The sequence below is a fragment of the Mytilus trossulus genome, chromosome 4 (assembly GCF_036588685.1).
Source record: "Mytilus trossulus isolate FHL-02 chromosome 4, PNRI_Mtr1.1.1.hap1, whole genome shotgun sequence".
Taxonomy (NCBI): Eukaryota; Metazoa; Mollusca; class Bivalvia; order Mytilida; family Mytilidae; genus Mytilus; species Mytilus trossulus.
This window is the reverse complement of record NC_086376.1, coordinates 50,830,050-50,943,922: the sequence shown is the minus strand read 5'-3', so window position 1 is coordinate 50,943,922 and position 113,873 is coordinate 50,830,050. Positions and strand designations below refer to the sequence as shown.

The 113,873-nt window shown below is 32.1% G+C and overlaps 2 protein-coding genes across 7 annotated transcripts; both read left to right on the top strand.

Annotated features, from left to right (window-relative positions):
* Nucleotides 1-478: 478 nt before the first annotated feature.
* Nucleotides 479-33,585, top strand: LOC134715473 (palmitoyltransferase ZDHHC16B-like). Of its 4 annotated transcripts, none has more exons than XM_063577659.1 (9): nucleotides 479-497; nucleotides 13,417-13,625; nucleotides 16,107-16,298; nucleotides 17,339-17,450; nucleotides 18,653-18,786; nucleotides 19,618-19,692; nucleotides 28,098-28,316; nucleotides 30,840-30,910; nucleotides 31,477-33,585. In XM_063577659.1, the coding sequence occupies exons 2-9, from the start codon at nucleotides 13,431-13,433 to the stop codon at nucleotides 31,592-31,594; spliced, it is 1,116 nt and encodes a 371-aa protein (XP_063433729.1). In that variant the 5' UTR covers nucleotides 479-497; nucleotides 13,417-13,430; the 3' UTR covers nucleotides 31,595-33,585. The 4 variants fall into 4 exon arrangements, with proteins under 4 accessions (XP_063433729.1, XP_063433728.1, XP_063433730.1 ...); XM_063577658.1 differs by lacking the exon at nucleotides 479-497 and adding an exon at nucleotides 1,803-1,964; XM_063577660.1 differs by lacking the exons at nucleotides 479-497; nucleotides 30,840-30,910 and adding an exon at nucleotides 1,803-1,964.
* Nucleotides 33,586-39,036: 5,451 nt separating this feature from the next.
* Nucleotides 39,037-68,999, top strand: LOC134715471 (acetylcholine receptor subunit beta-like 1). Of its 3 annotated transcripts, XR_010106727.1 has the most exons (7): nucleotides 39,037-39,183; nucleotides 45,603-45,748; nucleotides 55,867-55,911; nucleotides 56,724-56,833; nucleotides 57,726-58,752; nucleotides 63,960-64,039; nucleotides 65,632-65,753. XR_010106727.1 is itself a non-coding variant. In XM_063577656.1 (6 exons), the coding sequence occupies exons 1-6, from the start codon at nucleotides 39,093-39,095 to the stop codon at nucleotides 65,812-65,814; spliced, it is 1,602 nt and encodes a 533-aa protein (XP_063433726.1). In that variant the 5' UTR covers nucleotides 39,037-39,092; the 3' UTR covers nucleotides 65,815-68,999. The 3 variants fall into 3 exon arrangements, 2 of the variants coding, with proteins under 2 accessions (XP_063433726.1, XP_063433727.1); XM_063577656.1 differs by lacking the exon at nucleotides 63,960-64,039 and having other exon boundaries at nucleotides 65,632-68,999; XM_063577657.1 differs by lacking the exons at nucleotides 45,603-45,748; nucleotides 63,960-64,039 and having other exon boundaries at nucleotides 65,632-68,999.
* Nucleotides 69,000-113,873: the final 44,874 nt, after the last annotated feature.

Here is a 113,873-nt window from a genome sequence, read left to right as displayed (position 1 = left end):
AACAAATAGGCTGCTGGCTTCCTTGTTACGGGGTCATAATTTTATACGTAAAATCATTAGAAAAACGTTGAGGTCAGCTAGAGATGCCGAAGACGTAAACTTAGCTCTGGCACTGAACTAATACCAAACTCACAGTAAGATTTTCTAATTTAATTCCAAACCAAAATCACATAAAATGGTAAATGTCTATATAATATGACTCCTACTGTAATAATACAATTCTATTGATGTTACTATCCTACCCTCTTTTTTACTTATTGAATTAATAACATATATACTATTTTATCATGACAAGTTTTGAGTAAACAAATTCACTCTAATTAGTACAAATTCATAATTACAATTATGTCAACTAATAATACTGATGTTAATGAGAATGTCCAATTAATTACATAACACATAATTAACTCAACTTGAACTTGTCACGTGATGATTTCTCTAAATTTATGACACCACAAATAATAAGAACTAGTCCAAATCTATACAAAATGCTGAAGGTAAAAATAACTCAAAATGCCTCTATGACACAAGTACAAATTATTTGATAAATCACATTACAGGAAAATAGAATTGAATTGTGATATTTAAACAACAATTGGAACATATCAGCTTTATTTTTGTATCTTTGAATGTTGAATTGGCAGATATGCATTCATGAGAAATGTTTTGGAGCTACTATTAATTATATGTATTCTTCATAACTGTAGTTCAACAAAATTGCTTCATATTTCATCTATTTTACTTTGTCATAAAGGAGCAACCATTTAACTTCTTGTCTGAGTTAGATATTTTTATGCCACACCTAGGGGCATTATGTTTTTTTCCAGTTTAATATATGTGCCGGTACATTTGTTCGTTCGATCATCCATCAGTCTGTCCCAGGTAGATTTTGATGAAGTTGAAATTCAAACAACCTGATATTTAGTACACATGTTCCTTATAATGTGATGTTTCTAATTTTATTGACTAATTAGAGTTTAGACTAAAATTTCAGTCCACCTTCACATAGAAAATTATTATGGCCTCATCAGGTTAAAGTTTTTGGTCAAGGTAGCTTTTGATGAAGTTAAAGTCCAATCAACTTAAAAATTACTTTATACAAATGTTCCCTATGATATTATACACATGTTCCCTATGATATGACTTATATTAACTAACATACATCTAGATATGATCTCGCTAATTTTAATGCCAAACTAGAGTTTTTGATCCCAATTTCATGGTCCACTGAACATAGAAAATGATAGTGCTAGTGGGACATTGATGCACTATGGACACATCCTTGGTTTTTAATAAATGAGTTTTTAGTTTATCAAATTATTTTTTTCAAATTTAAAAAAAAAAGGTATGTGGAAAATCTAAATTCAGAATATTTCATTTTGTCATCTGCTTGAACACAAAATTTATTTGATATTCAAATTGGGAATCAGAATATTTTTAATGAAAAAAACATCTTTAATAAAGTGAAATGGTAATTCCCTCAACTACAAATTGTATTTGAAAAAAATAACAATGCACACTGATTGTCTTTTGAAGTAAAGATCAATAAGGATAAAGGAGATTTCAAAATAAAAATAAAATTCAACTGGTTTCAATGAAGCAGAATTTTGATTCCTGACCGAAAATAGTTAAGAATAGTTATAAGATTTTATAAATATGGAACGTTATGGTTTATGTCGGTATTCATTTTTTTTTTAATTTTTGGTCAAATCTTTTTTGCCCTCTGGTCTGAGTTTCTCAAATGTTTATGACTACGAAAAAAATATGGTATTGTAAAAAGAAAATAATGACTGTGATGTAAACAAAATAAACTTCCGGTGGATGGACGAGAGAAATAAAAACTCAAAATGTTGAGTTTTAACGCCCTGACAACAGATTTTCATTAATTTCTGAAAGACCGAGAAGGTTTCCCACCAACAAAAGTTTGAGCTTGATAAATCTCTTCAAATTCTCTTTAACAGGAGGTAAATGAATGATTTAATTCTTATAATTTCACATTATGTGAAGCAAAGACAACTTGAACTCCTGTGGCTGTAGCAATGTTGGACGGGCCTCCTCTTGTCTTTAATATTCGTTGCACTAAACAGGGATCTCCATGGCCTGTTTAACAAAGGCGCCCCGCCATGGTTCAAATGACTGGCGCCATCGTCAAATGACTGGCGCCATCGTTCAAAACTGTGATAGTTTTTATAGCCTAACTCCATTATATTAGCAATTTTAATCAAATGCATATAATTGCATAACTCTCAGGCTTTTTTATAGTATAATCCAATACAGTTCTAATGCCTGAGGGATAACTGAATTAAGATCGCTAATCACTTGTACCTGAGCTTGTACAGGTAGATCAACAAACAAGACAGGAGAATATTATCTGAAGATAAACGATTTATTTGTCGAGTTATTTAACTAAGTTTCCACAAATGCTTATGATAATTCAGATTAAATAAATAAGTTAATAATCCAGTAACAAGGTTTAACCAGTCGAACATGTGCTTTTATTTTGACTTACGCAATCACCATACCCCTTTTTAAGAAGTACAAAATAAGACGTAGAACAGTAATTATTATTTCATCACAAATAACTCGAGTACTGCTGTATTGTAAATATACAAATGTAACATAGGATTACTTTAAAAGTTAAAAAGTAAAAACTGTAAAGAAATATTGTATCCTAATTCTGCATTCATTTCGTATTTTACAATCAAATTGATACATTTGCCCTTCCGGTTTCTATTCAGGCTCGAAAGATGCATGTTACATAGAATGGATTTGCTAGATAAAGTCATTAAAAACCTTTTCATTTGACAACGTTTGCTTTACAAATCTTTTTAACCTTTTAAATAACACGTACAACTTGTTTTGTCGTTACTGGCTACTGCAAACCAGCCATACCGGTAATGGGTTTATGACTTCTGAATTTGACAGTGTCCGTAAAAAATAAGCTCCACATGATTTTTAACCCCCATAACAATTACCAAAAAATGGCAAGAAAACTACATGGGGACCTTCTTGATAGATATGGGTTATTTTTGACTAAGGGAAAGGGAGGGGGCTTGAGGGCTTGGCCTTTGAAGGGTTACAAACGGCAATTGAATTATTAAAAGTATATATACTTTTATATATATTTATAATGAAAATTCAAATAGATATAATTCTAATAAGCAATGAATAAGAATGTTCACCTATATATCCTTATGTGGAGGGATGAAATACATTACATCGCACTACACTGTACGGCGTATATACGGTTTATGATGGTGAAAGTTCCTCCATGGTTCAATTTTCATCCATGGAGATCCCTGCTAAATCTGAAATTCAATCGTTATAATGAAAGTAATAAATTTGAGTGAGTGTGCCATGCATGCTACAATAACAATGCATGTAGCTCTAAAAATCTTACTGGTATGACGGGGAGCCAGTTCTTTTAAAGGGAAAATTCTCAAAGAAATAAAAATTTGATATTATGGGGACGAAGTCCCCAACAACAGTAGAAAATTCAATAAAAAAAAAAATCGGGAAAATTTCCGGAATTTTTCATTGTACTACTATAAATAGGAAGGAACGCAATACCAATTTCATTTTTAATAACTCCTTGATATGGAAAAACGTTACCAATGATAGCGTTTCTTTGTTTACATTGCACATGACGTCATAACTTAAATAACGTCACAACTAAAATCCCTAACAACAGAACCAAAAGCCGAAATGTCACGGTATTTCCGTTTCTTTTTTTAACAAATATTTAAGTTACAAAAAAATAATTCATACAGACTTCGTCCCCATTTACAGGTAATGCCTGCCTCATATTATGTTTATCCTTAATAAACATGGCCGACTATTTTCCTCAGTGTGAGCCAGTACGAGTTATCGCGCATGATTTTGATTTCTTATCCTCTGATCAGTCTTTTCTGTATGTGATATCTTATCAAGACAACATGCTGAGTTTGTAAAGACAATGTTGACACTCGTAAATAATTTGACAACCCTAAGTAAACAATATTATAAATGACATTGTAGCATGCTAGGTTCCGCATGAATACGAGTTGTATAAACTGACTTTATTTTCAAAAGATATAAGTCGATTTTACCGAATATCAAACCGCACATACAAAATAAAAAGTCGAAAAAGGACAAATATGAGATCATGATTACCAAACATATACGAATATGAGACAACGTAGAGTTTGAATACACATACACAAACTCATTGAAACATTTTGATTTTTTATTAAAAAAATAAATTCAATCTCTGCTTTTACTCTTGTTTTACCTCCCAGAATTATATGTTTATTAATATTTTCTCTAACTTTTCAGCCATGATTTCTGAGAGATATTTCAAAATTGACCTTCAACACTAAATGCTTTTATAGTACTTTTGTCCGCGATAATGCAGTTTGTTTATAAATCAAAATGGAAAACACGCTACAGAACATAAACATATTGCTTTAATTTTGCTATGTGAAAAAAGAGAAATGTCGTATTAATAGTGAAAAGTATAAATGTAGAGCTAAATTTCCAAATTTCTTAAAAAATGCTTTCAGTTAAGACAAAAAGTTAACGATGTGAAAAGCGTCTTCTATGTAAAATAAATTTGTAGATTTTGACTCTTCTATCACATTCACTGGATACCTATAGAACAGTAGACAATTTCTCAAATTAGATTGTTTGTTTTTTAAGTTTGGATGTTCCGAATTGACAAAGTTTTTAAAAAAAAAAAAAGATCAGTTTGCAGGTCATCTTATAATGGACACTCTATCAATACATGTTTCTCATTTTCAATAATATTTATACACGCTTCACATGTTCGTTGATGGAAAGATAGGTCTCTCACTAACAATAATGATATAGTCTTAGATTGCTTGTTTTTTTTTATAGATATAAGCCAATCAAAGCACATACTTCTGATACTAATGAATTTATGTACTGATATTCTCAAACTAATCAGCAAATTTTCCCAAAATTTCATTGCATGCCGCCTAAAACCGTAAAGAAAGTCCCACAAAAAAAGTATACAATAATGTTCCGAGTGTAATATAAAAAGGGGGGGAAATATTACTGATATGTAAAGGAAAGTTTTAACCACGGATACAGTGTTATCTGAAATTCACAACAGGTGATCAAATACTTAATGAAATTTGTGAACTTCACGCAGATATCTTTAGAACATGCTAATTGAAACAACAGGGGTCGCAGGCATCTGTTTTCATGTTTTAACGATTCAAATTATCTCATTCATTCGATAAATGAAAAATTCTGCAAATACATGTACAATATAAATGCAAGAAGGTTTGGTATGAGTGCCAATGAGACAGCTCTCCGTAAACTTTACATTAACAGAACAATAATCAAAATAAATTTCCTTTTTAATACAAATTTTACATGAATGTACAAGTATAAAAAAAATTAACATATTTCACGATAGAAACTTCTGAAAGGACGGAGACAAATAAAAAATAATATTTATTTTGTTCGTATGCGATTTATTTTTTCTAAAAGATAAGTGGATAAAAGGAGAATGTGCATCAAACAAGCAATAGACTAGTATATATCACATGTACATGTAAGATAGTACAGCCATTTAATATTGCCAATCAAAAGCAGTGAAAAGGTATCAAATTGATGAAAGAAAATGTATCGTATGAGATTTCATTCCAAATCCATCTACTACAAAAGATCTTCTGAAAGTGTTACTGCATCTGGAAAATTTAAGATAATGACACTTTTCCTGTTTCATCAAAACTAATTGGTCTTTTTAAAACATGAGAATAATATTTATAAAATATGTATCTATTACTTCTATGTTAATCAGATGAACATTTTCAAGTTTCAAAATTGTTTAGTTACGGCCGCCTTATTATTAAAAAAAACTTTTTAAAAGATCTGTAAGAAAATTGCAAAAAAAACCAAATCCATTTTAGATGGGATTTCAAATTTTTTGAATACGCTTCACATCCAAAAGTCTGAGTTAATGTAATAATGAAATATTTTATATTATCAAAAATAAAGAAAACTGACAGCTGGACAAAAATATTATTTTAAATAAAAGTTACACTTCTTTTACTTTACTGAATTTTTAAATTCATGATGTAAGACATTTTATTAAATGTATAAATATTTTATGTACAAATAGATTTAACTTTGTTTTGTGACCTGTGAGCGATTCACTTGGTAGGACCATGGAAGTACTAAATATATATCAATATAATACTTCCATGGACTTAGAATTTTTCTCGCAATATTCAAACAATGACAACAACTCCAGTTTTGGATAAAAAAGGCCCTGATTCATTAAATTTTCTAAAATACCAAATATATACCATTGGAAAGATTATAAAGCAAAGAACATATATTTATGCCAATGAATTTATTTCTAAGAATAGTGAAAGATGTATTCCTATATGAAAACTCCTTTGCATACGTTTTTGGTTTTGAATTGTATGAAGTAATAGGGAATGAACCACTTTTTAGCTCACCTGTCCCGAAGGGAGAAGTGAGCTTATGCCATCACTTGGCGTCCGTCGTCGTCCGTCGTCTGTCGTCCGTCGTCTGTTGTCGTAAACTATTTCAAGAATCTTCTCCTCTGAAACTACTGGGCCAAATACTTTCAAACTTTAACTGAATGTTCCTTAGGGTATCTTATTTATAAATTTTATCCGAAGTTTTGATCTATCAACAAACATGGTCGCCATTGCTAAAAATAGAACATAGGGGTCAAATGCAGTTTTTGGCTTATAACTCAAAAACAAAAGCAATTAGAGCAAATCTGACAATGGGTAAAATTGTTTATCAGGTCAAGATCTATCTGCCCTGAAATTTTCAGATGAATCAGACAACCCATTGTTGGGTTGCTGCCCCTGAATTGGAATTTTAAGGAAATTTTGCTGTTTTTGGTTATTATCTTGAATATTATTATAGATAGAGATAAACTGTAAGCAGGAATAATGTTCAGCAAAGTAAGATTTACTAATAAGTCAACATGACGGAAATGGTCAGTTGACCTCATTAGGAGTTATTGCCCTTTATAGTCAATTTTTAACCATTTTTCGTAAATCTTAGTAATCTTTTACAAAAATCTTCTCCTCTGAAACTACTGGGCCAAATACTTCCAAACTTTAATTGAATGTTCCTTAGGGTATCTTGTTTGTAAATTGTATCCGAAGTTACAATCTATCAACAAACATGGTCGCCATTGCTAAAAATAGAACATAGGGGTCAAATGCAGTTTTTGGCTTATAACTCAAAAACCAAAGCATTTAGAGCAAATCTGATGTGGGTAATGTTGTTTATCAGGTCAAGATCTATCTGCCCTGAAATTTTCAGATGAATCAGACAACCTGTTGTTGGGTTGCTGCCCCTGAATTGATAATTTTAATGAAATTTTGCTGTTTTTGTTTATTATCTTGAATATAATTATAGATAGAAATAAACTGTAAACAGCAATAATGTTCAGCAAAGTAAGATCTTCAATTAAGTCAATTTGACCAAAATTATCAATTGACCCCTTAAGGAGTTATTGCCCTTTAAAGACTTTTTTCACAATTTGTTCATCATGTTGACTTACTTTAAAAAATCTTCTCCTTTGAAACTGCTGTATCAATTTCAGCCAAACTTAGGCTAAATGAGTAGAGTATCTAGTATAAATTTTATATTTTATTTCCTTGTATGTCAAGAAACATAGCTCCTATGGCTAAAATAGAACATAGGAGAAAATGATTATTTTTTTTTGGCTTTTGAAGAAAATAGAAAGATCCAAAAAACATTTAAATAAATTGAAAAGCCAAAATAATCATTGATGAGAGATTTAACCAAAAGAATTAAGGTGAGCGATTCAGGCTCTTGAGAGCCTCTTGTTTTTAAATGAAAATGGCCGTAACTTCTGCAATCCCGATTCAATTATAAATTATGTCATTAGAAAGCTAAGAAAATATATTTTCTAATGTGATGCCAATGAATGAGCTATTTATTTTTGTTTACTGTCATCTGACCAAAATTCAATATTTCCTTTAACAATCTATAGTAAATTTATCGATATCGACTGCAATCAAATTTAGCGCATGCGCACTGCGGGTGCTGATAATAGTTGCGTATGATAGGCATAATCCAAAAATATTAAAGGTTTATTCATCTAGATAAGTGAGTTAATCGATTTTTAAAACGGACTATCAATTATCAGCAAGTTGCCATCTTGAAAACTAATGACCACGGATATCTAATTACCACAAAGTCCTAGTACATGGCATGACATGTCAGTTAATCAGTGTTAAATTGACTTGTCAAGCTGATGCATGTTCCTAAATCCTCAATCTTAAAGCCAGTTGGCATGAATTGTCCCAATGTAAAGGTTTTCTCTTTGGTGCATTTTAATTTTTATCTCAGCATATTTTCTTCTCTGTGCTCTACCCAACAGATTAATGGAAGAAGCCTACTGAGTTTCCAAGATCATCAAATCAAGTAATGCATTTCTTAAATTGATAAGAATATTTAAAAAAAATACTTTACAAAACATCTTATTTTTTTTTAGTGGGTTTAATATTCAGCATACAATGTACAAAAAAATGATGTACAATGCTTAAGTCAGGTTTAAGAGCTGTAAATGACAGAAAATCGTACATCGGTTTTAGCTCGTCGTTAAATTTACATTTATCAAGTATTATATAGGAATAATACTACAATAATTTTATAGTAGTCGCAATAAAATGATAAAAGTCCGGAGATACTTATTGTGGAGGAATTAAAAACTGAGATTTATCTCTTTTGAAAAAGTTTTTTTAAATGTTGTTTTCAAACGTATATTTTTAGTTTATTTTGGGGTTTTACCTAACTTGACCAACGTTCAAAAATTTGTCTTGGCTTAATAACTACCGAAGTAGTGTAAAAGAGGCACATTTGGTATTCTAACAGTCCACTTCCTGACAGGTCACAGGCTTGTTTAATTTGATACAAAATGAACGCAAAGGTGAAATTTATAAAATATACCATACCAATAAACTGTCTGTGTATACAGCCTGTGTACAACTGTGTGTCACAATTCTGATAGTAGTACATTGTATATAACATACATGTTTATAGGAATAAAATATTTTTGCAAGTTATTTCCCGCGGTTGCAGACTTAACTTTTAGCTTATTTATTTTTTCAAAATGTAAATAAAAATATCCACCAAACTTAATTTCAGAATGCCTTCCAGATTATTGTTCGGATTGTACAAAATAGAAGCTAGGACAATTTGAAAATAGAAAAACATATAAATTTAGGGTCTAACCCAAAATCTCCAAGACTTTTAACACTTGTGGTAACAAAATTTAAGAGTGGTTATAAGAATAGGTATAGGCCTTATTCCCATGGTATCTAATTTTTAATTCCACTATTATTTATATTTCAGCACCTATTCTTAAGTTTTCTTTATTTTTTGGTCCCATTATTTCTAATCAGTACATCCCGTTTACACCCTCACATATGGTAACGGTAACAATTTTTATTAATCAAGGCTTTAACTTTTTGTCTTGTTATTTTCTGTAAAACATTCGGAATGCATTTGTGTCATTCAAAACATATGAAAAGGTTCAATACCCTTCCTGGAAAATGTTGAATTGCCCCCTCCCCTTTTTCCAATTTAAGTTGTGACTACATTTTCACTCTAGAAAACAGTGGTATATTTCATAAATAATGCCTTTTTTTTAATAATTGTTCATTCATTTAACATTTGAAATATGAATATCAATTAGTAAACTTCAGACTATACAAATGCAGAATATACCATGCAGGTTTGCTTTCGTCAAACCAGATAAGAGAACTGAAAAAAAGTGTCATATAAAAACAAGCACGCTCAAATCAAAAGAGAAAAAAATATGTGAGTAAAAGTAAATTGGATCAGCAAAATAAAGAACCTTTGATGTCGAGTGTATTGATAATAAATTGATGTGTTTTTATAGTATAGCTCCTTCCATTTTCCAAATGATATGAGATAATCTATAGTATTTAATCAAATTAACCCTTCCGACCTCACGTAGATCTAATGCCAAATGCTATGGTCATGGCTTTCAAATTTCCAAATTTAAGTGTTTCCATACATTTTTTACCTATTAAGGACAATTTAAATGCTTTTGTAAAACTGTTTACATTTTCCCATTTTTATGAGACATAAATACATGAAATAAATGATAACAGTGTATAAAATTTTATTCTGACAACTGAAATTAGTTTCCTGACTTTAACCAAAATTTGTTCATTTCTTAGTTTATTAACTAATTTGAATTCAAATAAATAATAGCACCAAATATAATTAAATAATTCCATGGCGATTCATTTGTATTTGTCAACACCTTGAAAATGTATTTAAAATTTGTGTATTATACGCTGATCCAAATAGACAGTCACACGAAAAAGCATATATTAAAAATAAAAATTAATAATCATAATATTTTGTGTTGTCTACAAAAATAAATCGAAAAATATCATTGTATATATATGGTAAATATAGAAAATTTAGCTCATAAATGTAAACAGTTGCATTTTTACTTGTTTTAATTTTCTTATCATTGGATGGAAATAAGGTATAACATTAGTCATTGGCGCGCTTATGATTACGTTAAAGTATGATTAAAGACCAAGACTTTAAGTGATTGTATTCTAAATCCCATCATGCAATACCAGGAGAAAACATCACAACCTACAGGAAGTAGTCAATATTTATTTTATTAATTATTGATTTTCATCTTTATTACATTTGTACTGCACATATAGCAATCGAACTTTGTGAATATGTATTTTATATCATAATGAACATATTTAAACTATAAGTAAAGAATCAAGAATTTTCCCTTTAAGGTTCATCATAACAAATGGACAAATATGGCTGTATTTTCACCTCAAAAACTACTCTGTGTATAGATTTACCTGTGCAGTTTGGAAAAATTTAAGGCCACTAGATATATAAAAGTTAAATTTATTTTGCATATCAGAAAGATAAAATCTTTTTTGGATTATGATGAGCATTTTTTTCGTCCCTTTTTTTTGCATAGCACTTACAACTAGATGTGTGTCGCTGAAGATATTATTCTCCTTTAAAACAAATCCAGACAGCCTTATTCTGTTTACTTTTTGATACATGCATATTCTATATTGCATACTTACATTTTGTACCTAATGATGTACATGTGCAAGTTATATTTTTCATAGATATCCCTTAATTTAGAATATTTCAGTCTTGCATTTGTCTTTTGAATTTTGTCCTGTTTTCTACAATGCAAAATCAAGTAGTAGCAATCAAAACCAGCATAATAGCAAATGAATCAAATAGAACATTAGGTTATATACATGCATATCCTAAAACTTCTTGACTTCATGGACTTGAATAAGATTTGACAAAAAGTGAAGCTTCATGATTTTTTCACTCAATTATGAAGGTACGTCATGTATTTCATTATTCAAGCACCTGCTATGAACACAGAGTAAAGTATTTTATACTGCAACTAGTTGTAAAATTGTGAATGGAAATGGGGAATGTGTCAAAGAGACAACAACCCGACCAAATAAAAAAACAACAGCAGAAGGTCACCAACAGGTCTTCCATGTAGCGAGAAATTCCAGCACCCGGAGGCGTCCTTCAGCTGGCCCTTAAATAAATATATACTAGTTCAGTGATAATGAACGCCAAACTAATTTCCAAATTGTACACAAGGAACTAAAATTAAAATAATACAAGACTAACAAAGGCCAGAGGCTCCTGACTTGGGACAGGCGCAAAAATGCGGCAGGGTTAAACATGTTTGTGAGATCTCAACCCTCCCCCTATACCTCTAACCAATGTAGAAAAGTAAACGCATAACAATACGCACATTAAAATTCAGTTCAAGAGAAGTCTGAGTTTGATGTCAGAAGATGTAACCAAAGAAAATAAACAAAATGACAATAATACATAAATAACAACAGACTACTAGCAGTTAACTGACATGCCAGCTCCCGACTTCAATTAAACTGACTGAAAGATTATGATTTCATCATATGAACATCAGGCACAATCCTTCCCGTTAGGGGTTTAGTATCATACCATCATAACATATATGAGAAGAACATAACCCCTGTCATGCCAACAACTGTTTTTAGAATAAATGTGTTTAGTTCCGACGCAAAGACCTTATCAGTGACTCAATATTAACGGCAAAATATGCAATCTTTAATGACTTGACAACAGTATTGTAATTATATCCCTTCTTAATAAGTCTATTCAAAGGTTTTGTAAGTTTAAGAGGTGAATACTGACACCTTTGTGCTTTATAAAGAATATTTCCATAAAAAATTGGATGTGAAATACCTGAACGTATAAGAAGTCTGCATGTTGAGCTATATATACGAATGATGTCTTTATACCGATGATAAAATTTAGTAAATGTTTTGACTAGTTTGTGATATCGAAAACCCTGGTGTAATAATTTTTCAGTAATACATAAATTTCTCTCGTTAAAATCTTAAACATTGTTACATACACGAGCGAATCATACAAGTTGAGATATATAAACACCGTAAGATGGTGACAAGGGATTGTCACCATCTAAAAACGGATAATTAACGATAGGAAATGAAAAATCATCCCTTTTATCATAAATTTTAGTATTCAGCTTTCCGTTAGTGATATAGATATCAAGATCGAGGAAAGGGCAGTGGTCATTGTTAGTATTAGCTTTATTCAAAGTAAGTTCAGCAGGATAAATTTCATTAATATACATACTGAAGTCGTCATTATTGAGAGCCAAAATATCATCCAAATATCTAAAAGTATTATTAAATTTGTTTATCAGATGTTGTTTTGATGGGTCTTTGCTAATTTTTGTCATAAAGTGGTATACAGGGTAGAAAAATCAAAACTTTGAACAGATTCAAAATCACCAATATAAGCATGCAATTTATCAAGTACTTCCAACGAGTTCTTGACACTCCAAAAGTGTTTATTTCCTAAATATGGTAACACAGCTATATTTTGTGCAATGTCAATTTCATCATGGAACACTTTTTACACAGTCAGGGGTTCATTAAGGGATGAAAACAAGTTCGAAATTTGTGTTATAATTTAAATAGCAATGAATTTATTTATTTAAGTTGCAGTATAAAACAATAAATAGGTCAATGTCAGAAAAATAACATTTTTTTGTACTAGGCGCAAAACTGGGGAAGGGCTCAGTACAACCTCGCCCTTTCCAAGTTTCTCAGCCTCATACAAAAAGGTTGTTAATTTTCTGACATTGAGCTTATATTGTATATGAATTCTCATTATTGTATATGAATTCTCATTTGTATTGTTAATGAATAACTTGGAGTCGAATAAAAGGTTGGCATTTCAGGATAGATATTGTGGGTACAATGTACATGTATAAAAAAAATTATAATAGCTTTCTTTTTTCATTTCATTATTTTTGAACAGGCTAAATTGTCACAATGGTAAAGATACAGTGGAAACTTTTAGAGTTGCCATGGAGACTAAAGGCCTCAGCCATACAGTCATTCCAATGGCTACGATTGTTAAGGCAGACATTATTTTACAACCATTTTACCTCAACAACAGTCATCATGGAAACTGCAGCAGAGCCTATGTTTTGGACTGTTGATAGATTTGCAAAATACTTAGGACCAGTAAGTTAATAACTGATTAATGAAATTAGGCCACAACATACCTATAATCATCAGCATGTTCATTAGACTGCTAAATCTGTTATAGTTATATTTATGTATGTTCTCTATAGCTATGTACATTTTTGTAATTGAAGTTTTTTTTATGAGAAATAAAGTATTGGTATTCGTTAATGCAAATCCTAGTATTTAGATGGTTTTTTGGCTATCATACATTTGTTTATGTCATCTGAGACTACTATAACATGTGTTATAGTAGTCTCAGATGTTATATGAAGTTGATTATTATAGAAGTTGTCATTTTAGTGAATCCACCATTAAAACAGGAATTATTTGACCGGATAATTTTTTGGGTAAAGATTGCATCAAATGCAATTAAAACCCTATGTTACTGACTTGATAATCATATCTAAAAATTCCAAGGCTTATCACTTCCTTTTTTTGATACACAATATATAGTGCATTGATCATAACATTCTATACATCCTATCCATGAACATTTCCAGAAATTTATCAATGTAATATATATATATATATATATTAGAACAAATATTTGCGAAAGCAAATTTACAGAATACATTGTTGGGTTGATGTTTAGACGAGTTGTATATATATATAAGTCTGTCTGAGTCAGTGACAACTCTGCAACAGATTTATCCATCGGATCACTCGCTGGTGATCCCATGGATAAATCTGTTGTAGAGTTGTCACTGACTCAGACGTACTTATAAATATAATTATTTTCTGTGACTGTATCTTGCATTAATTTGTAGGATCCTTTACTATAGATAATTGAGCTGATCTGTAACAATAACATCTCCATGCCTTATATATCATGTACTGTAGTACGACGCTAGATTAAAACTGACGAGGAAAGGTAAAACAAGACCACAGAAAGCTTATTATTGTGAAGCCCAGGTGGTCGTGTGGTCTAGCGGGACGGCTACAGTGCAGGTGATTTGGCTTCACGATAACTCAGTAGCATGGGTTCGAATCCCATTGAGGGAAGAACAAAAAATTTGCGAAAGCAAATTTACAGATCTTACATTGTTGGGTTGATGTTTAGACGAGTTGTATATAGCCGTCCCGCTAGACCACAGGAACACCTGGGCTTCATAAATGAAGCTTTCGATGGCCTGATGTTACCCTTCCACGTCAGTTTTAATCTTGCGTCGTACTACAGTACATGATATATAAACTTATAAAGCATGAAGATGTTATTCTTACAGATCAGCTAAATTATCTATAGTAAAGGATCCTACTAATTAATGTAACATACAGTCACAGAAAATAATTATATTTATAAGTACGTCTGAGCCAGTGACAACAGATTTATCCATCGGATCACCAGCAGTGATGGTGATACATGGCTGTGTACATTATAAATATACAACTCGTCTTAACATCAACCCAACAATGTTAGATCTATAAATTTGCTTTTGCAAATTTTTTGTTCTTCCCTCGCCGGGATTCGAACCCATGCTACTGTGATATCGTGACACCAAATCGCCTGCACTGTAGCTGTCCCGCTTGACCACACGACCACCTGGGCTTCATGGTATATTGACCCCCCCTCCCTCATTTACACCTTCAATTTCGAAAATTCTAGCTATTCTTACTTCTTTTCATAGTAATAATACTCCAATAATTAGTTTGTATGTGTTTAACATGCTGGAACAGATGTTTTAAAAATTTCCTTTTTAAATTTTTTGAGCCATGGTAATTTGACCCCTCCCCCTTTTTTACCATGGAAAATCCAAACTATCCTTATATATATATATACACACACATATGTTATAATTACAAATAATTAAAGCATTCAAGCTACATGGTCTAGTAAGTATTTTGAATGACATTTTGTTGGTAAAGACTTCAGAGAACTTATACCAAGCAAAGATATTTCTTTAAATCAATCATGAAAAATGTACCTCCCTTTCTTGTATGAATGATTTTTTAATCTATGATAAGCTTTAGAATAATGTATAATGTTCTAATAATCATCTAGGATGAACAAAAACAGGGGAGTTCAATTTACCATAGCGGTATTTTGACCCCGGGGTCAATTTACCATGGCACCGTGCCCCCTTTTTCTGGGAAAATCTGGCTAATTATATAGGGAAGCACTGAAGCATGACCAGAGCGGGCCCCTCTTAGAGAGTCAGTGGGCCCCCACTTATGAAAATTTCTGGATCCGCCACAGTTATTGAATAAGGTATACGAAATATTTTAGCGGTTATTATTTTGATACAAAAACTATTATCAATACCTTTACATGTGCACTTTTAAATTGTTGGGATTCTATTTTGGTGATTTTGTTCTATCCTCGAAAATAAGTGAAAATTTACACTCCGCGAAAATAACCTGCTATACAGTACTTAGAAGGATTGTTTGCCATCTTGTGTATATAAATGTTGTCACAGATTCACATCTATAAATGCAGGCATAGTATTTTGAAATTACAATATATAATTCCTATTTTTTCAGATATTTATGACAGCAGTAGTATGTTTAGTATCATCTGTTATAGTAGTAGCCTATACATGTTTATTACCACAAGAATACACCAAAGGTGTGGCAAGATGTATTTTTCATCTAACTTTTGGTCATTGGTTATTAGTTAATGTTGTGTTTAACTATGTAATGGCAGCATTTACAAACCCAGGAAATCCACCATATGTGAGTATATTATTTGTCTGAAATATATCCCTTAATTAGAACTAAGCAGTTTTATAATTAAGATTTGTCATGACCTTTCATACCACAAAATAAGAAACTGAAATAAATTTATGCAAAAGATTTTGAAGGGTGTCTGTACTCCAAATTACTTCACCGGCATATGAATAAAAGGAGATATTGGATATGAAGCAATGAGACAGCAACCCAATAACACAATTGGATCATGTGAAGTTTGTAAATATATTAACGAAAAAAGGACATTTAAAAATTATAGACCTCATCTTCATCTGCAAAGAGCAAAAGCACAAACCTTATAACATGAACAGAAAGGAATACAGTATAACATTAACAAGACACCAACCACTTAACATAAACAAGAGATTACTTTGTAAAATGTAAACCACAAGAAAGAAAACACACCTTAGAACATCAGGCAGCGTGAACATGTACTCACCATATTGCATAAGCATGAACACAATTCAACAGAATGATAAAAGATAAGAAAATTGTAATTACATGTACTGGATGTTACAAAACTTTTAGTAAAAATGAAACAAAGGCAGATGCAGACCATTTTAAGCCAAAATTCACTTGCTCATGATTATGCATTAAAGATTGAGGATTTATGCGCTCCATAGTATATTTGCAGGAAAATTTTAATAGTTGACTTCCAAACAGTGATGTTTCATTGCAAGACTTTAAGCACTGGTTGAAATTCGCATAAAGCAAGGTTATTCATTTGTACATGTGCAATTTCATACATATAACTTGTTTTTATGAAGTTAAACTGAAGGTAGTATATCTAGAAAGCTGTAAAACTTGGTTAATTGTTTAATAGTTTAATTTGGATTTAGTGGTCTGAAACCTAATGAATCTGTCCAAAACCACCCAAAAACTCAATACTGTATACATAAATTGATAATTTTATCATTTTCTCCCAAAGTTCCAGAAACAATATCTATATACATTTTGTATATGTAAGTAATGTATAGTTCCAAAACCATCTTGGACACTTGACATAAAATTTTTATACATTTTAGGAGGTTCCAGAAACAGTATCTATATGCAAGAAATGTATCAGTCCTAAACCCCCTAGAACTCATCATTGTAGTATATGTAACAAATGTGTGTTAAAAATGGATCATCATTGTCGTATCCTTATCACAATGCAGTTCTTATAGAAGAAGAAGAAGATATTCATTTCCAATTATGGGCCCCAAAGGGCATAAACATTACAACATCAATAATTTTCATAATACAATACAAACAATGATATAAAAAAAAGATTAATGAGAACTATTTAAGTTCTTAAAGAATATGAAGATAACAAATCTATAATATGTGGTTTTTTTAAATACTAATGCATTTTGATGCAATTGTGGTTGATATAGATAACAAACAAGCAGCACAAAAAGAAAAAAAAGAAACATAGATATCCATATATACTGCAGCTGTGCTATTTGAGCAGTCAAATTGCATTGACCGTATATTCATATGTCATATACAGTCACTGACCGTATATCACCTTCTTTATGACGTTGACAATGTGTTTCCGTAGAGTTTCATTTATGACGTCAATAAAACATACAGGTTCGCGGAAATTTAACATCGTCCGCTTCAGATTAAGAAATGATGTTTTTTTACCCAAAATACTATATTTAGAACAGTTTTCAGAGATGCAGTATATTAAGAATAACCATACATTGTCTCGAAATATCAATCTGTTATTTGTACTCGGCTCGAAACAGGTAGAAATGCTCGGCACAGCCTCGCTTTCTACCTGTTTCCAAGCCTTGTACAAATAACATTGATATTTCGAGACAATGTATGGTTATTCTATATATATGTTCCACTTATCCACAATAAGTTGGATCAATTAAACATGATAACTAGCCAAAAAGAAAGTAGAATTTATGCATGTCTATGACTCATCCTGTGTCATATATAAATGGGGTAGTGAATTAAATAAAATTTCAGTCAAAAGTTCAAATATACGGGTAGTCAAGATAAAGTTTTATTACTTTAATTTCACTGGTGATATTACGGTACATGTTATTCTAGTACATAATTATTACTCATGGCTACCAATTTTTATGGATTTTATGGGTTTTTGGCTTTATGCATGTCAACACAAATTTGAATGTTCAACAAGTGCAAAATATCACTAAGCAAACTTTGCAAAAACCCACCAAAAATATTCACATTATATAAAACTATTCACCAATCTACCAAAATTGGACCACTTGAAAAATAAATGAATCCACAGTATATGTTTTATTTTCATCATTATGACATATATATTTAAATATAATTCCAAGAGCAAGTTCGTAACAATCTTCCTTAACAAAAATCAGCTTGGATAAACAATTGTGTTGGATTTTATAACCATCGATATTTCTTTTTGTTTATTGTTTATTTATTTATTGGGGCTATTTATGTCTGTGCAGTAGGTTATGATTCCTTCAAAGAACATTTCTATGGAAAAAAGGTTGGTTTAGCATCTTTTAATTAATCTTTGAAAAATAATGACATAATTTTTTAGTCAGAGCTCTTGTAAAGCACAAAAATATCATTTGAGTTCCTATAACCTACAGTTTATGCTTGAACTACTTTTATGGATATTCTCTGTATATGGACACTTGGGTTTGTTGACAATTCTTTTATCCTTAAATGAAGTTTATATTCTTAAGCTAGAATATGTTGTGTTCATATACAGTGAATTCAGAAATGATTGCAATTTTTTTTAAAGTTGACTAAAATGCAAGATTGATTATTGCGATTTCATAAAAATCTCGAATGTGAGTTCTTATTATTGCAATACCCACCCAATTGCATTAAAATTAAAAAACATTCTGAATTTACAACAAAACAAATTCCACCACATAATTTTTTTCCTCTTTAACAGTCAATATGTATGTCTTTTTTTTAATACTACATTTAAAAATTGATTAAATATATTAACAATAAAAGTATTGAAGTTTGGGGGGATTATAACAAATTTTTATGCTATGATTCTGAGACAATGTGTATTTTGAATACATTTATAACCAGAATATTTACATAAATGAAAGGAGGAAAGCAATAGAACAATACTCAAAAATCATTTGGAGGTTTACACACTGTCTTCAACGATATACAAGTGTTCATACCATATATTAATCTGTAAATGACCTACAGACAAAACAACAATAAAAAAAAGAGTTAAAAATCTTTACCGCCCTGATAACTGTATTATGACTAATGAAAACACAGCTACTAGAAAGTCGATGTAAACATACATGTATGTGTGTAGTTATATTTTTTTTTTAACATTTTGCAGGAATATCCATTTCCAGGTTTTATGTATCCTCTCAATATAGCACATGAAGTTTGGCAGCACACAGCCACAGCAACTGTAAGTCTTTAAAAATTGTCAAGAGCATATGAAGGGGTAACATTCCATTGTTAAATTATTTTTTTTTGTGAGAAATTTTATAAATAAAAATGTACTTGTGTTTACTAAGTCCACAAAGAGAGAACATAATATGATATACCTTTGTATGTCTGTCCTCAAAGAGAGGACATAATATGATATACCTTTTTTAGCTCACCTGGCCCAAAGGGCCATGTGAGTTTTTTTTCATCACTTGTTGTCGTCGTCTGTCGTCGTTAACTTTTACAAAAATCTTCTCCTCTGAAACTACTGGGCCAAATAAAATCAAACTTGGCCACAATCATCATTAGGGTATCTTATTATCGCAAAGTGGTTTTACTAAAACTGCTTTTGTAATAATAAAGGCGTCTAAACTGTATGAATTTGTATTGATGACTGAAGTACAAGATAACGTCATAAGTAAACGACGTTTAATATACAATAATGCCACGTTACGTTAACGTTCTCTTCTGTGCGTGATTTCCAACATTCTCTGGCCCACGAATTTAAAACTTGTAAAATAATTAAAGTCTCTCTGTTAAAATAATAAAATGAAATCAACTTTAAAGTCCATCATTAAAATTAAAACTTTTACCACAGTTCATAATATAATGTCACTTTGAATAAACGTTTGATTATCTGTTCATGTTCTCCCTGTAGTCCAAGACTTTAGGTAATTAAACTTTTGAACGTCGGTTAGAGTGTTGTTGTTGTGAATAGCTGAATCAAAAGAATCCCAAAAGGATTGCCATTCAAGTACGTTTCCATCAAACGTAGGTAAATTCAATTTCGGTAGTTTGTGGAAGTTGCTTCTATTAACGCTTGAATTTGAACGTAAAGACGTGAAATTGAGGCCAGTATCTTGTGAGTTATCTCTTATGTTATATATGGGGCCAACAATTTGAATGGGTTGCAGTGTCTCATTGTGCGGCAAAAAACTTCTAGCGGCTGCATTTAAATTTGATGTTTGAGCTTGAATAAATTTATGAATTTTTCGTATTTTCGTCTCTAAATTAAATTAACTCATCTGTGTCAAGTATCTCTTGCTCTATATCCTCCTCTTGAACACTATCTAAAATGTTCTTATCCAAATCCTTCAGAATATCTTGCTTTTACTTTAATGTTTCCAAAATTGTTTCCAACTCGTCCTCTTCCGGTTTTTCTTCTGTTTCACTTCTCTCCTCAAATCTTCTTAAAATCCTAGAAACTGCGCTTCTGTGTCCCGCTCGTATAGATTTCAGCTTTGAAGTCATCTTCTGCTGGTCACGGCACCAATATCGTAAAGTGGTTTTACTAAAACTGCATATGTAATAATAAAGATGTCTAAACTGTATGAATTTGTATTGATGACTGAAGTACAAGATAACGTCATAAGTAAACGACGTTGAATATACAATAATGCCGCGTTACGTTAACGTTCTCTTCTGTGCCTGATTTCCAACACTAGTTTAAAAATTGTGTCCGGTGCCGGTGACCCGGCCAACCAACCAAGATGGCCGCCATGGCTAAAAAATAGAACATAGGGGTAAAATGCAGTTTTTGGCTCATAACTCAAAAACCAAAGCATTTAGAGCAAACCTGACATGGAATAAAAATTGTTAATCAGGTCAAGAATCTGCCCTGAAATTTTCAGAAGAATTGGACACTTGGTTGTTGGGTTGCTGCCCCTGAATTGGTAATTATAAAGAAATTTTGCTGTTTTTGGTTATTATCTTGAATATTATTATAGATAGAGATAAACTGTAAACAGCAAAAATGTTCAGCAAAGTAAGATTTACAAATAAGTCAACAGGACCAAAACGGTCAGTTTACCCCTTTAGGAGTTATTGCCCTTTATAGTCCATTTTTAACCATTTTTCGTAAATCTTAGTTATCTTTTACAAAAATCTTCTCCTCTGAAACTAATCGGCCAAATAAAATCAAACTTGGCCACAATTATCATTGGGGTATCTAATTTAAAATTGTGTCCGGTGACCCAGCCAACCTCAAAAACCAAAGCATTTAGAGCAATCTGATTGGGTGGTGAATATTGTACATCAGGTCAAGATCTATCTGCCCTAAAATTTTCAGATGATTTGGACAACTGGTTGTTAGAGTGCTGCCCCTGAATTGGTAACTTTAAGGAAATTTTGCCATTTTTTGTTATTATCTTCAATATTATTATAGATAGAGATAAACTGTAAACAGCAATAATTTACAGCAAAGTAAGACCTAAAAATAAGTCAATATGACCAAAATGGTCAATTGACCGACCCCCGAAGGAGTTATTGCCCTTTATAGTCTATTTTTAACAATTTTCATAAAATTTGTAAATTTTTACTAATATTTTTCACTGAAACTACTGGGCCAATCATTATAAATAGGGATAATTGTACGCAGCAAGAATGTTCAGTAAAGTAAGATCTACAAACACATCACCATCACCAATTGAAAACACAATTTTGTCATGAATCCATCTGTGTCCTTTATTGAATATTCACATAGACCAAGGTGAGCGACACAGGCTCTTTAGAGCCTCTAGTTATGTCTGTCCACAAAGAGAGGACATAATATGACATACCTTTGTATGTCTAAAATTGAAAATGGAAATGGGGAATGTGTCAAAGAGACAACAACCCGACCACAGAAAAAAACAACAGCAGAAGGTCACCAACAGGTCTTCAATGTAGCGAGAAATTCATGCACCCGGAGGCCCCTAAACAAATATATACTAGTTCAGTGATAATGAACGCCATACTAAACTCCAAATTGTACACAAGAAACTTAAATTAAAATAATACAAGACTAGCAAAGGCCAGAGGCTCCTGACTTGGGACAGCCGCAAAAATGTGGCGGGATTAAACATGTTTGTGAGATCTCAACCCTCCCCCTATACCTCTAGCCAATGTAGAAAAGAAAATGCATAACAATACGCACATTTAAAATATAATTCAAGAGAAGTCCAGTCTGATGTCAGAAGATGTAACCAAAGAAAATAAACAAAATGACAATAATACATAAATAACAACAATCTACTAGCAGTTAACTGACATGCCAGCTCCAGACTTCAATTAAACTGATTGGAAGATTATGATTTCATCATATGAATATCAGGCACAATCCTTCCCGTTAGGGGTTTAGTATCATACCATCATAACATATATATGTAAAGAACATAACCCGTGTCATGCCAACAACTGGTTTTTTAATAAATGTGTTTAGTTCCAATACAAAGACCCTATAAGTGAATCAATATTAACGCCAAAATATGCAATCTTTAATGACCTGACAACAGTATCGTAACTATATCCCTTCTTGATAAGTCAATTTAAAGGTTTTGTTAGTTTCTGAGGTGAAAACTGACATTTTTGTGCTTTATAAAGAATATTTCCATAAAATTTGATGTGAAATACCTGAATGTATAAGATGTCTGCATGTTGAGCTATATTTACGAATGATGTCCTTATACCTTTTTTACATTTTGATATTTTATGATGTATTTAAATGAGTGATTATTGTTGTAAACTCCATTAGAAATTTGAATTGAGATCGGTTTTGGAATAAAAGATAGGGGGGTGTGAAAAAAAAATTGGGGAGGGGGAAGGGGGGGGAGGGTTCAATTTTTCTCATTTGAAATTTCATAAATATTAAGAAAATTTTTCAAACATTTTTTTGAGAGGATTAATATTTAACAGCAAAGTGAATTGTTCAAAGGCAAAACAAAAATTTTAAGTTCATTAGACCACATTCATTCTGTGTCAGAAACCTATTCTGTGTCAACTATTTTTCATCCAAATTTAGAGCTGAATCCAGCTTGAATGTTGTGTCCGTACTTGCCCCATCTGATCAGGGTTCAACCTCTGCGGTTGTTTAAAGCTGCGCCCTGCGGAGCATCTGGTTTTGTTTATTGCTACTAAAAAGAGTTTGAACATTCATATTCACATTCTGACTGTTTAAATGCCCATTTTATTAGGTGGGTGAATTTTTTCTTAACGAGAATGTGAGGCAATGTGGTATTCAGGGTAGAAAAATCTAAACTTTGAACAGAATCAAAATTACCAATATAAGCATGCAATTTATCAAGTACTTCCAACGAGTTCTTGACACTCCAAAAGTAATTAATTCCACTATTTTAGATGGCCTTATTTGAACAATTTATTATCAGGTTCTTGATTGTACCCAGTGTACTGGTAAGAAGAATAGACAATTAAGTAGTGGAACAATGGCTTGAAGATGAAATAAATCTATATTTGTACGGTGTTTTGTGTAGCTTCGGAAGCCAATACATAGTACTTAGGGACATTCATTGTATTTGGTTCTGTTTGTAAAGCGGTAGCTAAAAGTTTATCTTTGTTACAGATGTCGTTTTCTGAAAATGGAGTTAGTGGGAATGTTGGTGAATTGGTAATTTCTTTTTTCAGAACCTCAATGTAAAATTTACGTCAAACAATAATAATATTATTAGCAGCTTTATCTGCCAGGACAAAAACAAATTCCTTGGCTAGTTCTTTTAGTTTATGTATGATACGAGAAATAGGTTTATTGTGGTTATTGTTAATAATAAAATGTTCTTTAAAATGTTGAATACTTATATATCAACTATGTTCAACACTGAATTAAAAAAAGAGAGGACATAATATGACACACCTTTGTATGTCTGTCCACAAAGAGCGGACATTATATGACATATCTTTGTATGTCTGTCCACAAAGAGAGGACATAATATGACATACCTTTGTATGTCTGTCCACAAAGAGAGGACATAATATGACATACCTTTGTATGTCTGTCCACAAAGAGAGGACATAATATGATATACCTTTGTATGTCTGTCCACAAAGAGAGGACATAATATGACATGCCTTTTTTATGTCTGTCCACAAAGAGAGGACATAATATGATATACCTTTGTATGTCTGTCCACAAAGAGAGGACATAATATGACATACCTTTGTATGTCTGTCCACAAAGAGAGGACATAATATGACATACCTTTGTATGTCTGTCCACAAAGAGAGGACATAATATGATATACCTTTGTATGTCTGTCCACAAAGAGAGGACATAATATGACATACCTTTGTATGTCTGTCCACAAAGAGAGGACATAATATGATATACCTTTGTATGTCTGTCCACAAAGAGAGGACATAATATGACATGCCTTTTTTATGTCTGTCCACAAAGAGAGGACATAATATGATATACCTTTGTATGTCTGTCCACAAAGAGAGGACATAATATGACATACCTTTGTATGTCTGTCCACAAAGAGAGGACATAATATGATATACCTTTGTATGTCTGTCCACAAAGAGAGGACATAATATGACATGCCTTTTTTATGTCTGTCCACAAAGAGAGGACATAATATGATATACCTTTGTATGTCTGTCCACAAAGAGAGGACATAATATTGTCCACAAAGAGAGGACAAAATATGACACACCTTTGTATGTCTGTCCACAAAGAGAGGACATAATATGACATAACTTTGTATGTCTGTCCACAAAGAGAGGACATAATATGACATAACTTTGTATGTCTGTCCACAAAGAAAGGACATAATATGACATACCTTTTTTATGTCTGTCCACAAAGAGAGGACAGAATATGATATACCTTTGTATGTCTGTCCACAAAGAGAGGACATAATATGACATACCTTTGTATGTCTGTCCACAAAGAGAGGACATAATATGACATACCATTGTATGTCTGTCCACAAAGAGAGGACATAATATGACATACCTTTGTATGTCTGTCCACAAAGAGAGGACATAATATGACATACCTTTGTATGTCTGTCCACAAAGAGAGGACATATTATGACATACCTTTGTATATCAGTCCACAAAGAGAGGACATAATATGACAATCTTTGTATGTCTGTCCACAAAGAGAGGATAATAGTATGAAATACCTTTGTATGTCTGTCCACAAGGAGAGGACATAATATGATATACCTTTGTAAATCTGTCCACAAAGAGAGGACCTAATATGACATTCCTTTGTATGTCTGTCCACAAAGAGAGGACATAATATGACATACCTTTGTATGTCTGTCCACAAAGAGAAGACATAATATGACATACATTTGTATATCGGTCCACAAAGAGAGGACATTATATGACATATCTTTGTATGTCTGTCCACAAAGAGAGGATAATAGTATGAAATACCTTTGTATAACTGTCCACAAGGAGAGGACATAATATGATATACCTTTGTAAATCTGTCCACAAAGAGAGGACATAATATGACATACCTTTGTATGTCTGTCCACAAAGAGAGGACATAATATGACATACCTTTGTATGTCTGTCCACAAAGAGAGGACATAATATGACATACCTTTGTATATCTGTCCACAAAGAGAGGACATAATATGACATACCTTTGTATGTCTGTCCACAAAGAGAAGACATAATATGACATACCTTTGTATGTCTGTCCACAAAAAGAGGACATAATATGACATACATTTGTATATCAGTCCTCAAAGAGAGGACATTATATGACATATCTTTGTATGTCTGTCCACAAAGAGAGGATAATAGTATGAAATACCTTTGTATGTCTGTCCACAAGGAGAGGACATAATATGATATACCTTTGTTAATCTGTCCACAAAGAGAGGACCTAATATGACATTCCTTTGTATGTCTGTCCACAAAGAAAGGACATAATATGATATACCTTTGTATGTCTGTCCACAAAGAGAGGACATAATATGACATACCTTTGTATGTCTGTCCACAAAGAGAGGACATAATATGACATACCTTTGTATGTCTGTCCACAAAGAGAGGACATAATATGACATACCTTTGTATGTCCGTCCACAAAGAGAGGACATAATATGACACACCTTTGTATGTCTGTCCACAATAAGAGGACATAATATGATATACCTTTGTATGTCTGTCCACAAAGAGAGGACATAATATGACATACCTTTGTATGTCTGTCCACAAAGAGAGGACATAATATGACATACCTTTGTATGTCTGTCCACAAAGAGAGGACATAATATGATATACCTTTGTATGTCTGTCCACAAAGAGAGGACATAATATGACATACCTTTGTATGTCTGTCCACAAAGAGAGGACATAATATGATATACCTTTTTTATGTCTGTCCACAAAGAGAGGACATAATATGACAAAACTTTGTATGTCTGTCCACAAAGAGAGGACATAATATGATATACCTTTGTATGTCTGTCCACAAAGAGAGGACATAATATGACATAACTTTGTATGTCTGTCCACAAAGAGAGGACATAATATGACATATCTTTGTATGTCTGTCCACAAAGAGAGGACATAATATGATATACCTTTGTATGTCTGTCCACAAAGAGAGGACTTAATATGACATAACTTTGTATGTCTGTCCACAAAGAGAGGACATAATATGACATAACTTTGTATGTCTGTCCACAAAGAGAGGACATAATATGATATACCTTTGTATGTCTGTTCACAAAGAGAGGACATAATATGACTTAACTTTGTATGTCTGTCCACAAAGAGAGGACATAATATGACATATCTTTGTATGTCTGTCCACAAAGAGAGGACATAATATGACATATCTTTGTATGTCTGTCCACAAAAAGAGGACATAATATGACATACCTTTGTATGTCTGTCCACAAAGAGAGGACATAATATGATATACCTTTGTATGTCTGTCCACAAAGAGAGGACATAATATGACATACCTTTGTATGTCTGTCCACAATCTTTGCAGAAGTAAATTTCTATAGGATTTTATACAGACTTCGGCCACAAAATCAAATATTCACAAAATTACAATTTTTTCTCAATCAACGAAAATTGATTCCCAAGAGAATTACTAAATCCACAGTACACTGATATACATATCATATCTTGTATCCAGATTATCCATTTGCTATCCTTATACTGCTTTTATAATGTAATAGACCACATACAAGTTTGTCCTTCACTGGAAAACTCTTTTTGCATGCCTTTATGACCAGATATAGAAGATCGCCTGTATATTTGCTCTATTTAAGTTCATCAAGCGTCTTAGTGATCATCATTGTGCAGGATAAGCTAGAAAAAAGTTTTTTTCTGTAGGTACTTAATCGCAATTCCCTAATGACAGCAGTGCTGATTGTCAATTATGAGAATTTAATTTGGTGAATAATTCATGCAATATAGTATATATCATAGTTTTCTAATCAATCGCTCAACTTGGGAATGGAAGTGACGATGCTCCTAGACACACTAATGATGTTCACTGAAACCTAAGTTTTTGACGGAAATGCATCAAACTCGAAAGTTGTCTATTCCATTTCATTTGTGATATTATATCCTTTAAAAAAAATGTGCTTTTAAATATGTTTACTGGTATATGTACTTATCTTTTTTCAGGCAGCGCCATACAAACATGACGAGAATGATTTAGAAATGGATTATGTGGATGCATTTTTCCACAATGCAGTATTGTACGAGTTTATTTTAGCCAGTGGTGTTTGTGTGGCTATATCACTGTTATTAGTGTGGCACATCAAAATGGTCAGTTATAATGAAACAAATATAGAAATCCATATCAACAAAAAAGAGAAGGCCAGACTGAAAGCTCTGGGGATTGTAAGTTTACATTTGTTGTGTTGCTAATAAATATACCATAACATAAATACCCATAAGCGGATCCAAGGGGGGCCCAGGCCCCCCTTTCTTGTGAAAAAAAATTTAGTTGATTATATAGGCAATCACTGAAGCATGACTGGAGTGCCCCCCCCCCCCCCCCCCTAGGTTAGTCAGCGGGCCCCCCTTATGAAAAGTTCTGGATCCCCCACTGAATACCTGTTGACAAATGAGAATGTCAGAAAACCTATCAACACAATTATGAAACGACAGATACTTAAAAAACAACAGTTATTATTACATCTTAATATTTTGTTTTTGTGTATTGATCAGGGTTGGCAAAAACCCGGGTTTAATGAGTATTGCCCAGCCCACTGGGAAATACTGGGAAAACCTGGGTTTTACTGGGTTTTAGTGGGTAATACTGGGCAATACTGGGTAATATAAAATACTTGTCTGAATTTTAAAGAGGATTCAGTGATAAACACAAATGTAATACATTTAATAAGATATTTATACCCTACATGTATTTTGTTTGTCTAGCATTTGTCTAGATTGGCAAACTAAATATAAAGCAAAACATTTTTTTCTCCAATAATAATATAATTCCTAATTTAAGAATTAGCAATTACTTGTAAGAAAAATTACATTTAAATAATGTCACTAATTAATTAGTTATTATTTAGATTAGAACACAGATTTGTTTATGTAACAATAATCAGCCCTTATAATTCTATAAGTTTTATTGGCATGACCCCTTAGGGTGTTTATTTAGCAATATGAATGTATAACAAATAAAATTAACAAGTCACTTAAATGCTGCATTAAAATGCATGTTTTTAAGTTTGGATTATTAAAACAATGTTTGGTTATTAAAAAGGTATCTTTAAATGTACAAATCTTCTGTTCTGCCTACATATAGAATTAATAGAGAAGAGAATGAAATTGATATTTCAATCTTCTAGAAATGACTGTCAATGGTTATCTGTATAAAAAGTATATATTAAGCTGTTATACTATGACACTGTTCCAAGTCTTTACTATTCAGTGTTAAAATAAGCATAGAAAATCATATTGCCCAGTATTGCCCACTATTACACATTTCTGGGACTATTGCCCAGCCCGGGAAAACCCAGACCCGGGAATTCCCGGGCGGGTAATACTTTGCCAACCCTGGTATTGATAGTTACAGATGTAAACTGTGTGTTTCATTATAAGTAATAATGGATAGTTTTCATTATAAAACTTATGTACATATACTTTTTTCTGAAGAAATTTCTTTAATTTGTCCACATTTAAAAGAAGTTTACTTTTTTTCAATTGCTTGCTTCCAGGAAGCAATTTGCCGACATATTTTCCATATGCAAAGTGACATTAGCGTGACTCTCGTAAAAATCTGGTGATCTCAAAATAAATGGAACTGTCATTAAATAAACAATTATCTGATTGTACATGTTAAACACGTGCTCAATATCCATGCCTCTTTGTTGATTGTTTACTATAAGGTGACAATCAGTAAACTATGGTTTCAAAACACAACAATTAAGTAGCTGCCATTTTTTCACCTCATAACAGATAGAGAGAAAAAAAAAATACGATTATACAATATATTGCGTAAAAAATGATATAATCGTGCACATAAGACTAAGTTTATGATATATACATGCATTGGTTCAAGAATTGGATAAACATTATTTTTCGCCAGTCACTCGTTTCATATGACTTTAATTGCAAACACATCTTGTAAAAAGATATTACTCATATGAAGATGCAGCAGGTACAACAAGGAAGTTACTATGGATTAATTTATTTTCATTGGTACTTATTTTTGTGGATTGATGAAAACTTGTATTTTCCTGGATGTATAATTTTGTTGTTTTGCCAAAGTCTGCATTCAACCTTATGGGAAATCAGTAATTTCGTTGAACATTTAAATTCGTGGTCCATATGTACCTACCAAATCCGCGAAAGAAGTGCCCAACGAAAAATATGGAATCCATACCTGCCAACTTTTCAAAATGTCCATGGGGGTTTGACGTGCAAGATGGCTCTTAAAGTGCTACAAAACATTCAAGGGGGCTTCAAATACATTTTAATGTTGTTTTTTTTGGCTTCTTCATACTTTTGCAAGCCTGTAGCATTGTAAAATTAATAGTTTTGTTTAAAATTGTGGACAAAATTGCTCTTTTAAAATTTCCATTTCGGAGCCTTCATGGGGGAAATCCCCTGTAAATAGTGACAGTTGGCAGTTAACTATTTAGAGCCTGTTATCTGTCCTCTTTGGTTAATCTTTATTAAAAAAAACAAGAATAGGCTTACAATTATATCAGATATATTGACAAAATTACTATTCAAGAATAAAATGAACAAAATATTCATCCATATTGATTTATTTGAAGGTCAGATTTATAAGCTTGATGCCCTAAAAAAAAAAAATTTAAGTTAGAAATTATCATTTAAAGACTGAATAAATGAACATATCAATTTAAATTAAATTTATGCATATTTCTTTTTCAATTTTTACAGAAATTCAAGAATCCATACCATCATGGAGTATTAAGGAATTGGAAAATATTTTTAGGATTATATGATGGAAGGTAAAATTATAGAAAAATGTGGAAGGAGAATTTAATGATGTAATTTGATAATAGATATTCAATACAAGTTTTGTTTTGGCAACATTGTAATAATGGAGTCTTATCTGATGGAAACTTTGATATAACATTGGACAACATTTCTCACTGAATGAGTTACTAAAGAAATATGTTATTCTTTTTTAAAGAAAACTTGCATTTTATCAATGTTTTTACATCATTGCAGCTTACCAAACAATTGAAATGAATTTTCTATAGAACATATGATACAATAATTTAGAAAAACAAATTTCTTGAACATTTTCAGTATTTATTTGTGAAGTCTTTTTAAATTTTTAAATTCATTTTAAGTTATGTAAATGTTTTGATTTGTTTATTACTAAGTCATCTATAAAACAGATTGAATGGAATTCATAATTCTTTGGGGGATGCTAATTTTCACAGATTTCATGTGTAAAGATGAGTCCTGAATTTAAATGTTCAACAAAGTAAAAAGGTTCTATAGGCATGTATGCAGAATATGGCAAAACCTATTGGTTCTAACCTGCTGTATTTGTTTTATTTGACAGAACAATATGGAGGCATATATTATTACCATCTACTCATCCACCAGAAGGAGATGGATTACGATGGCCAAAAGCTCAATATAAATATGACAGAAAGAAAGGAATATTGCAGCTCTTATGACAAAAACTGTATCAAGGCAAATATGAATGACAATATTTATAAACCAATTTTATCAAAGACCATAGATATATTATATATGTCATTTATGAACTGTTTGTGATCAAATTTATTCCATTATTGTTTATTTTATTGCGAACCAAATGAAAGTTTTCCACAGAGTCGTCTGCTCTTGACCAGGGTATTTAAACTTTTGTCTATTCTCTTGTCCTATTGAATAACTACAAAAGCAATTGTTCTCTGTGTAGATTTTATGGCCCCACAACAAAGTTGTCAGTGCTTTATAGTTAACCCTAGTCCATCATTCTGTCATTCCTCAACAAACCATTATACAGACTTTTTTTCTATGCGCCTTCAGATATTGGGCTAATTTTTGGAATGTCAGTTAACCATGATAAGTAACAGATCAAGTTGAAGTTTAGTTCCGTTCCGCTGATTTTTGTCCAAATTAAAGGTTCATCTAAAGACAGATTTTGGACTCTTTTTAAACACTTAAATGTCTATTTCACTTGATTCAATTAGTTTATGTGAAAGATTTTAACTGAGTCAGTCATTAAAAACGCTCGGATTCAACCTTAAATATGAAAAATCTATCAAATATGCCAAAAAAACATCACTTTTCAGATGTTTTTTGGCAAAAATGAAAGTGGCTGCATTCTCAACCTTTATATATGTTTTGTATTATCATCAAATACAACTTACAATTCAATATTATGAATGAACACAAATGCGGCCACTTTCATTTAAGACAGAAACCGTCTAAAATTTAACTACAATGCTAAAATTGTGAAGATTTTAGTAATTTAGCATGACTTAATGAGATTAGTACCCGATATATGTGCATTGTATTGTCAAAAATAGCCCATATTTATGTAGCAGAAGCATTTTACTTTCCAATAAATAGCTAAAAGATAACATTTTCACACTTTTGTAAAACTGCTATATTTTGGGGCCAAAAAGGGGTCTTACTGAACCTACTCCTTTATTTTTAAGCTATTATTTGTCAAACACAAAAAAAGCAAACTTTAAAATAGGTAAAGTATTGAAAATTTGATCAGAGATCAACTTTTAGTTTTTGAAACAGTGTTTATATTGAAACTATTAAAAAAGTTATATTGATATTGAATAAATACAACACTACATGCAGTTTTATGAGACCTTATTTGTACATGTATTTTCATCATTGACAGTTCAATTTTTCGTTCAGGTAAATTAATCTGTGAGTGATAGATTTCTCCTAGAAGAAATTTAAAGGTCCCAGTGAATTAACTACACAGTGAACTATTTGTTAGATGGGACAGTTACTTAAAAAAGTTTAAATCAACAGGTAACTTGCAGGTGAATCTGTGGAAAAGTATCATTGGGTTCACAATAATTGTTCAGATTGATCCATGTTTTATGTTCATGCCTTTACATTATAACATTCCTCCAGGACTTTTGTGCTTGTGTGTTCTTGTGCATTGTGTCAGATACCTCAGGTGATGAACTAGAATTTATTGTTTTATGTAAAAAAAATCTTTTGTTTGGGTCTTCCTATGTAAAGTATATCAATTTAATAAAATGTCACATGACATAGTTTGTGTAACATATAGCTATAGAGTGCAAAAATAAAACATATATGATTGCTTATTTCATGCTGAACTCACACACTTCTGTGCAATATTTTATGTTCCTTGACACTTATTTTGTTTTAACTTGAAAGTGTGGAAAAGTTTAGATACATGTATTTGTATAACATTTATTTACGATTCTAGGCTTTACCATACTCATATGTATATTAATAGTATGAAAATAATTTGTATACGTTCAAATGTATTTCTTATCAGTTTGCATATTCTTTAAAAATTACAAAATTTAACACCAACCTTAACTTTGATATACATGTATTGCGTTTTAATGACGTTTAGTAATAGACTGTAAGAGGCTTTGCAAGCTTTTCTAATATTTTGAAATATAGCTGTATAGAAGGGAGAAATAAATGCAGCTGTAATATCTGTTTCTTCATGTTTTTTATACATCGCCAAAAATTTTTTGCGTCGTATAATGTTATCATGTCGTCGTCGTCCATTTAGTTTCCGGACAATAACTTTAGTGAAATTTTAGTAAATGAATCTCTATAAAAAAATTTCCAGAAGGTTTAATACCTCTAAAGAAAGGTTGGGATCAATTTTGGGCCCAATAGTTTAGTAATTAGAGGCCAAAAAGGGGCCCAAAATGAGCATTTTTGCAGTTTTCAAACGATAACTTGTGTTTAAGTGTAAGAGTCTTTCTGAAATTATTCCACAAGTTTCCATACCATGAAGGGATGGTTATTATTGACTTTGGGGGGTTATGGCTCAAAATGTTTTGGATTTAGGGGGAGAAACAAGGTTTTTCTGGTCAATGGACAAATTAAGACAATTTAAAGCAGTGTAAGGGAGGTAATTCAAAAGCATTTAACATACAATGTATCAGGTATGTTCAGATATACCTCCCTTACTCTTCTTGTAAATTATGTATAAAAGAATGTCAGGTTTTTGTCCAATTGCAAAAAAGGGTAGTAGTGAAGAAGAAATCTTTAACTGCACAATATTGTGCAATAGATTTGTAAGATTTTGACATTTGTTTTGTGTCAGAAACTCATATTATGTCAAAATTTTTATCACAATTCAAATTCAGAGCTGTATCAAGCTTGAATGTTGTGTTCATACTTGCCCCAATTGTTCAGGGTTCCACATCTGCAGTCATATAAAGCTGCGCCCTGCAGAGCACCTGGTTAGGATATGTAAGCAAACTTGCTTTCTTTTTTGATGATCTTGGTTTTGATCTCTTGATTTTTGGTTAGTGCTTTTTAAATTATAGAATTGCATTTTTTACTCAAGAAGAGTTAAATTTGTCATGAATATAGTATGCATTTTTGTTAACAGAAAAAAATCCAGTTTAAATTTTTAGCCAGTCATGAATGTCAACTCATATATTGGACAAACAAAGACAGGTTACATTTAAATATGATCAATTAATGCTATTATTCAGACTATTTTTTCCATAATCATGTAAAATTGAACTTCTTATATATTTTCTTCTTATCCTTGTGTAATGGTTGTGAAAGCATGTTTTACCCATTGTGTATGCTTGTTGACATTGCTTCATGGATGCATCACGTCATAGTGAACAAATCATCGATTGTATGTTTCTGTTTTTAGATGGGCATTTTAGTTAGAAAATTATGAAGAATTACAATTCTATACACATGTATATAATTGTGTCATGTGATATAAATCTCCTCTTTTATAAAGATTTATAAAAAGAAAAATGGGGGTTCATGGGCAATTTTTTGAAGGCATTCAAATGGATAAAACCAGAGGATTTCTAAAATCTGACAAAAATTACAAAACATGACAAGCAAACATCCTTAAATATTCAATTTTATCTAAATAAATTGTTATTTTATTGTGAGTTTTATTTTTGTATTCCCTGGATCAGGTGAAAACAGAGGTTGCAGAGATGCTTAACTGGTATTGGCAACTGCAGCGACATTTGATTTTTATATTACCCCTGCCCCCCTTGTCTTTATATCCATCCCTACATCTGTATATAAATACAGGTAGTATGCATGTCCCAAAATTGGTTTCCATTCTCTAAAAACTTTACAAATGGAAAAATTACCACAAAAAGGCATCACTTTTACTTTTCTGAGTTATGTCCCTTTATAATCAGGGGCGGATCCAGGATTTAATGTAATGGTGGGTGAAAATTTAAATGCTCCCTGAGCGGAAGGAGTCTAAAAAATTTTGAGGTTAAATTATTGTAATTATTGAAATATTCTACTAGAGTGGGTGGAATGTAGATATCTTGCCAAGATAAGCGTGTTGAGAAATATTTTGTGGTAAAATTAGAGAAAAATTATATTTTCAAGATAAAACCGTCTCAATCCACCCCTATAACAATCTACAATTTCCATAATTAACAAGAAATCTGTGAGCTTTTATTCATTTAGACTTCCTCTATATATTCACGAGAAAAATGGGACTGAACACAAATAGAATAGAGATAATCCGGAGTACACAAGTTGGCCCTCAATATAAAATAAAATCAAGTGAATGCTATGTAAATGGTTGCTGGATAGCTGGTGTTGTATTTCTATTAGTCAATCGAATATATATTCAGGGTGTAAGGACCTTTACCGTTTAGTTTAAACATAATTATTAATAGTGGATTTGGAAATAAGTTACCTGAGATCACCTCAAGTTTTTGGTGGGTTGGTGTTGCTTAGTCTTTAGTTTTCTATGTTGTGTCTTCTGTACTATTATTTGTCTGTTTGTCTTTTTATTTTTAGCCATGGCGTTGTCAGTTTATTTTCTATCAATGAGTTTGACTCTCCCTCTGGTATCTTTCGTCCATCTTTTATTACAACTTGTATCAATCCCTTTCCACTTTGTGAGTGCGAGTTCTGCCTTTTAGCGGCATGCTCTTTTTTATGTGCAAGAGATATTGCTCTCTTTTAATATGGGTCAACCATTTATCGTCCCCTTCTGGAGGACTTTCATCGGTTCTGAAGACCGTACTCGCAAATTGTGGCGAAAATTCAGTCGGGGGATGTAACCAAGAACCTTTGTGATAGTAGTCCGATGCACTATAACCACTACACTCCTTGACCATTTATGCATGCTTTGGCAACATTTATAGGTTGCAAGTGAAAAAGTATACTGACACAGAGATATTAGATTATGATACAAACTAATAAACTAACCTTTCGCTTGAACCAGTATGTCTATCTTTCATTAAGAACAAAATCTAACCTAGAAAGTATTTGGCCCTGCTATGATGAAATAACCAACCCAACCGCGGGTAGGGCACTTTTACCTTCTTTGTTGCAAAGTGGGTTAGAAACGTTTTGGAACTTCGATTATCAAAGAAATTGTTAATAAAAATCACAACTACAATGTAACAATTGTTTTACTTTAACTGCTAAAAGCCTTTCACATTTGTTATCAAATGCAGTACCATTTGTTATCAAACGCAGTACCTGAAAAATTCCTTTGAAGTATATAATGAGGGAGGGGCAAGGGGTTTAACTGTTATGCAGTTATGGGGCATTTTAATTCTTTGTTATCTGTTATTCTGAAAATATATCTACTGTTAGCTGTTATTGTCTTATTCTTTGTTAGCTGTTATAGGACTATTATCTATTTTGTTATCTGTTATTGTGAGAATCTATTTGCTGTTAACTGTTATTGAAAATTGGAATGTTAGCATTAAAAGCCATTTTGACAACCAATCTTCCGTAGAAATTGAAGACAATTGAAAATTGTGATTTGAACGGATAATAGTCTCATTGGCACGCTTACCACATCTTCTTACAATGTATATCTATTGGGGTCTTTCTACTGGTAATATCGGGTGGCCCTGTATTTGCAGAAGAATTTCAGTAACATAAATCCCATAAACATATTAAAATCAATTGGACCCAGGACCATTCCAGTATATATTATTATTATCCTTTGTAATAAATTCCGTTGTCTGTGAACATGTAGCATTTTGTACAAATTATAATTCACTTATTACTTGTAGATCCTTGTACAATAACTTATAGTATGGATTTTGTTATAAAAAATCATTGGTACACCCTATAGATTTTTTTTATTCAATGACCACATAATAATTTTTATGCTGTACTATTACACCACTGTCCCTGATGAGGGGAGGGTTGGACACCAACTAGCATGCTTAAGTTGACGCAGTCACATTCTGTATGTGCCTATTTCCAAATCAGGACCCTGGATTCAGTGGTTGTAGTTTGTTGCTGTGTTACTAAGTTTCCCGTTCACTATTTTGTGGATAAATCAGGCAGTTAGTTTTCTCCTTTGAATTGTTTTACATTACTAAGTGGTATGGGTTTTCTTTTAGCATTTATATTATAAGTGCTACTCCCTCTCTTTTCATTTACATGAAAGAGAACATTGACCACCATATTTTTAAAAGCTTTTTAACTGCTTCACATGGCGAAAATTGAAGCTCAGAAACCATTGGATCAAATGCAAATAAAGATGTGTCTTCAGTTTAATTTTTCGACAAATACCCTTTTAAATATCCTACAGCTTCTACAATGCTGTACCCAAATTTTCCATTTTCTATAATTCCACATAAGATGCATGATTGGTGTTTCGATCACTTGGTGTCATCCAAATTTTCACTATGTCCAATTTCTATTTTACTATCAGATTTACCATAACTGGCATGTGTGTGTCAGTTACATGTCCTGTATCCACTGATCTGCGTATTTTTGTATTTTATAAGTAAGTTTTATCATGAGGTCATTGAATTAAAAAAATATATTGTGCATCAATGTTTTTTTTTTATTACTTGTTAAGTACAAATGTATATATATTGCTTTTCAGAAATAAAAAATCTAAAAATCAAATTGATAATAAAGTGTCACTGGCTGCACTACTTTCAAACATTAAATAAAAAAACCTAAATCATTAAAAATTGATCCCTCAAATGCCCTAGCCGATTCAAAGTATCCGTATATCATAAACAGAAACTAGTAATTTCGTTCAGAAAAATTCATCATCCATACTATAACTTATTGTACAAGTTAAGGGAAAAAATCAACCAAGGCAGAACTGCCTCAACGGCCGAAACGTCTTGTTTATACAAATTACATTTTTCTAGGTCCATACCACAAGTTATAAACTAAGATCTACGAGTCATCTACTGGCCGGATTGTTCCTGGACAGATTTATTTTCATATTTCATTTACTGTTATCTGTTATTGTCCCTTTTCAATTCCTAGTTATCTGTTTTTCACCAAATCAATTCACTGTTTTGCTGTTATGGGGACCCCCCTTGCCCCCCCTCCTTGAGGGACTTGGACATATATATTTATAGCTAGTTTGATAAACATCCTAGACCCCTTGCTATTATAAAAAATAAGCCTGATTTTTATCACGCGCAAAAGTGACTAAAGCCCTCAAAATCCTAGCTGAAACCCTGATTATTTTAAGTTTATATTGACAATTTGTTTTGCCTTTAACGACTTTATAATTAATCAATTATGATATACTGACATAATATTGCCCCGACGAGTGATGATGATCACGCAAAGATAACTCTTACAAGAATAAATAAAGGTGCACAGTAGACCTCTTTTGCAGAACAAAATTACTAAAAGATTATAACATATTTATCATTGTTTATGTCATTTAATGAATAAATATTTATTTTATTATTATATTATATGTTATAACCTCAATAAAAAAAAATTGAAGTGTGGACGATAATAAAATGTCTCTGGTCTCACAATGCGTGGCCGGTATGTCACATGGACGATGTGGCGGTATGGAAAAAAATCTCCTATGGTCGACGCCTAACGTGCTATGAGACGGCTAGCTTTTTCAAAAAGCTTTTACTTGTTACAGATAAGATCTATACAGTATCCCTTAACAAACAATCAGAACTGCGCATGTCCTACACTCCATTTATGTTCTGACTTTGTGTGTTAAGAGAAATATTATGCAGTATGATTTTAAAGTATCATTGTTCGCTCTATGCGATTTTTTCCTGTCTAACAGTTATGACAGCAATATGTCATGGAAATCGCATAAAGAGAGGTAATGATTTCAAATTCACCTATTCTTTTTTTCCCCAGCAATTTGATGAAAAACTGTGTCCATGTGATGTAGTCATGTACATATAATTTATATATATATATTATACTAGTATTACTACATCTATGTTGCTATATAGATACTTCGTAATGCAGGAACACTTATTGGTTATCTACATTGAAATGAGAAAGTGGAACTGATTTTAAATATTACTCGGCAGTGCTTGATTAATACGTACTCCTGTTACTATTATATACGATGTTACAATATTACGTCCTTGCTGCTTGCATGTATGCTTTTCAAGGTTAACAACCCAAGGCCGTAAGTAGGCATCTTATTTTAGTGAGGCAAACTAATTGAGCCGGTCGAAGCGAGGCGAAATCCTGCATTCTAGGCATTTTTAGAGAGTTTGATAATATTTTGAATTTGCACACTTTTTGTAAAAAAAATCATATTTTAAGACTTTTTATAAAATAACTAACACCAAATTTTTAACAACTTTTAAAAAATTTATATGTAAGATAATCATCCAAATATCACTGATTTGAGTCTGCTGCTAGAGCATAGAACAAAATTTGATACAGTAGAGTTTGCCAAATTTTTCTATGGGCGGTTCAGTCAAATCGTTTCAGAATCATAATTTGGTCTGCTGATATCCTTATTGCGATGAATATGGAGCATGACAAGATCGAAAATCTGTCGCCACTCATGCATGCTCTTTTTCAAGTTTTCAGTCATTTCAGGGCAGTCTATGTTTCTAAAGGTAGCACATTATCATCAACACAAAGATCAATGTCTTCTTCCAATTCCTTCTCCATCAGCAATTTGGGAGCAGCATCGGTAGTAACAGTTTTGTTTGCAAAAGGGAATTAAGCTTTCCTGTAAGCACCATCATACAGTCACAGTTACAAATTATTAAACTCACTTTTATGCTGACAAAGAGTACACAAACTGGGGATATAATGAGATAAGATACATGTATATGATTCTATCTATAGAGTAAGTATATATTTAATATGGGTATAGGGCAATTGGAATGGAGTTTTTGAGGTTTACATGTAGTTCCGTAACCCTGAATATAAAGAAACGAAATTCCGTAGTCCCGAATAAGTAAGGACAAAATCCTGTGTTAAAGGTTCTACCATTCCTCATTAATGGAATATGGAAAATTCTTTCAATTGTTAAGGTTAAAGAACCATCATCATGAATAAAAGCTAATCCATGCATTCATGTTTCATATTATTTATATTTTATTTATCTGTAAAGAGATAGATTAAAGTTCGTGAAATGAATACGCAGACAGGACTTCTCCCTTCCGAAGACAAGTACTTGATTTGTCAGTCTACTTATCCTAATAAATTTATATGCAATACTCAGACTCTGCTCACAAAAAAATAGTTTACTAGAATTATTCCTTCTTTACCTTCAGGGTCGCTTTTCCTTTTTCTGCAAAAGCCTGGTTTTAACTAAAGATCAATCAATGATGATTATAGTTATACTAGGTTATATGTAATAGAGAAACATCACCCGTTGAGATGCTAAGTTAACGTTATATCTAGGAAGGATAGTTTAAAAGGAATGATAACAAGTTATAGAAATTAAGGTTGAGACAGAACAACAAATGTTTATTATATTTATATATATATGTATAACAAAATAATCAGTGTCAACATTTTAGTGAGGCAATTGCCTCACTTGCCTCAAGGGTAGTTACGGCCTTGCAACCTGTCAACCTCTGAAACCTTTAAAGAGGGAGATCTCCCCCTCAGCTATGACAGCCAGAGACATGTCTCTGTGACAGCTAAGGAGAGATTTTACATATGACCTGTTTTACTTAAAATCATATAAGACATGTCCCAATTCAAATGCATTGATCGGCCAAAAAAAGGGGGGGGGGGTTTATCTTCAATTATCAAGGATATCAACAGTCACAGAATGTATTGGAACCAAGCAGTGAAGATAACAATAAAACTAAGTCGGGTAAAGTGAAAGCAAAAAGTGTTATGTTCCAAATTGGTTCAAATGATTTAGACACAAAAGAAGCAGAAGAAGTACTATTAGAAATAGAAAAATTAATAGTTTAATTTAGTTTAAACAAATTTTAGTTGCAAAAGTAGCAAAAAAGGATTGGACACAGTTATAACAACATTTAGACATCATCTCCCAAAAATAGACAAGACTAAGAAAATATTACCGAAATCAACATTTGTGATAGGCAAACTGCTTCCAAGATACTATGTACAGATCACATATTATTACTTGAATATGAAAAAAAGAGAGCTGATTATAACAGAATTTTGTAATGAGAAATCTATTAAATTTGTTACATATGCTAATTTAAAGTTTATTGCTATCTATGATGGGGTACATGCTAGTGAGACTGGTGTTAAAATTATTGTATCAAACATGCAAAAGTTTCTTAATACCTTATTCACAGTGTGGGAACGAAACTGTATGGTTTTCTAATAATTTGGTCATTCGGGGCTCCGACATTTGCAAAATAGAAATTAAATTGATCGCTGTTGTGTGACAATTTTGATTGTTTTACCCGGAGCTCCACCATTCTAAGGAAAATGTTTGGATGCATATATCTTTCTTATTATTTTATTGGTTCATATTAACATAAAGAATGTTTTAGCTATCAAAACTTGAAACAGAAACATTTTATAGTAGCATAAGAGTTCATCAAAGTTTCCATCAAGCAACTTGTCATTTTGCATATATGTTGGAGCGCCGCTTGACAGTCTCCCGAATGACCAAATTATTAGAAAACCATACAGTTTGGTTCCCACACTGTTATTAGACCTGTATAAAACTTCAAGATGAAGTTTCAGAGACAATCACAGTGGTAAATTTTATAGTAACCATGCATGGCAATGGAAATAGAAATTTTAACCACAGGTATATAGATAGGAGACAATATAAAGATAAAACTCAAGATGTAAGATATCAAAGATATCCATACAATGATGACACACAGCTGTCATGGCAGGGTAATCATTATAGCTACAACAATGAGACATCACAAAACATGAATAACAATTATAGATACAACAATCACACAACACAAATTAACAGCAGGGATAATATGTTATCACTTATAGGATGTATGTTAAAAGAAATGAAAAACACATAAGTTCTTTTCTTTTGTTTTGAACTAATTGAAAAAAAGCTAAATGATGTTTTAAACAATTGATATATATAATATAGCAAAAAACAGGTATTATTGTTGTTTTATTTTCATTTATTTATTGTGTTTGTTTTTTTTTTTTTTTTTTTTTTGTTATTAAGATATTAAAGTATAGATTTTTAGCTCACCGGGCCTGAAGGGCCAAGTGAGCTTTTCCTATCACTTGCCGTCCGTCATCCTTAACTTTTACAAAAATCTAAATTATCTTCTCCTCTGAAACTATTGAACCAATTCAAACCAAACTTCATCTGCTTGATTCCTAGGGTATCTAGAATAAAATATCTTCTCCTCTGAAACTACTGGGCCAAATTTTACCAAACATAGCCAGAATCATTATTAGGCTATCTAGTTTAAAAATTGTGTTTTGTGACAGGGCAAACCAACCAAGATGGCCGCAAGGGCTAAAAATAGAACATAGGGGTAAAATGAAGTTTTTGGCTTATAACACAAAAACCAAAGCATCTAGAGAAAATCTGACAAAGGGGTCAAATTGTTTATCTGGTCAAGATCTATCTGCTCTGAAATCTTTAGATGAATCTGACAACTCGTTGTTAGGTTGCTGCCCCTAAATTGGTAATTTTAAGGAAATTTTGCTGTGTTGGGTTATTATCTTGAATATTATTATAGATAGAGATAAACTGTAAACAGCAATAATGTACAGCAATTTAAGACTCAAAAATAAGTCAAAATGACCAAAATGGTCAATTGACCACCTAGAAGTTATTGGCCTATATAATCAATTTTTTAACAATTTTCATAAAATTTGTAAATTTTTACTTACATTTTCCACTGAAACTACACGGACAAGTTCATTATAGATAGCTATAGAGATAATTGTAAGCAGCAAGAATGTTCAGTAAAGTAAGATGTACAAACACATCACAATCACCTAAACACAATTTTGTCATGAACTGTCTGCTTCCTTTGTTTAATTCACATATACCAAGGTGAGCGACACAGGCTCATTAGAGCCTCTAGTTAACTGGAAGGATGTAAAATTTTGCATCAATGTTGAAAAGAAATGTTTAATCTAATTGTTTAAGAGAAAAAATACAGTTCAGTCATTTTCAGTATAGCTAATTATTTTTGAATAATATTAGTTTAATGAAAAATATCTTGTATGATATCTGTGAAATAAGAATTGGTCATTTTCTGATTCATTATAAAAACATTGATTGATTGATTGTTGGTTGCTAAACAGCCAGTGGCAAATATTTCATGCATATTCAGGATGAGAACAAGTTCACAATAAATACAACAGGTAGGTCTTGTCTTAAAAGAGGCCATTTGGGATGATGGTCAGGGAAATGGGAACTGCCACTAAAAAATGAGGGTATATTGGTTAGAGACATAAATTTTGTCGTGCAACAGGCCACCTACAGGCTCTCAAAGAGTTGTTGCAAGGGTTCTTAACGTGCAAAGAGCGTGGCACTCTCTTTTCAACAGTCATCAGATTTAACATCCCCATTCTGACAGGACGTGACTGGGCACAGCCAAACAGACGCCAAACTTCGGCAAGCATTTTACTGCCGAGGTCAGGAGAAGACCAAGTGACCATATTTCTATTCCTCAGTCACCGTTGGGATTGTTTTACAAAAACAAAATAGCTTTAAATGTTATTAGAAACCAGGGCCAAATGCCTCATGTTGGAAATTAAAAAAAAAAACTGAAACAAAAGATTGTCTATATTCTTCAAATCAAATTGTTTTAACAGAAAGTGTCTTGCAAGAAGCAAGTTCTCCTCACTCTCTGATGTCGCCCCTGCATGTTTTTTTTGTGATTCATGTTTCTATTTTATTTTTAGTTTTCAGAGGTGATGGTCTTTTGTTTGTACTTCTGTATCCCGGGTTAGTCTTTTGTTCATTTATTGTCCTACTTTATGACTAGAGTCTGAGTGTTTATTTTCATTGGTAAACCTGTGGTTTTGCAATGTTGCATATCCATCGATGTCGCGGTAAAATGGAGTTAACGTGCATGGTATCTAATCTCACACAAAGTCAATGCATAGAAGAATGATGATCAACATGATCAATGGTTAAAGTGTTTATTCCTATTCTTCATCTTGATAATTGCTGGAGGGTCTTCAACAATAAAAAAATAATTAATATTGTAAAACAAGGTCAAGATGGTCCATAGTGTTTACTTCAGCAGTACTGGTACTTAAAGTGTTATACTGCACTGTCACTATATTTAGAACTTTTTTCTCAAATCTTCTGGGGGCCTTCAGTGGACCCTAGACCCCTTGCAAAAAAAAATCATTTTGCCTCACTATTAAAATATTCTAGTTACGACCCTGGAAACAACCATAAGATACACATTTGTGTATCAATTATTTTTATACAATCATGTTGTCATGGTACATGTAGTTGTCCAAAGGGGCATTTAGTTTCCAGACAATAACTTTAGTTTTAGTGAATGGATCTTTATAAATTTTACCAGAATGTTCAATACAACTAAAGGAAGGTTGGGATTTATTTTGGGGGTTATGGTCCCAACTGTTGTGGAATAAACATGATAAAGGGCCAAAAAGGGGGCCTAAAATAAGCATTTTTGTAGTTTTCAAACAATAACTTGTGTTTAAGAGTCAGTGTGAATCTCTCTGAAACTATACCACAAGTTTCCATACCATAGACAATTTAAAAGCAGTTTAAGGGAGATAATTCAAAAACATTTAACATACAATGTTGGGTATATATTTATATATATTCTGATTAACCTCCCTTACATTACTGGTAAATTATGTATAAAAGTAATGTCGGGTTTTGGACTTATTTTAAAACAAGGGGGGCCGGTAGAAGTAGTTTTCAATTTTTTTTCCTCCAAACTTTTCAAAAATTTGAGAAATTTGAAGAAGAAATCTTTAATTGCACAATATTGTGCAATAGAGTTGTAAGATCTTAACATTTGTTTTGTGTGAGAAACCCATATGTCAAAAATTTGATCACAATCCAAATTCAGAGGAATGTTGTGTCCATTCTTGCCCCAACTGTTCAGGGTTCAACCTCTGCTGTTGTATAAAGTTGTGCACTGCAGAGCATCTGGTTTCTAGTGATTATTCATGACCCCTAAAAATTTTAGTGATTATATATTATCCCTAAACTAGCCAGTGATTTTACATAATCCCTGAATATTTCAGGGATTCTACATAATCACTGATTTTACAAATTCACTGTAACAATTCAATTCAATTCTTTATTACTTTGAGCAAGTGTATATTAAATATTTATTTTAGGACTAGGGAGTGATGATGAAGTTAGACTTGTTAATGACTTGTTTGGAGAAAAAAGTGGATATAATCCCTTAATTAGACCAGTTGAAAATGTCAATGACACCCTAACAGTTGCATTCAATGTTGCATTGAGCCAGTTGATCAATATTGTAAGTAATTTATTGATATATGCAAAAGTTAGCCACACTATTTACATTTTTTATTTATAAAATTTAGGGCTTTGATAAACATTCCACAATAATATCTGATAAATCTTGGAGTGAATCTGACCTATCTTATGATGGAGGAATATCACTTGTAAATTACATATTTTAAAAAATATTTATAATTAGTGCTTTCCTAAATGCATGAAATGAGAGGCTTATAAATATCTTAATATAAACAAATATTCAAACACTCATTTTGAATTCAGAAAGATCACACAACCTCAGACAGAACAGTAATAGTAGAAATGATTCCTTTAAATCAAAATGTTACTGAATACAAGTTTTTAGATTCACAACTTACATCACTTAAAAGTAATGGTTGGTTACCTGAATCGCGCTTTAGAGGATATCGCAAAGGGCAAAAAGTTGTAGAAAAAATCTTCTACCTTAGGCAATCTTCTTGTGTTTTTGCATAATTATTTTGTCCCCAGTGCAACCTAAAAATCCATGGTGTCCATTTGTCCATCTGTGCATGGTTGCTGTCATTCTTGTAAGCAATCTTACACATGTAACAATTCTTGACAGATTTTTCTGAAACTTATATGATAGGTTTTTATACAACCGCAAAAATGTTTGCGGTTGTATAATGGTATCACGTCATAGTACCATTAAGTAGAAGGTTGGGATTTATTTTAAGGGTAATGGGACAAACAGTCTAGGAATCAAGGGCCAATAAGGGGCCAAAAACAAGCATTTTTATACGACCGCAAAATTTGAAAAATTTTCATCGTATATTGCTATCACGTTGGCGTCGTCCGAATACTTTTAGTTTTCGCACTCTAACTTAAGTAAAAGTAAATAGAAATCTATGAAATTTTAACACAAGGTTTATGACCACAAAAGGAAGGTTGGGATTGATTTTGGGAGTTTTGATCCCAACATTTTAGGAATTAGGGGCCAAAAAGGGCCCAAATAAGCATTTTCTTGTTTTTCGCACAGTAACTTTAGTAAAAGTAAATAGAAATCTATGAAATTTTGACACAAGGTTTATGACCACAAAAGAAAGGTTGGGATTGATTTTGGGATTTTTGGTTCTAACAGTTTAGGAATTTGGGGCCAAAAAGGGGTCCAAATAAGCATTTTTCTTGGTTTTCGCACCATAACTTTAATATAAGTGAATAGAAATCTATGAAATTTAAACACAAGGTTTATGACCACAAAAGGAAGGTTGGTATTGATTTTGGGAGTTTTGGTCCTAACAGTTTAGGAATAAGGTGCCCAAAGGGGTTCTTTGATATGCTGAATCTAACTGTGTATGTAGATTCTTAATTTTCGGTCCCGTTTTCAAATTGGGTTAAGGTCCAAAGGGTCCAAAATTAAACTTAGTTTGATTTTGACAAAAATTGGAATCCTTGGGGTTCTTTGATAAGCTGAATCTAAAAATGTACTAAGATTATTGACTATTGGCCCAGTTTCCAAGTTGGTCCAAATGGGGGTCCAAAATCAAACTTTGTTTGATTTCATCAAAAATTGAATAAATGGGGTTCTTTGATATGCCAAATCTAACTGTGTATGTAGATTCTTAATTTTTGGTCCTGTTTTCAAATTGGTCTACATTCAAGTCCAAAGGTGCAAAATTAAACTTAGTTTGATTTCAACAAAAATTGAATTCTTGGGGGTCTTTGATATGCTGAATCCAAACATGTACTTAGATTTTTGATTATGGGCCCAGTTTTCAAGTTGGTCCAAATCAGGATCTAAAATTATTATATTAAGTATTGTGCAATAGCAAGAAATTTTCAATTGCACAGTATTCAGCAATAGCAAGACATCTTCAATTGTACTGTATTGTGCAATAGCAAGAAATTTTCAATTGCACAGTTTTGTTCAATAGCAAGAAATCTTCAATTGACAGTATTGCGCAATAGCAAGAAATATCTAATTTCACAATATTGTGCAATAGCAATCAATTTTCAATTGGAGTTATCTTTCTTTCTCCAGAATAGATATTTGTGCAATAGCAAGATATTTTCAATTGACAGTATTTAGCAATAGCAAGAAATATCTAATTTCACAATATTGTGCAATAGCAATCAATTTTCAATTGGAGTTATTTTTCTTTGTCCAGAATAGATATTTGTGCAATAGCAAGATATTTTCAATATTCTTTGTAAATTTGAGTTATCTTTCTTTGTCCAGAATAGTAACGTAGTTGAATCAACTAAAATCATTGCTTTATACAATAATCAATGTATTTTCACCATTACTACCAACTGATAAATTAAAACAAACTTTAACATTCAGTGATAACAAGCACTTTTTTTTACATTTTAATATTTTATGATGTATTTAAATTAGCAGTTATTGTTGCAAACTCCATTAGAAATTTGAATTGAGATCAGTTTTGGAATAAGGGAAAGTTTTTCTCATTTCAGATTTCATAAATAAAAATAAAATTTCTTCAAATATTTTTTTGAGAGGAATATTATTCAACAGCATAGTGAATTGCTCAAAGGCAAAATTTTTAAAAAGTTCATTAGACCACATTCATTCTGTGTCAGAAACCTATGCTATGTCAACTATTAAATCACAATCCAAATTTAGAGCTAAATCCAGCTTGAATGTTGTGTCCATACTTTCCTCAACTGTTCAGGGTTCAACCTCTGCGGTCCTATAAAGCTGCGCCCTGCATCTGGTTACATTTTAATATTTTACGATGTATTTAAATGATAAATTATTGTTGCAAACTCCATTAGAAATTTAAATTGAGGTCAGTTTTGGAATAAAGGATAGGGGGATGTAAAAAAATTGGGGGGGGGCGCGGGTTCAATTTGTCTCATTTGAAATTTCATAAATAAAAAGAAAATTTCTTCAAACATTTTTTTGAGAGGATTAATATTCAACAGCATAGTGAATTGCTCAAAGGCAAAACAAAAAATTTAAATTCCTTAGACCACATTCATTCTGTGTCAGAAACCTATGCTGTGCCAACTATTTAATCACAATCCAAATTTAGAGCTGAATCCAGCTTGAATGTTGTGTCCATACTTGCCCCAACCATTCAGGGTTCAACCTCTGCAGTCGTATAAAGCTGTGCCGCCCTGCGGAGCATCTGGTTGAAGTTTTGTGACAATAACTTATGTTTAACTGTATGGATCTCTCTGACATTGTACAACAAGGTTCCATATAATGAAGGGAAGGCTCGGTGTCAATTTGGGGTTAATATCCCTGAAGAATTAGGAATAAGGGGTTTGAATAAGTGAGGGGCCAAAAAAGGGTCCCAAATAAGTATTTTTGTAGTTTTCAGTCAATAACTTGTGTTTAAGTGTATAAATTTCTCTGAAATTATACCACTTGTAAGCTTCCATACTACAAAGGAAGGACAAAAGGGGTAATGAATCAAATCATTAAGCAACAAGGGGCAAAAAAGGAGGGGGGACAAGGTTTTTTTCTGGTTAAAGGACAATTAATTTAGACAATTTAAAAGCAGTGTAAGGGAGGTAATCCAATTCCAATTAAAATTTAAGGAATACTGTTATATATTTGTTTTATTACTTGATTACCGGCACCTCCCTTACACTGATATTAATTTCTTCAAATATTTTTTTTGAGGAGATTTATATTCAACAGCATAGTGTATTGCTCAAAAGATTATATTTTTTTTAAGTTCAATAGACCACATTCATTCTGTGTCAGAAACCTATGCTATGTCAACTATTTAATCACAATCCAAATTTAGAGCTAAATCCAGCTTGAATGTTGTGTCCATACTTTCCTCAACTGTTCAGAGTTTGACCCCTGTATTCGTATAAAGCTGTGCCCTGCGGAGCATCTGGTTATTACATGTAGCAATGTCTACAATGTCTTGCTTGGACAAGTTCAAAAATCAGTTTTAAATTAATTTTTCAAATAGTTATGCGGCTAGTGTCTCTAGGAAAGATTCATAATATGGAAAATTGCATTGTTAGCTCTCTCATTTGTACAATTCTTTATATCAGCAATGTCTGTACACTTTAGAAATTTTGTGCTGATCAAACATTTGTTATGAGAAATGCCCCTTGTAATAATATATTATAATGGTAATTACATTGCATTTGCTTTGATTGGTTGATTGTTGTTGTCTTAACGCCACTTTATTTTTTTTTAACTTTTTATTTTTTTATTTCCAACAATTACAACATATACATGATATACATTCAATATAATACATATAAGATAGATACAATGTCATTTGTATAAATAAATCTTAATTGGAAATATTTTACATTTTCTATTGAAAAGATAAAGAAATAAAAAAGAATAAAAAAAAAAAAATGAAATAAAGATAAATAAATAAATAAATAAAGAAGGAAAACAAAAAACAAAACACAAAAACAAAACTCAAAAGGAATATCCAGTTACATCCCTATCTTTATTTTTAATATCACATTATTATGCTGAAAAAAAATATTACGAGACATATTTCTTTTGTAACAGCCATCAACACCGATCAAGTACATATTAAACATGGCAATAATATTTTCTTTAAAAAAAATATAATTAAGTAGTCATAAGTAATTGTAACAACAACAAAAAAGACATTAGCCAGTATACAATAATAGTTTTTCAAAAACATTCCATACATTGTCAAATTCAGTTATCTTTTTATTTTTTACAGCTATCATACTCTCTAATTTATACATATCTTTCAGTTTTATTATAATTGCTTGCAATGAGAGATTCTTTTAAAGCATCTAGAATTATACATATAAAGAAAAATCATGTTATATGGGTTGTTGGGAAATATCTTGGATAAGTCTCCAAAAAGAAAGTTTAATTTATTCATTGGGAGACTTATTCCACTGGGAAGGAACCAGTTATCAACATCCTGTAGAAAATCTTGTACAGTATTGCAATTTCAAAATAGGTGTTCTATAGATCTGATTTACAAAATGTACACAAAGGATCATCAGTCAATTTTATTTTAACTAAATACTGATTTGTGACAATAATGCAATGGTTAATCCTATATTGCAGCCACTGTAACTTACTATTTTTAGTAACAGCAAAAGGCAGTCTGAAAATCTTTTTCCAGTTCAGGTTCTGTTCACCTAAAATTTTAACCCACTTAAGCTGTCCAGAAGAGTAACATTGTTTCTTGTCAGTACAGAATACATATCTTGATCCTTTACAATGTTTTAAAAATATTTGTAGACATGATGGTATAAAAGGATAAACTTATTTGTAAGATCCTTTAGGGAAAGATTTGGATGCCTCTTTCACTGCCGAAATAACACTGCTAAATTTAAGAAAATCTGTGTTAATGTTATATATTTGCTTAAATTGATCAAATGAAATATACAATCCATTTTGGTCAACTATATCATTTACAAATCTAATACCACTTTTGAACCAATCTTGATAAAATACTGATTTATGACCAATCTTAATATTATTATTTAGCCAGAGTGGATTTGATAAAAATGATTCATAAGTAAAATTTCTTTCTTTTTGAATAATCATTTCCCAGGATCTTAGTACATCTTTCCAAAAATGGTTGTTAACTGTCATATACAGTTGTCTAATACATGAAATATAATCAACACCACAACTAAACAACTTTCTTTTATCTACATTTGACATGAAAATATTTTGCCATTTACTATCTCTCTGCAAAATCCTCCTAATCCATGTTGATTTAAGTGCTGTAATGAACATATTCAAATCTAGCATTTTCAAACCACCCTCCAAATAATCTTTGATTAGAATATCCTTCTTAACTCTATGTATAGGTGAGTTCCGTATGTATGAATAAATAAGTTCATTTATTCTCTTAATAATATCATCTGAAGGATTTGGCAGAGAGATAATGAGATGGTTTCCAATAGGCAAGACTAGAGTCTTAATCACAGTTATTCTCCCTATAACAGTTAAATTCCTTTTAGACCATTGTTTTAAAGTATTTTTAATCTGTACAATTCTTTTTTTTTATAAAGATTGTCATAAAAATATTTAACTTCATTCAAAATATCTTTTTGTTTTGTTATAATTTCCCCATTTTCTTTCTCTACTTTGGGAATAATTTTGCTCATAAAATTTCGTGATTCTAAGCCACAGAAATAATTAGTAGATTTTTCCCCTTCCTGTATCCATTGGACATGGGATCTTACTAATTTCCCTTTTAATTTTTGTGTTCGGAAAACTTTCAAGCTCATGTTTTTTTGCTTCTAATGCGTTCATCAACTCTTTCCTCTAATTGAGTTATTTCATTTCGAAGATTTTGTTCCCTTTTTTCGTCTTGCTTTTTTTTATAGCTTGAGTATGAAATTGTCTTCCCCCTAATTTCCATAAGAAGAGTCTCAAGCAAAAGCTGACAATTAATTCTAAAATGAATGTCTGTATTATCTATTTTGTCAATATTTTCCATATTTCAAACTAAAGCACAATATTATTTTTTCACTTCCTGAAATTTTTGCTTAATAAATTAATGCCACTTTTTGGCTATTTCATGGCGGCCAGTATTGGAGGATCGGAGGAATTTGAAATGCTGGGGAAGATCAATCATAGTCAATTAAGATTGGAGATAAGTGCGACCAAACAGGCGGGGTTCAAACCCACAACCTCAGTGTTAACTGGCTATTGATTACAGTAGTAGGACTACTTAGACCACTTGGCCACCCAGGCCCCTGCATTTGCTATGACTCCTTCATATAAGCTAGTAATTTTGGAACAAGTATGGGTTGTACCTGACACGATTATCTGTGCTTTCAGCATGTCTGGGACATATATAATTATGGGGTGTGTCACTGAACTAGTACACATTTTGATAAAGGGACCAGCTGATGCTCTCCTCCAGGTGTAGCATTTTATTGCTGCATTGAAGACTCATAGGTGGCCTTCCACTGTTATCTACTCTTTGGTCCCATTTTCTCTTTGACATATTCCCCATTTCCATTCTCCATTTTATTGATTGTAATACTTCTGGATACCCATGATCTTGTAAATTCATGGACATATGACACTATTTTAATGTCAAAGCAAGTTTTGATGAATGTCAGAAAACATTTTTGATATGCCACAGGTGTGCTGAAACTATGCCATGCATATGTTACAGACACGCTAGAGCCAGATAAAAATGTTTATGCTGCATAAAAAGTTAAAATGTTCACCAAGCATATACCTTCTCATTACTTTGAACTTATGCAATATTTGCCTGTTAATAATAGATATATTGTTATTCCTTTTTTATGTGTATGGCTCTGGTCTGGCGGGAGAGATCTGTTTGCGCCAAAAATGCGTCCTTTTGCGCCACAACTTTTTTTCTCTAATGCTACATTTGCGCCACCTGTTTTAAAATTACATGGTACCATTTGCGCAAAAAATAAAATACTTGATTGCGCCAATTTAAAGAAAAATATTCCTTAAGCGAAGAAAACATTGTTCTATTACAGTCTCCTGATTTGGAAGGCAGAAGGCAATATAAAAGTGTAATATAAATAAAATGTCCATTCCTGAATCCATGTATTGTATACAATTGCTGGAAATACTTCGGACAGCACTTAAATGTTCCATCAGCAAAAATATCTTCTGCCCCGCATACAAAGAAATTTCAAGTAAGCTTCACAACCGAGAATAACAATGCCACTTTCAATATCATTTACTAAAACAAACTCTTCTTCTTTATTTGTGATCACTCCTCACTTAAAATGTCTTGAAATTCTACTGAACTTTTTGGTTGGGCAGGGTACAGTTATCCTTTCTCTCTGTACATAGACTGTATTATGCACTTCAATCATTTTCTGTAGATGTTCCTCTTCATGATGAAATAGCTCCGTACATATGATCTTAGCTGGTCTTTCGGGTATATTTTCTGTAGCTTTTTATTGCATGCTGTTCTTAGTATTTGATGCTCTAACTTTTGTGGGTCTGTCTAAAGTATATGTGCAAGATTTCCACTCAGACAAAAATGATACTAAATATATTTTAATCTTTAATATGTACGTCGATCAATATGTGTTCAGGAAAATTGGCGCAAATGAGTTCCGAAAACTGGTGCCATTGATACATTTGGAAAAAAAAATTGGTGCAAATGATACCCCTGAAAAACAGTAATTGGCGCAAAAGAAGTGCTGCCGGTCTGGCTGTGGTTTAACATCTAAGAATTGAAATAGTTAAATTCATATTTATGATCTGTGGTTTAACATCTCAGAATTGAAATAGTTAAATTCATATTTATGATTTATGTCAACATTATTGTAACAATTATAAAAATCATTGTAATAAATTACTTTGCTCTTCATGGGCCCTTTAATTGAAATAAAAATATCTTATCTTATCTTATGAAATACACTCTAACGATTGCTTATCTGTACATCTGGTGCAAGTCGGTCTATATGTCAATGTGTGACACAAGCATCAGATATTAATCAAAAGTTTAAAAGATGATGGGGGGGGGGGGGGAGGAGTTTTTTCAATAGTACCCTTTTACCTATATTTAAGCTTTGATAGATAAAGTATGTGCAACATAGTGGACAATGGAACTTAACAAATTAGTAAGCCCAGTGTGGATTTACAACTCAGAAATTTCAGAAATGGATATATATATATTTATAGTTATTTGACATTTCATAGGGCTAAAAAATGGGAAAAGTTTAGATTCATTTATAGATAGACAAAACTCACTCTGAAAATATTAATGTTCATTTTAATCTTTTGTAAATTTATATATATAATTCATATACAAATCACAGGCACTTGTCTCAGAATTTTTCCCCCTATATATCTTAAAGTCATAAGAAACAAGTGACCGGTGAAAAATAATGTTTATCCAATTCTTGCACCAATGCATGCATTTATCATAAACTTAGTCTTCTGTGCATGATTTTATCATTTTTTACGCAACCATATCGTATAATTGTCATTTTTTTTTCTCTCTGTCTGTTATGAAGTGAAAATATTGCAGCTGCTTAAATGTCATGTTTTGAAGCCAAAGTTTACAGATAGTCACCTTATAGTAAACAAATAACATAAAGCATGGATATTGAGCACGTGTTTAACATGTACAATCAGATAATTGATTATTTTAATGACAGATACATGCATTTTGCGATCGCTGGATTTTTATGATGAGGGTTACGCTCAGGTCACTATGCAAAGGGAAGATATGTTGGCATTTGTTGCTTGGAAGCAATTAAAAATAAGTAAACTTCTTCTAAATGTGGACAAATTAAAGAATTTTCCTCAGAAAAAAGTATATGTACATAAATGGTATAATGAAAACTATCAATTTTGTTATAAAAATATATGCACATTTTTTTTTTTAATTTGAGGTTTCTTATGACTTTAATATAAAATGTGTTATAAGTGCTTGTGATACAAATGTATATTGTGAATAAAAAAAGTTAAACAGTAAAAAAAAATCATTTCAATGAAGTCTTTAATTCAGACTTCACCACGAAAACATAAACACCCTTTCAATGGAGCCGTTTGTGTTGTCAAAATCTCTTGACATTCATGCTTTACACATGTCAATAATATTGTATATGTACCTTGTTGTGATATCACGTATAAAATAGAATAATGTAAAAATTTGAAAGAAATTAAAACTCTAAACTTTTTTATGAAGAAGAAATAGACAACAAATATGATATGAATACAAAAATATCTTACATTAAAGACATATTAAATAAATATAATCAGAATTTTTTTTTATTTATATACAGACACATAAAACTTTGTCAAGATAAAAGCTTTTAATTTGATATGGTACAATGATTTTATTGTAATGAAATATGTTACCAAATTCTGTATAAGCATAGAAGTTATATTTACTTCCATGGTATAAGTGACCAAAATCTAGAAATTGAAAAGAGTAAATATTTAAAATTCCCTTTAGACTTTGCAAACTTTACAATGTTCTTGAAAACCAGGAACATTTCACTTTGGAGTGCAATAAATAATAAATCATGAAATTGGATTTAAAAAAAAAATTAAAATGGGAAACAAATTCATGTCACTTTCAGCAGATAAAAAAATAATAAAATTATTAAAACTTTTATCAACAGAAGTTTAAGTCTAATCTGAACAGATAAAATATATGCAAAATTATGGATTAAATTCAGTATTTTATATATGTATTGCAGGATGAAAAGAATCAGATAATGAAGACAAATGTCTGGCTTCAGATGGTAAGTTTATAATCATTTCAGATGACTTTAATTTTCTATGGTATTGATTTTGACATTTTCAAAATCCACACTAGATGTGCTTTAAAATATATCAGTGTCAGCATGGTACAAAATAAACTGATAAGCAGTTTAAAAAAAACTGACTGTGCCATGATGATAAGAAATAAAAATTAAAGCCTATGTTCAAATAATTCATCATAGAAATTCAAGTCAAAATATTACTTATTTATCATGAATATAGCAGTATAGATATAAAACAATTCATTATAGCATTTTGGCCTATTATATATACTACATCAGTTTGTCTTCACAACTCATCTGAAACCAAACTAGAGAATTTCTAAACTGTAGGTAATAAGGACAAAGTATGATATTAATTTTTTTTTTCTATGCTTCTTTGAACTTATAATTTTAACATAAATATACAGCTGCAACAGTCTGTCATGGCTACTCCTCCTAAAACACAAAACACAGAACTTCATGAAGCTTTCTAGTTAATGAATCCATTATATGTAGATGTGGATATCCATAATAATTTGTTGTCCTTTGACTCTATAAAGACTTGTACAAGTTCTTATTTATAACGAAGTCAAAGGGGACTAATAGGTTTGCACTACATCCGTCTGTCTGTGTTTTCAGAGTTGTATACCTATATTTCTTAATATTTGTCATGAATAATTTCTGATGTACAGAATCAAACTAAAGCTCTATTGGAGTAGTTGTGTTCAGAGACCTCAGTTTTTGTATTTCTCTCTATTACTAAGTTATACAAGGTTTCAGGTAGTGCTAAGATTTTTATTTTTATTTTTCAGTATTGGCATGACTACCAAATTAGGTGGGACCCTTCACTTTATGGTGGCATTAAAAATATACGCATTGATCATGAGAAGATATGGAGACCCGATATTGTCTTATTCAACAAGCAAGTATATGTTTCTTAGTTCTCTTACCTCATATACATTTCCAGAAATATCCTTGGTTAAAAGTGACCTCGTGGAGACAGTGTTTATGTCATATGGGGTTAGTGGGTGTGGTTTATTGTAATACATGATTAGTAGTGGTGTTACAACCTATTATAAAAAACAAAACAGAAGAAATGACTGAAAAGTTTTGCCGTGACAACAGATGAAGAAGTTGATAATAAAAAAAGGCAGATAACACATTCAAAACTTACAAGTTATTGGTTATTGTAAGCATCTGATTTGGTATAGACCATTGGAAGTAATGATAGCTAGGTCATTTATATTGAAGACTTGATCACTAGTCTAAATGCCACATGTTATAATAGTCAGTAAGATAAATTTGTTACACAGTGTGCTAGTGACTACAATATGTAAAGTGTCAGTAAATAATATGGGGTTCGAGCTCAGCTTCACTCTCACTCCTAAAAGATATATGTATTTTGGGGGTTTATGGCCCTTAGCACTCTCAATTCTGCATGTTCTGTGTACCACATTCACATTTAATTTTCTGACCAGCTGAGAATACTTTCAAGGAAACACATGTTATTATTTTTCAAAGATTTAATAAGTTTAAATAGCATTCTTGATCACCTTTGTCTCAAAATGTACGGTTAATTCTGATCTACGGTCATGCACATTTTATAAAATACAAATAAATTTTAACAAATTTCAAATAACACAGAGACATTTTAGACTTCTTTTGTTTCATTTTATAACCTTACAATCATAATGAAAAGACATTCCTGTCCACAGTCCTGGATTTAGTGGTCCAAGAGGGTTGTTAAGCTTATTGATACCCTTAAATGCTCATTTAAAAAATCCTTCATACGTTATTTACTTTTTCTGTTGTAGTGCTGATGGAAATTATGAAGTATCTTACAAATCCAATGTAGTGCTGAATTTTAGTGGTGATCATTACTGGGTTCCACCAGCAATATATAAAAGTTCTTGTACAATTGATGTGCAATATTTTCCTTTTGACCAACAAATATGTGAAATGAAATTTGGATCATGGACATTCAAGGGAGACCAATTACAATTTAAGTTTTATATGAATATGGATTTTGTTGATCCAACTGACTACCTAAAGAGTGGTACCTGGGATATTATTGAATTTCCTGGCAAAATTCAAAGAATCAATGATACAGAATCTCATGATTACAAATATCTTATTGTTTTCAAATTCATTCTAAGAAGGAAAACCTTGTTTTATACAGTGAATTTGATCATACCATGTGTTCTTATATCCTTTGTTAGCATTTGTGTGTTTGCTTTACCAGCTGATGCAGGAGAAAAGATAACTCTTTGTATTTCTATTTTACTTGCATTGGTTGTGTTTTTATTGCTGATTTCAAAAATTCTACCTCCTTCATTAAAGATACCATTGATAGCAAAATATCTACTATTTACGTTTATAATGAACATATTTGCTATTTGTTTGACTGTAGTTGTGATTAATAGGAACTATAGAACTCCTAGAACGCACAAAATGCCTTACTGGGTGCGATTTGTATTTTTATACATGCTTCCAAAACTACTTTTTCTTGAACGTCCAAATCATGATATCAGATGGCGTCACGTTAATGAACAGACTACATCTAATCAAGCAAATCAAGTGAAACAACAACAGCAAGTTCATCAAACAAGCTATTTTTCTCCAGAGCATCATCAAGTCTCAAGTAGTAGACAATCCAGTTTGTTGGAGTTAACTGAGATCCATCATCCGAGTTGCAGACTAAGTCCAAACCAAATCAATTGTGAAATGAGTGATGAAAATGGTGAACAGTTCCCAAAGAGAGTTACAGCTGAATTACATAAAGCTACAGAAGCTCTTAGTTTTATAACATGTCATCTGGAAACTGAGAATGAGTTTGAAACAGTAAGTATAAAAATCAAAGAACTGGAACATGAGTAGCTTTTACTTTTGGTTGACGCATTTTTCACAGATTTTAAATATTTCACATATTATACCATAAAAAGTAAAATCACAAAAATACTGAACTTAGAGGAAAATCAATTCGGAAAGTCCATAATCACATGGCAAAAATCAAATAACAAAACGCATCAAAAACGAATAGACAAGAACTGTCATATTCCTGACTTGGTACAGGCAGCCGCATTTTCAAATGTAGAAAATGGTGGATTAAACCTGGTTCTATAGCGCTAACCCTCTCACTTAAATGACAGTCTCATCAATTTCCGATATATTTACATTGATGTGTTAGACAAACAGACACAATAAATAAAATAGTCAAAAATAAATAAATGAAGTTTTCCTACTTTGATTTAGTCGAAACTTTACATAACTGTTGGAATTGTTGAACATAACACTTTGATTTAAAAACAGGTATCCTAGGGCATGATTTTCTATAGAGCCATTGTATTTGCTAACAATTAAATGCCTCCGAAATATTCCATATTATTTTGCAGCAATTTCAATATATGTTTAAAAAAGTTATATCATGCTCTCATGGCATCAGGGATGGGGTCGATTACATTGAAATGTAATCTATTAAGTTACAATTACTTTGCTAAAAAAATATTCATTACATTACAATTACACCTAATTTCAAATTTAATTGATTACATTAGATTACTTTTCTTAAAACTTATAAAGCAATCATGATTACTTTGGATAACTTATGAAGTTATGATTACATTGTATATTGCATTATCAAAGAATTTTTTATAACTTTTTTCTCATCGTCGTTAACTTTAACAAAAAAAAATTCTGAAACTACTGGGCCAAATTTAATCAAACTTGGGCACAATCTTCATTGGGGTATCTAGTTAAAAAAAATGTGTCCAATGACCAAGCCAACCAACTAAGATGGCTGCCATGACTAAAAATAGTAGGAGTTATTGCCCTTTGTAGTCAATTTTTAACAATTTTTCTAAAATTTTATTTATCTTTTAAAAAAATCTCCTCTGTAACTACATAGACAAAGGACAAGGTACAATATAGCCTGTTTTTTGGCCCCCCTATGTTTTCATTTTCAAATTCTGTTTTGGAAAGCTACTTATTATGTTAAAATATTCCCTGATGTTTGAATATAAAAAAGAAGATGTGGTATGATTGATTGCCAATGCGACAACTATCCACAAAAGACCAAAATGACACAAGCATTAACAACTATAGGTCACCGTACGGCCTTCAACGATGAGCAAAGACCATACCGCATAGTCAGCTATAAAAGACCCCGATAAGACAATGTAAAACAATTCAAACGAGAAAACTAACGGCCTTATTTTTGTAAAAAAAAATGAACGAAAAACAAATATGTAACACATAAACAAACGACAACCACTGAATTATAGGCTCCTGACTTGGGACAGGCACATACATAAATAATGTGGCGGGTTAAACATGTTAGGGGGATCCCAACCCTCCCCCTATCCTGGGACAGTGGTATAACAGTACAACATAAGAACAAACTATAAAAATCAGTTGAAAAAAGCTTAACTCATCAGATAGACAAAAATAATAGTGGACATAGCCTAGTACTTATAAGTTTGTTTGGACATGTTGGATAAACATAATTGTAATTATTATTCATTTTGCAGGTGATTTTACAACAAATTCTTATTTTTTTAGTGCCTGCACCAAATTGACTCATGAATGTTTTTATTCCAATGTCATAAGAACTGTTTTTGCTGTCTAAATCGCCATATTTTTTTCTGGGTCATGTAGGCGCACGCTATTAAATTTTAAGAAAAAATGGCCAAAAATTGCTATTTTTCCTGCTTTTGGTGTATTTGGTGCTCTTTAACCCCCCTTAGCACACCCATTTTCTAAAATTAATGGTTTTGAAGTTCATCTACCATCTACACAAACGTCTAACCTACGGGAATATTTTAACATGATAAGTAGCTTTCAAAAACAAAATTTAGAAAATGAGGAGATAATAGGGGGGCCTAAAGCGGGCCTTATTGTACCTTGTCCTTTAAACAAACTTGGCAACCATCATCTTAAGGGTATGTAGTTTTAAAAATGTGTCCAATGACCCCGTCCATGAACCAAGACGGCTGACATGGCTAAAAATAGTACATAGCAGTAAAATGCAATTTTTGGCTAATATCTCTGAATTCAAAGCATTTAGAACAAATCTCATTCATTAAAATATGTTCATTAAGTCAAGATCTAACTGCCCTGAAATTTTCAGACAAATAAGGTAACCGGTTGTTGGGGTCCTGCCCCTGAATTTGTAATTTTGAGAAATTTTTTCCAGTTTTTGGTTTTTATCTTCAATATTATCTTAGATGAACTGTAAACAGCAATTAGATAAGCTGAGTAAGATCTACAAATAAGTCAACTTGACCTGAACGGTCAATTAACCCTTTAAGGAGTTATTGCTCTTCATCGTAAATTTTAAACAATTTTTCGTAATTTTTGTGAACTTTTACAAAATATTTTCCTTTGAAACTACTGAGCCAAGTTCATTATAGATAGAAAAATTTGTAAACAGCAGGAATGTTAAGTAAAGTAAGATTAACAAACACATCATCATCACCAAAACATAATTTTCTCATGAATTCTATTCTCATCTATTATGTATGTCCTTTGTTTAGTATGAACAAAGACCAAGGTGAGTGACACATGCTCTTTAAAGCCTCTAGTTATCCTCACAAAAGCTATTTTTTGTGATTTTTTTATAGCCTTAATTTACTCATCTTATTTAAAAGAAGGAACACAAGTACAGTGTAACATGTGTAATTTGATTACATAGCTATAGATAATTCTCCTTTCTCTATGTAAAAGACATAACTTTGTTTTTTTCTACAAATTTTAAGCAACTGTCCAATTAACAAAAAAACTAAACAAATAATGAAAAATTAATTAAGTATACTTTTATTGTCTGTGAGAACATAATTGACGAAAATGAATTCTTTATTTCTCATAAAACTACAATTACATAGTTATAGAGAAAATACATCAGTGTAACTATAAAGGTACAATTATTACAAGCATTATTGTCTTAATTGCAATATCAATAAAGTTGTAAGTGGTTCATTGTCATAATTTGTTTGAAATTTTTTTAATACTTGATGTTATTAGAAAGCACGTATAATAATACTTATAAAAAACAAAATTTATTTAATTTGTCAAAAAATGAAATCTTGTTTTAAATTTCATTTGGAATAAAGTGATCTCATGCATTTATGTTGACCATCAACATCAAATTGAAACTTAATGTTTCTGCATTTGAATTTTAATGTAGGTTAATTTGGCAAACTTATATATATGAAAATGGAGTTAATATTAGAAGTGTTCAATCAAGGAACAAAAAATTATTTCAAAGCATATTCTTGTATCATAAAAGCTCAATCTCAAAATGAAACATTGGAAAGGCAAATTCCTTAAATAACTGTTAACAAAATTAAACTCTTGGTTAAACAAAACTTGTTATATAGATGATACAATTTATCCCTTTAAACAAAGTCCCATCGTAGTGAATACAAGTTTCATGATTTATAAACGACCGCAAAAATTGAAAATTTTTTGGTCGTATATTGGTATCACGTAGGCGTCGTCATTGTCCGAATACTTTTAGTTTTCGCACTCTAACTTAAGTAAAAGTGAATAGAAATCTATGAAATTATGACACAAGGTTTATGACCACAAAAGAAAGGTTGGGATTGATTTTGGGAGTTTCAGTTTCAACAGTTTAGGAATTAGGGGCCAAATAGCAAGAAATTTTCAATTGCACAGTATTCAGCAATAGCAAGAAATCTTCAATTGCACAGTATTGTGCAATAGCAAGAAATTTTCAATTGCACAGTATTGGGCAATAGCAAGAAATCTTCAATTGCACAGTATTGTGCAATAGCAAATATTTTCAATTGCACAGTATTGCGCAATAGAAAAATATCTAATTGCACAATATTGTGCAATAGCAAGAAATTTTCAATTGGAGTTATCTTTCTTTGTCCAGAATAATAGTTGAATCAACTTAAATCATTGTTTTATACAATATACAATGTATATTCACTTTTACTACAAACTGATAAATAAAAGCAATCTTTACCATTCAGTGATAACAAGCACTTTTTTAGCTCACCTGGCCCAAAGGGCCAAGTGAGCTTTTCTCACCACTTGGTGTCCGTCGTCGTCCATTGTCGTCGTTGTTAACATTTTACATTATGATATTCCTCTCGAAAACTACTGAATGGAATGAAACCAAACATGGCATGAATGTTCCTTATGAGGTGCTAACCAAGTGTTGTTACTTTATAGCGGATCCATCATCCCAGATGGCCTCCAGCGGGGGACTTAGTTTAACATATGACCCTATCATTCCTATGGGAAATGCATACAAATGACTTCTTATAGAGAACCATTGAAAGGAATGAAACCAAACATGGCATGAATGTTCCTTATGAGGTGCTGACCAAGTGTTGTTACTTTGTAGCCGATCCATTATCCAAGATGTCCCCCAGTGATGGACTTAGTTTAACATAGGATTCGAAGGGAAATGCATACAAATAACTTCTTTTAGAGAACCACTGAATGGAATGAAACCAAACATGGCATGAATGTTCCTTATGAGGTGTTACTTTGTAGTTGATCCATCATCCAAGATGACCGCCAGCGGGGGACTTAGTTTAACATAGGACCCTATGGGAAATGCATACAAATGACTTCTTTTAGAGAACCACTGAATGGAATGAAACCAAACATGGCATGAATGTTCCTTATGAGGTGCTGACCAAGTGTTGTTACTTTGTAGCCAATCCATCATCCATGATGGCCGCCAGCGGGGGACTTAGTTTAACATAGAACCCTATGGGAAATATATATAAATGTCTTCTTTAAGAGAACCTAGGAATGGAATGAAACCAAACATTGCATGAATGTTCCTTATGAGGTGCTGACCAAGTGTTGTTACTTTGTAGCCGATCCATCATACAAGATGTCCGCCAGTGGGGGCCTTTTGAATGAAATCCAACATAGCCTGAATTTTCCTTTTCGTATGAGGTTGTATTATTACTTTTAGCCAAATTTTATATGTTATTATATGATTTCAAAAACCCAAGTAGAATCAGGTGAGTGATACAGGCTCTTGAGAGCCTCTAGTTTCATTTCAGATTTCATAAATAAAAAGAAAACTTCTTCAAACATTTTTTTTAGAGGATTAATATTCAACAGAATGGTGAATTGCTCAAAGGTAAAAAAAATATTTTAAGTTCATAAGACCACATTCATTCTGTGTCAGAAACATATGCTGTGTCAACTATTTAATCACAATCCAAATTTAGAGCTGAATCCAGCTTGAATGTTGTGTCCATACTTGCCCTTACCATTCAGGGTTCAACCTCTGCGGTCGTATAAAGCTGCGCCCTGCAGAGCATCTGGTTCATTTATGCTTTAATACATTTTCTCATTTTCATATTGTCTATCAAAAACCATTTTCATTGGGTTGATGTTTAGACGAGTTGTTAATTATTTTCATATACATATATATACAAGATTTTTAATCCGCAAGTAATCATATGAATGTAATCTTAAATTCTAATATGACGTGCTTCTTTCGCTAAACAACACTGTGGTAAAATTCTTGATATATCTATACTTAGCGCAGACTCAGAGATATACTTGAAAAATGGATGTTGAAAAAAATGAACCTCCCATTTAAATCCACAAGTATTAGAACCTATTTGCAAATGCTTTGCCGATTTGTTTTTTTTTAATAAAATTGCAATTAAAAAAAGACAAAAGAACTTTTATTCTTATTCCAATGCAAAAATAATAAAAAAAATAAGGCACAAGATCTTGGAGAAAACATCAAAATCAAAATTAATTAAAATTCTGCGAAAGTTTATTAATGTTTTTGGCACATTTAAGTCATTTCAAAACATGATGTCATACATATGAAAAAAGCTAAAGTTGAAGGTTCACCATCGAAATTCATATGATTTTGTATTAAAATGGATTTTTGAGGTAGGTTTTAAATCATTCTCTATTCTATTGTAATTTTTTTATTCACATATTTACTGATTTCAGCAAGTCAACAGGGCCACTCCTAACTTAATTATGAAATGTCAATTTTGGATTTGACAATAGCTTACAGAAAAACATGTAAATTGAAAATGGCAAATGTTGTGTTTGAGAATTAAAAGAATTGAACAGATTTTTTTCTATCAGTTATACACAAAATGATCCATGTAAACTACAGATTTATTAGAATTTTTTAGCTTTATCTAATAGGGGGTAAAAGAAAACAGCCACACACACGGCATACCCACCCTCGCTTCAGTTTTTTAATGACCGTATTTGTGCTATTAGAATTGAAATAATTCATGGAAGCCATAGATTTGTTGGAAATTTACACATGGCCTAGGCCGTGATATTCGTTAATTTTATCCCACTCTAACACTCAGGATAAAATTCAAATATCATGGCCAAGGCCATATGTAAATTTCCAACAAATCTATGGCTTCCATGAATTATTTCTTAAGTAATCTAAAAGTAATCATGATTGCACCTGTTTTATGCAATGTAATTGATAGTATTATAATTACTTCTAATCAGAAATGGCATGATTACTGATTACATAGAAATACACTGCAAAATGTCATCTATGAAAGTAATGCCTAAATTTTTTATACACATATTATTAACATAAGTCATTTGAAAGAAAAGGCAGTATGTTTTTCAATTGCAAACCAAAATTTAATCTTTGTATTATCTCTCCTACTCTGATGTTTGTTGATATGTATATACTACAAGCTATCTTTTCTTAATTTGATATCATTTTAGGTTTTAGATGATTGGCGGTATGTAGCCTTGGTTATAGACCGACTTTTGTTTTATGTCTTCCTGATTGTAACCATTGGTGGAACTCTGGGAATTTTAATGCAAGCCCCTCATATTTTAGAGTTTGTTGACCAAGATGAAATTATTGAGAATGTGATACGAAAAATCAACACAATAAAGAATTAAAAGTTGAATAGAACATGAAAGTGTCTATGATTATGATGAGTGTTACTGGAATGAACTTTTTAAAACATATAACTATTGAAGTTACTGTGCATTAGTGGTATGGAGATAAACATATATACTATTAGTTGTAATTTGCATTAGTGGTATGGAATTAAACATGTATACTATTTTAAAAAGTTACTTTGCATAAGTGGTATGGAGATAAACATATATATACTATTAAAGTTACTGTGCATTAGTGGAAGTTGTAGATGGAAGTGCACTTATCTCATCAGTGATGATTTGAACTTAACTCAATATCATTGTATAATTTTATTTTTGTTATTTAATATTTATGCCCCTCTATAGCAGGGGAGGCATTATTATGTTTTACTTGTTTTTTATTGCAATACTTTATATATACATATTATGGACATTGTGGTATATTACCGTTGATCTGCATCAATACAAAGGGTGAAAAAAAAAATTAAATTGATGAATCTCAATTTTAGGTTATCATGGTTATGTTCAAATCAAAACTTCATTTTCAATTAAAGTTAACTAGAACACACCCGCGAAATCGCGGGCATATACAGCTTGTGAACTGTTGTAGGATGATTTTTTGTAAAAGATATTATGTATGGAGAATAACATAAAAGGTATCTCCCTTTTTCCAAAGTCCGATTTGTTTCCTTTCTGTTAAATTCAATTATATTCGTGTTTCTGGCCTACGACCACAATTCTTCTCACTTAATAATAATAAATAAGCTTTATTTAGAGTCGGCATGGTATATAAAACATAGACAAACATAAGCTCTAATGAGCTTTTAACCGACAGAAACAATGCTTCTTTTGGTAAAAGTCAAATCAAATTAAACATTTGCACATTTTTAAGCATGAAATAAATGTAACTGTTTATATATATATACCCTTATAGTCTTAAAAATAATGCTTCTATGACAATCCATCAATACTTTTTTTTGAGAGCCTTATTAACATACCAATGGTAGGATTGAATCATGTATAAATGACTAATACCGACTAAGGCTAATTTGAGGGGTTGTCGATCGGAGGGGTCCTGATCCCGAAATCCCGGGCTTAAAACCATGAAATCCCGAGATGCAGAATTTAAAGAAATTAATATCCCGAAATCGAAAAATATATTACCGAATCTCGTAAGGATTAATCCCCAAATTCCTAGCTTTAAAACACTTGATCCCGACGTCCCGAAAAAGGTCCTGCCTCCCTCTAATCTCTACCTTACTTTCATTTTTGCCAAATCACTATTTTCCCTTTTAACAATGTTTTTATGCCCCCATTATGGTCATTATGTTTTCTAGTCTGTGCATCCGTGCGTTCGTTTTCGTTTGTTCGGTCGTCCGTCCGTCCGTCTCGTCCGTCTGTCCCACTTCAGGTAAAAGTTTTTAGTCGAGGTAGTTTTAGATGAAGTTTAGCATGTTTTATTTATTTAATATATATACAAGTGGTATGACCCCTTCAATAGTAAACATTTAAAAAAAAACAGTAAACAGAATCAGGGACTTTCTATACTAACATAGAAATTCCCCGACAGAATACAGAGACTCTCTATATATATTAAAGTAGTATACTCGTAGTTTACATGTTACTTTTTTGCAGATAAACGCGAAAAATATTTGTCCGCTCTAAGGAAGTATAATAGTTGTGATTTTTGCGATCTAAACACCATGATATGGAGAACGCTCTACGATTGGTTGTACTTTTGTCACATGTTTTACTTTTTTTTTAATATAAATGCAACTGGTATGACCCCTCAAATAGTAAACATATAAAAAAAAACAGTAGACAGAATACAGAGAGTCTCTATATAGTAAAGTAGTATAATCGTAGTTTACATGTAGGTAAACGCGAAAAATGATTGTCCTCTCTAAGGAGGTATAATAGTTGTGGTTCTTGCGATCTAAAAACCATGATATTGAGAACGCTCTGATTGGCTTATCTATTTTTCATTTTTGTTATCTATCATGCGATTGGTTCATGTTTCAAACAGGAAGTCTTATCTATGACTAAAAGTCAGTCTGATGACGGAATCATATCCGGACTCCTTTTTGTCGTTTTTCTCCCAAAATAACTCAATCTGAATAATCATAAGAATAGATGACAAATGCGACTATGCATGTTACCTATAGGACACAGAGGCATGATGATTGATTTATTGTGGAAGGAAGAGAAGCGACACCCAAAATGAGGTCTTCTCGTTTAATAGTATAGATTAGCAGGGAAAGTTTTTACTGAATAAAATATTTTTGTTGATTTATGTTATGCATAAATGAAAAAAAAATTGCGCAAAGAGGACTTAATTTAGTATATATGCTTTCACAATGTTGGATGAAATACAGTCTTAGAATTTTATTGATTTGATTTGGCTTCTTCCTAGATTAAGGATAATGTAATCATAAGGTGGCACCTGACCCTCAACCAACCTATAGAAAAATAACAATCTTTTTTGCTTTTGTCGGTCTTTAAGTGGTGATAGCTTTATATCTTGCATCATATTTGTGATGCATCCATCATCTCTTGATTTGTAGTCTTTATTTATAAAATGCACCACCCTTCTGTGTATCCTTTCTAGTTGGTCTTTCCTTTTGTTGTATACATATGGTTCCCATTTAATGGCTCCATATTTGTGCATTTTTCTTACATTCTTCAGGGCAATGTTGTAAAATCTGAGGGATTCCAAGGTAAAACTTGCGTTTTTTGCTGGTGTTTGCTAAATGTATCCCTCATTTTGGGTCCAAAGAAATTTTAATTCTTGGGTAAAGGGGGTAAGAGAAATACCACAAAGGACCTACTTAGTACACTTAGACCTGAGTTAGTATAAGGGACCTGATGGAATGATACAATTGGCACAAAGGACATACCATATAGAAGTAGACTTTGTAATAATACATAATTTCAAACTGTATAAACATATCTTAAGTAATTAGAAAGTGATTGAATGTTTTATTAACGTTCACCAAACTCAGTTGATTGTCACTTACAAATGTACGTAATTGTTTGTTCAATCTTGACTTGTCTTGAATCTACTTGTATACTGTAAACACGTACTTGGTATATATGGTATTTCAAATGGTTCAATTTTTTGGTTTGTTTGTTACTGCCATATTTATATATTTTGTATTTCTGTCTGTTATATTTTAAACTTCTATGTGATTGTGTATTTTCTACTTTGTTTTTGTTCTTTTTTGTTTTGTTTGCTTGTTTGTTGAGATCATTTTTTAATTTTCTCTAGTTATTTTTATACTGGGACTATTATACTATTAGTTTTTTATATAAAGATATGAAAATAGTAAAAATAATTTTTTTTACCAACACATTAGGATTCATACACGTTTTTAGGTAAAGATTGTATGAAATGTAATCAAAACCTTATGGGACTGACTTGATATCTAAATGTTCCAAGGCTGATCACTACTTTTTTGATACATAAAATATAGTGCATTGATCATACTATACATGATTGAACATTTCCAGAAATTTTTCCATGTAATATATGCTCAGATATTCAAGGCACAAAATGATGTTTCACTTCAGTACATAACTTTTGCAAGGTGCAAGAATCTAATATCTGTTCCAAAATGATAAATGTGTCATTGTTAACCTCACCTTTAACATTGGAGTTATCTTCCTTTGTCTAGAATAGCTGTTAAATCAACAACAACCAATGCAATATTTAAATTTACTTTCACTGATAAATTGAAGCAATCTTTACCATTGAGTACTTTCAAGCACTTTGATTAAAATATAACAGTTTATTACATAATTTAAGTTCATTTACATTTATATACATATTTAGATGCACCACGTAACAGAAAGTGCAATCGTCATTTGGGAAAAAGGCATTATTCTTGCAGCAGCAATTTATGGTCTATGTCCTTGACCATCTTGTAGCTGCACTTTTTATACGACTAAAACGATTTTGCAGTTGTACATTGGTTTCAAGCCATTATCGTTGTTGTTATCTGAAGACATTTGGTTTTCACACAATAGCTATAGTAAAAGTAAATAGAAATCTATGGTAATTTTATTTTAGCAATGATCATGCATGTCATTTTCTATTTAAAGACTTTTGTGATGTATTTAATTTGGTTATTATGGTTGGAAACTTCATTGGAAATTTGAATTAAGATTTTGACCATATCTTTGATGGAAAGAATTTTGTGTCAGAAACCAATTATGTGTCAAATATCTATTTACATCCAAATTCAGACCTGAATCAAGTTCGAAGATTGTGTCCATTTTTGTCCCAACTGTTGAGGGTTGACCCTCTGTGCTCTGCAAAGCAATTTATTTGAAAATTCACACAGTTTTTAACACTTATTTGTCATGCTTTGGCTTGAAGATATGGATTTGATTTTCTTTATAGTTTATAGACCAAGGACTATGTATTGCCATGCAGTACTCTGAAAATCCTTTTTCAGATCACTGTTCTGAGGAACTGTGGAACTATAAGAATTTGCCATCACTTGGCATCCATCATCCTTGTCGTTAATCTGGTGTTGACTTTTAAACATCTTCTCCTCTGAAACTACTACACCAATTCCATCTAACCTTGAGCTGAATGATCCTTAAGATATCTAGAATAAAGTTTTACTGAAAAGGATAAGGAAAATTTGAAAACTGTCAAAAGACAAGAAAAATTTATCAAAGAAAACTGAATAGACCAATTTTAGTAAAATTACTAAGTGCGAAACAAAAGGTTACCATATTTAAAACATACACTAAATAAAAGCTAATCCAAAGTATGCAAAAGCTGGAAAGAGTAACAACCTTACTTAAGCAGGAGGAGAACAAGAGAAAAAGTACAAGGAGACAAACCAAAGAAGAGGTTTTGGGGGACTATCACTACAAAGTGATGATCCCTCCTTGGGCAAGAAATATTTAAATTTTATACATTTTAACCCTATGTTCTATTTTTAGCCATGGCGGCCATCATGGTTGGTTGACCGGGCCATCGGCCACATTTGTTAAACAAGATACCCTAATAATGATTGTGGCTAAGTTTGGTTTAATTTGTTTAGTTTTACCCAGTAGTTTCAGAGGAGAAGATTTTTGTAAAAGATTAAAAAAAAATTACGAAAAATTGATAAAAAATGATTACAAAGGGCAATAACTCCTTAAGGGATCAACTGACCATTTTGGTCATTTTGATTTAAACTTAATACCCCAATGATGATTGTGGCTAAGTTTGGTTGAATTTGGCCCAGTAGTTTCAGAGAAGAAGATTTAACGACGACGGACGACGCCAAGTGATGAGAAAAGCTCACTTGGCCCTGTGGGCCAGGTGAGCTAAAAAAAGAAGATGTGGTATGATTTCCAATGAGACAACTGTCCAGAAGAGACCAAAATGACACATACATTAACAACATGACATTGTGCATGTATTATTATGGAGTGTGTGTCCGAGCGAGAACTTCTCTATAGTCATTTCTTCAGAAATATTTATCAAAAAGTAGTATTTTAATATTCAGCCCCATTCATCTATTTAGTCAGATGTCAGTCGCTATCTTGATATACCCTATCTTTTGTAAAATTTGTGGGGTAATTTATGACAAAAAGCGTTTGACGTCTTTAGCCGAACAGTTTTCTCATTTTTACATAGTCAATTTACTGTGTGCTGGTTCATATTATGGACGCCAGTCTTTGCTTCTTTCTAATAAAATCCACACACCAAAAACAAATATGAAGCTTAGAAATGGAAAAATAAATAAATACTAAACTCTTTCAAAGGGTATCAATCTTCAAAATCGTTTATCTAAAAGTACTACCATCGTTAACATTTTTGTCGAGCCTTCGACTTTTGTCGAAAAAGCGAGACTAAGCAATCTCACATTCCGTCGTCGGCGGCGTCCACAAATATTCACTCTGTGGTTAAAGTTTTTGAAATTTTAATAACTTTCTTAAACTATACTGGATTACTTCCAAACATGGACAGAAGCTTGTTTATGATCACAATATAGTATCCAGAAGTTAATCTTGAAAAAATAAAATTCCATTTTTTCTGTATTTTACTTATAAATGGACTTAGTTTTTCTGCGGGGAAACATTACATTCACTCTGTGGTTAAAGTTTTTAAAATTTTAATAACTTTCTTATACTATCCTGGGTTTGTACCAAACATGGACAGAAGCTTGTTTATGATCAAAAGATAATATACAGAAGTAAATTTAAAAATAAAAAATATGTTTTTTCCGTATTTTACTTAAATTAAATGGACTTAGATTTTCTGCCAAGAAACAACACATTCAATCTGTGGTTAAATTTTAAAAAATAATAACCTTCTTATACTACTTTTAATTTGTACAAAACTTAGATAAAAGCTTGTTTATGATCAAAAGCTAGTATTTAGAAGGAAATTTTGTTAAATATTTTGTACCTGTGTATCTGTATTTTACTTTTAAATGGACTTAGTTTTGCTTCCAGTTAACATTACATACAGTCTGCAGTTAAAGTTTTTAAACATTTATTAGATTCATAAACTATCCTGGATTTTTACCAAACTTGGATAGAAGCTTCTTACAATCAAAAGATAGTATCAAGAAGAATATTTTTTTTTTCCCCTCAATTTTGTTGAGCCTGTGATTTTCAGCAAAAGTAGGCGAGACACTGGGTTCCGTGGAACCCTTACAAATTTTTAACAATAAAAATCGTGGTTACCCTTATATCGATAAGTGTCATGCCAAAAAATGACTTGCATGTTCCCGTCTTTCTACCAACAATACGGTAAGGTCCACGTTTAATGGTTTCACATTTTCTTTAAATTTTGAAACTGATATTACTTGAAAAACAAACAGTATTATTTATTTACTCACATGAAACAAACCGGGATGCGGTATTCAGTACGTAGGTGAAGCTGGAAGATATTTATCTAAACGCACGCAAGAACACGTGTATCGTTTTAAAAGACCCAATAAATTCAAAAGTATCATTTATCAACATCTTAAGAAGCACAATCATCCTATTAAATATTTAACAGTTCAACCTTTAGAAGTAGTAAATAAACAGCCTGGTGAATCTCATTCAAAATTTGTACGATCACGGAAAATAATTGAACTAAATTGGATTAAAAAATTACAGACAGTCTACCCTCTCGGTCTTAATGATAATATCATGGAAATTGGTAATATATATCAAGAACCGATTCTTTTAAAATTTTGGATTTAGTTTCTAAAACTGTTCGTAAAAATCGTTCTCATGGACGTACAAAAAATCGCAATCAAAGAAAATTTCGGACCAATCATACAATAGTTTCGGACCTAAGTTCTATTTCAAAAAACAATGGCAGACAATATTTGTTAACCAAGCTCTGTTCTTTACCTATAAATAAATTAAATAAAAATTTAGAGGATTGCTACACAATTTCATATTACACTCCTTAGTATGAAATCGTTCAAATTATAATGGCATATTGTTATTCTAAACTGTTTCCCAAAGTTGATCGCCATAAAGATCAGAAAAAACATTCTAGTAAAATAAAGTATGTCAATAAAGGTTTTGATTTTGTAAATATTGCCGGTATTTTTAACGACTGTTCTGTTAAAGACCAAATTCCTGAATATTTTTATAATACTGAACTTCCTCTTATTTGTTATATTCACAAGAAATCTACCCGGAAATATGTGTTTAGTTATAGCCAATTATGTAAAAATTTAAATATCATTGAAAATACACCTATGTCATGCAATTGCAGTAATTACGAATACACTTATGACCCCATTTTCAATGTCATAAGAGGAGACCTTAACATCGTTCGCGACCGAGAGTTAAAATCATTCCTCACAGGCGGAAACCCGGTTGAAATAAAACAAAAGAATCGAAGCTCCTTGTTAGAGAAGGCGATAAACGCTTACTGTAATGTTTACTATAAAAAAAAAGTTAAGGTTTATGTACCCTTCTGTAGCAATTTTTTTACGAATTTTTCAAACCTTAATTGTATCAAAACTACAGATATAATGAATAATAGAAATAGGCCATATAGTACATATTCCAAGGGGAAACTTGATGCAAAGCATTATTTTTACTGTTTCATTGCATTTGATAGAAAAAGAGGACTTTGTGGCAAATAAATCAAGATTTTTATAGAAAATCCACAGCCTTTAATACAGCGATTTTTGTTATAAAATTTGAAACATACGTAGATACAAGTATCTTGTCTTAGGGAGGGATAAATCCTACTTTGTAAAGAATCACTCTGATTCAAACAAAAAATGCTCTGAAACCGATATTATCAAGATGCTTGATTTCTTGATTGACAACATATTTGTTACGTTCGGAGGACGTGTTTTTCAACAGACTGTCGGCATCCCAATGGGAACAAACTGTGCCCCTCTACTTGCTGACTTGTTTCTTTATTATTATGAGGCTGACTTCATGCAGGAACTTCTTAGGAAGAAAGATAAGAAGTTGGCAATATCCTTTAACTCTACTTTCCGCTATATAGATGACGTTCTTTCACTAAACAATTCAAAATTTGGTGACTATGTGGAACGCATCTATCCCATCGAATTGGAGATAAAGGATACTACAGATACAGTTAAGTCAGCTTCATATCTTGACTTACATCTAGAAATTGACAATGAGGGTCGGTTGAAGACAAAACTGTACGACAAAAGAGATGATTTCAGCTTTCCAATTGTGAACTTTCCATTTCTAAGTAGCAACATTCCAGCAGCACCTGCATACGGGGTATATATCTCTCAATTGATACGATATTCCCGTGCTTGCATTTCCTATCATGATTTTCTTGATAGAGGGTTACTGCTCACAAGGAAGCTATTAAATCAAGAGTTCCAAATGGTGAAGTTGAAATCATCCCTTCGTAAATTTTACGGACGCCATCACGAGTTGGTTGACCGTTATGGAATAACCGTTTCACAAATGATATCGGATATGTTCCTTACGTCGTAACTACAATCCCCTTCCCTTTCATGAATTTGACCTACCGAATTAGACTATTTACCGGATTTGTAATCACATAAGCAACACGACGGGTGCCGCATGTGGAGCAGGATCTGCTTACCCTTCCGGAGCACCTGAGATCACCCCTAGTTTTTGGTGGGGTTCGCGTTGTATATTCTTTAGTTTTCTATGTTGTGTCATGTGTACTATTGTTTTTCTGTTTGTCTTTTTCATTTTTAGCCATGGCGTTGTCAGTTTGTTTTAGATTTAAGAGTTTGACTGTCCCTTTGGTATCTTTCGTCCCTCTTTTACTCACTTGATTTTCTATGATGTGCTAGTGTTTATTGTTTACAAAAAGTTCTAAGCAACCTTTAAACTCCAAAACACCTCGTGCTGAGTCACTAAAGTCGAGCGCAAATAAACCAAGATTTTTATAGAAAATCCACAGCCTTTAAAACAGAGATTATGGTTATAAAATTTAAAACATAAATTACTCACTTACTTTTCTATGATGTGCTAGTGTTCATTTTCTAAAAAATGTTCTAACTAAACTGTAAATTCCAAAATACCTCGTGCTGAGTCACTAAAGTCGAGCGCACCCTAAAAGGTGTACTTGATTTGGTTCATATTTTTATTTGTTTTAACCAATATTAAACCTACATTAATAAATTTGTTTTTAGAAATCAATGCTAGCACTGCATGCTATAATTCTATATCTATTAGTCATCAAATTGCCAAACATAAGAGTACAAGGATAAAGGCTGTGGATTTTCTTTAAAATTTCCATATGTTTAGCATTGAATCAACAGAAGGGTACATAATCCTAAATAGAAACAAATAAAATTACAATTTTCTTCTCAATTACTCTGAGCTCAATTACGAAGTGTTCTATTTTAAAAACGCCATTTGCATAAGGTTTCAATTTATTTATTACATGGTTAAGCAGATCAATTAGATATCAAGTCGACCACATCGGTATCTATCAAGCTGGATGTAGAAAATGCTAAACCTCCAATTTATTTGAAAAAAAAAATACCAAGGACGGAGAACATATCAATCTATAGGTTCAGTAATTTTCGTGTCTTCCCTTCCATTATGTGACTCAAGAATTTTTTTTAAAAAGTGGGTAACAATTGTATTGAAAAAAGAAAATCGAGTGCACCTTTTTATGTTAGGGCGTGTTTGGGTTGAATATTTTGTCTTGAAAACGTACAAAGCAAGAATATTTGATACATCATCTCGCTTTAGATTCTATCTTTTTTATATATCAAAGCTAAAGGTTGACTTGATAGACCTAAAAAATCACGGTACTAAAAGAGGAAATATATGGGTCAAGTGAAATACCTATCTCATGAATCATAAAAAACAGAGCAGGTGTGTTCGAATAGCTATTTTTTTTTACTAAAAATACTTGACGACAGTCTTTCAAGTTGGATGATGAAAATGCATATCTTCGAAAATTAATATTTTTGTGTGTGTGATAACTAATGTTTATAATCTTCAACCACTAAAAAAATCTAGTCTGCCCTTCCACGAAATATTCAATTAGAATTTTTTTAAATATTTATGAATTTTCAAAAATTCCGCCTAACAACCGATTAGACCATTATTCTAAGTTGAATCAATGCAGACAAGATCATTAACTGATTCTCATTAGCTAGTAGATACATTTGTCTTTTAAAAATACAACTGACGTATAAGGATCGTAATGGCGCTATGCGGATAAATTTATCGGCTTTCAAGAGAAAAATTGGCAGCGCGTCATCCCTACAATGGCTTCCCTTTCTACGATTGTGAAAATTAACTGGCGTAATGGGGAGATAATTTTTACAATGTAGAATCCTGACTGCTCAGTAAAGGACATAAATATCGTCCCCCGTCAATTTTTAATTGGAATGAGTGTCGTAATATCATCCACGACTCACTCCGTACCTACTGTTAAATGGGTAAAACAGGAAAAAGCTGATACAAAAAAAATCTTTGGACTCAATTTTTAATTCAGTAATGAAGATAGTTGATATTCGAATAAAACATTTTAAAGGGTAGGTTTTTTATTATTTGTTTTCAAAATGTTCGAAATGTTTTAATATTTTATATTAATTAATGATTATGAGGAAATTAATTTCACAAAAATCTGTCTGAGAGTTTGTATGAATTATGAGCCCGGAGTCCCGATAAAGGTCCTATCCCTCCTCGCCCATGGCGTACATTAATTAAACGGGATTTCGAAATGTTCATGATTTAATTCATTGACAAGAGACGATATAATTAATTTTTTTTAGCTCATTTAGAGCTGGGGACAGTATAACATATATATATATATATCTAGGCGTAAAAAATAAATTTCACATGTGCAGATATATATATTCATTAAATAAAATAATAAAATAAGTAAAAAGTTAACAGTTCCATTCTATCGATTTCATCCTTGACGACGTCGCCTATAGCGACACTACATCAGTTATCCTGAAGAGTCCCAATGGAAGGATGAAATCGATAGAATGGAACTGTTAACTTTTTACTTATTTTATTATTTTATTTAATGAATATATATATATATACTGACGTGGAAAGGTAACACATGCCCACCGAAAGCTCTTTTTTTGAGAGCCCAGGTGGTCGTGTGGTCTAGCGGGACGGCTGCAGTGCAGGCGATTTGGTGTCACGATATCACAGTAGCATGGGTTCGAATCCCGGCGAGGGAAGAACCAAAAATTTGCGAAAGCAAATTTACAGATCTAACATTGTTGGGTTGATGTTTAGACGAGTTGTATTTATATATATATATATATATGGCATGGCACTGGCTACGGTTACATGAAAATGTAACAATAATAACAATATTATTGTTACATTGGAGATTAATTGCCGGAATGCAAAGTTGGGTAAGGAACCGATTCATTATGAATGTAACAATAATTATTGAGGCTACGGTTACATTGCGTTATTGTTACATGAAAAACAGCAAATTGAATATACGCTGGATTTATTAAATTTAAATCTTTTATAGCTTTGTTGCTTTAAATAATTCTTTCATATGTACCAAGTAATACTTGTAATAATGACAAAAAATAAATATTATTATTCAACAAATTGCGTTTGAATAGTTTTACATATTAATGGTTTTGATGTTCTTTAAGATACTTTCCCAAGTCAGGAGCTTCTGCCCTTTGTTAGTCTTGTATGATTTTTAATTTTAATTTCTTGTGTATAATTCGGAGCGTAGCGTCTATTATCACTGAACTAGTATACATATTTGTTAAGGGGCTTGCTGAAGGACGCCTCCTCGTGCGGGAGTTTCTCGCTACATTGAAGACCCATTGTGGCCTTCGGCTGTTGTCTGCTCTATAGTCGGTTTGTTGTCGCTTTTAAATTGACACATTCCCCATTTCCATTCTCAATTTTACTTCAGATAAGTAGTGTCAAAGGCGAAAATTATAGTTCAATGGTTTGTTATTTTCTCAGTATTTAACTGCACACCTACTCTCATAACTGTCATTATACTTTGAGCAAAGGATGAAGAGATTACTATTACCCACTTACTTTTGGGTGAAAAATTTAAAACTTTGGATTGGTTTGAAACGAAACTGATTTAATAACATGTCATACAATGACGTAAATTTTATATTGGAGGTTCTGCAAAAGAAAATAAAAAATTCACCAACATTCCAACTGACTTCCTTTTCAGAAAACGACATCTGTAACAAACACAAACCTTTAGCTACTTCTTTACAAGCAGAACCAAATACAATGAAAGTCCCAACTATGTACTGGCTTCCGAAGCTACACAAAAAAACCTTACAAATATAGATTTATTTCATCTTCAAGCCATTGTTCCACTACTAAATTGTCTGTACTACTTACTAGTACACTTGGTACAATAAAAAACCTGATAATAAATTATTCAAATAAGGCCTTTGAAAATAGTGGAATTAATCACTTTTGGAGTGTCAATAACTCATTGGAAGTACTTGATAAATTGCATGCATATATTGGTGATTTTGAATCTGTTCAACGTTTTGATTTTTCTACCCTATATACCACTTTGCCTCATATTCTTATTAAGAAAACTATCACATTCTTAATTAACTGGGCATTTAAAAAGTCAGAATGCGAGTACATATGTTCGAACTCTTTTAGGTCATTTTTAGTAGTAATAAACAAAAGAACTATGTCAATTTGACATGCTTTGATACTATATATGAGCTTGAATTTTTACTTAATAACATCTCCGCTCGCTTTGGAGATTCCGTATATCATGAAGTTATTGGAATTCCAATGGGGACTAACTGTGCACCACTTATTGCGGACCTGTTTTTGTATTGTTATGAGTTACAATTTATGACTAAAATTAGCAAAGACCCATCGAAACAACATTTGATACAAAAAATTAACAATACTTTTAGATATTTGGATGATATATTGACTCTCAATAATGACGACTTTAGTATGTATACTAAAGAAATTTATCCTGTTGAACTTACTTTAAATAAAGCTAATACTAACAATGACCACTGCCCTTTCCTCGATCTTGATAATTAGTGATTTTAACCAGAATGTCCTAAAAGACGAAATATCTATTGAAAAATTTATGAAATCTCAAGTGTATGTCCAGGTTATTACGGAACCAACGACAGAAAAAGGAACATTGATTGATCATGTATATTTGAAAGGAATATTAATATCCATGCTGTGTAAGGGTTATACCAATATTTAATAGTTATCATGAAACAATTGAAATTATTACTGGAAATGTGTAACTAATGATGTCCATCGTAAATTTCAAATTGACTCAGAAAAAGTAGTTATAATAGTGTGTTTTCATGATTGCTAAAATTATCTTGTGTAAAATAGCAGTTATGTCAAACAGGTAAAGTAATGTTCAATTTTAATGTTTTTGACCATATAAGTACAATAAGGTTACTGATAATATAACTGCAGCCAAATCTAATTGTTGATGCACTTGGTGTACATTTTATTTACATATATACAATTGTTTTAATAAAATGTGTGGATTTTTTTACTTGTCAAAACCCAATTGTTCTATGTTAAAAAAAAAAAAAGGCCAACCAATTTGGTTGTATCCACATGGTATTTTTCTTAATAAACTGTATTATAGATAATAAATCTAAATAAGAAAATTCTGATGTATCCAATAGTGACACATACATATTTGTCTTTAAAATATATTTTTTAATTTAAATAACCTGCTTTAATTTTCTTAACGGTAAACAGGAGTATAGTTGATTATTTTTTTTTTTCAAATGAATGATTTCTCATTTTTTATGTGGTGCCTGTCATAATCGACGACAATATGTGTTTTGTCATTGTTGACGGATGTAATGTTGCCACTTACTTGCATTCCCTTCATTTGACCTTTAGTGTATAGTTTTCATTGCAACCCTTATTGCAGTTTTATATCATTTAATAATAAAGTATTATGAAATCAAGTGAGAAAAGGGGCATTTCTGAAGTAGCAACTCTTCAATAGTTATCAAAGGTACCCGGATTATATTTTAGTACGCCAGACGCGCGTTTCGTCTACATAAGACTCATCAGTGACGCTCATATCTAAATATTCATAAAACCAAACAAGTACAAAATTGGAGAGTATTGAGGATCCAAAATTTGAAATCGGCAACAGGTACAAGAACAAAAGGCAATGTTAATAAACATATACAATCATTTTGTTGTAAATCCTTACAAGGAGTTATTTCCCTTTAAAAAATAGACACAATTTTTGAAAAATTGAATTTCGAGAACCGGAAGTCGTAGAGACCTAAGACCTACACCAATAATCTTAAGTTCATGTGGCCTTCAATTTGCACCCAGGTCAAAGGTCACCGAGTGCAAAAAAAAAATTACGCTGCAATTTCAAGCTTGCATATTAAGAAAACGACCAGAGTTTGCTGCAAAACGTACTGTGTATAAAATGTTCCTCTCGACGGGCTCTACATTTTATACATAAGCTAAAAAAATGTCCGTACGTCCGTTCAAAAGTTACGACGGGATGATTCTTAAAAGTATAAAATTGTGTGTCTATCTTTTTAATGGTAACAGATATCAACCTACTATAAACTGCAAAACTGATCAGTAGTTATTAAAGACCTTCAATTTGAGGTCAATATCAGACCATAGTGAAATTTGAACTTGACCTTTTAAGTGAACTATGACCTTGACCTTCTAATATTTGAAAGGTCAAGTAGTGCTGAGTTAAATGGTGGTAGTCCCATGTCTCTACGACTTCCGGTTCTCAAGTTTTGTATTGCATCATATATTTGATGATTCATTGTGATCTTGATGAACTTGCATCCCAATTTTTTTTCTACAATGATTTCCTTCAACTGCATATCATTTATCATTTAACAATTTTGAGATATCTATTGGCGTTTAAGATCAAATGCAATTTGAAATTTGGCATGCGGAGGCATGTATTTCTGAATCAACCACAGCTTACCACCTACAATTTTCTGAAATTGTATAGTTTGACATGTTTATATGTTTGACTAAATACCAAAAATATTCAATGAAAAATATACCCAAAAAATTAATTGGAAATTTTCATGTTTTGCATTGACTTTGTAAGTTTCATAAGCTCTATTTATATAATTGATATTACATAATTTTTGGCGATTTGCCGAAGGGGGTCATTTGATATATCAAATTTAAGGTCTTAATAAGTTCTGCTTAAAAATGAAATTTTAAACCCCTTTTTCTTCCCACTGGGTAGAGTAAGGTGTTGTCGCATATCAAATGAAAGATCAACAAGTCTACATGACACATATCATATTTCCAATCTCAAAAATGAAAGCGGATGGGGTCATTAAGTGTAAAAAGTGAAAAGTTTCAGAAGGTATGCTTGTCGTATATTTCTTTTTCTTTTTTTTCTTCCAACATTTTTTTCAACATGAACCCCTCTTGTTGTTTTAGAAGATTTCATTACCTTATTTGGACGAAAGGGAGATTTCAGCATGATATATTACCGTATGATTTTATCATCCATTTTGAGAGTGTTATCCCCTTGAAGCAATTTCTTTTATTTGCATTTTTCTTAAAAAGTTTTTGATAGAATCGATTTCAAAATGGCAGCATGTACAAGAACAGATGGCAATGTTTATAAACATAAACAATGATTGTGTTATCAACCCTTATAAGGAGTTATTTCCCTTGAAAAATTATACACAATTTTTGAAAATTTGTATTTTGAGAACCAGAAGTCGTAGAGACTTGGGACCTTCACCAATAATCTTTAGTTCATGTGACCATGCACTCAAGGTCAAAGGTCACCGAGTGCAAAAAAATTTACGCTGCAATTTCAAGCTTACATATTAAGAAAACGGTAAGAGTTTGATGCATACATACTGTGTATAAAATGTTCCTCTCGACGAGCTCTACATTTTGTACATTTGGCTAAAAAATGTCCGACCGTCTGTTCAAAAGTTGCATCAAGATAGTTCTTAAAAGTAAAGTTTTGTGTGTATCTCTTTGAATAGGTAACATATATCAACCTACTATAAATTGCAAAAATGATCAGTACTTTAAGACCTTCAATTTGAGGTAAATGTCAGGTCGTGATGAAATTTTACCTTGACCTTTAAAGTGAACTATGACCTTGACCTTGTGATACTTGAAAGGGCAAGTGGTTCTGAGTTGTATGGTGGTAGTCCCATGTCTCTATGACTTTCGGTCAGCAAATTTGGCATTGCATCATATTTATATAATTGATATTGCATAATTTTTTGCACTTTGCAAAATGGGGTCATTTGATTTATCAAATTGAAGGTCTTAATGAGCTCTACTCAAAAATGAAAACTTTAAAACCTCCTTCCCAGTGGGTGGGTGGGGGGGGGGTCATTTGGTGCAAACAATTCAAACTTCTCAGATGGACAGGTTGATGCATATCAAATAAAAGTCCACAAAGCGTACATTTCAAATATCAAGTTGACGTCCCCAAAAAATCGGCTTGGTTGGGTCATTGAATGCAGAAAAAAATAAATCTTCCAAAGTAAGGTTGTTGTACATCAAATGAAAGGTCATGATGTGTACATTTGAAATATCAAATTCCTGACCTCCAAAAATGAGGTGGATGGGGTTATTAAGTGCAAGAAATCAAACTTTCTAAAACAAGGTGTTGTCGCATATCAAATTAAAGCTCATCAAGTCTACATTGCATATACATGTACCATACTTCCAATGTCGAAAATTTAGGCGGATGGGGTCATTAAGTGTGTAAAGAGTACATTGCAAAAACACCACTTTTACAAGAAAGACCTTTCAATTGTTTTAAAAACAATTGAGATGCTAGCAATCATTTTTTTTTATTCTGCAAATATGTTTAATGTAAAATATATAACATAGTCTTCAATTGGCATGCTCAGATTAAAAAAATATTGCCTACTGGCTTCACTGTTTGACTTTTTTTTCGCCATGCAAAAGTAGTTGAACAGGTTTTGTTAATTGTTATATTTTGAACCTGTGCATTAAGGATGTATTTTTCTGACTTTTCAGTCTCATGCAGTCTCATTGAAATCTCGTTCTGAAATTATTTCCAAAATATGTGATACAAGTGGAAAATAGCAATGAATTTGATAATTATCTTAATCAAACTTAACTCTGTGAAAGAATTGTGTATTTCCAATAAGTAACCAAGTCAGTCTTTTTAGCTGAAAGTTTGAAAGAAATGGGTAAGGAGAACAACAAATGATTTTACCAGAATCATAAACATCCCATATAACTTTTTCTTTTCAAATTTCCTAGATATGTAATTTGTCAATCATTTATAACAAGGAAGTTGAAATAATATGCATTTTATTCTTTAAACAGAGGAAAATCAAAAATTTCCAAAATTGACAACATGGTAAATTTGACACGAAAAAGCATCAAAATATGATAAAACTTTCTTATATTAACACCTTCCTATAGTTGTTTTAGTTGAATTTATTCAGATTGGTCCACTTCATCTTTATTGAGAGTATGAAAAAAAGTTTAAATGTGGAACTGTGATTTTTTTTCACGATAATCGTCCAAAAATGGGGAAAAATTGATGAAAAATGGAGAAAATCATCAAAATTAGGTACTTTCAAGGGGCGGTAGCAAAAAAAGAAGGACACCACCATATGATTTTTTTCTTCAGCAATTATTTTTTTTCATATAAACCCAAAAATTAGGAAAAAATTAGTCTAATTCTAAAACTTTTTGGCTATTAGAAGTGTACATCCTTCATTTCAAGACACGAAACAGTGAGATTTCTAATGAAGTGACCACTGTCCAGTAAGAAAATCATTTGAGCTCTTTAAACCGGTTTAATGCCATTCCAAAACATTGCTGCTTCGAAAATCACAATGAACTAGCACTGACATACTGCTTAATTTGAGGAAATTGGCAGTTGTGGCATTACAGCCTGCCGTGAAATATGGATGTTGCGACAGACGCAAACGTATCTTTACTGGATGTGTAAACTTTTTTCATGACCTGATCTAAAAGTAAGAATATGTTATAAAAGCGGAGACGAAAAATGGCTTTACCTATTTTAAAAAGTACCCGAACAGATATTTGATCCACTCTAAGTCTTCCCCTTTTTAACGAACACAAAATTCAAGGATCTCTTATTCTTATTAACTCATTATATGAAAGTTGCTGAATATAACCATCGGCTGGAACCGACGGCTAGCTTTATACTAGTAAGTTTGTCTTATTGGCAATTGTGGTTTTCACTGTTGTTTCGTTGCTGTCTTGTGGGCGAATACCTGAAATCTCCGTGTCATTCTTAATCATATAAATGGCTGTATTTCGAATAATTAAAACACTCGTTTCTTCGTATAAAAACAACTATTGGTTAATCTGAGCATGGAACGAATACTTTATTTCACGAACTATAAATGTAGATACAAAAAAATAAAAAAAATATAAGCGAAATTTTTAATACCCACAATACACGAATAGAAAAAATGCGCTTGTTTTTCAGTGATTAACACGTGTACCCGATTGATTGTAATCACATAGTAGTCAATCATGCATTGTTACTCATTTAGTGGATGGGTCAAAAACCAAGGTAAAAAATATTGCGTCTCACGAAAATAAACAATTACATGTGTGAGGACATAAGTATGCTAAATCATGCATAGCTGTATAAGGTAGAGTTCCCGACCTGTTAAAAGTTGTTCTACATGCTATAGTTTCTGCGCATTGTTCCTTTCCAACTGTTATTTTCATGGTTTTTATTTTCTTCTTTTTTTTATAGCTTATTGGCAATCTTTCTTACACTATCTATATTTTATTTAAAAATAAAAGTCAAAGATTCACTATATTTTGTTATGATTTATATTTATTATGATAGGTAAATAAACGTCCGTTCAGTTGACGTAATAGTATATACATAATTTATTATTTTAGTTGACACTTTCTGTTTATTTCGAATTATCTTTACTGAAACATCGGAATTCTATTTTACATTGAAGATAGTTAACTCATTAATGTGGCAAATTTCGATGGTCCTATATGATTTACAAAGGATTGTTTCCTTTTATTACCGATAATTAAACTCTATTTATGAAGTGGAATCCGCATATGCTTTTCTAATGTTCATTTAACGGAAAACAATATATCAAGTAACTCTCCTAATGAGTAATTCTAGTATCGGTAGATTACAGGAACGACAGCTGTAATTTATTTTCAGCAGCGGTCATTATGAAAAAACCCTATAAAAATCAATTCTATTTCATTATATACACTTTACCTGTGTAACTTGAAGCATTGAACATGTTCCACATTCGTCTCTTTTTAGTTTGTACAATTGTTGTGGCTATGTGTTTGTCAGAAGCTGTTCCGATGTATGATGTTGACGGTTATGAAGGTATGCTTGTTTTAATTTTAAGTTCATGTTTGATAACTTTTTTTTCGTATATATTTTTTTCCTTCGAGATTTTTTCTTAATGATAAACACTTTCCTTTCTTAGTTTAACTTTCTAAATGATGCACTACGATACAATTTTCGTCAAGTCGTATCTATACCCCCGCTTCATATGAAGATATACTCTATTAGACTGTCTGTCCGTAAGTTCGTCCGTCATTCCGTCTATTTGTCAGTCCCATGAAATTTCCGCCGCATTATTTTTAACAGAAACTATACATTATTTACAAGGCATGTTTAGTAGAATAAGGAAAGCAAAGGCATTTATAGTATTAATTACACACTATCTGAAACCGTTTTTGAAATAAAGTTTAGAATACAAAATAGAGTTAATACTAGGGGAAATTATAAGGTTATCATATATCATAACTAACCGTGCATTTGCTTCATTAAATTAATATCCCCAAAATGAAACAATCAAAGTAAATAATGAACTGTTACCTTCGATGAATCTAAAATATGTGTCCATACGCATAAAATACGTAAATAGAGAAAACTTAGGAAAGTCTTTGTTCATTTTATTCACGCCAATTAAAAAAAAATGGTATGTATAAAACCAGGTTAAATAAGATAATGCCTTTGGTTATCCTGAAATCATTTTTGATATCGTTTTTTTATATAAAAGTTTTATATAAAAAAATTATTAAAAATATGCTGACGACTACTGTTACAATTCCGGGGAAAATTGTTTTTTTTAAAATTATTTTTATGATTTTCGAATAGACAGAATAGGAAAAAATCAAAATGTTGAAATGGTAGAAGACACCGAACAAAACGTTAATTATAAATTTATAAATACAATTATACTATATTATTTCTATACACTCCTTCTTCAATTATGTTTTGTTCTACACAAAAATTTATAAATATAATATTATTTACAAATATAGATGTAACAGTCATAACATGACTCATGTTTTATTCTACATAATTACTAACTAATATAATATTACATACATATATATTAATCATGACAGGCTTGTAACTAAAAGAAGCCTATCATTAAGTAAAAAAAACAACGTTCACTTTATTAAGCCTGAAGATTGAAAGTTCAACAATTATAAAATTTCTGTTTTCTATTTTGTAAATGTCAGCTGGTATTATGGCTGTGTTTACACTTATAGACATGTTCACCATAAGCCGATACCGAAACCGAAACCGAAACCGATACCGATAAATCATGTTTTGTCTACATGCAGTCGATAGTCAATGTAGGCCTTGTGTAGGTTAACTTAAGTGTACACAAAACTAGACATTTAGAACATTCATTTTATCATATATATTTAAAGGAGAAACAGTTTGTGAATAAAATTGATATCTATAACAATTATTAATAAAGTTCTTTACAAAAAGTTTTGTATAATCTTGATATTTTTATTTGTTATAACGTGTCTTAATTAACTCCTTATCAAGACTCATAGTATCATCATTTCCGAACAAAAATCCGTACACAGAAATATTTGCCACTGGTCTTTACTCAAACAACGATTCATTCATATATAAATGCATAACTGAAAAAAGTGTGCGGTAAATTATTTTATTTGTTCAGTATCTCAGATCCGTTAAATTACACTTAGAAATATAAAATAAAACATTACCCCCTACTTTTGCAAAATACTCCTTGGAGAATAAATACCAACAAAAGAAAAAAAAAACTACCAGAAAAGATAGAAATGTAGTGCTCCTTAACAACCCAATCCCTTTTCTTCGTCTGTAACCATGCTAATGCAGCCTACGTTTTTTTATGCGTAATCGAGAAATCCTTAGTATCTCTTTAAATTACTACAAATCATCAAAATGGCTTTCATAAAGGAGCAACTACTTGACTTAAACTAGAGGCTTTAAAGAGCCTGTGTCGCTCACCTTGGTCTATGTGAATATTAAACATATTAAAGGACGCAGATAAATTCATGAAAAAAATGTGTTTTGGTGATGGTGATGTATTTGTAGATCTTATTTTACTGAACATTCTTGCTGCTTACAATTATCTCTATCTATGATGAACTTGGTCCAGTAGTTTCAGTGGAAAATGCTAGTAAAACTTTACAAATTTTATGAAAATTGTTCAAAATTTACTATAAAGGACAATAACTCCATAGGGGGTCAATTGACCATTTTGGTCATGTTGACTTATTTTTAGGTCTTACTGTGCTGTACATTATTGCTGTTTACAGTTTATCTCTATCTATAATAATATTCAAGATAATAACCAAAAACGGCAAATTTTCCTTAAAATTACCAATTCAGGGGCAGCAACCTACCAACGGGTTGTCCGATCCATCTGAAAATTTCAGGGCAGATAGATCTTGACCTGATAAAAAAAATTCCACATTAGTCAGATTTGATCTAAATGCTTTGGTTTTTGAGTTATAAGCCAAAAACTGCATTTTACCCCTATGTTCTATTTTTAGCCGTGGTGGCCATCTTGGTTGGATGGCCTGGTCACAGCACACATTTTTAAAACAAGATACCATAAAGAAAATAGTGGCCAAGTTTGAGTTAATTTGGCCCCGTAGTTTCAGAGGAAAAGATTTCTGTAAAAGATTACTAGGATTTACAACTAGAGGCTCTCAAGAGCCTGTATCACTCATCTGATTATACTTGGGTTTTTGAAATCATATAAAAAAATATAAAATTTGTCTAAAAGTATCAACACAACCTCACAAGGAAAGGAACATTCAGGCTATGTTTGATTTCATTCAATTCAGTGGTTCTCTAGCAGAAGACTGTTGTATGCATTTCCCAAAGGGTTCTATGTTAAACTAAGTACCCCACTGGCAGCCATCTTGGATGATGGATCGGCTACAAAGTAACAAGTAAGCACTTGGTTAGTACCTCATAAGGAACCTTCATGCCATGTTTGGTTTCATTTCATTCACTGGTTCACTAAAAGAAGACATTTGTATGTATTTCCCCTAGGGTCCTATGTTAAACTAAGTCCCCCCTGACGGCCATCTTGGATGATGGATCTGCTACAAAGTAACAACACTTGGTCAGCACCTCATAAGGAACATTCATGCTATGTTTTGTTTTATTCCATTCAGTGGTTCTCTAAAAGAAGTCATTTGTATGCATTCCCCAAAGGGTCCTATGTTAAACTAAATCCCCCGCTGGCGGCCATCTTTGATGTTGGATCGGCTACAAAGTAATAACACTTGGTCAGCGAAACAACACTTAGTCAGCACCTCATAAGGAACATTCATGCCATGTTTGGTTTCATTCCATTCAGTGGTTCTCTAAAAGAAGTCATTTGTATGCATTTCCCATAAGGTCCTATGTAAAACTAAGTCCCCCGCTGGCGGCCATCTTGGATGATGGATCGGCTACAAAGTAACAACACTTAGTCAGCACATCATAAGGAACATTCATGCCATGTTTGGTTTCATTCCATTCAGTGGTTCTCTAGAAGTTCAAAATGTATAAAATTAACGACGACGACGACGACGACGACGACGGACGACGGACGCCAAGTGGTGCCAGGTGAGCTAAAAATGGTTAAAAATTGACCATAAAGGGCAATAACTCCTAAAGGGGTCAACTGACCATTTTGGTCATTTAACTTATTTGTAAATCTTACTTTGCTGAACAATTTTGCTGTTTACAGTTTATCTCCATCTATAATAATATTGATGATAATAACCAAAAACAGCAAAATTTCCTTAAGGCAGCAACCTAACAACGGGTTGTACGATTCATTTGAAAAATTCAGGGCAAAGAGATTTGATAAACAATTTAACCCCATGCCAGATTTGCCTTAAATGTTTTGTTTTTTTGAGTTATAAGCCAAAAACTGCATTTTACCCCGATGTTCAATTTTTAGCCATGGCGGCCGTCTTGGTTGGTAGGGCTGGTCACCGGACACCATTATTAAACTAAATACCCTAATAATGATTTTGGCCATGTTTGGTTAAATTTGGCCCAGTAGTTTCAGAGAAGGAGATTTTTGTAAAAGTTAGCGACGACGGACGACGCCGAACGCCAAGTGATGAGAAAAGCTCACTTGGCCCTCCAGACCAGGTGAGCTAAAAAAAAGGGGGGGGGGTGACTCAGATTTTTATTTTGCGCAAACGTTTTTATTCAGTTTTTTCGATACAAGCAATCAAATTTTATTTATTTTACAATATTTAACACTATAATGTATTGTGAAGCTCTGGATTCTGATTTTTTAATCATATGTATGACCAGAATATTTTTTTTTTTATCAAATTGGGGATCAAAATATTTAGCAAGGAACCCCCCCCTCTCTTTAAAGTCAAAAGGTTGTTCTCAAACTGCAAGAAAAACTGTCAGAAAATTTTGCCTTCGGTTCCACGTAATGAACATTTAAATGACACATAGTTTACAAGTGTGAACAAATCTTATGTACATGTAGCTAAACAATGTGTATGGATGTGAACAAATGTAATGTGAAACCAGTGTACATTACGGTAAACTAAATGTAAACATGTTTATTGTACATGGCTTTTAGTGTAAACACGGCCTAATACTCGTTGAATTTAAAGTCATAAGAAACCTCAAATAAAAAAAAAATAATGCATATGTTTTTTATAACTCAATGGATAGTTTTCATCGTAAAACTTATGTACATATAGTTTTTTTCTGAAGAAAATTCTTTAATTTATTCATATTAAGAAGAAGTTTACTTTATTTGAATTGCTTCCTTCCAGCAAGCAATTCCCCCGATATATTTTCCGTATGCAAGGTGACCTCAGTGTGACCTATCTCGTAAAAATCCGGTGACCACAATACGCATGGATGTCCTTAAAATAAACTATTATCTGAATTTACATGTTAAACACGTGCTCAATTTCCATGCTTTTTTGTTTATTTTTCGTCAATTGTTGACAAACAGGTGACAATCGTTAAACTTCGGCTTCAAAACACGAACTTTAATTACCTGCCATATTTTCACAACAACACTGACCGATTGAAAAAAAATTGACGATTATACGAAATTTACACGAAAAAAATGATAAATTCGAGCACAGAAGACTAAGTTTATGATGTTTGTATGCATTGGTTTAAGAATTGGAAGAACATTGTTTTTCACTGGTCACTCGTTTCTTATGACTTTAACTATGTTTTTGCTAGATTAATGTAAATTGTTGAATTAAAGTTATACTCCATCTAGTGTATTCAAATTTCAATCAAGATAATGGAGTCAAAAGGGTTGAGTTAATTAAACATTATATTTTCTTACCATTAACCTCACTACTATATTTGGTTTCGGTATCGATTTCGGTTTCGATTTCGGTATCGGCTTATGGTGAACATGTCTAAAAGTATCATTTCATTTCATTAGTTCTGATAAATAATTGGTTGAACTTTCTTTGATCGATACATGTGAATAGTGCTGGCAAAACATAGATTGACCCTACCCTAAGGCATTTAACAAAGTGAAAAACTCAAACCGCATTGCAAACTAAAAAAGGGTCCGACATGGGAAATGTAAACAATTCAAATGACAAATACAACGGCAATTCACTGATTTAACAACAAGTCAATTATCAACGTTAACAAATATATTACTCAACAACAACCGGCAACCAATGATTTTGATAAAGACACAAATAATAGGGTAAAATATGTTCGCATGCGAAAAATACATCAATAAAAGTGCTTTCTGTGTTTTTTTATTGTGTATCAGCTGATTTTGCGTCATGCATGGACATACCACATCATTTCTTTTCTATTTATTCTAAATGTAAGAACTAAACACAACTAGATAAAGGCAGCAGTAGTATACCACATTTGAGTTGATGAGTCAAATATCGGTTGAGAGAATACAAATCTAGGTTATGTTCTAATTCGTAACCTCAACTGAACATAAATCATTTATCAATATAATACAAAACTCTCACATGGGAGTAGCCACTAGCAAAAGTCAAGTGCATTTTATTCAGGTAATAAGTACACGTAATTAATTTTATATCAATGAAAATTATGAAAATTGTCCGTCTCTAACTAGCACTGCAACATCAATATTTGCGACTCTTCTTGGACTATCAACCTGTAAATAAATAATTTTCATAATTATTTATTTGGAAAAAAGCATCCAGAGCACTTGACTGCAATGACTCGAATGACTTTAACTACTATCAAACCACCCGTGCATAAAAATTTTCCCGCATACTTTATGTATCCAATCAAACAGACCTTTCTATAAATAACATAAACGCATGTTCCTTACCAAACAAAACAAACTGTATCGATATATGTACAACTTTGATAAATATAATTACAAACTAAGAAGTAAAATCACAAAAATAACTCCGAGGAAAATTCAAAACCGAAAGTCCCTAATCAAATGGTAAATCAAACGCTCAAACACATAAAATGAATGGATAACATTTGTCATATTCCTAACTTGATGCAGGCATTTTCTTATGTAGAACTGAGGGGAAACACATCAACTATTTGAGGAAAACAACAAAACTACAGAAACACTAAAGTGCAACAAAACAAACGACTATGCAAAAAGGAGAAACACAGAAATACTGAACTCCGAGGAAAATTCAACATACATTGAAAGGAACAATTAGACAACAACTGCCATATTCTTGACTTGGTCACAAACAGGTCTTCAATGCAGCGAGAAATTCCAGCACCGGGAGGTGTCCTTCAGCTGGCACCAAATAAATATATATACTTGTTCAGTGATAATTAACGCCATACTAAACTCAAAGTTATACACAAGTTAAACATAATACAAGACTAACAAATGCAAGAGTCTCCTGACTTGGGACAGGCGCAAAAATGCGGCGGGGTGAAATATGTTTATGAGCGCTCAACCCTCCCCTATACCTCTAGCCAATGTAGAAAAGTAAACGCATAACAACACGCACATTAATTTAGTTCAAGAGAAGTACGAGTCTGGTGTCAGAAGATGTACCAAAAGAAACTAAACAAAATGACAATAATGCATAAATAACAACAGATTACTAGCAGTTAACTGACATGTCAGCTCCAGACTTTAATTACACTGATTGAAAGATGATGTCTACATCATATGAATATCAGGCACAATACCTCCTTTTAAGGGTTTAGGATGGTAATATGCTAGACAATAATACTTCTTAGATATACTAACTTAAGTTGTGATGATAGTTATCAAAAGTACCAGGATTATAGAATATTAAAGCTGTAATTTATCTCCTTGCCAACATTTGTGCTCGTTTCTGCAATACATTTTATCAAAAGGATGTAGGCATTCCTATGAGCACCAATGCGGCTCCTTCAATGGCCTGTTTCTGTACTGTTCTGAGTCACAGAATGGCCAAACTCATAAAAACCCACTTTGATTTCATTTGATTGATAAATTTAACAACACTTATATGAGTCTTATGTAGACGGAACGCGCGTCTGGCGTACTAAATTATAATCCTGGTACCTTTGATAACTATTTAAACCACTGGGTCGATGCCACTGCTGGTGGACGTTTCGTCCCCGATGGTATCACCAGCCCAGTAGTCAACATTTCGGTGTTGACATGAATATCAACAATGTGGTCATTTTTATAAATTTCCTGTTTACAAAACTTTGAATTTTTCGAAAAACTAAGGATTTTCTTATTCCAGGCATAGATTACCTCAGCCGTATTTGGCACAACTTTTTGGAATTTTTGATCCATAATGCTCTTCAACTTTGTATTTGTTTGGCTTTTTATTATTTGGATATGAGAGTCACTGATGAGTCTTATGTAGACGAAACGCGCGTCTGGCGTACTAAATTATAATCCTGGTACCTTTGATAACTATATAATTGCCTTGATAATAAATTTGTCTGTTTGATAATAAAGAATTCCCTAAATATACTGACGCAATTTACCTAAAAGAACTGACTTTAGATAAATCAAACATTAACAGCAGTAATTATCTTTTACTGCATTTAGATAGTTCAGTTTTTTTGCCCGTGTCTGTAGTGACGATTTCTATGTAAGCAAAATTTGCAATACTATCAAATTATTAAGTCAGGGATTTCTTTCACATAAACTGCTTAAAACTTTTACTAAATATGTCCACAGATAAGGAGAGTGAGTTTACCCGTTTCAGTGACGTACCTTTACCTGTATAAAACTGGTCAAAGGGAAAAGCACATCCTAATTTTACGATGACGATTCGGAAAAACGTATCAATCCTTAAAATAAACTTATAGTAAATGGAAATCAATTCAACACTGTATGATAAACTGATACAAAATGAATCCTAATCTATTCTGCTTTACCTGAAACCGTCTTAAATTTACAGTTTTACAATTAAAATCCGACCAACGCTTATTCAATTATAATATCTATAATACTAAAATATCGAGGTCCAATTTGTCAATCGTCATGGGGTAAAAACAACCAATCAAATTCAACTTTATATATATAGATAATATAGGACAATGGTGTATATTAAAATTACACCACTCCAGACCCTTTTGTTTTCCACATAATTAATAGTGCCAATACTTAACAAGTTCCGGGTCGAATCCGATACCGATACCAATAGTATATTCACCTGTTACCTATTACCTTATCTGTACGTTCCGCATATTAAAGGCGCACCACAAAACGGTGTATTTAGGATTTTGCTATGATACACGGGTCATTATCACAGGGTTGACATTACTAAATTCAATCATTGTCAAATTGTTCCCTGTTGTAGTATTTTAATCACTAAGACTTTCTAAGATAACAATAAGAATACTAACAATCTGGACTTAAAATAAGGTGTAAGGTACAGTTTTCAATTTGTTAGCGGGCATGACGTAAAACAACGAATCAAAGAATTCAACTTTATTTATAACTAATATAGGACAATGCTGTTGATTAAAAAATACTCCATTCGAGGACCTTATCTTTTCCAAATAATTTATATTACCAATAATTGGTAATTTCCAGGTCGACGGGTTGAACTTGAACAGAAAGATTTAAAAGGAGAGAAAAGTATCTTATAATCACATGACTTTATCTGATGACAATACCAATACTAAATAAACTCATCAAAGATACCAGGACTAAATTTTATATATACGCCAGACGCGCGTTTCGTCTACAAAAGACTCATCAGTGTCGCTCTAATCCCAAAAAGTTCAAAAACAAAAAAAAAACAAAGTTGAAGAGCATTGAGATCCAAAATTCCTAAAAGTGTTGCCAAATACAGCTAAGGTAATAATAAATGCCTGAGGTAGAAAAGCCTTATTATTTCTAAAATTTCTAAATTTTGTAAACAGTTAATTTATAAATATAACAATATCAATGATAATTCAAGTGCTGACTACTGGGCTTGTGATACCCTCGGAGAATTAAATCTCCACCAGCAGTGGCATCGACCCAGAAGTAAATAATCTCATCAAAGATACCAGGACTAAATTTTGTATATACGCCAAATGCGCGTTTCGTCTACAAAAGACTCATCAGTGACGCTCGAATCCAAAAACGTTAATAAAGCCAAATAAAGTACAAAGTTGAAGAGCACTGAGATTAAACATTCCTAAATAAAGGCAACAGTAGTATACCGCTGTTCAAAACTCATAAATCCATGGACAAAAAACAAAATCGGGGTAACAAACTAAAACCGAGGGAAACGCATTAAATATAAGAGGAGAACAACGACACAACACCGAAATGGACCAAGCATCAGACAAAACACCACGAGAATAACAAATATAACATCGAAACCAAATACATGAATTTGGGATAGACAAGTACCATGCCACGTCTAATCTCAATATCTCAAAAATAAGAGAAAACACAAACGACTCAACGTTAAAATGCAACACACACAGAAACGAACAATAATATAACAATGGCCATCTTCCTGACTTGGTACAAGACACTTTAACAGGGAATAAAAGTGGTGGGTTGAACCTGGTTTTGTGGCATGCCAAACCTCGCACTTTAATGGCAAAGTTAAATGTAACATTGAAATGACAACATAATATTACAGGACTACAATACAAATAAATAGGAGAACATATTAGACAAAGAAAAACATGATTAATAGATAACAAAAAGCATCAGGTTTAAAATTCAATACGCCAAAAACGCGCCTTGTCCACACAAGACTCACCAGTGAAGCCCAGATATAAAAGATCGAAAGTGAAAAAAGTACAAAGTTGTACAGCACTGAAGATCAAAAGTTGAAAAGGTTTAGCCAAATACGGCATTATTTTTATGCCCGGGATAAGAACATGCTTATTATATAGAACAATTTATGCTATTGCAAACAGTAAATTTTATCAAATGAATATGAAAGAGATATACATAATGAAACTGAAGTATTAACTAATTACAGAAAACTAAACCCGAATACATAACGCCCAGATATAAAAGATCATAAGTGAAAAAAGTACACAGTTGTACAGCACTGAAGATCAAAAGTTGAAAAAGGTTTTGCCAAATACGGCATTGTTATTATGCCCGGGATAAGAACATCCTTATTATATAGAACAATTCATGCTATTGCAAACAGTAAATTTTAACAAATGAATATGAAAGAGATATACATAATGAAACTGAAGTATTAACTAATTACAGAAAACTAAACCCGAATCAGTCCAGGCGTCAACGCAATTAGAAAAATGATGACGTCACATACGATGGCGAAAAGGCACAAACGTTATGCCACATTTGAATTTATGAAATTTAGAAACAACATGACGTCACATATGAAAAGCTATAATTCAAAAGTGAGATAGAATTATGATTGATTTAAGATTATATTAGAACTAAATACTGATAATTCATTTAAACAAAATGCATATTGCAATACTTATTAATAGCAATTAACTGTAATATATATATATAAATAGTATATAGATCTAACATTGTTGGGTTGATGTTTAGACGAGTTGTATATACATTATGTACACAGCCATGTATCACCATCATTGATGGCGATCCGATGGATACATCTGTTGTAGGGTTGTCACTGACTCAGACGTACTTATGAATATTATTATTTTCTGTGACTGTATCTTACATTAATTTGTAGGATCCTTTACTATAGATAATTTAGCTGATCTGTAACAATAACATCTTCATGCCTTATATATCATGTTATGTAGTACGCCGCTAGATTAAAACTGACGTGGAAAGGTAACACATGCCCACCGGAAGCTCTTTTTTTGAGAGCCCAGGTGGTCGTGTGGTCTAGCGGGACGGCTGCAGTGCAGGCGATTTGGTGTCACGATATCACAGTAGCATGGGTTCGAATCCCGGCGAGGGAAGAACCAAAAATTTGAAAAAGCAAATTTACAGATCTAACATTGTTGGGTTGATGTTTAGACGAGTTGTATATATATTTGGCAATCGCCAATGGCAGTCAGCAGGGTTAAAGAACATCAGTTGTTCGACCTGTTAGTCAAATGCGTTTTGTTTAAATATACTTTTTCACTCTTTTGGTCTTTTGGAAAATGTTGTTTGTGCTGTTTTTAGACCCTTCTACAACGAAATTTGTTTGACATGCACACGTATAAAAACTGCGGTTTTTATCCAACGCAGTCATAGGTTTGAACGTAGTTTTCAATTTAGACTCGTTTATATTTTTTGTTTGGGCATGTATCATATTTTCCCTCCGGTTTATATGATCCGTTCATCCTATATATTGACTCTTAAAATTCAAGAGTTAATCTAAAAATGAGGGTACTTTCTCTAAAAATGAGGGTACTTTTTATATGGCCTTCCAAATACCGTTTCGATCCCTAACATCACTGAAGAGACATTTATTGTCGAAATCCGGATATGGTGTACTAAAGAAATATTGACACCGAATGTTTGTGGCACAACATCCTGTCCACAAGTTAACAATTTTTTTTTCTGTGACGTATTAAATTTATATTAGGATCCATTTTGTTACATCTTGTGATCAATTTTATTTGGCAATCGCCAATGGCAGTCAGCAGGGTTAAAGAACATCAGTTGTTCGACCTGTTAGTCAAATGCGTTTTGTTTAAATATACTTTTTCACTCTTTTGGTCTTTTGGAAAATGTTGTTTGTGCTGTTTTTAGACCCTTCTACAACGAAATTTGTTTGACATGCACACGTATAAAAACTGCGGTTTTTATCCAACGCAGTCATAGGTTTGAACGTAGTTTTCAATTTAGACTCGTTTATATTTTTTGTTTGGGCATGTATCATATTTTCCCTCCGGTTTATATGATCCGTTCATCCTATATATTGACTCTTAAAATTCAAGAGTTAATCTAAAAATGAGGGTACTTTCTCTAAAAATGAGGGTACTTTTTATATGGCCTTCCAAATACCGTTTCGATCCCTAACATCACTGAAGAGACATTTATTGTCGAAATCCGGATATGGTGTACTAAAGAAATATTGACACCGAATGTTTGTGGCACAACATCCTGTCCACAAGTTAACAATTTTTTTTTCTGTGACGTATTAAATTTATATTAGGATCCATTTTGTTACATCTTGTGATCAATTTTATTTGGCAATCGCCAATGGCAGTCAGCAGGGTTAAAGAACATCAGTTGTTCGACCTGTTAGTCAAATGCGTTTTGTTTAAATATACTTTTTCACTCTTTTGGTCTTTTGGAAAATGTTGTTTGTGCTGTTTTTAGACCCTTCTACAACGAAATTTGTTTGACATGCACACGTATAAAAACTGCGGTTTTTATCCAACGCAGTCATAGGTTTGAACGTAGTTTTCAATTTAGACTCGTTTATATTTTTTGTTTGGGCATGTATCATATTTTCCCTCCGGTTTATATGATCCGTTCATCCTATATATTGACTCTTAAAATTCAAGAGTTAATCTAAAAATGAGGGTACTTTCTCTAAAAATGAGGGTACTTTTTATATGGCCTTCCAAATACCGTTTCGATCCCTAACATCACTGAAGAGACATTTATTGTCGAAATCCGGATATGGTGTACTAAAGAAATATTGACACCGAATGTTTGTGGCACAACATCCTGTCCACAAGTTAACAATTTTTTTTTCTGTGACGTATTAAATTTATATTAGGATCCATTTTGTTACATCTTGTGATCAATTTTATTTGGCAATCGCCAATGGCAGTCAGCAGGGTTAAAGAACATCAGTTGTTCGACCTGTTAGTCAAATGCGTTTTGTTTAAATATACTTTTTCACTCTTTTGGTCTTTTGGAAAATGTTGTTTGTGCTGTTTTTAGACCCTTCTACAACGAAATTTGTTTGACATGCACACGTATAAAAACTGCGGTTTTTATCCAACGCAGTCATAGGTTTGAACGTAGTTTTCAATTTAGACTCGTTTATATATATATATATATATATATATAACAAAAAATTTTTTCTGTGACATATTAAATTTATATTCAGATCCATTTTGTTCATCTTGTGATCAATTTTATTTGGCAATCGTCAATGGCAGTCAACAGGGTTTAAGAACATCAGTCAGTCAGTCAAATGCGTTTTGTTTAAATATACTTTTTCACTTTTTTGGTCTTTTGGAAAATGTTGTTTGTGCTGTTTTTAGACCCTTCTATATGATACATGCCCAAACAAAAAATATAAACGAGTTTAAATTGAAAACTACGTTCAAACCTATGATTACGTTGAATAAAAACCGCAATTTTTATACGTGTGCATGTCAAACAAATTTCGTTGTAGAAGGGTCTAAAAACAGCACAAACAACATTTTCCAAAAGACCAAAAGAGTGAAAAAGTATATTTAAACAAAGCGCATTTGACTGACAGGTCGAACAACTGATGTTCTTTAACCCTGCTGACTGCCATTGGCGATTGCCAAATAAAATTGATCACAAGATGTAACAAAATGGATCTTAATACAAATTTAATACGTCACAGAAAAAAATTTGTTAACTTGTGGACAGGATGTTGTGCCACAAACATTCGGTGTCAATATTTCTTTACATATATATATATATATATATGTCCAGTTTGTTATGAATCCAACTTCAAACGTAAATAATCGTACAAAATAAAATATAATTAATTAAGGCAGTGATTAATTTTTTTATACTTAACACCTAAATATAATAAAAAGACGTCAACACATTTGACAAAATCCGATGAGAATTACAAATATAACATTAAACATGTAAACTAAATACATGAATTTGGGATAAACAAGTACAGAAACACGTCTTATAGTAATGCGAATTCACATTCAGCAAAACAGTCACAATCGGGAATAAGTCACGTTTGGTAATTAAAAGATCAGACGTCATAATGACAAACCACAATCTACCATGTGGTAAAAATGTCCTTAGCTAGTTTGGTTAAAGAGACATCATATGGATCCACCAATTCGTGATGGTGTCCATAAAATTTACGGAGTGTCAAATTTAATCTGTCCTCCTCATAACTTTGTCGGAGCAGTTTCTGCGTAAGGAGCACACTCCTGTATATGAAGTCCGTATAGTGTGAACAAGCACGTGAATAACGTATCAATTGTGATATGTAAACACCATACGAAGGGGCAGAGGGAATGTTACTGCTGAGAAATGGGAAATTGATAATTGGGAAGTTGAAATCGTCCCGTTTATCATAGATTTTCGTGTGAAGTCGTCCAGCTACGTTAATATTGAGGAAAAGATCAAGGTATGAAGCAGTCCTTCTAGTATCAGTAGTGTCCTTAATTTCAAGTTCACTAGGATATATGAGATGTAAGTATTGGCTGAAGTGTGGGTTGTTCAATGATAAAACATCATCAATATATCGAAAAGTAAAATTAAAGAATTTCGCAAGGTGCTTTTTCTTTTTGTCTTTTAGAAGGTTCTGAATAAATTCTGCTTCATACGAATACAAAAACAAATCAACCAGCAGGGGTGCACAATTAGTACCCATTGGAATACCGCCTGTCTGTTGAAATATAAATCTTCCAAACTCAACAAATATATTGTCGATCAAAAAGTCCAGCATTTTAATAATATCATCTTCACTATATTTTCTGGATGATTCAGTGTGATTCTTTACAAAATATGAATTATTATATCCCAAAACAAGAAATTTGTATCTACGATTCCCATTTTTATAAAAAAAAAAAAAAAAGCTCTGTTTTATGAGATGGTGAAGTCGATCTTTCAACTGAGCATGGGGAATAGTAGTATATAGCGTAGAAAAATCAAAAGTTTTTATGTTGCTGCAAAATTGCAAAGATTGTAATCGAAGGTTAAGCAGTAGATCTTTCGAATTTTTGAGAATCCACATCTGGTTAACACCACTGGTAGAATATATCTCCTCACAATATATATATAAAAGTGTTGCCAAATACAGCTAAGATAATCTATGCCTGAGGTCGTGTTCACATTGACCTAAACTCGGTGTTGTGTTAGTGTAACTCACACATAAACTAAACATAATTACGTTCCCATTGATCAAACTCAATCGACGTTTTGCATTTGCGCCGATCTGCACTTCATTTGCGCCGATTTTTTCTTTCATTTGCGCCGATTTTTTTACAGGTAAATTACAGGTGAATAGATATAAGAAGATGTGATATGAGTGCCAATGAGAGAACTCTCCATCCAAGTCATGTTATTTTTCATTTAACATTATAGACCTCTTCCATTAGCCACTTGTACAAATTTATGAATTGTCAATCATAACATGTATATAACTGTTGTCCCCTGCTCACAGTGGGGATGTGGAAGAAGGCCTACAAGATACATCTCCAGACATTTTCCCTAAACGTAACCGTAGTTCTTTAGCCTCTGTCTTTCGGACATCTGCCACATATTTATGCTCGATCTGTGTTTTGACAATAAAATCCGTGGTGACTCTGGCTTTACACAGTTTTATAGTACATTTAGTAAGATATGTTGTTATATTTCAGGACACGTATCTTCCGATATGTATGGCCCTTGATGATTAAAGAATTGTCTCCTCGGCTAGTTTCAGTGTGCAATATGTCTATCATGTTACAATGAAGTTGCAGAAAAATATGAATCAAAATTATCTTAAACATAAATGAAAAACATTCAGAACCAAATTTTACCACTGGTATAGTACATGTACCATTATTAATTTACCTGTAAATCTAATAAGGAGCAAATAAAAAATCGGCGCAAATAAAAAAATGAAATCGTAGTCCATCAGCTGGTAGGGCAAAATTTCAATTCTGTGTTACACCCCAGGGTACCGCAATTTTTTGGTATAAATTTAAAGAGTAATATATGATGAATATTTTAAGAGGTGTAAGACTTTTGAAAAAGTGTCCAAAAGGGGTTAAAAGGGGACTTTTTTAAGGGTAAATCAAAAATTTTGTTTTGCACATATTTGCAGAAAAATGTAAAAATAACCAATAATTAAGTACTATTCTTTTTATTAAATGGAATAAATCATATCTTATTAAAACCCCGGTTAATTTACAATTAATTTTTAAATCGTAGAGGACCAAGAAAAAAGGGGAAGGGTAATTTCCAAAATTCATGATCTTGAATGAAAAGAAGCAAAAGTACTAATTTTCTTGATAAGATGGTATATTTTTTATATTGAAATATAGAGCATAATGTAACTACAATGTAAAGGCTGTTGAAAAAAACATTTAAAAGTAAGAAACAAAAACATAGAATCAACGACAGACACAAACAAAGGCAACTAGAAATGCACGATTATGGCACAAATTTATACATCATATTCATGAAATAACTTACATATTAAAACACACAAAACTGTTAGGGTTTCTAGATCTCTATCTTTTTAAATTTTTTTTCAACCGAATCACTACATTTTAAGGTCACGCAGAAGGTCAATCCATAGAATCCTCATCAGTTTGGTCACCTGCATCTACCGAATTATCATTATCATCATTTCCATCATATTCGTCGTCATCGTTAGCAATAACAATGTTTTGATAATCCTTATATCTACAAGCTTTCGAGCATTAACATACAGGTATCTATTCAGGATAAAACTTGTTGAACACACACCAGCTTTAAATGAACAGCACTTCAGAATTATTAAAGCATCTAACGCTGGTGGTTGGTCTAGCCAATTGATACTGATCAAATCGTTCTAAACAATCCAACTGTAGTTGTTTAGCAACAGACCAGTGTTGTGTTTAAGAGCAGATTTCCAAATCTTCGGCTGAAAGTTTGCTTGTTTAATGTGCTTTAACATTGCATCTTTTATTGGGGGCAGTAGATGACAATACATTTGTTTTGGTTGCATTCCAAAACGTTCTGATCTTTATTTTAATTTCATCGATGTTTTTAATTTCGTAGCCATATATAGAACACGAAAACCTCTCGAGTGTTTTGCCAACTCTTCGTCAACCTCTTCAGAGGTTTCACCACGATGGAATAGACCTTCCGAAAACACATAACGTGTCAAAAAGCCGAATACTTTACCAGACAAAACACTTACTGAATCATAACCTGTACTGCTGTGAAATCCTGGCAGTTTTCTACAAATATTCTCACCAATCTAACAATTTTAGAATTGATATGCAACTGGGAAAATAGTAAGCCAATACTTCCACATCAATGTCAGAAGGTTTTGTTAGATTGGAGTCGTAACTTTCGTCAGCTGCATATTTTTGCATTAAGAAACATTTTGTAATCGGCTTCTTCCTGTTTGATTATAAGATAAAACCATTCTACGCTTTTTCATTTCCAACATTTATTTTGTGACACATACTTCCATGTAATACAAATAAATCAATACATTTAAGTGTAAATCTATAGGATTATTTACTCTTTTCCGAAACAAAGACTTCAACAAGAGCAACTTTGTTTTCCCCAACTAACAAACATTTCTTCTATTCCCAAGAACACGATTGTGATGGTCTAGAACTTATCGTAATGATTTGCCCTGCCAAGGACCTGCTTTTTTATTTTTTTAAGGATATTTTGGGATACTAATTAGTGACAAAATCAATGCGGGACCTCTTTTCGAAACTTAAAGGATGGTTTTTCAAATAACAATTGCCAAATAAAAAAAGTGCTTGGTATCCTAGTATAGGGTTGAATAACTGCCATGTCATCAAATATCCACATGCTTTCATTGGGAATGACCATTTTTATAAAAGACCATCCAGGACAGATTTTAATTTTCATTACATGTGTACCATTAAAGTTTGCAAGATACATTGGAAGAGGACTTAATTCAAACTGGAGAGCCTTTTGCGCAACCAACTATCTTGTCTGGGCTATGACAAGCAGGCGACGATTTTGTTATCTGCTCTCAATGTTTTGTTGATCTTAACAGCCATTCACTGCTTGTCTTTTATTTCCTTTTTTTAAAATGTAAGCAATAATAATTTTTGTAATTGTTTTGAAGATATCGGTTGACTTTTGTATAAGCCGTTCATTAATGAAAATTTTTGAAGCAAACTTTCCCTTTTCATACGCGTTTAGAAGGTTGCACGTTAATTCCGAAGAAGCAACAGAACCCGAGAACAAGCCATATAACTGCTCAGATGTTTAAAATGGATTTAGTCAGCTTTGCAGTGTCTGAAACAATTTCATAACATCAGTTTTGTCTAGCTTCATTCGAGTTTTTTAAAGTTCTTTTTGTGCGGATGTTTCAGGGTTACCCATTCCTACCAAATCTCGAATTTTACGGATATTGAAGCTCTTTCCACTGCTGGTGGACGTTTCGTCCCCGAGGGTATCACCAGCCCAGTAGTCAACAATTTGTGTTGACATGGATATGTATCAATAATGTGATCATTTATATAAATTTCCTGTTTATAAAACTTTGATTTGTTCGAAAAACTAAGGATGTTCTTATCTCAGACAGAGACTACCTTAGCCGTATTTGGCACAACTTTTTGGAATTTTGGATTCTCAATGCTCTTCAACTTTGGACTTGTTTGGCTTTACAAATATTTTCATATGAGCGTCACTAATGAGTCTTATGTAGACAAAACCCGCGTCTGGCATACCAAATTATAATGTTGGTACCTTTGATAACAATTTCATGTACATTTAACAACCAACGCTTAACAGAATCTTTATTTAAACTGAAAACATCAAAGCCAATTTATTTTGTATCTCTTTGAAACCTAAGAACGTAAAAAGTATGGCCAATTCTCATAACTGACTATTTGACGTTCATTCAAAGCGATATTTGTCGATTGAATGACTTAATAATCTTAAGTCAATCACTACATAGCTAAAACACAAAATGTAATCAAGCACACTTTTATTGAGTTCGATAGAGTGCACCTTTTCTGAACGCAAAAAAAAACCACCTTAATTTGTACTTTTCAGTAATATTTTGTTACACATTCACTTTATAAAATAATTTGTCTCACCAAAACATATGGTGGCCGGTTAAGGCCATTTCGCGTTTTCGCGTTTTCGCGTTTTCGCCCATCATATTATATAGGGCGAAAACGCGAAAACGCGAAATCGCGAAGTCGAAAACGCGAAAACGCGAAGTCGAAAACGCGAAAACGCGAAAACGCGAAGTCGAAAACGCGAAAACGCGAAGTCGAAAACGCGAAATATTTTTTCTTTCCGATTTCGCGTTTTCGACTTCGCGTTTTCGCGTTTTCGACTTCGCGTTTTCGCGTTTTCGACTTCGCGATTTCGCGTTTTCGCCTTTTCGCGTTTTCGCCTTTTCGCGTTTTCGCGTTTTCGCGTTTTCGCCTTTTCGCGATTTCGCCTTTTCGCGTTTTCGCGATTTCGCGATTTCGCCTTTTCGCGTTTTCGCGATTTCGCGTTTTCGCCTTTTCGCCTTTGTTTTTTATGTTCTTTTTTTTGGGTTTGTGTAACAAAGCAAAAGTTTCCTTAATTGTTATTTGACAGATTTTTATTTACATGGACCTGTTCTATAGGAAGAAAGTAATTAGTATATAGGAATTGTTACAATATTGTCATATACACAAGGAATGATTATTTTATTAGAGGTATTTGTTTTAAGGTTGCACCAAAAAGGACATTTTAGCAGTATTCGTTAATTATTTTTTATACTATTTCTTTATTTGAAAAAAAAAATGCTTGCAAGGAAATAGGTATGTGCATTATATTTTATTTTAATACACAGGCAAACTTGCCACAGATGATTCTCACATGATGCCCTTTTTATATAATTATCATATGATAGCAAACATGAATATCATAGGAGAGCATTTTCATATGATTCTCATTCGAGAATCATATAATTTTCCTATGAACACTTACATATGATTCTCATGATGCCCTTTTTATATGATTCCCATATGATCGCTATCATATGAGAATCAAATGTTTCAACTTTCCTTGTGTTGTATAGTCTATGTTTGGTGTTGAATCTTAATATTATTTAGGAAAATAATATTATTTTTTTGTTGTCAGTAAGATATTTCTGTGTAGAATCCCTCATGTGCAAATGATTGTGATGCACATAAAAATCATCCAAAAATACTAAATTTTTTGCTTCAAATTTGTTATTTTGCATACATCAATATGCAAATTATCTAAAAAAAATGTATGTTTTATCAATTGATTGAGAAAGGGTACGGGATAAACGTAAAAAAGACAATAGCCCATTCCCCAAAGCAAATAAATTCTGTAAATTCAAGGGTTTCATATCTATATTAATGTTCTGATGATATAATAAAGTGGTTGGGCAACATGGTAATCAGCACTACCACTTTATTAACTGATTTTATTAGGCTTAACGGTCTTTTTCTAAATTTAAGCATTTTTGTCCCCCGTGCCACACCTTGCGGGGACATAGAAATACTGTGCGCCCGTTCGTCCATCCGTCCAGTCTTGTTAGCGTTTTCATGAAACTTACACTACAGTTTAATATCAGCAATTTCTCGGACAAGTTCTAAAATGGGTGCTGATTGCCTTTCTCAAAAGAGTTATGCCCTTGGACTATATAACCTTTGATAGATGAAATATGTGCCAGGGACATTGGAACTCTGTTTTTTTATATAGTTTTTGATACTGGAATATGTGTTGATGAGATAGCTTTCTATAGCACATCAATTGTAAATGGTTTTAAAAAATTGTATACTGGACAGTTCTTTATCAATTTTGATCTGAAGTGTAATTTGGATAATTTTTTTTTTCCTTAATACGTATACATTACCATCATGCCATCTAGTGTCTTACTACTTCTTTGTTTACCTACGTTTGGCCATTAAAGTAGCTAATAATTTGCATATTGATGTATGCAAAATAACAAATTTGAAGCAAAAAATTTAGTATTTTTGGATGATTTTTATGTGCATCACAATCATTTGCACATGAGGGATTCTACACAGAAATATCTTACTGACAACAAAAAAATAATATTATTTTCCTAAATAATATTAAGATTCAACACCAAACATAGACTATACAACACAAGGAAAGTTGAAACATTTGATTCTCATATGATAGCGATCATATGGGAATCATATAAAAAGGGCATCATGAGAATCATATGTAAGTGTTCATAGGAAAATTATATGATTCTCGAATGAGAATCATATGAAAATGCTCTCCTATGATATTCATGTTTGCTATCATATGATAATTATATAAAAAGGGCATCATGTGAGAATCATCTGTGGCAAGTTTGCCTGTGTATTAAAATAAAATATAATGCACATACCTATTTCCTTAAAAATTCTTCCATAAAATGCAAGCATTTTTTTTTTCAAATAAAGAAATAGTATAAAAAATAATTAACGAATACTGCTAAAATGTCCTTTTTGGTGCAACCTTAAAACAAATACCTCTAATAAAATAATCATTCCTTGTGTATATGACAATATTGTAACAATTCCTATATACTAATTACTTTCTTCCTATAGAACAGGTCCATGTAAATAAAAATCTGTCAAATAACAATTAAGGAAACTTTTGCTTTGTTACACAAACCAAAAAAAAAGAACATAAAAAACAAAGGCGAAAAGGCGAAAACGCGAAATCGCGAAAACGCGAAAAGGCGAAATCGCGAAATCGCGAAAACGCGAAAAGGCGAAATCGCGAAAAGGCGAAAACGCGAAAACGCGAAAACGCGAAAACGCGAAAACGCGAAATCGCGAAAACGCGAAAAGGCGAAAACGCGAAAAGGCGAAAACGCGAAATCGCGAAGTCGAAAACGCGAAAACGCGAAAACGCGAAGTCGAAAACGCGAAGTCGAAAACGCGAAATCGGAAAGAAAAAATATTTCGCGTCTTCGCGTTTTCGACTTCGCGTTTTCGCGTTTTCGACTTCGCGATTTCGCGTTTTCGCGTTTTCGCCCTATATAATATGATGGGCGAAAACGCGAAAACGCGAAAACGCGAAATGGCCTTAACCGGCCACCATAAAAACATCATAAATCGTCATTTAAATGTGTATTTTCAGTTGCAAATTGATAATGCTTATGTGTGAATGCATTGTACATGTTGTATACTGAATCAAAGACGGTAATTTGATGATTTCCGTAATTTAACGAGTATTTGCACCTACATATATTTTATCAAATATTTCATATTTTAGACGATAAATAAATACTGCAAATGATTGAAACATTGTATAATGATTAATTCTAAAGTTTAGTTAACTAAAACGGGTAAATTTATAACGAATTTCTTTATGAAAGGAAAAAATATGCCTTAATTTTAACCCAAAAAATCGGATTGTTTGTAATGTAAAAAAAACTTTTTTTTAAAACAAAAAATCTTCAGAGTAACATTAAATATGATAGTTTTGTATCTGTTTTAGTTGTTTACACCTATACTTTATTTTTTTTTAAGTCTCTTTATATCAAAAAATTTAATTAAAAATAACTAAGTCGTGATTGCTAACTGAGGGGACCATTGAAAGGGACGTTTTTAAACCTCTTTTGGACACTTTTTTTTTAGTCTAACACCTTGTATTTTATCAATAAGATAATGAAGTTGAATTCTATCAAAAAAAATCGCGGTACCCTGGGGTGTAACACAAACTCCTTAACTAGAGCGCTTTTGAGAACTAGCTGATGGACTATCGGCGCAAATGAAAGAATGAAAATTTTCAAAATCGGCGCAAATGTCATACGCCCAACTCAATGTTTATATTTAGTTTAAATCATGTTTTGTCTACATGCAGTCGATAGTCGATGTAGGCCTTGTGTAGGTTAAGTGTACACAAAACTAGGCATTTAGAACTGTAATTTTCGAATGTATTTAAAAAAGAAACGAATTTTAAATAAAATTGATACTTATAACACTTATTAATAAAGTTATATACAGAAATATTTGTCCAAACTTGATATATTTATTTGTTATAAAAACACTTTTCGTAGCATTATCAACCACTTATCAAGACTCATCCATCGATTCATCAATCGAAACACATGATTCGTATAAAAAGGGACCCGAATCGACTGGACGTACACACTGACAGAAATATGTGCCACTGGTCTTTACTCAAACACCTTCATTCATAAATGCAAAACTGAAAAAAGGTGAGGTTAAATTTTTGTTTGTGTAGTATCTCAGATCCGTTAAAATACTATAAGAATTATAAAAAAAAAATTATAAAAATTACCCCCTCTCTTTGCGATATCACGGGTGTGTTCTTGTGTTTAAAAAAAAACAACGTTTAAGTATAAAAATCATGCTCGAAACATAAAATTAAACATTTTGATTGGTTGAGTTTGGATTATGAGTACAAAATCTGACTCCAAAGTTTTATGACTTCAAGGCCTGATATACATTGGTACAATTCTAATAGTTCACAGGTGACCAAAGTTTAGTTATATAAGATGAACTGCAAAGAAACACATTTCCAATGAACAGCACTGACCGATTTAAAATGGTATACAGTTTAAATTTGACTAAGGCCGTGTTCACACCAAACGCCGTGTACATGTTTACAATTAGTTAAGTGCAGTGTATGTACACTGGTTTCACATTACATTTGTTCACATCTATACACCTTGTTTAGCTACCTGTACATAAGATTTGTTCCCACTTGTAAACTATATGTCATTTAAATGTTCATTACGTAGAACTGAATTCAAAGTTTTTGGAAATTTTTTCTAGCGGTAAGGGAACAACCATTTGACTTCAAAAGGGGGGTGGGGGATGGGAATGGAAATATTCCGATCCCCAATTTGATTTTAAAAAAAAAATGGTCATACAGATGATAAAATTTTTTTATTCTGAATCAAGAGTTTCTCCATACATTATAGTGTTAAATATTGAAAACAAGTATTTGATCACCAGCATCGAAAAAAAAGGAATAAAAACGTACGCGCAAAAAAAAATCTGACTCAGATATAAAAAAAATAACCCTCCCCCTTTTTTTTTTAAGTTAAGTGGTTGCTACTTTATGAAAGTCATTTTTATAATTTCGATAGTTTGAATATACTAGAGATGTTTTGATAACGCATTAGAAAACGTTAGCTGCAACAGCGTGCTTACAGCCGAAAAAAAAGAGGATTGAGATATTAGGGATCACTACATTTTTATCTTTTCTGTTCGTTTCAATGGTATTTTTTCTCCAAGGAGTATTTGGTAAAGGAATAGGGGTACGTTTTTTTTAAATTTATTTTACGTGTTATTTAACGGAACTGAGATACTAGACAAACATATCATTTACCTCACACTTTTTTTAGTCATGCATTTATGCGTGAATCGTTTTTTTAGTAAAGACCAGTGGCGAATATTTCTGTGTACGGAAAGTCGATTCGGGAAGACCTTTTCAAATGAATTAGGCAGCAACTATTTACTTCATTTTTTGTGAAGGGGGAAGGGGGGGGGGGGCGTGAGCTGTTGATTTTTTTCAGGACAAATTTTGGTGACAAGTCGGAATCAATTTTAGCATTATATATAGTGGCAGCTGGGGGTGAAACAAACAAAATTTTTTTCAGGGCCAAAAACTGGAAACATTTTTTGTTTCCAAAACAAAATCCAGAGCTCACCACCCCACCCCCTTGCCTTTATGTTTTATACTCGACTATAACAGCCCCCCCCCCCCTGAAAACCAATTGGTTGCTGCCTTATGGGTTCGGCAATGATGCTGCTTTGAGTCTTGATTAGGGGTTTATAAAGTACGTAATTTTTTTTTTAACAAACAAAAAATCTGTAAAATTTAGACAACTAATAATTATCATAAATATCAATTTTACTCAAAAATAGTTTCCTCCTTAAATATATACACGATAAAACTAATGTCCTAAATGCCTAGTTTTGTGTACACTTAACCTACACAAGGCCTACATTGACTATCGACTGTGTGTAGGTAAAACATGATTTAAACTACATGTAAACATTGAGTTTTATCAATGGGAACGCAATTGTGTTTAGTTTACGTGTGAGTTACACTAACACTGTGTATCATCGCCACCGGAAATTGGGTACTAACGAAGCGGAGAGAAATAGAAAAAAAAGTAAACACGTTAAGAACTCGTTCAATTTAAAGCATTTCCACTCATTTGATGAGGGGGCCGCTTAAGAAATGATTTTCTGATATATAATTCTTTGAATTATTAGGCCGATAAGTACAAAATTAATACAAGATTTGGTGAAATACTCCAAAACTTGCCCCTTAGTAGAAGTGGGACATTTAAAGACGTATCGTATCCGTATCTGATACGTTGACGTATCTAAACGTAAATATGGGTTATAATACTATAGGGTTATTGCATGAATATTGGGGAATATTGTCCCGAGTAGAATCTTATATTGCACGAGCTTGCGAGTGCAATATAATTTCTACGAGGGACAATATTCCCCAATATTCATGCAATAACCCTTTTATTGTATAGCAATATAATATTTGAAAGTAAAAATTGGTTTAAACTAAGATTTAACCGTTGATGACGTCATGATTTTTGAAGATTTATTGCACTAGTGCAATATTAGAATTTATTGCACGCTAACTTTTGGTTACGTTCTGTGGGAAATATTATATTGCTATACAATAAAAGTAATTATTTACGTGCTTTAAAAAATAGTACTAGTAATCGAGAAAAGGGAAAAGAGATTGGGGGAAAAGGAAACGGCAATGTATATTTTTTATCTCTTTCATTTCTGATATATAAATAATATTGAATAATTGTTTAATTAATGTATTAGTTATGTTACAATGCTCTTCAACTTCGTACTTTATTTGGCCTTTTTAACTTTTGTGGATTCGAGCGTCACTGATGAGTCTTTTGTAGACGAAACGCGCGTCTGGCGTATACTAAATTTAGTCCTGGTATCTATGATGAGTGTAATTACATACTTGCTTCTTGTATGTCAAAATCTGGACTTAATTATATTTATTGCGCTAAAAATGATTTTTCTATTTTAGTTCAGTACTTATTATACAATTATGAAAACGCGTCATTGCATGGACGACAACAGAATTAAGCTAACCTTTACACACATATGACAATCACGTGATTTCCGTGTCAATCTATATACTTGTATATGTTTTGAAACTTGATATTTAAAAAAAAAATCATTAGAACAACCCAGGCGTGAAGTTGAAATTTAAAACAATTAGAGCATTTGCATTATTCACGTATCTATATACGTGCACGGATCGACGTATACGTATCGGGCAGATTTGTATAAAATAATATTTTAGTCCCGACCTCAATTACAACTAAACAGATGTAAAATATGAACCAAATATTGATGATATATAGTTAAAACACTAAATAGTCATTACTTTTATAAGATCAAGAACATACACACATCGTATTTAAGAACTGTGTGTGATAAGTGTATCTTTTTCATATACAAATATTTTATAATATCAAATCGAACACACCTTGTCTACGAAAATTAACGGGAACATAATGTACTATTAATACAAGTGTGTTTATTGCCCGGGTAATTGTACTTTAGGCGGGTCAAGAGGGAGAATAAGGGAAACTTATCTAGAATTTATTTTAAAATTATCATTGAATTTTGGCAGAATATGGTCCCGGTCCCATTATCAAACTGCTTATAAACCCGTTAAATTAAGCGAGACTATCCCCATCTCCATCTCACTTTAAAAACAAGTTGCTTTCTTTAAAAAAAGAAAAGAAATACATGAACCTAAGACCGCTGACTGCCGGGTCACCAAAAGATTGTTGTTGAATTTGTGTTTGCTTTTGAATTGAAATAATTGACTGTGAATAGAAGAAGCCAGGTGAAAGTATATATTTACAGCTTCTATTTATTTATTTTAAAGCTCGACTGTTTTATTTATTACTTGGGAATTGCACAAACTTTCGCACTATAAATTAATGTACTCATTTTTCTTTAGAATCTGGAATTCTGGATGCATTTATTTTATCTATCATATCTCTATATTTTGTTTCCTACATGAATGCCTTTATTTTCTCAACTCGTATTTAAAGCTGTCTTTACTTATGGTATAGATGTTGTATGCGGTGAAAACTAAGGCATGCAATTGATTGGGACCTCTTATGAAGAGACTTATTTTGTTCATATAAAACACCTCAAATATTAAGGATTTCCTGAATTTACTTAAATCAATTCAAACATTCTACAGGGAAACTTAGTTTTGCCGAAGAATTTCTTAATTCAGAAGTTTATGAATATCTGTACGCACTTTCAAAATAACAAATTTATATAAAAAGGTATGTAGATATAAAAATATACCAGAATTAAAATGATGTACGCCAGACACGAGTTAAATGTAAGTCTACAAAAATAAAGCATCAGTGGCGATCTAGTGAAAAAAATTAAAAGGCTAAATACAGTTCAAAGTTAAGGAATCAATTCCTTGGGAAGACAATCCTTAGCTTTTCAAAAAGGTCAAAGTTTATAATAGGAAAGTGATTAAAAAAAAAGAAACAAAAGAGAAACAACTCGGGGTCAGAATACCGTTAGTAATGATGATCGTGCGTGAAAGTCACATGTAAAGCTTTCTGCCGTGTCCTGAATTTAGAACGAAAATAAGCTTTCACAAGTGAATTTAATAGTACTGCATGCAAGTAGTAATTTAGCGCACAAAAAAGTGAATAGAAAGCATTTCACTGATACCCAGGAAAAGAATACGCATTGCGTCATCACATATCTTAATCTGATAGTTGAATTCGAATGTCAAATGGCCTACATTAAATATTTTGACTCCAGATTCATTGACATTTAATCCGGAATTGAGAACGCAAACTATAGTGGGCTTTTGAAATGTGATCTATAATGTGAATAAATCTAGACATGTAGGATTGTTGGTCAACACAAGGAGGTCAATGAATAAAATTTTCAAACCCGTACCATAGTACAAATATGTAGATGCTATAAGGATAAACTGTATTAAAACAAACAAACAAAAATTTAATTAAAATTCTATTATAAACTAACATTCCTGATAGTATTTTGTTTCAAATTCTTTTGAATATATATAGTATCAATAAACATGAATGTCAAGTAT

What these genes read in the sequence shown, in the direction of transcription:
- LOC134715473 (XM_063577659.1), top strand. Translation starts at nt 13,431, where the DNA reads ATGGTAAAGATACAGTGGAAACTTTTAGAGTTGCCATGGAGACTAAAG. An exon ending in TTGCAAAATACTTAGGACCA is followed by an intron (nt 13,626 to 16,106) that starts GTAAGTTAATAA and finishes CTATTTTTTCAG; the next exon opens with ATATTTATGACAGCAGTAGT. An exon ending in ACCCAGGAAATCCACCATAT is followed by an intron (nt 16,299 to 17,338) that starts GTGAGTATATTA and finishes TATACATTTTAG; the next exon opens with GAGGTTCCAGAAACAGTATC.
- LOC134715471 (XM_063577656.1), top strand. Translation starts at nt 39,093, where the DNA reads ATGATTTTAAAGTATCATTGTTCGCTCTATGCGATTTTTTCCTGTCTA. An exon ending in CAAATGTCTGGCTTCAGATG is followed by an intron (nt 55,912 to 56,723) that starts GTAAGTTTATAA and finishes TTTATTTTTCAG; the next exon opens with TATTGGCATGACTACCAAAT. An exon ending in GATATTGTCTTATTCAACAA is followed by an intron (nt 56,834 to 57,725) that starts GCAAGTATATGT and finishes TTTCTGTTGTAG; the next exon opens with TGCTGATGGAAATTATGAAG.